General features: G+C 46.3%; 1 protein-coding gene across 1 annotated transcript; it reads left to right on the top strand.

Moving 5' to 3' along the window:
* The first annotated feature begins 77,185 nt into the window (after positions 1–77,185).
* LOC132569080 (mucin-3B-like) lies at positions 77,186–134,000 on the top strand. The gene is made up of 4 exons (XM_060235264.1): positions 77,186–98,015; positions 98,121–121,225; positions 128,000–128,137; positions 133,956–134,000. Exons 1-4 carry the CDS (start codon positions 77,186–77,188, stop codon positions 133,998–134,000), a joined length of 44,118 nt encoding a protein of 14,705 aa, XP_060091247.1.
* Positions 134,001–143,478: the final 9,478 nt, after the last annotated feature.

Here is a 143,478-nt window from a genome sequence, read left to right as displayed (position 1 = left end):
GATGAGTAACATGAGTACTGGAGAAGAAAAGCTGTTATTTAAAATTAACTCCAAGCATTTCCAGATGAGTTTTGAAAAAAACAAATTAAGATTTTTAAAACTTGGCAAAAACCAATGATAAAAAGCAATCACCTCTGTAACTGGACTGACCAAGCCTGGAGTAAACTGTTCGTGTGAGAGAGATATAAAACATAAGGATTATTCCCTGTTAAGCTTTCCCTCCAGTATAGTGAGTAATTGCCATGTATGTGTGGCTCATGGCAAGACATCTTTACAGCTAGCATGTCCATGATCTTCTTTAAATTCTCATCTGATGGCAAGTCTCATAGCATCAAGTGTTTGTGGTCCTAGAAGAAAAACAGACTGTAGCCATGGCCTGCCTTGCTAGAGCAGACAGACACACCATACAGTAAACCATGCTTTAGTTAGCTGGCAATACCACATGAAAATCACTAAAATGCAAGAGATGAGTTATTCCAAAGTGCAAAGCAGAAACCGCCCTGAGCCTGCTTCGGTGGGAAGGGCGGGATACAAATAAAAATTTTATTATTATTATTATTATTATTATTATTATTATTATTATTATTATTATTATTATTATTATTATTATTATTGTTGTTGTTGTTGTTGTTGTTGTTGTTGTTGTTGTTGTTGTTGTTATATGCCCATGTTTATTGCTTTCGACAATATATTGAAAATTCTTCTCTGTCAGAAATCTTGTTATGCTACCTGCTTGGCTTGCCATGTTTAATCTCCACTGCTTGTACATGCTACATACCTGCCGGCTGCCAGAAATGTAGCAGGTTAAACTCTCTCATCACTTGCCTGAAAAAGCTGTACCAGCTGTCTATAGCAGAGAAGGTACAGGGGCCCTGAAAAGCAACAGCTGGTCTTTAGCATAGGTCTAAAATTTGAATCCTACCTACATTGCGCTTCAGTGTGTTTAAAGTGAGATGACTCAAATATTTTTGGATGTCCCCAGGGCCATACAAGGTTGTCTATATTACTAAAGGGACAGATAGCTCTTCTCTCTGGTTTATGTTGCAGGTCTAGCCAACCCTTAACACTAATGTAATTATTTGTTAAAGTTACAGCTGTAATAATAATAAAAAGGATTTTCCCACCTTACTTTTAGGAGTTACTATATTTTTGTACATTTTTGTATAGTTTCATTTTGAAGATCACAGACTGCCTTGGGTGCACACAGAAAAAGAGGAACTATTTTTATAGACTGTAGTTTTTGAGCTGCCATCCCTAAGCTATTTAAGATAAGTGACCATCAGAGTTGAACTAAAGGCCACATTGTATGTGACACCTTCACATGGAGGGTGCCAAAAAGCACTTCCACATCACAGTGCTCTGTGCAGAGTTGTCGCATGTGAGTTGGCTCTAACTGGATTGTTTTGTATATGAATCATAGTTTTAACTTGACCCCTGATGAGCCAGGTTGATTAAAAGCTGTTAGAAAAAAACAGTTGTAAGTGAAACGGGGAAATTAGCATTTGGTATTTGTTCAACACAGTCACAGTACTGAATTAGATGCATATCAATGTTATTAACTTCCTGTTTGCTAACTTAATAAAGACCATTTCTAAGCTTGTGTATGGTGCTCACGTTCAGTGACCAATCCAAAACAAACAAACGTGGTTTCTACACATGGAGGGAGTGATTCCCCTGTTTCTGGTACAGCTGCAGTCGAAGTGCAGCAGCAATGGGCTTCCACATGGCAATTTTCCGTGCAATTTATCTGTCCCATTCCCCTAGCAGCAGCAGCCTCTCTCTCCTGGGCCACCAGGGCTTTTGCAATTTTTAAAACAAAATAGCACTAGAATGTTGTTATGTTGGTATACCATTGTAACAACAAGTGTGACAGGTTCTCTGAATTCCCCACTTTATTATTTGTTTAAAAGTAAGTCTCTACTATGAACCAGGCTAGCCCACTTGCATCAGATCCTGGAAGGTAAGCAGGGTCTCTGCTGGTTAGTATTTGGATGGGAAACCACTAAGGAAGTCCAGGGTTGTCTATGCAGAGGCTGCATATAGAAAACTGAATATCTCTTGCCTTGAAAACCCTATAGGGTGACCATAAGCTGCAATTTGATGGTATTTGCCACCATCACCCTCTAGCCTCCTTCCATTGCCATATATGCCTTTCCCCTTACATTTCCACAAGGGAAGAAGCTAGATACTCACTTAAAAAAAAAAAAGCTGAGAATGTAGAGAACTCATTGCACATATTCTCATAATGCTATATCAATATAACAGTATTCTAGTGCTGATTTTTAAAAAAATCAAATAGCCACCACCAGTAGTGGAGGAAGAGGGGAGGAAATGGAAAATCCAGATTTTTTTCACCTGCACAGCAGCCACCCAGACATTTCTGCAAGCTTTCCCAAAATTTGGGAGCAAAACAGGTTTGAGAAAGACTGGAAAAAAGCCAAGGAAACCCCAGAAGATACACAAATGTAGCATGATACCATGGAGAAACAGAAAATAAACCTGCTTCCCAACAGCATTGAATCTGGCACAGAAAACAAGTGTGGAAATGACCAAAGAGTGTGGCACTTTACAGATTTATTCCAGCATGAGTTTTGTGAGCTAAAGGCAGGTCTTTTTTTGAGCAGGAATGCAGTTTCGGCTGGCTTGGTGTGGGGGTGTGGTCTAATATACAATGAGTTCCTGCAGGGCTTTTTCTAAAAAACAAAAAGCCCTGGCTAGAGGCCCCATTCTCAGGTGAAGTGGACTCTAACCCAAGGGTGTCAAACGTCCGTCCCATGGGCCAAATCGGCCCACCCAGAGCTTCAATCAGGCCCGCGGGACTCTCTTCTCCCCCCTCTCCTCTCCTGTCCTCACCCTGTGAAGCTCTGAGACTGCTGATGTTTCCAGCTCCTTCTTCCTTCTCTTTGCAGAGGCTAAAGCAGAAAGCAAAGCTGCAAAGAAAATGCAGAATAGATTCCCATTTAGGCCTATGGGCAGAGCAGACCAGAATGGAAAATGCATTGAACGTTTTCCTTGCAACTTTGTCTATGTGTTTCAATGGGATGGAACTCAGTTTAACTGCCCAGGGTTCCTATGGCCAGCTGAAGCTTCCTGGAGTTGTGTCCTTGCAAATCAAGTGTTGATGCTTTGAGCCAGTTTTGTCTCTTCTCAATGGACACTAGTGCCTAGTGAGGATCCTAACTTGAGAACCCACAGCCAAAGGGGGATATTACACTGGAGAGCCATTGCAATATGAGTAGACCCGGGGGTGGGGGGAGAGAGAGGCTTCCAATGCCCTGTCATTTCATGTTTTCCCAGGCTGAGAAGATTTTATATTTTTAGTTTTCTGCTGTATGATCCTTCTGCTTTTTCTTGATGTTTTATTTTAAAATTGCATTGCAAAATCCCACTATTCCCCTACCTTTCCATTTTAAACAAAATATTGCAAGAGTTTCAAGCATGTTTGTATTTTAAGTTAAAAATATCTTTAATTGTGTTTCACTATGTCCTTTACAAAGTCTATATCTCCGTTATCTGACATTACATTTTAAAACACACATGGTTTGGCCCCACAAAGTCCCATTTTTGTCAGATCTGGCCCTCCTAACAAATGAGTTTGACACCCCTGCTCTAGTCCATAAAAGCTTATGCCACAAGGCTCTTTGTTGTTGTTTTTTCCTGCAACCTGACTAACATGGCTACCCCATTGGAATTTATATCAAGACTTTTCCTAGTTATTAATTTTTCACTATTTTTCAGTTGCAATCATCCACATACAATGCAAAAGGGGAGGCAAACCCAGTTGCATCCAGGAAAGCTACAGCATAACAAGCCCAATAAAAACACACACACGCAGCATAACAAGCCCAACAAAATACACACACCGTAGAAAGGCACACAAGTTTATACCTTGAATAAACTGTTGGTCTTAAAGGTGCTTTGTACTTCTCCCATGCAATTGAGGCAGCCAAGCAAAGGAGAGGAGCCTCAGCCAACGGAAGGGAAGAAAGGCTTGCCTTGTCTCCCATGTGATTGAGGGAGCCTGCCCCCCTTGGAAGAGAATTGGGAGGAGCCTCAGCCATTGCAGAGAACAGAGGCTTGCTATCTATATCTCCAGTGCAATTGAGAGACTCTGGCAAAACAAACTGTAATGCAGCAGAAGCAGAACTGGAGAAGGAAGCATCAGTTGCTCAAGGGACAGTCAGGAACCTTGTACGGGCCGCATGTTTGACACTCCCGTACTATCCTTTATATGTAACGCATCACTAAATTCAGCCATTGTACTAGAAATTTGACACCAATTTTTAAAGATCCACCTGGAGAGGAACCAGAGAATTACAGGCCAGTCAGCCTAATGTCAATTCCAGGCAAAAGAGTCAAAATTGTAATCAAAGACAGTCACATAGAGGGCAAAGCTTGCTGAGGGAAAATCAGCATGGCTCCCGCAAAGGGAAATCCTGTCTCACCAGCCTTTTGGAGTTCTTTGAGAAAGTGAACAAGCATGGAGACAATGGGCTTTCAAAAAGCTTTTGAGAAGGTATCTCACCAAGACTCCTGAGTAAACATAGCTGTTGTGGGTTCTCTTATGGATTAAAAAGGGGTTAAATGATAGGAGCCAAGAGTAGGACTCAATTGACAGTTGAGGAGGGAAGTAAGCAATGGGGTCCCACAAGTATTAGTATTGGAGCCAGTACCATTTGTTGATAAATGATCTGGAATGAGGGGTGAATAGTGTTGGGGCCAAGTTTGCAGATGACACAAAATTATTCAGGAAGGTGAAAACCAAGACTGATTGAAGAGTTCCAAGAGGACCTCCACAAACTGGGTGGGTAGGCAACAATGCGGCAACTGAAGTTCAGTGTTGCTAATGTAAGGTGAAGCACATTAGGACAAAAAATCCCAACTTCAAGTATAGGCTCATGGGGTCTGAATTTGATGAGACTGAGAGAAGAAAAGATCTTGGGATCATACTGGATTGCTCAATGATAGTGTCAACTCAGCGTGCTGCAGTGGTGAAAAGGGCAAACTCCATGTTAGGATTTATTAGGAAAGGGATTGAGAATAAAATGGCCAGTGTTGTACAGTCTCTGTATAGATCTATGGTGTAGCTTCACTTGGAATATTGTATATAGTTCTGGTCAGGGGTCATTTTGTAGAAAAATAGGTGTTCATCCAGGGATTGTTATGCAGCTGCACATACTATTCAATGGACAAGGAACTCTCAGGAGGAGGAGGTGGAACTCTCAGAAAGGTTCAGGAGCTGTGCTCCTTTGAGCTCCCACTGAATCTGAGGCCTGGTTCTGGTCACCATATCTCAAAAAGGCCATTGCTGAGCTGAAAAAAGTACAGAGGAGGGCAACCAAGATGATTAGGGGATTGGAGCACCTTCACTATAAGGAAAGACTGAAGAGTCTGGGACTTCCAGTTTAGAAAAGAGACAACTGGGGGGAGGGAGCATATACAGTTTTACAAAATTATGCCAGAGGTCAGAGAGTTGACAAAGAGAAGTTTTTTTCGCTCACCCAAAATACTAGAACTTTAAGGAATCCAATAAAACTGATGGGCAGTAAGTTCAGGACTGACAAAATGAGATATTATTTTACACAGAGAGTGATTAAAATGTGTAATTGCTGCCACAGAATTTCGTGGTGGCCACAGGAATAAACAGCTTTAAAAGATTAGATTGTTTGGTGTCCAGAGGAACTGGTTGGCCACTGTAAGACAAGATGCTGGACTAGATGGACCATTGATTTGATCCAATGGCTCTTCTTACCTTCATATGTTGTTATGGAGCTATCATTCAGGCTCTCCCTATTAATGCTCCTTTCTGCAATAATGAGAAATAGGGCCAATATGAATTAGATTATTCCTTCTATTTGAAATATGTAGTCTTAGAATTACAAGAGGAGGACTCCTTATTTTTCCTCTCTCAATCTTGAGATATCTCTGAGTAAATTTGCATATCTGTCTTCTAAGGTGAGAGTGAAGAATGAAATTCTTATCTCTGTATACCATGGCTTCTCACTCCCCAACAATAATTCCTGGGCCACTTTCCTAAACACACTTGCTTGGAAGTAACTTCATTCATTCATTTTACCATGAGCTTTATAATTAACATGTCAGGGAGGTTCAGATGCTTGCTGTTCTAGAGCAGGGGTCCTCAAACTTTTTAAATAGGGGGCCAGTTCACTGTCCCTCAGACTGTTGGAGGGCCGGATTGCCGTTACTGTAGAAGGCCACAGGCCGTCAGTTCTCCATCTTCTGCATCTCTCTCCCTTCCCCACACCACACACCCTGACCTGGGAACTCACCTCACCTCGGTATCACCTCACACTCTGTCTCCGCCGCCTCAGCCCAGTGCCGGAAGTGTGCGTTGCTAAGGCGAGTTTAGGTCGAACGTCACTTCCGGTCTGAGTTTGCCATAACCTGGCGGGCCGCATAAACGTCCTCAGCGGGCCGCATCTGGCTCGTGGGCCGTAGTTTGAGGACCCCTGATCTAGAGGATGGATAAAATGCCTCAGGGTGCGGTTCTTTCCCCGATGTTATTTAACATCTATATGCGTCCCCTCGCCCAGATTGCCCGAAGGTATGGGCTGGGTTGTCACCAGTATGCTGATGACACCCAGCTCTATCTGCTCATGGGCGGTCGGCTGGTCTCCGCCCCACAAGACCTGGACCGGGCGTTACAGGCTGTGGCTGGGTGGCTCAAACGGAGCGGGCTGAGGCTAAATCCAGTGAAGACAGAGGTCCTTTGCTTGGGCCATCGCGGCCCGGGAGGGGAAATACCCCTTCCGGTTTTTGACGGTGCTCCACTGACGGCGGCGCACAGGGTCAGGAGCCTGGGGGTACTTCTGGAGCCTTCTTTAACAATGGAGGCCCAGATAGCAGCCACTGCCAAGTCCGCATTCTTCCACCTTAGGCGGGCAAGGCAGCTGGCTCCCTTCCTGGAACGCGACGACCTAGCAACGGTGATCCATGCTACGGTCACCTCGAGATTGGACTACTGCAATGCCCTCTACATGGGGCTGCCCCTGTGTCGAACCCGGAAATTGCAGCTGGTGCAGAACGCCGCCGCCCGGCTGTTATTGGGGCTCCCAAGATGGGAGCACATTCAGCCGGGACTTCGGGCTCTGCACTGGCTGCCAATATCCTACCGAGTTCGGTACAAGGTGCTGGTTATTACCTTTAAAGCCCTATATGGTCTAGGACCTGCCTACCTAAGGGACCGTCTTTCCTTGCATGTTCCCCAGAGAGCACTGCGATCGGGATCTCAAAATCTTTTGGTCGTCCCCGGGCCAAAGGAGGCCCGCTTGAAGATCACAAGGGACCGGGCCTTCTCTGTAATGGCTCCATTTTGGTGGAACCAGTTGCCGGAGGAGGTAAGGGCCCTGCGGGATCTTACTCAATTCCGCAGGGCCTGTAAGACAACCCTCTTCCGGCTGGCCCACAACTAACCGGCCTTGTATCCTTGTATACCTGTATACCGACTACTGAATATCGAATATGGAACATCGAAATGTTGAAGACGGTATACCGAATCAGTATTTGAATTTGAATTTACGACCACTGTCTGATTTTAACGACATGTACATTTATAACAAACGTTGGATTTTAATTATTTAATGAAATGTTAATTTTATAGTGTAACTTATTTTTATGTTAGTTTTACATATGTTGTAAGCCGCCCTGAGCCACTCGATGGGAAGGGCGGGATATAAATCCCAGATAGATAGATAGATAGATAGATAGATAGATAGATAGATAGATAGATAGATAGATAGATAGATAGATAGATAGATAGATAAAAATGTGGTCAGATTATGAAACAGCATGGAACAGCTGAGGGGAACAGAAAGGAGGGCTTAAATGAAAGGGGACAATTCCCTTACTGAGGCCACGTCACTGCACATTTCTACTAACTGTGGTTTTCTAGTGACATCACCCCCATCTTTGTACTGCCCACAGCTCACTATGGAAAGTAGTATGAAGGGGCGGAGGCGTCCATTCCTGGGGCCACATCACCCTCACCTTTCTCCTAGCTGTGTCTTGCTGCATCCTGCAGAAAGGAAGTAGAGAAGTCGCTTCCTGAGGACATTACCTCAACTTTTCTCCAGGCTGCAATTTGCCATGGCCAGCAGAAAAGAGGGTGGAAGTCTATTCCCAGGGGCTTGTCAGTCCTGCCTTTCTGGGAGGAACTTCACTCCTTCCTTTTTTCTGTCTGATGAAAGTTATGAAAAAACAACATGGGATCACAGTTCATATTAGAGATACAAACATGGTGATATGCTGGCCAGCACACTCAGTGAAACTTTTATCAAGAATTTTACAAATCTTTTGTCACATTATACAGAAGTACAATATTACAAAGAAAGTCCATCTAATGAGCACCTGGATATAGTTTCATTTCATTAAAGGACAGGTTCTGATTGGATGTCATCATCGCCTGATGTGCATGGCCAGAAACTGTAATCTGAACTATGGTCCAGGATAGAGGGGGCTAGCTGAGATTTTCATGGACTATAAACCATGACTATGCTTTGCAATTGCTAGAAACATCTGAATTGAGGTCTTCCTACTAAAACTAAGGTTTGTGCCACCTAACACAGTTCTTCTGAGAGTTAGTTGGAGCTAGCTTTGTTATTTTCTGTTCTGTATGATTTCAGAGTAATGTGTTGGAAATAAATTTCTCTTTACTAATATTTATTTATAATTATTTTTTAAAGCAGCAGTTTGGTTCTTATGTGCTTTTGCCCTTGTGTGCTTCCTTGACAACATTAAACCAGGGTTTCATACATTTAGTGTGTCAGATGTTTAGAATAGGGCTGCCAAGCTCCTGGGCAGGGCAGGGGCTCTCCCTCTCTAGAGGTCCCCAACCCACCGGCCCACATTGGGGATCCCCTCCGGAAGTCGTGGCGTGATGGCATCGCTCTCTGGCAACTTTGCACACCAACCGCTCTTACTTTCCTCTTATTCCAACAATATACCTTTACTTTTTACCCAACTATATATCGGTTCCCAACTCTCTTTACATTTTTGTATGTTTCCATCACGTAACCTTGTGGTCATTAAATCAAGTTCCGCAGCTTCTGTAAGTTGAACAATAAATTCTTCCCTGGAAGGTATTTTTGGTAGCTTCCAGTATTTTGCATATAATATTCTTGCAACTGTTACAATATACATTAACACCTTAGTTGTTTCAGGTGGGAGATTTTCCCTGCAAACATTTAAGAGATAAAGCTCTGGGGAGTGTCTAAGTCTAATTTTCAAAATCTTCTGGGTCCAAATGCTAATTAAAGACCAATACTTTTTGGCATGTTCACATTTCCACCATATGTGGAAAATTGACCCTTTAGCCTTTCTACATTTCCAACACTTGTCAGAGTAACTGGGATACGCTTTAGCTAGTCGTTCCGGCGTCAAATACCAGCGATAGATCATTTTATAAAGATTTTCTTTATACAAATCTGGTTTGATCAATTTTATGTTCCGTCTCCATATTTTCTCCCAGTCATCTAAAGATATGCTGTAACCGAAGTCTCTCAACCATTTAACCCAAGATTCTTTCACCACCTCTCCTTGCATTTTTTCCCTGAGCAGCCACTCGTAAATTTTAGAGATTAATTTCTGATCTATTTGAATAATTTGGTCAAGGTCATTTAATTTTCTAGAAAAGCCTATTTCTTTATCTTTTTGATATCTTGATTTTATTTGACACTTCAGCCACCAATCCAAATTGTCCATTTCTTCTGCTCGGAGGTTATTTTGTCCATCTAATAGATTTTGGTAGCATAAATTGTTCCAAGTGTAGAGATTCGGGTGGGTAGAAGCCTCTACCGGTGATAGCCATGATGGGGTATAAGAATAGAACTTTCTAATTTCTAACCATACTCTATAAAGGGATCTTCTGATCTCATGTCTCCAGAAGGAGCTATTTTGTGAGGGACTTTGGTACCAAAGGTAGCCGTGCCATCCTTTCTCCAGACCTGCCCCTTCTAATGCTAGTATTCTTTTATTTTTCAAAGTGAACCAATCTACTAACCAGACTATTCGACTAGCCATATGATAGAGGTTCCATTCTGGCAAAGTAAGTCCGCCTCTAAGTTTGCTATCTTGGAGTACCTTAAGTCTAATTCTAGGTTTTTTGTTCTGCCAAATAAACTGTAAAATTATTTTGTTGACCCGCTGAAAAAATGACTTTGGGAGCAAAATGGGAATCATTTGAAAGAGGAAAAATATTCTTGGCAGCACATTCATTTTAATAGTGGCTATCCTGCCCAGGAGTGAGATTTGTAAGTCTTTCCATCTGTATAAATCTTGCTGTATCTCTTTCACTAGTTTCTCATAATTATTTCGGTATAAATCTTTCAAATCTTTGGTCATTTGGATTCCTAAATATCTTACTTTTTTCCCTTGTAAAAATTCCGACTTTGTTTCAAATTGGCTAATTTGTTCATTATTCATATTTTTAGTAAAAAATTTTGTCTTCTGAGCGTTAATCTTAAGTCCCGCTACTTGCCCATATTGTTTAAACGTTTCTTTCAAATATGCAATAGAAGTATTGGGATCTTCCAGCACACATAGCATATCATCTGCGAATGCTTGAATCTTCAACTCCTCTCCCTTGATTTTTATGCCTCTTATTCTGTCTTCGTCTCTTATTCTTTGCAATAATGGCTCTAAAGTTAAAGCAAACAAAAGAGGCGATAACGGGCACCCTTGTCTTGTTCCTTGTGCCATTTCAATCATATCCGACTTAATGTTGTTGAAATTGATTCTTGCCTTTTGTTTAGTATAGATGGTTTCCACTAAATTGCAAAAATTTTCTCCGCAGCCCACAGCCTTTAATGAATTCATGATAAATTTCCAGTTCACATTATCGAAGGCTTTCTCTGCGTCGACAAAGATAAACGCTACCTGCTTCTCTGGATGTTCTTTATAAAATTCAATAGCGTTTAGTAAAAATCTTAGATTTTGCCTCATTTGTCTACCTGGTATAAATCCTGTTTGGTCTTCATGGACAATAGTTCCTATAACCTTCTTAAGTCTATTAGCCAACACACTGGCAAAAATCTTATAATCGGCATTCAACAAAGAGATAGGTCTGTAATTTCTCACTTCTGCTGGATCTGTATCTTCTTTATGTATCAACGAGATCAACGCCTCCTTCCAAGATGCTGGTATTCTGTGATTCTTTTGTATATCCTCAATTACGTTTTTGTACGAAATAAGAAGTTCTTCTCCACACGCTTTGTAGAATTCACTTGGTAGTCCATCTGGACCTGGTGCTTTATTTGGTTTCTGCTGGTTTATCGCCTCCACGATCTCATGCATAGTAATTGGTTTTTCTAATTTTTCTTTTTGTTCTTTGGATAGCTGTTTCATCTTAGTCTTGATCAGATAATCATCTTGCCTCTGGTTATCTATATTTTGACCTTTATATAATTTTTGATAAAAATTTTGAATTATTGTTTTCATCTCGTCGGTTTGCGTTATCTCCTTTCCTTCTTCATCTCTAAGTAGCTTTATGATTTTCTTATTTCTTTCCTTCTTTAATTTATATGCCAGCCATCTACTGGTTTTATTTGCGTTTTCAAAGTGGGTTTGTTTCATCCATTTCAACTGTTTTTCCACTTCTTCCATTAATAATAAATTAATCTGATGTTGAATAGCGGCAATCTTTAATCTTATCTCTTCTGTGTTTCTTTTCTTTTGCTGTTTTTCTTGATCTCCTAATTTGAGGGTCAGTTCTTTATACGATTTCAGTCGCTCCTTTTTTCTTTCCGCAGTATACCTTATTGCAATACCCCGGAAAAAGGCTTTGAAGGCGTCCCATATAATGTCCATGCTAGTGTCTTTGGTTAGATTATTTTGAAAGAATTCTTTAATTTCCTTCTTGGCTATTTCCAAAAATTTGTTCTCTTTCAAGATCTGTAAATTGAGGGTCCAACGAAAGCTTTTTGCTGTTTCTAACAGTTTAATCTGGATCGGGTTGTGATCAGCATAGGTTCTGGGTAAAATTTCTGCCTGTTGAAGACGTAACACTAAGTCCGCCGACAGCCAACACATATCTATCCTCGACCAGGACTTATGCACAGATGAGTAAAACGTGTAGTCATTGGTTGTTGGATTCTTGGTTCTCCACGCGTCTATTAGGTTTAGTTCATCCGCTAATTTTAAAAAAGCTCTTGGCAAGGTATTCCGCAGCTTTCTTTTCTTTTGTTCTTCAAATTTTTTGTCCTTTTCTGTATCAAAAACCGCATTGTAGTCACCTATAATGCAACAATTCTTCGGATTAAGTTCTATCAATTTTCTGTGTAAAGCCTGGTAAAATTTTTCCAAGTTCTCATTAGGAGCATAAATATTAACTAATATCACTTTGTTACCATTAAGCTCTATCTCTATTATCACCACTCTTCCTTTTTTATCCGTATAAAGGCAGTTGGAGTGAATGGATCTGGATACATAAATAGCTACCCCTCTCTTTTTCTTCTTTAAATCAGATGAATGGTAAAGAACCCCTAGTTTTTCATTTTTCAGATATTTTATGTCCTTTTCTTGAATATGTGTCTCCTGTAAACAGATTATTGAGGAGGAAGACTTTCTCAGCTGCTGAAAAGTTCTTCTCCTTTTTCCTGGGTCATTTAAACCATTAACGTTAACCGATATTATTTGCAGACCAGGCTTAGCACTCATTTTATCCGATCTATACTATCCGGTATTAATTTCTGGGTTTTTTTAGTTTTAATCTTTGCCTTGATTCTTTCTCTCTGCGACCTCTGCGGAGCTCTTTCTTCTGAGTTACTCTGACTGTCTTCTTCTTCTTGTTCGTCCTCCGTTTCCGACTCTCGAGTGCTTCTCTCAATATGTTGTTCCCAGAATTCTTCTACTTTCTCCATCGAGTTTATATTATATCTTCTGGATTGATATGTAAAAAGTAATCCTTCTGGAACTAACCATCTGAATTGTATCGAGTGACTGATCAACCATGATGACAATTTCCGATATTTCACTCTTCGTTGTCGAACTTCCCAGGGCACTTCTTTCAAAACCTTAATTTTAGCGTCTTTCCACTTCAATTCCTGTTCTTTAGCTTTTCTTTGAATTTTCTCACATGTTGTCAAATGAGCAAATTTGACTTGAACTTCTCTTGCCAGGTTGTGCTGTCGTGTATAGTTTGATGAGACCCTCTTAGCCCATTCAATTTCTCTACTTCCTCCCTCCAAACATTCTACATCTTCAGAAGACAACATTTCTATTACTTTCTCCATTATATTTTCATTCTTTTCTTCTGGTATATTTTGAAAGCGTAATATATAAGCTGCTTTCTCCATTTCTAGCCTTATTACCCTTTCCTCTAATTGGGCCAAGCTTGCTGCATTGTCACGAGTTCTGTTGGACATCTCTTTTTCCTTTTCCTCTATCTTGTCCACTTTGGCGGTCAAGCTGTGGATCTGTTGAGTGTTCCCCAATAATTGTTTCTGAAATTCTTCCACCTGCTTGTTAGTTTTTATTATCTGCCCCAATAGATCAGCTTTCATCGTCTCTAGCGCTTCTTGGTTTTGCTTGAAGCCCTCCATCACAATATGTTGTAACTTTTCAATGGCATCTTGATTTGTTCCCTCTGGCACTGGTTTCCCCCCTCCCCCAGGCGTGGGTGGGGGGGTAGCTTGTCCAAGTTTTTTTGGCCCCATATCTGCCCCCCAAGATCTTTCTTTAATTCTAAATTAAATAGTTAGTGTTATTTTTAAACTTCTTCCGTTTACAATTCACAATCCCCTTACCCAGGGGGTTCCTTCTATTAAATAATTTAATATAATTACTTTGTTCTAGCCTTCTATAATCTATAATCAACAACAATTCAATTCATTCAGTAATCAGTTACAGTTCACTTCAGTTCATCCAATACATAAAATCAATTCAATTCAATTCATTCCATACAGAAATCAAATAGCCTTCATTGCTAATCATTAAATCAACTTGCATTCATTACTATTCATTAAATACCTTAATTTAAGTTCTATTTCTTTATAATATACAGTTACCTTAATTCCTAGTACCAAGCTCACCTTTAAACAGTTAATTTCTATTTCTGTTCCAACCACAGCAAAATAATTTCCTTACCAGTAAGTCACTAAACTATTAACAAAAGTGTACGGTTCAGTTCTTTGCCCTCCAGTAGAATTCAATTCAGTTTTCTGTCCTCCAGCTCTCTGCAGTTCAGTTCTCTACAGTCTAGATAATTATCTCTTCTGTAATTTGTCTCCTGTTCTGTTCCCCTTTTCCTGTTTATTTCAATTATTTCTATATTTGAACTTCCGGTGTAATGGCGTGGTGTCGCTAAGCATTTTCCCGAGCTCCGGGAGAAGCTTGGATTTGCTGAGCATTTGGGGGGGCTTTCGTTCTGAAAGTACCCCCTAAAGAAGCGTCGGAAGACGCGTCGCAGTTTGGGATGCTATTTGGAGACTGGATGGGTAGCGGAGGCTCCCTATTCAGATCCAATGAGCCCCTGAAGCCGATGCCCAGCAACACTCTGGTGCTTAACCGGGCCACCGGACAAGGGAGCAGACGGAGATAACATTCTTATCCGCTGCATGAAACAACAAGAAGAAACATAATTATACTTTCCAAGTGGATCCATCGAAGTTTGGGATTTATGTGTGTGTCGCGAGTGAGTGTTTTGTCGGAGAGACGCAGAACGGAGGAAAAGAAAGCGAAGAACATAGAGGGAAGGAGAAGCGGAGAGAAGCGGGATGGAAAGGTAACTGAGACTGATTGACGGCTAGAACTATTGACGGCTAGAACTATAGTATAAAGGATAGGAGAAGAAGATTGGAATCTAAAGCCAAGAATAAGGTGGGAGAGTTGAGACCGAACCGGTCGGGCAGAGAAACGGACGACAGACGGCGGACAGCAGCGGTGGCGACGGCGGAGATTGTATTCGGGAAAGAAGAGATGGTTTGATGGACTGAGTAAGTAGATTGATGGATTGAGCAAGTAGGCTGATGAACTGAGTAAGTAGTTGAATCGAGAAGGTGGTTTGAAGTATTTAAGGGAAAGATACCGAAGGTGGAAGGAGGGAGAAACAGGAAAAGATAGAAGGGAAAGAGGGGAGCTACGAAAGACACGGTGCGGATTACAGTTTAATGGCGGCTGTGCTGTAGTCGAAAGTGAAACCATGAGGCGGGGAGAGAATGGCGTCCTCTATTGAAAATAATAATATACAGGACTTGATGAGCTTTTTTACTAGACAGAAGGCAAACGGAGTCCAAGAAATAGAACTCAAAAAACCACATATCTGATAAAGAGTGGTGAGACGGTTTTTAGCAACGCCTCGTTGCGGCTGTCTCCCCACTGAAGATGGGCTTTTAAGCGCTTCTGGAGCTGATTGGGATACTGCAATAAACGGCGCGGTCATAGACAGTGAACACACAAGAGTATCATAGACGGGAAGAAGAATAGAAGAACAGAAGAATAGAAGAAAGATAAAGAGACTATACTGGACAGAGAACAATATTTAAGTTAGCTGATGTGGCATGTCTAGGAGAGATGATCCTGTTTCTTAAGAGAAGTTATAAATGCTTTCTTCAGGGACACTAGGCTCTCCAACACATTGAAAGAGACCACTGCTATGAAGTCTACCTAGGGTTGCCAATTTTGAGTTGGGAATAGGCTTCCCAACCCCCCCCCTCCCTGGCGGGGGACCCCCGAATTTGCGACCTCCTCCCTCACTCTCCAAAAATCCAGAAGCGGGGGTGGGGAGAGAACATGCATGTAGGCATCATGTCGTTGTAGAGCTCCTGCAGGTTAGAAACCTGCAAACAGTTTTTAAAATGTGTGCCCCTTTAAGGCTGCACAGAAAACAGGAAGGGCTTCATGGGAAAGGGTCAGTAACAGTTTCCATGGAGAACGGCCCCTCCCTTTCTTTTGCTTTCATTTTCACAGCAAGCAAAGTTCTGCTTGAAGAAGACCAAGTAAGTATTTGTGTGTTAGAGAGAGGGAGGGGGCAGGGGATTCCCTGGTTTGGAGGCCCTCCCCCACTTTAGAAAGCGTGTGGGGGTGAGGGAAATGTCTACTGGGCACTCTATTATTCCCTATGGAGAACGATACCCATAGGGAATAATAGGGAATTAATCCGTGGGTATTGGGGGCTCTGGGGGGGCTATTTTTTGAGGTAGAGGCACCAAATTTTTAGTATAGCATCTAGTGCCTCTCCCCAAAATACCCCCCAAGTTTCAAAACTATTGGATCAGAGGGGCAAAAGATGGTGCCCCTATCCTTAATTATTTCCTATGGAAGAAAGGCATTTAAAAACGTGTGCTGTCCCTTTAAATGTGATGGCCAGAACTCCCTTGGAGTTCAATTATGCTTGTCACACCCTTGTTCCTGGCTCCATCCCCAATGTCTCCTGGCTCCACCCCTAAAGTCTCCTGGCTCCGCCCCCAAAGCACACAGATTTTTCTTTAATTGGACTTGGCAATCCTAGTTGGGACGTTTCTGGAGATTTGGGAGTGGAGCCTTGGGCAGGTGGGGTTTGGAGAGGGAAGAGCCTTCAGTGGGCCATCAATGCCATAGAATCCACTCTCCAAAAGTTTCATTGTCCCCTTAAGAACTGTTCTGTATAGTCTGGAGATCTGTTGTAATTCCAGGAAATCTCCAGGCCCAGCTGGACGTTGGCAAGGCAACCCTAAGTTCACACCTGATCTCTGTCCCAACTTAATAACTTGCCTAGTCTCCCATATCACATTCTTGGGGTAGGTACTCAAACACGCATAGTATTTTTTAATCAATTTGACATAGTTAACTTGAAAATTACTAACTAGCATCTCATGTGTGCTTTCAATGTGTGTCCATGAACTTTGCTACTCTTTAATGTTCTTACCATCACTTATTAGATACCACTAACTGTGTAATTGCAAAAGGCAGACAATCTAGTCATTCCAGCCAATGGCCATCATTTAACAATGTATCTTACCAGGACTCTTTTTGTAGCAGGAACTCCTTGGTATATGAAGCCATACACCCCTGATGTAACCAATCCTCCAAGAGCTTACAGGGCTTTTAGTACAGGGCCTACTGTAAGCTCCAGGATGATTGGCTGCATCAGGGGTGTGGCCTAATATGCAAAAGAGTTCCTGCTACTAAAAAGCCCTGTGTCTAACTAAGCAGGCACAGAGGATGAACTGCAAGCTGTTCCATGGTTTATATCGGTCAGTCAATTAAATTTAGTGACTGAAATGAGTACTGCCTCTTCTCTGGCAACTGAGATCACTGAATTCTTGAACTGTGCAAAAGCAGTTCCAGGTTGCTATGACCAAGTGGCTATGGCTCAGGAACAAAACAACTTGGCATAGTGCTGTGCTTGCAATGAACTTTAACATATATGCTCAGGAGGTTGTTACATTCGGCCTCTCAACATCTGTTTGCCATCCCCGGCCCAAGAGATGCCTGCCTTGCATCAACTAGGGCCAGAGCTTTTTCAGTCCTGGCCCCGACCTGGTGGAATCAGCTCCCTACAAAGATCCGCCCCCTACCAGGCTTATTAGCCTTCTGTAGGGCCTGTAAAACGGAGCTGTTCTGCCAGGCTTCTAGTTGAGGCTGCGGGCGTCTATTCTTGATCTGGTTGGCCTCCCCTATTGGTACTGTCACCTGTGCTATAAAATGGATTATCATCTGCCATCTCTATGAGATATCATGATGTGAGATGGCCAGGTTGGGCAATATGGGATGATACGGTAAACTTCTCTGAGTGTTGCTGAGTTGTCTGTTTTTAAAATGTTTTTATTGCATTTTATTGTTTTATCATATGTTGTACTCCACCCTGAGCCCTACCGGGAATGGGCGGAATAGAAATATACTAAAATAAATAAAAAATAAAACATTGAGATGAACTGATCAAGCGCTCACATCATGTGGAATCAAAGGAGTTCTGACAAAAGTATGTTCCCCCAGTGATTTTGTTCATGGCAGAATGTTTGAATACTTATCTCCACACGAGACAATTTCTTGAATACAGAAAAGACCATTTTAAAGATATATAGATAAATGTCAAGCAAGAGAAGCTTTTCAGGTTTTGCCCTGACATGCTAGTTCCTCTAGGGAAACCATTCACACATATGATCCCTAAGTTGCATGGTACATAAACAACATGTGTGGTCTTGTCCATATTTTTGACATGTCGGTGAATCTAGACTAAAGGCTAAATTATATTATACTTGTAAAACAATGTTATTCTTGTTATGTTATTTATGTTGTTTATAGCCTGCCTTTTTCACTGAGTCTCAAGGGGGATTATACAGCATACAATAAATATGATCAATAGCAGGGGTCATTTTGTAGGGGGGAAAGGTGCAGGAGCTCAGTAGCATGTCTCATTTGCATATGCCCCAGGATCTCCCCACTGCATGCAGATCCTGGCTGGAGGTTCAGGAGTTGCACTCCTATGAGCTCCTGCTAAACTCAAGCCCTGATCAACAGGATGGGACATCCAATAGCCACTGCAATAGGGTTGGGATTGCAGAAAACTGAAAACAAGCAAAAATCTAGCTGAAGCAAAGCACAAACATTTAAACATGACATGTTAAATGATACAGAAATTACACAGTGGGAGCACAATTACAGCAACAGTCAGTGCACCATAGTATAGCCCAGAGTCCCTGTCTCTTCACCAAAGCATCTTTCCGAAGCATCTCATTACTGAACAGCCCATGTAAAAAAAAACCTGTAAAAAAGCCCTCCCAAATAATTCAGTTTTGCATAGTTTGTGAAAAACCAAGAAACTTCTCTCTTTCCTGGTGATTGCTCACAACTCTTTTTTTCCTGGCAAAAATCTCAGTTTCATACAGGAGCTGCATTGTTTCATATTTTTATTATTTGAAGTCACTAGTGGAATTCTTAGTTTAATTTTTTGTAGTGAAAGAGGATGAATGACTGTTAAAGACCCATTTGAGAATCCTTCTTGGAACTTAAGTTGATTTTTCAACAGATTTATTTTAGGATATGAAGAGGTAGATTTTAATGTGCAAACATCAAACAAGGGCAGCCTCAGGAGAGAACTTTTCACCTCTGTTTTAACTGCTTCTTGGGTTACGGTTTCTGTAAAGTACTGGGGTCGGCGCAGTAAGAGACCAGAGTCGGAGAGTGATTTCAGCAAGCTTTACTTCAGGAACACACACAAACACAGACTGAGCTCTGTTCAAACTTCCCGCTCCTTTATACAATTCTTGCCCCCTTCTGATTGGTCCTTAACTATCTACATGGATTGGCTGTTTACAGGGCCCTAAGGGCCTATCAGGGTACAGTATGAGCCTGGATGTTGATTGGCTACTTATGTTTCAATCCTTCCCCTGATTGGGCACGCTTAGGCCTTCTCTGGAACCCTGGTGTGGAGTTCAAGCTCTGGCTTGTTTGGCTTCCCTCCAAAAGTAACAGTTCCCTCCAAAAGTAACAGTTCTCCCATTTGAGCCTAGGACACAACAATTTCATAATTAGTAAGCATGAAACACTTCACTTGAAGTATGCTGTTGACAGATGATGCTGAAGTAGTACAAATTGTCTTCAAGTTGCTACGATACTAGCACTGTTTCCCCCCTTCATCTCTAGATTTCTCAGGTTTCTTAAGGAAGCTGTTTCTTTTTAATCTGAGCCAAACTTCTTAAAGAATAAATTGAAATGGATGTTTCTGTGAGAGAAGTGCTTTGTCTTTAATACTTCGGTGAAATCAGCTCAAGTGACCCAAATGTAGTTGTATGCCTGGACACAGAGTCAAACTACATATGATGTTCAAAATTCTGTACCTGAAACACCAGATACATTATTTTCCTCTAAAGAGCAACTTGGGGAAGCAATATGGGTTGAGATGCCTCTGAATGTAAAGGTTTCACCATGGCTAATAACCACTGATAGACTTTGCCTCCATAAATAAAATGTTTGTCACTCATGTTGGATCTGTCTTCTTTCTTTATCAGGGCTAAAAGCAGGCTAGGAGAAGGCATTTTTGATCAGAGAAATGGCGAAGAAGCTAAACCTTCCTTCTCAGTGTTGAAGCCCTGATCCATATTGAACTTCTGCTACTGATTTTTAGAGCCATATATGAGGAGTTCGAGTCATGGGTCTTGCATGTCATTTGACACTGTTCCAGTCCAGAGACAGTCATTTGGCTGCCACTAATGTGTTGAAAATAGATAGGGTCAGTATGTGATGTGAGTTGAGTTGAGTATTCCCCCAACTCAACTTGCATTTCACATCTGACCCAGGACTCACCTAAAAAGTGTGTGTTGCGGGGGTGGGGGGGCACGGAGGGAAGGAATTGACTCCAAAGCATGACACAAAAGCATGATGTGCTTCAGCCTTCCCTCCCTTGCATCCTGCACAGCTTTCATCAGAAGAAAATGGCCATGGGGGAAGAGTTGTTTGTCCAACTGCTGTTTCCACATGTCTACTCCCAACCCAACTCGCATTTCACATATCGTATAACAAGACCTATAGACAGGGACTTGGAAGAGGGAATAAAGAGGACATGGGACAATGAGAAAGTGGAAGTATAATATAGTGGGTTCCATGCATGAAGGAGACGAGGTTGCAGTGATCAAAGCTCTCTTTATCTGTTACAGCATGGCAGCATGTGAACTATGAGACTGGTGAAATGGGCCAATGGGGCCAACTATATACAGTGCAAAGTTCCTGCGCTGCGACACCATTGGATCATTCAAACCAGCAGGAAGCCCATGATTGGAGCAGGGCAGCAGGGATTTGGATCCTACTGCCCATTGTTCCTGAGTCCCCAAGCTCAGTCCTACAGGCTCCAATGAGCCAGGCAGGAACACTAGTAATGCATAACATTAGTCCACATACACAACAGGAAGGAAACGGAAAGTGGTGGTCATTGGGGACTCTCTGCTCAGGGGTATGGAACATCACATGTCCAGGCCTGATCCTCTTCCCCGAGAGATGTGTTGCTTGCTGGGGGCTAGGATATTACACATCGACTGCGGAAGCTGATCAGACCTACAGCAATCACCACAATTTGCTACCACACATATTGCATGACTCACCCACACCCAGCTGCTTGCTACTGTTCAGTGGCAGCCACACCACAAAACTGAGTATGGTGTAGTGATTAGAGTGTCAGATTAGAATCTGAGAGAACCAGTTTCAAATACCCACTCAGCAAAGTAAGCTTTCTGGGTGACCTTGAGCCAGTCATATGTTGCGTTCACACACATGAAATAACACACTTTGCAATTGGATTTTTACTGCATAATAATACCAAAATTCACTTGGAACCAGTCACCATGTGAATGCACATATACATTCTCAACCTAACCTGTCTCATAGGCCGAGGTCAGACGCACATAAACTGACAAGATGGGCATGGATGAAAGCCAGATGCATGTCGGATTTTATGCAGTTGTCCAAAGAGAGGAGGTCCTACAACTGATAGATGAATTAAAAATAATAAGTCACCAGGTCTGGATGGTATACATCCAAGAGTTCTGAAAGAACTCAAAGTTGAACTTGTGGATCTTCTGACAAAAATCTGTAATCTTTCATTGAAAACTGCCTCCGTTCCTGAGCACTGGAAGGTAGCGAATGTCACCATCATCTTTAAAAAGGGTTCCAGAGGAGATCCAGGAAATTACAGGCCAGTCAGTCTGACTTCAATACCGGGAAAGTTGGTGGAAACCATTATCAAGGACAGAATGAGAAGGCACATTGATGAACACGGGTTATTGAGGAAGACTCAGCATGGGTTCTGTAAGGGAAGATCTTGCCTCACTAACCTGTTACATTTCTTTGAGAGGGTGAACAAACATGTGGACAAAGGAGACCCAATAGATGTTGTTTACCTTGACTTCCAGAAAGGTTTTGATAAAGTTCCTCATCAAAGGCTCCTTAGAAAGATCGAGAATCATGGAGTAAAAGGACAGGTCCTCTTGTGGATCAAAAACTGGCTGATTAATAGGAAGCAGAGAGTGAGTATAAATGGGCAGTCTTCGCAGTGGAGGACGGTAAGCAGTGGGGTGCCGCAGGGCTCAGTACTGGGTCCCATGCTCTTTAACTTGTTCATAAATGATTTGGAGTTGGGAGTGAGCAGTGAAGTGGCCAAGTTTGCTGATGACACTAAATTGTTCACGGTAGTGAGAACCAGAGAGGATTGTGAGGCACTCCAAAGGGATCCGTTGAGGCTGGGTGAGTGGGCGTCAAAGTGGCAGATGAGGTTCAATGTGTCCAAGTGCAAAGTAATGCACATTGGGGCCAAGAATCCCAGCTACAGATACAAGTTGATGGGGTGTGAACTGGCAGAGACTGACCAAGAAAGAGATCTTGGGGTCGTGGTAGATAACTCACTGAAAATGTCAAGACAGTGTGCGATTGCAATAAAAAAGGCCAACGCCATGCTGGGAATTATTAGGAAGGGAATTGAAAACAAATCAGCCAGTATCATAATGCCCCTGTATAAATCGATGGTGCGGTCTCATTTGGAGTACTGTGTGCAGTTCTGGTCGCCGCACCTCAAAAAGGATATTATAGCATTGGAGAAAGTCCAGAAAAGGGCAACTAGAATGATTAAAGGGTTGGAACACTTTCCCTATGAAGAAAGGTAGAAACGCTTGGGGCTCTTTAGTTTGGAGAAACATCGCTTGTGGGGTGACATGATAGAGGTTTACAAGATAATGCATGGGATGGAGAAAGTAGAGAAAGAAGTCCTTTTCTCCGTTTCTCACAATACAAGAACTCGTGGGCATTCGATGAAATTACTGAGCAGTCAGGTTAAAATGGATAAAAGGAAGTACTTCTTCACCCAAAGGATGATTAACATGTGGAATTCACTGCCACAGGAGCTGGTTGCGTAGCCAGCTTCAAGAGGGGATTGGATAAAAATATGGAGCAGAGGTCCATTAGTGGCTATTAGCCACAGTGTGTGTGTGTGTATAAATTTTTTTTTTTGCCACTGTGTGACACAGAGTGTTGGACTGGATGGGCCATTGGCCTGATCCAACAAGGCTTCTCTTATGTTCTTAACATCAGCATCTGGCAATGGTCATTGGCTCGTTCATGTCCCAAACTGCCACAACTGAGACATGGACTTTTTTGATAGTACATTAAATACGGAATAAGAATGCTTCCGATGACTCCCGTGCGTACTTTCTATGTTTGAACACTCCATTGTAGCTGACTTGTCGCAAGCGCACATCTGCTTCCCTGCGAGAGCCCACTCCAAATGATATCATTGCACCAGCAATTGTTGACTCAGCCTTCCAACCTTCCGAGGTCAGTAAAATATGTACCCGGCTTGCTGGGGGGAAAGTGTAATGACCGGGGAAGGCAATGGCAAACCACCCTGTAAAAGGTCTGCCGTGAAAACTTTGTGAAAGCAGCATCACCCCAGAGTCGAAAACGACTGGTGCTTGCACAGGGGACCTTTCCAAAATGAAGGGGGGGGGGAGGCAGATCGCCCATCTTTGCTGTCTCCCTGCCAGGGGAGGAAGATGACCCACCTTTGCCGTGTCCCTGCCAGGTGGAGAGACAGCAAAGAGAGTTGCCGTGCTCCCCCCCCCATTTAAACACCACGATGGGGTGTTTAAATGGGGGCGGGGAGGAAGATCACTCACCTTTGCTGTCTCCCCGACAGGCAGAGAGACAGCAAAGAGAGTTGCCGTGCTCCCCCCCCATTTAAACACCACAGCGGGGTGTTTAAATGGGGAGAGGAAGATCACCCACCTTCGCTGTCTCCCCGCTAGGCAGAGAGACAGCAAAGGGAACTCCTGGGCTTCCCCTCCCTGGCCAGGTGTTTAAATTGGGGGGGGGGGCAGATCGCCCACCTTTTCTGGCACTTTTTTTTTTAAAGCCAAGCACGATATCCCATGGTACTGTGCTTGTGCGAGTGCGGAATGTCATCTCAAAAAATGAGGTCCGGTTGAGACCTCTGATCAACCAACTACGGGACCAATGCTGCTTAGAACTGAAGGATGGAGGGATGTCTGATCAGGAAATTAGTTGTAAAAAAGCTGCGGGGTATAATAGTGTCTGGTTAGGGATGGATTTAATGGTGAGTGTGACTGCAGCCATAGAGTTTTTGTGAAGATAAAATGAGAATGATGTATTGGATCTCCATTGTGGAGTGTCATGGGTGCTGGGGGCCCTGCAGAAGAAGCCGAGCCTGCAGAAGAAACTGTGCCCCTGCCACCTGCACCAGTACCCCTGCCTCCTGCTGAAGAAGATCCCAGCCCCCCTGCCTCGCCCTCTCGGGTGGCTCGTGTGCGTGACCGCCTCCGTCGGGACCTCAGGGATCGGAGGAGGGCGGCATGCTCACAAGCAAGATGCTCCCTGAGTCCTGAGTTTTGAGAGGATTCTGGCCCTCCTAAGAGCAAGGATGCTTGAGTTGTAACAGGATCCTGGCTGCCTCCCAGAGCCAGCAATTAGCCCAAATGGGCAACAGCCAGCAGAGGGCTATATAGCTGTGGGCTTTGGGAGGAGGCTTTGTGGAAGCAACTAGTCATCTACCTGACGTCCTAGCATCCACTTCAGCTTTTGACTTTGGACCTCCTGACCTTGGGTTGACTTCTGTACCCCCTGACTACGGCTTCTGAACCTCTGACCTACGATACCTGGACGACGATTTGGCTTTGGCACCTTGGACACTGGTTACAGACCTTGGACTACCCCTGGACTTCGCCTGGCCTGGCCCCAGCTCGTGACATGGAGAAAGTCAGGTAATAACTGAAATAAGGACATAATAAATACAGCTAAAGATGGGGTAGATAAATGGTAGGGTGGATGGAAAGGTGATAACAAGAAGGAAGCAGGGACATGTAAGGATATGTGGGTAGACAGGAGGATGGGAAAAGGAAATAGCATGAGGAAAGGGGTTCAAGGGAAAATGAGTTTCTTCCTGCTAGTCATTACAGGTCCCCCAGTTTGCAACTGGGCCCAGCCCAGGGGCCAACACCATGTAACTGGACCATAATTTTTCTAGGTACAAGCTGCCAGGGAGAGAGAAAGCTGAAGATTGGAGGGGGAAGATAAACGTAGATATGCTGGTGGGCGTGAAGGAGAAAGGAAATCAGGAAAAGGAGAGAAGGTACTTGGTGTTTTCATGTAGTGGGGAAGGAGAAAATAAATGCCCTACACATCTATGGGTCCCATCTGTAAAACCAGGGCTGACGTTGGTTCCCAGTTCCCAATTCGTTATTTGTGACTTCGTATAACTCATAAATGAGCCCCGTGGTGCAGAGTGATAAAGCTGCATTATTGCAGTTCTAAGCTCTGCTCATGACCTGAGTTTGATCCTGGGTGAAGCTGGGTTCAGGTAGCCAGCTCAAGGTTGACTCAGTCTTCCATCCTTCTGAGATCGGTAAAATGACTACCCAGCTTGCTTGGGGAAAGTGTAGATGACTGGGGAAGGCAATGGCAAACTACCCCGTAAAAAGTCTGCCGTGAAAACATTGTGCAAGCAACATCACTCCAGAGTCGGAAATGACTGATGCTTGCGCAGGGGACTATTTTTACCTTTATAACTCATAGTTGTGACTTTGTGAATTCAGTCAGAAAAATATTGAGTTTATACCCTAAAATAAAGTTTTGACAGCCACACTTCATACACCCCCACATTCAGGGAACTCCCCCCTTAGAGTGGGCAAATTTAGAATGTGCAAAAATTTTTTTTGTCTATTTCCAGCTTGTTTCCAGACTAAGTTTCTCCAGAGTCCTCTCAGAGGAGAGTAGCTATAAAGTTATAGCTGAAAGAAGTCTGCCTCTGTGACGCACAGATCTGTAAACTGCTGCAAAATGCCCACAAAGCAATTGAACATGCTGAACACGCTTACCCCTCTCCTTTTGCTGTGGCAACAGGATGCACATAATATTACGTTCTCTTTAAAGAAAGAAAAGCTTGTGCACAACAGTGGCAGCAAGCAGGAGGCCAAGGCAACTATTCTTTTGATAAGGTTCAAACAGCACATTTTCCACCTGCAATCATCATCAGCATATGGCATGAAAAGCTACAAGCGTAGACATGCCCTTGAAGTAATTCTTGCCAGTTTGGAGAGCCAGTTTGGCGTAGTGGTTAAGTGTGCGGACTCTTATCTGGGAGAACCAGGTTTGATTCCCCACTCCTCCACTTGCACCTGCTGGCATGGCCTTGGGTCACCCATAGCTCTGGCAGAGGTTGTCCTGGAAAGGGCAGCTGCTGTGAGAGCCCTCTCAGCCCCACCCACCTTACAGGGTGTCTGTTGTGGGGGAGGAAGGTAAAGGAGATTGTGAGCCGCTCTGAGACTCTTCGGAGTGGAGGGCGGGATATAAATCCAATATCTTCTTCTTCTATGTTCTGTTGATTTGTTAAGTCTAAAATAGCCAACCTCTGTTTGATTTTATTGTTCACACTAAGGGTACAATCACACAAGAGATTTGGCCCAACATAGCTATGTCTCCCATCTAGATTTAATGTGTGTGATCACACACGCACATCTGTGCTCCGGATCCCACCCATACGTACCTTATTTTAGAACCGGCTGGGACCAGATTAAATAGCTAACAGGAACATCCTGGTAGCAGACCTCTAAAACATATGTAGGGTGCGTTTCCCAGCTGTCTGGATGACTGGGGCATGCAATGCCCCGCATGTGCGTGAGCAGTCTGAATGCTCCTCTCGTGCATGTGTGGTCTGTGCCTCTCCAAGCAGCAGGACAGGGGCTGTGTGAATGTCATGGCATAGATTAAAGAGAACTGACTTTTTCAGAGCTGGGATACTGCCGTGCCAAGCCTCTTGTGTGATTGCACCCTAAGAAATAACAGATACTCTCAGCAGATGTGTAAGAGAGGTTCATGTATTTAAGCCTCACATATGGAAAGGCTCAGAGCCTACCATGAACCATAACATGTTAATTTAGGAGTATAAAAAAACCCAAACACGGTATCTTCATGGAAACATAATTTCAAAGTTAAGTAATATTCCCTGGGAATTATAGATATCCACATTTTTGTCACATGAAAAAGTAAGTAATATCTCTCCCACACCTTTCCATTCCAGTTATAAAATTCATGGTTAGTTGGTTGTGCTGTTAACATGTGAATAGAACTGTCACCTTCTCTAGGAAACAAGCAAGTTATAAATCTCCCTACTGGACCAAAGATAAAAATGTTGTGTACAAAAATCATATGTCCATGCAAGATCAAACACACTAAACATTCCAACACTTTGGGGTTCAAACACTGCTACTTGTAGATAGTTATCTACCTCAATGCCTCTACATGTACTAAAAGGTTACCAAACAAGTGGCTGTCTCCAGCACCCATTTGGGCCAGTCCCCCCAGCCCCTGCCAGTGGCTGCAGGGAGTGGCAACCCCAGCTAGATATCTCATGCTGTGGACTTGGCACAGTCTTAAGACACAGAGTTCTTCCTAGCAGACCAGGAGTAGAGACTGAGCTCCTACTTTGTTTAACGTATTTTGCAAAACTAGGTACCCGTCCCAAATTCAAGAGGATCAGGTCATATAGAATCCCACAAACACAAATAGTTTTTGTAGCAGGCACCCTGATTAAACCCACTGCAGCCCTTTTTTGTTTCTTGCTGCAGCTGGAGCGCAACCAGATACTGACAGATAGGAAATTGGCAGTGGCGTTCCTTTAGGAGAATAGAAATTACAGAAAACCTGGGAATGCAGTGAATTATAAATGAACTGAGGCACCATCACACTGCTGTACCTATGCATGAAAAAGATGGTCCCTGAAGAAGAATTATCAAGATCCGAAATGAAATTGGACCAGTTCTTTTTTCATCGTCGGACTTTATTTAATGAATGTAATTACGGACAGTAGAATAGTTGCGTACACAGGATGGTTGTTTCGCTGTATTATTGTAATTTGCACATGAAATGTTGAAATCTTCAATTACATTTGAATAATTGTTTTGTACAGAGAGAGTATTTTTGTTATTTCCTGGCAGCTGGATACAGGGCAGAAATTCACACACACAGGGACAGGTGATCTCTCTAAAACAAACACTGTTATTGGATAATGAGAAATTACAGCAAGTTTTACAAATTACGTTGTTTTAAAATGAAATATTTGTTTTACTTCTTTGAAACATCTTTGAAGAAACAAAAATGAGTGTGTTAGATTCTTAACCCCCTCCCCCACCCCCACCTTGGTTGCAGTATCATGTCCCCTGTTTTCCTTTTCTTCAGGTGCAGTCTTTATTTTTACCCTGTAAGAATTGTGCCACCCATCCTACTAGATTTTGAGCCTTGGCTGTGCAATGTGTGGCTTACTGGGATCTCATCAGACTCTCAAAAGTCAGGAGAAAAGACATTGTTCTTGAAGGCCTGGGGGGGCCAGAACCAATGGGTTGAAATTAAATCAAAAGAGTTTCCAGCTCAACATTAGGAAGAGCGATTCCTCAGTGGAACAGGCTTCCTCGGGAGGTGGTGAGCTCTCCTTCCTTTCACGTTTTTAAACAGAGGCTAGATGGTCATCTGACAGTGATGAAGATCCTGTGAATTTGGGGTAGGTATTTGTGGGTTTCCTGCATTGTGCAGGGGGTTGGACTAGATGACCTTGGAGGTCCCTTCCAACTCTATGATTCTATTCTATGATTCTATGGGGGGATGGTAAATCTGTGATGAAAGGAAACAATTAAAATTTTAAAGAAAGACAACTTGGCCATCTGTATTTTTAAAACTAGTACATGCAAGGTACAATTTCATTTTTGTGTTCAGCACAGAAATAACAGCAAGTTGTGTCAAAATGCATCAGTATTTATATACTGGAAACATTTTCCATTATACCACACAGTGAGCAAACAGCATTTAATGCCTTGGAGAGAATCCATATGCAATGGCGCATAAAATAAACTAACATAACCAGGGAATTACGGCATTCCTACTATTCAAAGCAATCCAGTTCTTCTTTTCTGTTTCTTAAGGTCTCAAGGATTTCTCAGAATGTGGGTTTTTCTTTTGTTCTAAGGACTGACATACAAATCCCTCAGTTTTTAAAGGAAGTAACTCATAACTATGAAGGGAGACAAACACTATGATTTTAAATAAGCCATTAAACGGAACTTACTCTCATATAAGCTATGTGTCAACGGTGGAAGGGGTTTTGATCCTTCTGTCATCCTTGAGTCCAGGGGCTCTTCCCTCACAGTTCACCTAGATGATGGTGATAGGGCATTGCCCTAAGATTGGCAGCTCTAGGTTGGGCAATAGCTTGAAATTTGGGGCTGAAGTCTTGTGAAGGTGGGGTTTGGAGAAGAGTATAATGCTATAGAGTCCATTTTTTCCAGGGGAGCTGATCTTGGTCATCTGGAGATCAGCTGAAATAGCTGGAGCTCTCCAGGTACTACCTGGAGGTTGGCAATCCTAGATTGCCCACTGGGCAGGCCATCTGCTACTTAGTTGTTTGGTGCCAGTTGGTACTTTAAGACTTTACAAGGGCATCAGCCCCATCTGGGTGGAGTCTTTTCCCCTCTCACCAGGTCTAAGAGGAAGCAGCTAGGGCCTATGAAGTCTATAAAAGGAGAGAAGGAGCAGAACTGCAGAAGATGGGATGGACACAGGACCCTGAAATCGTCTTCCCTCTACAAATGAGGCTATGGAAAGGCAGCAACAGAGTCTGCTTTCTAGGTAAAGCCATAACCCAACACTATGTAAGAGTGTATTCAATTAGCAGTAAGGTTCGATTGAAATTGAGTGAGAGATTTCAGTAAGGGATTGGATTGGATTGGTGAGCTATCTTTTCAATTGTTCCTGTGGCAGTGAATTCCACATGTTAATCACCCTTTGGGTGAAGAAGTACTTCCTTCTATTCATTTTAACCTGACTGCTCAGCAATTTCATTGAATGCCCACGAGTTCTTGTATTGTGAGAAAGGGAGAAAAGTACTTCTTTCTCTACTTTCTCCATACCATGCATTATCTTGTAAGCCTCTTATCATGTCACCCCGCAGTCGACGTTTCTTCAAGCTAAAAAGCCCCAAGCGTTTTAACCTTTCTTCATAGGGAAAGTGTTCCAACCCTTTAATCATTCTAGTTGCCCTTTTCTGGACTTTTTCCAATGCTATAATATCCTTTTTGAGGTGCGGTGACCAGAATTGCACACAGTATTCCAAAGGAGACCGCACCATCGATTTATACAGGGGCATTATACTGGCTGATTTGTTTTCAATTCCCTTCCTAATAATTCCCAGCATGGCGTTGGCCTTTTTTATTGCAATCGCACACTGTCTTGACATTTTCAGTGAGTTATCTACCATGACCCCAAGATCTCTCTGTTGGTCAGTCTCTGCCAGTTCACACCCCATCAACTTGTATTTGTAGCTGGGATTCTTGGCCCCAATGTGTATTACTTTGCACTTGGCCACATTGAACCTCATCTGCCACGTTGACGCCCACTCACCCAGCCTCAACGGATCCCTTTGGAGTGCCTCACAATCCTCTCTGGTTCTCACCACCCTGAACAATTTAGTGTCATCTGCAAACTTGGCCACTTCACTGTTCACTCCCAACTCCAAATCATTTATGAACAAGTTAAAGAGCATGGGACCCAGTACCGAGCCCTGCGGCACCCCACTGCTTACTGTCCTCCACTGCGAAGACTGCCCATTTACACTCACTTTCTGCTTCCTATTAATTAGCCAGTTTTTGATCCACAAGAGGACCTGTCTTTTTACTCCATGACTCTCTAAGGAGTTTTCTAAGGAGCCTTTGATGAGGAACTTTTTCTAAGGAGCCTTTGATGAGGAACTTTATCAAAACTTTCTGGAAGTCAAGGTAAACAACATCTATTGGGTCTCCTTTGTCCACATGTTTGTTCACCCTCTCATTTCATTGTACATTGAAAATACATTTAAAAGGGGGGGGGTAGATTGAGGGTGACTTTAAACTAGCTAATGACCAAATAGATCTAGGAAATTGTGCAAGAGAGAAGTTTTATTCTGTTGAATCTGATTTAGTCTTTTACAGCAAAATTGGCTTTATTCCTATTGCTCTATTACAGACAGAGAAGATTTTCATTTAGAAATCAGTGCCATTCAGAAAAACCAGAAGCAGCAGTTAGATTATGTTTCCCACTTAGCTGGTGCACATACTAGTATCATATGAGTTATTGTGGATCAAATTAGCATTTAATTGTCAAAATTCCCAAATTGAAAACTGCTCAGGTGATGGGAAAGATCATTGCATAGTATTTTACACTCTAACACCTGTTATTATCAGTAATACCCAGGGCAAGGAAATTGGCTAAGGTTCAGGTGAGACCTAAACATAATCCTTTGTTGACATTGGTAGAGCTCAAGGTCCAAGGACAAGGCTGCTTGTCATTGTAATGGTTGCATTTGTGAGCTTGGTTTTGTATTTCATTTCAAGTGTTTGCTTTGGTTGGAGGGCTTGCTTTTCAAACATATTTTTTCTATACATTGATTTGCAAGACAAATATAATGGCTCTGGAATTTCTGCAGCACTTATTTGATCAAGACCAAAGGCAGTACTGTTGCTATGTTGAAATGGTAAATGTTCGCATAAAATGGGGGGGGGGGGGGTTAGGCTCAGTTCATTTGCGGGGGATATTGGCTGAGACTATGAAAGCTGTTTCCACATGACTGGCCACCGTTCAGTGGTAATATGCAGACAAACCAACAAAGTTTGCATATGAGTTGATGCGTAAGACTAGACTATTAATAAATGTCAAGCTGGCCTGGTATGGAAAAGATTTGAGTCTCAGCTGTCCATTCTGTTGTGCTGCTAACAGTACTCATGTGAGGCTGTCTCTCCCCTTTCTATTTCCCAAAATTTCACCTCTGACATTAAATAAGGAGACTGAAGCTGCCTTTTTGAAAGGTGGTTATTTTTTCCTCCGTACTACAGGTTCCCTCAAAAATTCAGAATTCTTTAAAATTCCATTGAGAAATGGAAAAGCACAGTCTGTTAGGCAGAGTTTCAAACCGGGGCTTCCAAGAGCTAGGCTCTACCATATTACCAACAATATAGAAAAAAAATACTGCATATTCTAAAGATAATTCTTATGCACAATGTACTTTTCTAATAAAATCGTTATATTTAGAACTTGAGGTGTGTGGCAACACTTAATGGTTTCCAGTACATACAAGACACAAAGAACTACATTCTAAGAGCCAAAAATGGCTTCACAGATGAAAAAAAAAATTAAGAACATAAGCATTTAACCACACAGTGCAAGAGTCCAATATTGATCAGTTGAAAACAGTTGCCTGATGTTCTTCCTGTTTCAAAACTAATCTTCTTTCCTTATAATGGTGTATTATCAGTGCTTGATCATCAAGGACTACAATCAGCCAAAACAATTAGAGGATACATATAATTTTTTTCAAGGTCTATGGATTCAAATTTCAAATAGGAGAATCACCAATCTACAATATAACAGAGGAATGTAGCCTTCAAGTTTTCTTACAGAGTTGGAATATATTCATTTCTGTGACAATTTTTGTGCATCTTTGAAGCCCCTCACCCATCCTCCTGCTCCTCTAATCATGTGAACAAAGTGAGGTAGGAGGCATGGCATTCTTGCTCTCTGCTCCTTTGTACAAGCCAAAGGCCTTTCTCCAAGGCAGCAAATGTACTGATGGCTCTATCAGGACTTGTGACTAAGCAACTGGGCCTCTGTTATCCACCTGAAGTCCCATAGGTTATTCTAGAGCTAATGCAGCTGTTGGCTTACCACAGTGTGTAATTAAATCATACATATTTATTATAGCTGACACATATGTTATTCTTGGTCGTCATGAGTCAGTCAGACAACAGTGTTTAAATGTGTGGGAACAGAGACTGCCCAAAATTGACAAATGGGTCTATGGCACAGAATTTGAATCAATTCTGCCCCTCATCTGATTACAACTATCAGTTCACTTCTATATTCTGGTTGTTTTCTGTTGCTATCTACTGCTGTGATGCTAGGCCACATGAACATACCTGAAGCAAGTTTGTAAGCTGATCAGTACTTCTACTATAGAATTTTTGCCTCAATACCAGAGTGTCACCCTGATGTCATGGATGTGATGACATCTGTGGAGAAACGCCATCTTAGAGTGTTGGTGCTTCATCCAAAAAGGCAGGGATCAGTAAATCCCTCAGCAAGCGTTGTAGCCTTCCCCTCACTCCCCCCCTCCCTTCCAGAGCCAAACCAACAACGCTAGGGGGAAAATCTCCTAGAGAGGCAGGAAGTGCTTTTGTTCTTGGCATGTGTGTTAGCAGGAAGAGACGGGCAGTTGGAAGCCAGCGCTCGAGCAAGCATGTGGTGAGCAATGGAGGCTCCTGCCTGGGGGGCCCCCAGGCAGGCAGACTAAGTAAGTAATTCACAAGACAGGACAAGTTTAGATCAGGGCCAGCAGGACGCGTTTATAACACATTTTGTTTGCCAGGCTGTTTGCTGTGCGTGTGCTGTGCTGTGCTAATTTTGTAGATGCAACTGTTTTTGTTTTATTTTTATTTTCCTATCTGTTTCTCTTTTTAAATAAATATATTTTTACTGTTTAAATGCTGGCAGTCAATCTCTGTACCACATAGATCCCCAGACCGCTTTAGACCACGCTGTTTTTAAGAAGGGGGCCCCGGGGAAGGGGGAAGGCATGCAGTTGGATAAGGTGCCAATCCTCCAGGGGTGCCCCAAAGAAGTGCTGAGGTCTCTGTGAAACCCAAGTGCAGGGTGGCAGAGGACCTGGAGGCCTAGCCTCACAGCTGGAGAGGGGGATTGGGAGTCCTGTTCCTCTCAATCTGAACCCCGGGACTGAGCAGGTGGTGGCAGCGAGCCCAAGGGGCAGGAGGAGAAATAGCTCCCTCCAGGAGTTGGCGACTCAATAGGGAGCTGAGTGTGGCGGAACCGGCCCGATTCTGCCTTCAGACCCGGTCCCGTCAGCTCCCTATTGAGTCGCCAACTCCTGGAGGGAGCTATTTCTCCTCCTGCCCCTTGGGCTCGCTGCCACCACCTGCTCAGTCCCGGGGTTCAGATTGAGAGGAACAGGACTCCCAATCCCCCTCTCCAGCTGTGAGGCTAGGCCTCCAGGTCCTCTGCCACCCTGCACTTGGGTTTCACAGAGACCTCAGCACTTCTTTGGGGCACCCCTGGAGGATTGGCACCTTATCCAACTGCATGCCTTCCCCCTTCCCCGGGGCCCCCTTCTTAAAAACAGCGTGGTCTAAAGCGGTCTGGGGATCTATGTGGTACAGAGATTGACTGCCAGCATTTAAACAGTAAAAATATATTTATTTAAAAAGAGAAACAGATAGGAAAATAAAAATAAAACAAAAACAGTTGCATCTACAAAATTAGCACAGCACAGCACACGCACAGCAAACAGCCTGGCAAACAAAATGTGTTATAAACGCGTCCTGCTGGCCCTGATCTAAACTTGTCCTGTCTTGTGAATTACTTACTTAGTCTGCCTGCCTGGGGGCCCCCCAGGCAGGAGCCTCCATTGCTCACCACATGCTTGCTCGAGCGCTGGCTTCCAACTGCCCGTCTCTTCCTGCTAACACACATGCCAAGAACAAAAGCACTTCCTGCCTCTCTAGGAGATTTTCCCCCTAGCGTTGTTGGTTTGGCTCTGGAAGGGAGGGGGGGAGTGAGGGGAAGGCTACAACGCTTGCTGAGGGATTTACTGATCCCTGCCTTTTTGGATGAAGCACCAACACTCTAAGATGGCGTTTCTCCACAACATCATTTCCATGTCATGTCAGTAGTGAAGTAGACATGTTGCTGCAGGTTTCCTGCTTTTGGGAGGTAAGTCCCCCCTGCATTGGTCAGCTGATTGGTGATGGGGAGGTGGGGCCAGGCAGCAGGTCCCCTGCCTCCACCAGAGGGTCTGGCAACCCTATGGCCACTCAATGGTCACCAGAGAGTTTAAATAGTGGAGTAGGGGTTCAGACTTGGATTTCCCAGATCCTAGTCCAACACTCTAACAAACACACTGATTCTCTTGTTGATTTTATCTTACTAAAGGATGTTACATTTCAGAGCCTTTCTGCAGTCCACAGTGGATTGTGAGGAACATACAGGAGAAGACATTCCCTCAGGCATGAGGAGTCTGGGCCATATAGAGCTTTGAAGGTATCAACAATTGGGCTTCATAACTTACTGACAACTAGTACACTTGAGATAAAATTGGTGTAATATTATACTGCACAAAATTCTTACTAGCTGCAAAGACAGCACATGACAATAATCTAGATAGGAAGTTGTCAACAGATGGTACGTGGTAGACAATACCTTCTCAAAGAGGCTGTGAATGTGCTTTTTCTGGATAAATATAACTCTTTCTAGACCTTTTTAAAACTGGCAAAACTATTCTCCTTGATAAAAGGAACATCTGTAGCTTTAAGCAACAGATTCTCTCAACCACAGAATTCCTGGCTTTAATTTCTATCAGTAAAAAGGCAGGGGGCACTTCCCATGTCTATTTTTAGCCTTTGAGGGAGAACTCATTGAGGCCAGGCCTAGCTCCTGGTTGAAAAGTTCCTGGAGATTTGGGAGCAGAGTCTGAGGAGGGCAGTGTCTGGGGAGGGGAGACGCCTCAGCTGAATATAATGCCATAGAGTCTACCTTTCAAAGCAGCCATTTTCTCCAGGGGGACAGATCTCTGTTGTCTGGGGTTCAGTTGTTATTTTGGGATATTTCCAGGTCCCACCTGGAGGCTGGCAATCATAGGCTTGACAGCAGCCTCTGAGTGACTTAGGGATGCCAGCCTCCAGATGGGACCTGGAGAGCCCCTGAAATTACATTTCATCTACAGATGACACAGATCAGTTCCCCTGGACAAAATGGCTTCTTTAGAGAGGTGACTGAATGGCATTGTACCCCACTGAAGCTCATGGTGATTTTGGACTAGTCACATACTTCAGCCTAACCTAACTCACAGGATTGTTGTGTAGATAAAAGAAGAGAATAATGTAAGCTGCTTTAGTTCCCAATGCGGAGAAAGGTGGGGTATAAGTGAATTAAATAAAGAATAAATATAGCTGAAGATGGGAGGCAGATAAAGGTAAGTTGGTGAATGGCTGAGAAGGAGAGAAGGAGGCAGGAAGAAGATATGGTGAATGGCTGAGAGGGAGGCAGGAAGAGGATATGGAGATTGGCAAGAGGAGAGAAAGAGGAAATAGTGTGGGGAGGAAGACAGTGAGATGTGACTGGGCCATAGTTTTCTTAGGTAGAGTTTTCAGAGGGAGTTGAGGGGGAAAAGTAGGTTGGCTGCTGGATGGGATAGGATTGCCAACTCCAGGCTAAGCAATTCCTAGAAATTTGGGAGGGGTTGGAGGAGGGGAGGGATCTCAGAGTGGTATAAGACTTTAGACTCCACCCTCCAATGCAGGCATTTCCTCCAGGGAAACTAGGATAGCCAACCTCCAGGTAGCACCCAGAGATCTGGAATCAACTTATCTCCAGACTACAGTAATCAGTTCTCCTGGAGAAATTGGCCGTTTTGGAAGATGAACTCTGTCATTATACCCTGCTGAGGTTGCTTCCCTCTCCAGACCTCACCTTCCCAAGACTCTACCTCCAAATCCTCAGGAATTTCCCGACTTGGAGCTGGCAATCTGATCTTTGTAGTTCATTGTGATTCCTGGAGAGCCACCACCACAGACAGGAAGCAGTTGGGAGGTTGGGAGAATTATGGGAGGGCCCAGAAAGAGAGTAATGAGATGGAAAGCAGAATAAGAGAAAGTGTGATGAGATGGGGGAGGTAGAAAGAGAGAGTGATGGAGTGTGTGGCAGAAAGAGAAAGTGACAAACATGGAGCAGAGAGAAAGTAGGGAAAGTAGTGGAAGGACAGAGAAAGTGAGAGACTGAGAGCAGGGTGAGAGAGAAGGAAGTGAAGAAGATCATATTTATACCCCACCCTTCACTTGGAGTCTCAGAGCAGCTTACACTCTCCTTCACTTCTTCTCCCCACAACAGACACCCTGTGAGGTAGGTGGGGCTGAAAGAATTCTCAGAGAACTGCTCTTGAGATTACAGTTCTCTGAGAACTGTGATTGACCCAAGATCACCCAGCAGCTGCATGTGGAGAAGCAGGGAATCAAATCTCATTCTCCCAGATTAGAGTCTGTGCATTTAATCAGTACTGGGAGAATGGGATAGCTGCTCTCACAATTTTCTTGCAGGTTCCGACTTGTATATCCTATTTTAAATCTCATTGTCCTGGAGTTAAATTTAAGAGACTTGGGCCAAATTCAAAAGAAAATGTTTTTGAATGAAAATGAAGTGGGGAACATGGCTGAGTGCAGAGGTCATTTTGTAGAAAAACAGGTGGTGGAGCTCATCCAGGGATTGTTATGCAGCTGCACATACTATTCAACGGACAAGGAGGTGGAACTCTCAGAAAGGTTCAGGAGTTGCACTCTTGTGAGCTCCCACTGAATCTGAGGCCTGGGTGAGTGGTACAGCAGCTGTTTTGCATGCTGAAGGTCCCAAGTCCAATGCCCAGTGTTTAGTTAAAAGGATCAGGCAGGCAGAAATGTAAGAGACCTCTACTTGAGACCTTGGAAAGCTGTTACTGGTCGAAGCAGATTCACAGATCAAGGTTTTGTCTCCGTCTAAGGCAGGTTCGTGTATTTAGGTAGAAAACCAACCACACTTAAATGGAACTAATGAGTCATATGATCTGTTTATTACATGGCTCAAGTGTTGATCTATTGTAACATCATGTTTGCTGGTAGCATGTAGATTTTGTAAGTTTTGCTTGTAAATCCATAACAAACCAAAAGAGAAGGCTGTGTAACAAACACCAAGGAAAACCAAACCCAAACCAGGCACACAGCCTGTAGTGCTGCAATTGCTTATAAAACATAAATATCTCAGTCTCACAAATAATCAAGTATTTTAATCCATCGTACTGCCTCAATGGAAATGTTTGAAAATACGTGGAAAACACTTGCTTCATAGCATGAAGATTCTTAAGGACACATACAAATTAGTACGCATTTCATAGTAGCCCCATAGAGCTTCCGAAGCCGTTGCCTTAGTCCAAAAGAATCAAACAGAAAGTCCCTTGTGTGGAGGTCTTATGCAACAGAACACCGGTAAGACCCCGTTTCTTGGCATCACTTCCTCAGGTGCATGCGTGCTCCATAATTGTATACTTAGAGGGACTGCAAACACAAACAAAACTTATAAAAATACATCCAATATTAGGCTTCCCAACCCTCCCGCCCTGGCAGGGGACCCCAGGATTTCCACCCTCTTCCCCCGCTCCCCAAAAATGGAAGTGGGGGGAGAGGGGGGAAACGGCGCCAGGGAGCATGGCGAGTTGCCCGGAGGCCGCCGTGCCGCACTGCTGCCGCCCCCTCCCCGCCCACCGCAGTTGCTCCTCCGAGATGGGCCCAGGCTGAGCCCATCTCGGAGGAGCAGCCAAGAGATGGCAGCAGCGCAGGGGAGGGGGAGGCAGGCCAGGAGCATGGCAAGCCGCGAATCCGGGCCCTTCTAAGACCCGGACTTGCAGCTCGCCATGCCCCCAGCCCGCCTCCACCCCCCCCCTCCGCTTCCACCCCAGAGACGGAGCGGGCGAGGCTGCCGTGCCGCTGCCGCCTCTTCTCTGCTTGCCGTGGCTGCTCCTCCGAGGTGGGCTCAGGCTGAGCCCATCTCGGAGGAGCAGCATGGCGAGCGGAGAAGAGGCGGCAGCTGCGGGGCGGCTTGCCATGCTCCCCGGCGCCGTTTCCCCCCCTCCCCCTAGCTCCACCCCAGCTGAGCCCATCTCAGGCTGAGCCCATCTCGGAGGAGCAGCCACGGCGAGCGGAGAAGAGGTGGCAGCTGCGGGGCGGCTCACCACGCTCCCCGGCGCCGTTTCCCTCCCTCCCCCTAGCTCCACCCCAGTGTCTCCTGGCTCCACCCCCAAAGTCCCCAGATATTTTTGGGGTTCGACTTGGCAACCCTATCCAATATACATCCTATGTCTTTTTTCTGGTTACATCAATTTACCTACAAAAGCTTACCAGAGCTACCTTCATAATGCTCCCTGAGGTTAGGGCCCTGTGAGAGCTCGCACAGTTCTGCAGGGCCTGCAAGATGGTGCTCTTCCATGAGGCATTTGTTAATTAGATCACAGGCTACAACAGACCTCAAAACATCTGGACCACCTCTAGCATGAACCTAAGATTTGTTTTTATATAGAATATCCAGCTGGAGCAGCAGAATAGTTAAACTTAATATAAAACAGAATAGGCAGCCATCCATTTTATTAAATAGATTACCATCTAAAGATCAATAGCACCTGAAATGTTTTTAATATTTTTATGTTTTTATGTCTTAATTGTATTTTTGTGTTTCATGTCTATACATAATATGTAAGCCGCCCTGAGCCTGCTTTGGTGGGGAGGGTGGAATATAAATCTAGATAGATTAAGTGGTTCATACTTTGCAAAGAATCTTATGCTGGAGGAAGGTCCAAAGGATAAAGGATACCACTCATGAGATTGTGCACTTACGTGCTGCTTCAACTTACCTAGGAAGGTAAAGAAATATTGAAGCACTGAGCTATGTAGGGATAACTCAAATATAGCACAAGGTCCAGTCCTTCCTAGTCTGTAACAATTATGAATGCAGTTGGCACACTGCATGATTGAATGTTCCCCATAAGAAAATAAAACATGTACATGCAAAATCATTGAAAACCTTTGTCCATTAAATCTTATCTTTCAGTATGCAGAGAGTTTTATTTTTACACGGAAGAGCAGTCAAGCTTTACATCCCCTTATCTGTCACTATGTTATGCTCCCGGGAAACTGTTCTATTTATTGAAAACAAATTTAAAGTCCAGTGGCACCTTTAAGACCAACAATATTTTATTCAGGGTATAAGTTTTCATGTATAAGCCCACTTCTTCAGATACAGTGTGGCCCCGTAGCGCAGAGTGTTAAAGTTGCAGTACTGAAGTCCTAAGCTCTCCTCACGACCTGAGTTCGATCCCTGGTGGAAGCTGGGTTTTCAGGTAGCTGGCCTTCCATCCTTCCGAGGTCGGTAAAATGAGTACGCAGCTTGCTGGGTGGGGTGGAGAGTGTAGATGACTGGGGAAGGCAATGGCAACCCACCCCGTAAAAAGTGTGCCGTGAAAACGTGAAAGCAACGTCACCCCAGAGTCTGAAACGACTGCTGCTTGCACAGGGGACCTTTCATTTTTTCAGATACAGTGAAATAGAATTTCCTCAGCCATTACATATAGGAAGAGAGAGGGCAGGGGGGATTAGTTGCCAGGAAGGGCCAGTTAGAGTCAAGGCAGAGACAGAAACAAAAATGGAAATTACCAGTCCATCCATATAGGTAGAGAAGGTGAGCAGCAAATTATCACACACCATAATGAAGATGTTTAACAGATTCAAGGATCAAACAGGAATAATAGGATATTGTTACCATTTGTTTGGGTTGAATTCTGGGGGGAAATGGTGAAGGAAATAAATATGTCAAAGTTGGAGATTGATGTATCCCTAACTGTGGAATGCCGGGAGTAATTAATAGTAATTAACTGAGACCCTGCCACCCTGTCTCCTCTCAGACATGAAGACAATTTTACAGCATCTTCTTTGAAGTGGGTCAGTTGGCTGTGCAGATTTATCTCTCCTATCCCCGGATTGGTGGAATGCATTCCAATTTCTACTATTTGTTACGTTACATTACAATCTACTATTCTTATCTATTATTCCAAATAAGAGATAAAATAAAATGGCCCTTTTGGAGGATTGGTGATAATACAGATTTAAAAACTGAATTAGGTTAGCAGCATATGTAGTGAGATAAGAAACCAATATCCCTGTTAAGTTCTAGGGATTCCATTGTTCTGAATGTTGTAATAACTTGCAACTCAGCGGTTTCCCTTTCTAGTCTGTTCCTGAAGTTCCTTTGCAATGAAAGAAGCTACTTTGAGGTCACCCACTGAATGTCCTGGAAGGCTGAAATATTCTCTTGCAGGTTTCTCAGTCTAATGATTCTTGAAGTCAAATTTGTGTCTGTTTATCCTTTGGCATAGAGTTTGACCTGTTTACCCTATATGGAGAACCATTTTGATTCAGTGGCAGTCATGGGTTACAGTCAGCTAGTGATGACTTTCATTTAAAATGTCACAAGATGAATGGTTGTGTGCATGACAATATAAGTACACTGATCTCAGTGCAGATCAGCTTTTGAAATCCTATTATAGCCACACAGATCAGCTTATGAAATCCTATTATAGTCTTTCTTTCTTTCTTTCTTTCTTTCTTTCTTTCTTTCTTTCTTTCTTTCTTTCTTTCTTTCTTTCTTTCTTTCTTTCTTTCTTTCTTTCTTTCTTTCTTTCTTTCTTTCTTTCTTTCTTTCTTTCTTTCTTTCTTTCTTTCTTTCTTTCTTTCTTTCTTTCTTTCTTTCTTTCTTTCTTTCTTTCTTTCTTTCTTTCTTTCTTTCTTTCTTTCTTTCTTTCTTTCTTTCTTTCTTTCTTCCTTCCTTCCTTCCTTCCTTCCTTCCTTCCTTCCTTCCTTCCTTCCTTCCTTCCTTCCCAAAAGACATGCTGAGTTCAGCACATGGCACACAAATGACTCAGTTTGTGGCAATGTTGGTGCGTTCACACTACACTAGATAATGTATTTTACATCTGGATTTTTCCTATTTTTATACAATAAAAATCTGAAAGTTTGGTGTACTGGATAGAGTACTGCATTTGGGCTAGAGAGTTCAGTGCTGGAAAGTGCCATAAAATCATAGCCATCTTATGGTGACCCCAAAGGGTTTTCAAGGCAAGAGATGAACAGAAGTAGTTGGCCATTGTCTGACTTTGTGTAGCAACCCTGGACTTCCTTTGTGGTCTCCCATTGACTTTGCTTAGCTTCTGAGATCTGAGGAGATAGGGCTAGTCTTGGCCACCAGGTCAGGGTCAAGAGAGTTTAGCTCCACTGGAGCTAGTTAACTCACACTCATGAGGATAAGGGGGGAGACAGAGTTTGAAGGGCAACGTAACAATGCAAAAAGTATCCAAACTACCTCTGTATATCTTTCCCAAATGTAATTTTTGCCCCATCACTTTTGTGTCCAACTGAAAACAAGTATACAAAACATATAGTAGATTGTCGACAGGGCTGGTCCTAGACTATCTGGCACCTTAGCCCCCCCCCCCTTCCCCGCCCAGGTTACAATGAACCTATGTACAATATGCACACATCTAGGCTTGATACTTCTTTGCACAAGCATTTAGTAATTTTCATGTCATGTTAAATGCATGTTTAAGCTGAATGTGTAACTGAAACCTCCTGTTTCTCCAGGGATTGGTCCCCAGTTTCATTTGTCAAGCCAGTCTGTGTTGACCCTTTCTCACCATGCAGGTTGGGTATGTTTTCACAAGTAACATGTGAACTGGGCTCATGTGCCTTGATCTTCCAAGTGGGTTTTATTTCTTTTAGTATTTTTGTATTTATACATGCAGATGTGTGTGTGTGTGCTCATGGTGGGTCTCTCTCAACAGCCCCGCAAGGTCCCCAAGCTCCCCCTGGCACAGCTACCCACCCAAACACGTAAGCAGTCATCAAAACTCTTGCAAAAAGGTGGCAACATGAGCAACTGTGGATTCCACACACCCAAATGTGCCCACAGGTGCATCTGCCCCACAACTGGGGGAAAGTGCAGCTATAGTACTCAGCCTAGAAAGTGACCTCTGGTTGGCCACTGATTGACCAGACTAAGCTTGCATCCTCAGGGCACACTATTTAAGTGGAAAGATGGCACAAAATTTTTTAAAAATAAAATGCTATCATCCCCCCTCCCCGCTTCTTCCCAGAGCATCTTATGCTTTCATCCCCCCTCCCCGCTTCTTCCTAGGGCATCTTATGCCCATCAGGGGTCAAGATGCGCAGTTGCAGCTGCTTCCTTGTTCCTTGATCTTTATAAAGCCTGGAAAAGATGCCACCCAGGGGGGTGAGGATAGGATTGTCTTACCTGCCTCTCCCGCAGTGGCCAGTGCAACTCTTTCCTTGCCTCTCTCTGCTCCTGAGGCCTGGCTTCCTCCTGTCTCTTGGCAGCTTTTCTTCCCTGCTCACCTCCCCCACTGGCATCTGCTGCACCACCACTGGCTCACAAGTGCCCTTCTTTGACACCGTGGCTGGCTCTTCATGTCCATGTGCATGCTTCCCCGCAGCTAGGCGACCACGTGTGATGCTGCTGCTGGCTCTCTGCTACTGTTGTGCAGACACAGCCCAGTGCTGCACTGCACAGCTTATGGGGAAGTCCAGGAGGGAAGCAGGCCAGCAGCAGCAGTATGATGTCACTGCGTCATGTGGAGAGCATCCAATTTGGTGCCGGCCTCCCCAAAGGCCGGCACTCTAGGCAGTAGCCTATTTCACCTAGTGGCAGGGCTGGCCCTGATTGTCAGGCACTTAGTAGAGTTTAGGTGTGACTCAGACCGGTACATTAAAAGTGAGATTCTTAGGCTTACTTCCCTCTTGCTGGTAATTTGCATTACCAATTTCAGTTTAATTGATCATATGAGCCACTGGGAAGCTTATAAACTTTACTTATGTTCTTTCCAGAAAAAGCTATGCAGTTTTATTTGGAGGGGGCATGGGTCAGTAATATCTGCTTGGCATGCAGAAGGTCCTAGATTCAATCCCCGGCATCTCCAGTTTAAAGAATGAGGTAGTAAGTGATATAAAAGACCTCTACCAGAGACCCAAGTTAGACTCTGCCAGTCTGATGGACCAATGGTCCAATTCAGTATAAGGCAGTTTCAGTGTTCTATTTTAGACACACTCTGTGCTTTGTCTTGTGGACTTTTGTCTTTTTGTAGACCCTTCTATCATATCTCTGCTTGCTTTCTGAACTCCCTCAGGTGAAGGAGAAATGGAAACTCAAATCCCTGCTATCTTCTTGCTCCTCACAGCTAGCCATAGTTTGTGTGGTAAGGGCTGTGTCTGCATCTTCCACATCAAAAGCTGGTTCTGATTCATTATTGATTTAAAATGTCCTTCACTACCTTGCATCATATCTGACTGGTTTTTAGACCTTCCCTTTCTATGCCTAAGTATTTGCAGTGCAAACCTCCTCAAAAAGGGTGAAAAGCACACATAAAATGAAAGCTGAATGGATCTGGTTTGAAGTTTATTGGCAAGAGTTGCTGGGAACATTTCAAGAAAGTCAACAACAGGGCAGGTTCTAACGGCCCTGCATGACCTGTTCTGGAGTCTTCCTTCTGGGAATGTGCCAGGTCTGCCCTAAAGGGAAGGCTCTGCTATTAAGCTGATCAAGATTCTATTTGATATGGTAAGCTGATGACTGTGGCTAAGAAAGTGAAAAAACAGATTTTAGAAACATGAATGCAACTTGAGTCATGAATAAAGTTACTAAAACTAACTGATAAAATAAATTGAGAAGTAAATTGAGCTCTGTTAAATATATTAAAGTATTTTATTTGTTTATTAAAAACTTTCAAAGCTTGTCTTTTCTGGTTGCTCAGGTATATGGAAACAATCTGCATACTGATTGCTTTTTTATTCCATATTTTGAAATGTTTCAAAATCAATAATTTGGATTTTGGGCTGGCCTGCTTTAGGATACACCGCCAGTAGTGATGTTTTCCTCTGACCCAAGAAGGCCTCCACTGATATAAGAGGCTCTCTGCCAGCATCAGAGGAGAAGAGAGTAGAATGAATCTGCAGGAGTCAACTGGCTGAATGCTAAGGAGAACTGGCAGATCTGTAGCTACAAGAGGGCTCTCACCAGACAACACCTTTTCCCCAGTTTGTCCAGTTTGACCAGAAGATTGATTGTGCCACTTCTGCTTTGGTAGGAGAGACAGAGACCGATTCTGCATTAGTGACTTGCCTCTAGTTTCCTGCAAGTTGAATTATGCCAGCTGTGATGCATGGATTCTGCATTACTCTATCACAGTGGTGGGGAACCTTTTTTCTGTCAAGGGCCATTTGGATATTTATAACATCATTTGTGAGCCATACAAAATTACCAACTTAAAAAACAGTGCTCCGCTGAGCGAGAACAATTCAGGCTGGCAAAATTAATGCAAATAATTTTTTCCATTTGAAGTCATGTGGGGAGAGCCTAATTTGGTGCAACTCCCCCCCCCCCCATCCCAAGCCTACTGCCCTAGGTAAATGCCTAGGTCCAGGGCTTTTTTTGTAGAAAAAGTCCAGCAGGAACTCAGACCACATCCCCAAATATTAGCATATTAGGTAAAACACTCATTAGCATATTAGGCCACACCATCCGGGATAATCAAGTGCAAATTGAACTGGTGGTAGCTGGCTCCCACCCCACTCTCCCTCCCTACGGAAACTGCAGCTGCTCCCAGCAGACCTTTAAAGGCACCCACATACCCCAGCAGCAGTCCTTCACAATGCCCACCACTCAGGTTCCACAAAGAGAAAGAGAGAAGGGGGGGAGGGAAAGAAAGGAAAATAAAGGAATGGAATGAAAGAGAAATAAACAGATATAAAGAAATAGGGGGAATAAAGGGAAATAAAGGGGAGAAGAAATGGAAAAAAAGGGAAAGAAAGAAATGGGGAAGGGAAAGAAAGGAAAATAATGTGGGGAAGAAATGAAAAAAAAAGGAAATTAAAAAATTGAGGAAGAAAAGGTAATAAAGGAAAATAAAGAAAAAGGAATAAAGGGAAACAAAGAAATGTGGGGAAGAAATAGAAAGAAAGGGATATAAAGAAATGAGGAAGAAACTTACCTGAACTGTGACAGTGATTTTTCCAGGCCCTGCAGTGATCCTGGCCAGTCAACCAGGGCCCAGGGAGGCCACCACGCAGCATGGTTGGACCCAGCAATCCCTGCTGGCCAGCCAGGCCCCAGAGAGGCTGTCACGTGGCTCGGCTCGGTCTAGCAATCCCTGAGGGCCCCAAGTTATCTCGATTCCCCACCCCTGCTCTATCATACCTATGTGGCTAGTTATCTCTTGCTCTTGTTCAGGATTTCCACATTTCCGCCATTTGTCCATGTTGCGGCTCCCCCCCTTCCCTTAACCATATTGTGCCCTCCCTCTTCCTTTTTTTAAGCACATGTGTAGTTGCTTTACAATGCAACCTGCTGGTGGAAATACTACCAATCATTTCCTGATAGAGAATCCTGACCATGTCACCCTCATGTGTACAAGACCACCATAGTGATTGGTCACCAGAGGTACTGCTGTTGTTTTTTAAATTAAGCCCCTAGCCTGTCAAGGGGACTCTCCATTACTGCTCTGCCCCTTATAAAATACACACAGCCAGGCGATTGAGAGCACTTGGACCTATCCTTTCCCTGTTTGAGGTGATCACCCAGATCACAGGACTTACATAAAAATGTATAGTGCAGAGATCGCAAACATGAAGTAAATCAGTAGTACACAGTGCCATCAGTCCCTTCATGGTTGGAGGTGGGGAGGCTAAATTCAGAACGGAGGCTTGAATTTCAACTTTCCAAAAGTAATTTATGTTGTGTTCCAAGAGAAACCCTTGCAACAATGCCCAATTTTGCGATTGTTATGGCAACACACACACAGGCATTGCTGGAATTAGGCAGCCGTTGCCATAATTTGGTTGCAACACAATTAATAAACGCCTGCTATCTTTAGATAGAGAGAAAAAAATGACCCAGTGTGGGGTGAATGTGGTAGGCGGTTTGGTCTCAGGGGAGGAGAGGACTGATGGGAGGAGCATCTTTTTGGATGCAAATAAACAAATGGGAGATGGGCATGAAGGGGTGGGAATTGGGCAGGAAGATTAACAGTGAATTGCTGAGTTTCACACTTAGAAACTCTGAGTTCAGAGCCAAACAGGAACAAACTTCTGGAAAATCCAGGTGCTGGGAAATCCAGGGGAAAGAAGGAAAGATGTGGGTCAAATGTTGACCGCAAATAATCATGTGGGAATTGAGCAACAGCTCTGAATAAATGTGGAGATCAATGCTGGGGCAAGCAGTTGTGTGGAATTGGCCAGAGGAGGGGGGGGGGACTGTTTGTAAGTAAAAGCTGTTTTCATTTCCCTGCTAATTTTCAGCTTGTAGCTAAATGTGTGAACTGACCATCATTATAATAAAATAATAATAATAATAATAATAATAATAATAATAATAATAATAATAATAATAATAATTTTTATTTATACCCCGCTCTCCCCGCTGAAGCAGGCTCAGGGCGGCTTACAGGACATGGTATAAACCATGTTATAACAATAAAAACAAGATAATACAGTTAAAATACAATTCATAGGTTAAATATATTCAATAAATAGTCTAAAACCAGTATAACTTAATAGTGCCACAATCTCAGTATGTACAAAGATGGCTTGATGTTACTACCAGGTTCTGTTTTAGAAAGCTAGTTGGAAGAGGGCGGTTTTGCAAGCCCTACGGAACTGATTGAGATCCCATAGGGCCCGCACCTCCTCCGGCAGCTGGTTCCACCATTGGGGTGCCTGTATCGAGAAGGCCTGCTCTCTAGTTGTTTTTAATTTGGCCTCCTTTGGCCCAGGGATTTCCAGAAGATTTTGTGAACTAGATCGCAGTGCTCTCTGGGGAATATATGGGGAGAGGCGGTCCCTAAGGTAGGCAGGTCCTCAGCCATATAGGGCTTTAAAGGTAATAACCAGCACCTTGTAATGAACTCGGTACACAATTGGCAGCCAGTGCAGTTCCCGCAGCCTAGGCCATACATGTTCCAACTGAAGTAGTCCCATTAACAGTCTGGCTGCTGCATTCTGCACTAGCTGTAGTTTCCAAGTTCGGTAAAGGGGCAGCCCCATGTAGAGGGCATTACAGTAGTCTAACCTTGAGGTGACCGTTGCATGGATCACTGTTGCCAGGTCGCGACGCTCCAGGAAGGGAGCCAACTGCCTCGCCCATCTAAGATGAAAAAAGGTGGACTTGGCAGTGGCTGCCACCTGGGCCTCCATTGTCAGGGAGGACTCCAGTAGCACTCCCAAGCTCCTGACCCTGTGCACTGGTACCAGTGACGCACTGTCAAAAGCTGGAAGGGAGATCCCTCCCTCTGGAACGCCGCGACCCAGACAAAGGACTTCTGTCTTCACTGGATTCAATTTCAGCCCACTCAACTTGATCCAATCTGCCACGGCTTGCAATGCCTGGTCCAGATTAACAGGGACATCACCAGCTCAGCTGTCCATCAATAGATAGAGCTGGGTGTCATCAGCATACTGGTGGCAACCCAGCTTATATCTCCGGGCAATCTGGGCAAGGGGGCGCATGTAAATGTTAAATAACATAGGGGAGAGAACCCCACAATTAAGTAGGCATCTCTGGGATAGCTCTCCCCCAATCACCACCCTTTGTCCCTGACCCTCAAGGAGAGAGGAAAACCACTGTAAGGCTAACCCCTGGATCCCTGAGTCGGCGAGGCGGCAGGTCAGCAGCTGGTGATCGACCATATCGAACGCAGCCAATAGGTCTAACAACAGCAATACCGCCGCACCGCCTCGATCCAGATGTCACCGGAGATCATCCATGAGGGCAACCAATACTGTCTCTGTCCCATGGCCCGGGTGGAAGCCGGACTGGAATGGATCCAGGGTGGAAGCATCATCCAGAAAACTCTGCAACTGCAACGCCACAGCCCTCTCTATAACTTTGCCCCAAAAGGGCAAATTATCTGGCCAGGGAGGTCTGAAGGTGTGACCTGACCATTTCATTGACTTTGGCTAGAGAGGTCATTAGTATTTCTAAAGGGTAGTTGGGTAAGGCTAGAGACTATGAGAAAATCTTTTTTTAAAAAATGAAGGTGACAGTTTTAAACAATCCAAACCTCCAAAGTACGCCACAAAAAAGTTAATATGAAGTTTCCTATATGTGTTGGTTTGTCAGCCCTGACCTAGAATAGACACACATCGGCTGCTCAGTCAAAAAAAAAAAAAAGAGCAGCTTCTCCATTACTTTGCGCAGCTTGATCTGTTTAGCAAGTTTCCTTGGAAGTAAGCTCTGCCGCACTAAACTGCTCCCTGCATACACCCCCCAAGAAAAGATTAATAGCTACAGTGCTGAGAACTGGGCTTGTTCTCACCTCTTTTGTCTCTGATAATCCTCTGCCAGTATCCTTAAAATGGAATGACTAAAATAAATTTAATTTTGAAACATAGATATACCAAAAGATGAACATTTACTGAGTTCTACATTCCTATATTCAAACACAAAACAATGTTCAACATGTAGCAAGAAAATAAAACACAGAAGAAGCGTCTGTTTCACTCAGGTGAAAAGTAGCCTGATTCTTTCCTTCCTGCTTCCTGTGGCAGCTTCCTTCATGTAGCTAATTAAGAATCACATACCAGCTGCCTTTCTGCACTGTCATTTCTCTCACTTTAACCATGTAACCCCCTCACTTTTTTTCTTCTCTATACTCCCCCCTGCTCTCACTGAGCATTCCATTTGCATTCTTTTTTCATTCAGCACTGATTCCCCACCACCACCTTCATCACACAGATAACTTTTATCCTTTATCAGACTTCAAGAGTGGTTTTGTGGCAACTTATATCCTTTGTTCTCCTCCAAGCTGAAACTAATTGTACTGGCATATGCCACACACCACAGTGGCCAAAGTTAGAATTATGATTCTCAGATTTTACATTTACATTTCACATCAACAGATTACCCAGAACAATTCTATAATATAGTGGGTTCAAAGCATCGAGGAGATGAGATAACGGTGATAACAGCTCTTTATTAGGAGTAGCATGGTAGGTGGCTGCACTAACAAGACTGAGCAACTGGCCAACAGGGCCCTAACTATATACAACTCTAGGTTCCCACGCTAGCAGTTATTGGTCCATTCAAACTGGCCAGGTTCCTGTGGTTGGTACAGGGCAGCAGGTATCAGGATCCTGCTGCCCATTGTCCCTAGTTCCCTGTTCTTCCGGCTCCAATGTGCAAAATAGGAATACCCAGATACTTGACATAATTCTACATCATACATAACATCCCTCCCCCCTTAGTTTGCAAGACAGACATAGTCCTTGAGGTATGCTGGCTTGCGGTGTTCCCTTGTCAACTGTCTGAGCACTGGAGACGGTGGGGGTGCGATTTCCACTGACTGGGATGCCAACGGCGGGACTGGTGGTGCAGTCGGGGTGGCCAGTGATTATTGATCCTCTAGGGTCTCGGCTGCGAACTGTGGCTTGGGTTCCTCTGCGGCTTCTCAGGCTGTTGGGGCTGTTGAGACTGGGTCCTCTGCTTCAGTGACTCCTGGAGTTGATGGGGTCAGCACATCATCCGGGCCCTCCCCTTCACTCTCACCCCCAGGGGCCCTCTGTGATCTTAACTGGTCTATATGCCTTCTCATGGTAAACCCATCCTCCAAGATCACCTCATACATGGTCTATATGCCTTCTCATGGTAAACCCATCCTCCAAGATCACCTCATACATGATGGCCCCTAACACCCTTGAAACCCATGCAGGTATCCATGCTGCCCCCCTCCCCCCATAGCTTTTGGCAAACACCAAATCCCCCATGTCAAATCCTTGGGGAGCCCAGACTGCCTCTGGCATGTCTTGTAGATCAGGGGCGCGGTCTGGGTTCATGCAGTCTAATAGAGTAGTCACCCTATGGCCCATTAAGAGTTCAGCCAGGCTGTGGCCGGTGATGGAATGTTGCGCTAGAAGGCTTTCCGCCAGATGAGCTTTCCAGTCCCCATGGATGATTCAGTGGAGTGATTCTTTTGTTGCACGCACCATCCTTTCTGCCTGGCTGTTGGTGGCAGGATGAAAAGGGGCTGACCTTATATTCTTTATTAAGTTTCGGCCACAGAAGTCCTGGAACTCTGCTGATCTGAAGACCATCCCATTACCTGAGACCAACATGTTGGGCAGGCCATGGGTGGCGAAAACCCTGCGCAGGGCACCCAGGGCGACCCAGGTTGATGTGGGCAACATATAACCACTTAGAATATGAATCTATGATAAGGGAAAATGTTTGCCTCTGGGAGGGCCTCGCAAAGTCCAGGTGCAGGTGGGACCAGGGGTTACAGGTTGACTCCCACTGTTGGACCGGGGCTCTTGGGGGGCTGGATGTGTTTCTTGACACAGCTACCCAGGCTTCAATGGCTGGACTACCGGGCTTCCCAGGCTTCAATGGCCTCGTCCTGTCCCGGCCACCACACATAACTGTGGGCCAGCAGCTTCATGCGCACATCCCTGGGTGGGTCTTATGTAATGCCAAGAGGACACGCTGTCACAGCTCTGGAGGCACCACCACCCTGCTTCCCCTTATGGACTGATAGTTTTCCTGGCAGGATGTGAAAGCAACAAATTCAGACCCCACCCGGCCTGTAGGCCATCCCCTCCACATGCAGTCCAAAACGCGGGAGAGGATTCTGTCCTTTCATGAGCAACGGGCAATGTCCTTGGTGTGCATCGGTCGGTCCGGAAGCGAGTCCAACACCATGCTGGTGCTGAGTCAGAGTCTGTGAAAGGCAGTGGTAGGCAACTCAGGGCATTGGCCAGCTTGGTGTAGTGGTTAAGTGTGCAGACTCTTATCTGGGAGAACCGGGTTTGATTCCCCACTCCTCCACTTGCACCTGCTAGCATGGCCTTGGGTCAGCCATAGCTCTGGCAGAGGTTGTCCTTGAAAGGACAGCTGCTGTGAGAGCCCTCTCCAGCCCCACCCACCTCACAGGGTGACTGTTGTGGGGGAGGAAGGTAAAGGAGATTGTAAGCCGCTCTGAGACTCTTCGGAGTGGAGGGCGGGATATAAATCCAATATCTTCTTCTTCGCAAAACCCGCAGAGATAGCATTTGTGGTGTTTGGCAGTCAGGGCGAAAAGACCCAGTAGGGGTTTTGTGGTCCATCAGGATGGTGAAGTGCCGGCCATACAAATAATCATGGAATTTTTTAACCTTTGCCACTATTGCCAATCTCTCTTTATCTATCTGTGCGTAATTGTGCTTGGGCTTTTGTAAGGTCTGTGAATAATAGGCCACCAGGACCTCGCAGCCGTCCGGTAGCACATGGGCTAAGACTGCGTCCACCCCATAGGGAGAGGCGTTTTAGGCCAGTACAACAGGTAGCCGCTCGTCAAAGTGCATCAGCAAGCTGTTGGAAGTCAGTAAAGTTTTAACCGCCTGGAAGATGGCAGCTTGCCAGCATCCCCAAACCCATGGAGCCCTCTTTTCCAGTAGCCTGTGCAAGGGCTCTGCTACTCTCGCCTTGTGTGGGAGGAAGACGTGGTAGAAAGGGTAGTCTACCAATGAATTGACTGTATTTGATGGGGAACACCCCCACCCCTAGGACAGCGGCCCTTCACTTTGGAAATCCCTGACTACAAATGGGGATGGCTGCAATTGGGACTCCCCCCCCCCTCGGGACACAGTTGCTGGAAAGTTCGGGCCAAGATGACCATCTGGCCTGCCCCAGAGTCTACTTCCATGGTGCAGGGCTTGCTGTTAATGACCACAGTCACCTTAAACTTTTGAAATGGATTGCGGCAGTATGGCTGGTGAGGGAGCAGAGGCAGTGACATGTAAAGACTGTGGGATGTTTGTATTTTTACCTGAGAGTAGCACGAATTATACTTGCAGCAAGTGTAAGTTAGTGGCCCTGCTGGAGGAGAAGATACAGGGACTGGAGGCACGATTGTCCACACTGCAGTGTATAAAGGAACGTGAGAATTTTCTTGACAAAACTCATGAGGTGCTCTTGAAAGGACAAGAGGAGGGAGAGGAAGGGGAGTTGTATGCATGCACTGAAGAAAGCCAACAGTTGGCCCATTCTCTCCTCAGCGTAATTTGCTAAAAGCTCAAATAATTTGAGATAAGTCTGTCCTCAAGACTAATAGTAAGAAGGAATTGCTGTAGGAGTATTTGCTGATTGAAAGAAGTCTTATCTCAGCATTCCAAGGGTAAGAAAACAATCATTTTTTACTCTTCTAAGGAGGCAACGCCCTGAGCGAATTTAAACTCTCATTAAGCCTAGTTCACTTTGAAGATGGCGAAGACAATTAGGGAGTTATCTGAACAGCTAGCTGCTTTTCAAAATATAGTTACTGCCTCACTAGGGCAGCTATCGGATGAAATTAAATCAGTAAATGAAGCAGTTTTGAGTATTGCTGAACAACTGAGTATTACAACACAGACGGCTAACTCAGCCAAGGAACTTGCAAGCAAAAATAAACAAAACATAGATCAGGAGAGCTAACCTCATATTTGCAGAAATTACTGAAGAGATAAATAATATACTTCTAGAGGGAACGCTGAGAGAGTAGATTATAGATCAAGGGGCGGAGGTTCAGCCCCAAGAAATTGAAAGAGCCCATAGACTACAGAGGAGAGGGTGGGGCTCCAAGAGATGTTATTATTAAATTTATAAGAGAGAAGCTACAGAAAGAAGTTTATAAAACTTTGAAAAAGAAGAAGGATTTGTCCTTCAGAGGCAATAAGGTCTGGGTGAGAGAAGACTTCTGCCAAGAGACTATTAAACAGAAAAACCTAATGAGACCTAACGGGGAAAAATTATACGACAACAAAATAAAATTTTCATGGGGGTATCCAGCTACAATAATAATATTTAAAGATGGGAAGAGGATGATAGCTAGAAACCCCAAGGAGGCAGAAGAACTTTTGAGAAGATTAGGACTTGCCACAGACGACTTGAGTGCACATAGAGAAGAGGAAACCATGGTGACACCTGACAATCCAGGAGAAGGAGCATCAAGCAGGCTTGATAAAAGGCGAAGGACGGCTTCTTTTGAGGATATCTCATAAAGGGAAGTATACAAGAGTTTAATGAGCTAATTATATGAAATGATATGTAGGGGGAGATTAGGGATGCATACACTCTGGAAGGTGGGAGACGAGATGATGTTTTCGTCCACAAATTTGTCTCAGCCACAGGGAAGGGGGGAGGGGAGGGAAGGCATCTTCTAATATATATAGATAAACACCCACAGCCAGGGAGGCCAATGAGGAAAAAAAATAAAGAAAATGGATAGGTCATTAAGAATACTTTCACTGCATGTAAATGGGTTAACATCAAATCTGAAGAGGTATAGGTTAACTAAATTAGCCAGAGAACAAAAGATAGATTTGATGTGTCTGCAAGAGACACATTAAAAAAAAAAGATAGAACACTGTTATTAAAAGATCCATATTGGCAGGTCTTAGCAGAAGCTAGAGGGACTTCCAAGGCCAGGGGGGTGGCAGCCTTGACCCATAAGAATTTAACAATAGAGGATATCAAAACATTAACGGATAAGGAAGGTAGATACCTATTAGTTAAGTTTAAATTGGAAGGTAAATGAGTTACCCTAGTGAATATTTACGCACCAAACAAAAAACAAAAGAATTTTCTAATTAAGGTCTTCAAAAAGATTCAACAATTCTCAGAGGGTGAATTAATAGTTGCAGGAGACTTTAACATGGACATAACAAAGAACAAAAATATTAAGTTGGAAGAATGGGGATTGAAAGAAGCACATGAATTTAAAAGTTATAAACATAAACCCACACACATTTCTAGTAGGCATAAAACGGCGTCATGCATAGATTATATAATTCTGGAAAAGAATAACAATATGTCTATAAAAGAAATTATAACCTTTCCAATCTGGATATCTGACCATGCTCCTATAAGCATTGAGTTAGAGTTAAATTTACCAATAACATATAGACCGTGGAGATATAATAATTTAATAATGGCAAAAGAAGAGGATAGAAACTTTATGAAAACACAGATAAATTTATATTTTAAGGAAAATAGAGGAACGGTCCCCACTAATGTATTATGGGATGCTGCCAAAGCGGTAATAAGGGGGCATTGTATAAAGAGTGAAAAGAGGATGAAAAGAGAATGGTATGACAAAAGACAGGCCAAATTTCAGGAATTGGAGAAGTTACAAAAGGAACAAATGATAAAATATTGCCCTGCAAAACAGAACAAAATAAAAGAGATCCAAAAACAGCTGGAGGCATTGGACATAGCTACAATATGGAAAAAGGAAATTATGGTAAGGAATGATTTTCAGAGAAATAGTATTAATACAGCGAAACGATTGGCGAATTATTTGAAGATTAAAAAAGCAAAACAGAAGGTTAGAAGTATAAAAATTAACAAAAACTCAACACAAAGCCCCAAGGAAATTATTAAGGCCTTTGAGAATTTTTCTAAAAATCTGTATAAGGAAAAGCCCATAAAAGAGTTCCAGGAATCAATTAGTCTTTCTTTGGAGAAAGAGAGGATTGAAGCATTAGAAGGTGATATTTAGGTCCAAGAAATAAAGGATGTAATAAAAGGTTTTAAAAAAGGCAAATCACCAGGGCTAGATGGTTTTACAGGTGAATTCTATAAAGAAATGATTGAAATTATTGCACCTGAAATGCAAGCAGTTTTCCATGAAGTGTTGGGAGGAAAAAATGCCCCAGATACGTGGAGGGAAACAGAAATAAAATTAATCCTAAAACCTCAAAAGGACCCGGAAGAGGTAGGTTCATACAGACCAATAAGTCTATTAAATCAAGACTATAAGATTTTTGCAAAAATATTGGCTAATAGACTTCAGAAGGTCATTTCGACAATCATCAAAGAGGACCAATATGGGTTCATTAAGGGTAGAAACATCACACACCCCATTGGAAACATACTTAACGTCCTATATCATGGTCAGAAGGAAAAAATAGGATTATTAAAACTAGACATTTACAAAGCTTTTGACATTCTATCTCATGAATTTCTATGGCAAATATTGAGGAAAATTGGGATAGGGAAAAAGTTTCTACAGGCACTTCAGGGGATCTATAAAGGAGGAAATGCAAAAGTAAGGGTGAACAACAACCATACACAAGTATTTCCTATACAAGGAGGAGTAAGACATGGTTGTCCTCTATCTCCTCTCTTATTCATAATAGCAATGGAACAACTAGCGGAACGGATTAAGAATTCGGGTAGAATAGAGGGCTATAAAATAGGTAACAAGGAGATGAAGCTTAACCTCTTTGCAGATGATATTATTGTAATTATGTCTAATCCTAAAGAGGGGGTTAAGGAAATTAAGATTATCCTAGAAGACTTTGAAAAGTGTTCAGGGCTAGGGGTTAATTTGGCAAAATCAGAAATTATTTATTTCAATGTTAATAGAAAAGAAAGGCAAGAGATAAATAGGTCCACGAAAATAGAATTGTGGGTTAAGAAATATAAATATTTAGGTATAGTTCTGCATAAAAATATCGATAAAATGATAAAGGATAACTATGATAAAATATGGAAAAAAATTGAGAGAGACATGAAAAGATGGAAAAATAAAACGTTAGGGATATCAGCTAGAATAAGAAGCGCTAAAATGTTTTGGGTACCAAAGTTAACATACCTATTTCAAACGCTGCCTCTGGGAACAAGGAAAAATAAAATTGAACAATGGAATAGAGCATTAAGAGAATGGATATTCAACAGTAAAAATTGCAGATTCCATAAGCGAATAATATATAATCATAAATCAGAATTTGGATGGGGGATTCTGGATCTATATATTTATTATGAAGCTTTCCAACTAAAACCATTATTGGAAATAGGTGAGGAAAAGACTCAGAAGTGGGTCAATTTTGAAAATGAAATAAATAATAATATTGGGAGTTCAGGCATTTTTTCTAAAGTTACGACCAAAGACTTACAATTAACAATAGGCCCTAGAAGAGCTTCATTGGAGGTTTGGAAGAAATGGCAGCCACACTGGTTAGGAAGAATTTCTAGATGGGCACCCCTGGAAACTCAATGAGGAAGCGCAAGAAACTAATTGGTGGGAAAGGTTATCTCTTAAAGGTTATTGCAGAGTGGAAGACATGTTTCGAAGTGGAATTCTTAAACCCTTACAGGAAATAACAGAAGAAATAGGAAAACAATACTGGTTAAAAGTAGCTGGGCTATACAAGACAGTAAAAAAGATTAGTGAAAATGAAGGGGGGGTGAACAAACATGTGGACAAAGGAGACCCGATAGATGTTGTTTACCTTGACTTCCAGAAAGCTTTTGATAAAGTTCCTCATCAAAGGCTCCTTAGAAAGCTTGAGAGTCATGGAGTAAAAGGACAGGTCCTCTTGTGGATCAAAAACTGGCTGAGTAATAGGAAGCAGAGAGTGAGTATAAATGGGCAGTCTTCGCAGTGGAGGACGGTAAGCAGTGGGGTGCCGCAGGGCTCGGTACTGGGTCCCATGCTCTTTAACTTGTTCATAAATGATTTAGAGTTGGGAGTGAGCAGTGAAGTGGCCAAGTTTGCGGATGACACTAAATTGTTCAGGGTGGTGAGAACCAGAGAGGATTGTGAGGAACTCCAAAGGGATCTGTTGAGGCTGGGTGAGTGGGCGTCAACATGGCAGATGTGGTTCAATGTGGCCAAGTGCAAAGTAATGCACATTGGGGCCAAGAATCCCAGCCACAAATACAAGTTGATGGGGGTGTGAACTGGCAGAGACTGACCAAGAGAGAGATCTTGGGGTCGTGGTAGATAACTCACTGAAAATGTCAAGACAGTGTGCGTTTGCAATAAAAAAGGCCAACGCAATGCTGGGAATTATTAGGAAGGGAATCGAAAACAAATCAGCCAGTATCATAATGCCCCTGTATAAATCGATGGTGCGGTCTCATTTGGAGTACTGTGTGCAGTTCTGGTCGCTGCACCTCAAAAAGCATTGGAGAAAGTCCAGAGAAGGGCAACTAGAATGATTAAAGGGCTGGAGCACATTCCCTATGAAGAAAGGTTGAAACGCTTGGGACTCTTTAGCTTGGAGAAACGTCTCCTGCGGGGTGACATGATAGAGGTTTACAAGATAATGCATGGGATGGAGAAAGTAGAGAAAGAAGTACTCTTCTCCCTTTCTCACAATACAAGAACTCGTGGGCATTCGATGAAATTGCTGAGCAGACAGGTTAAAACGGATAAAAGGAAGTACTTCTTCACCCAAAGGGTGATTAACATGTGGAATTCACTGCCACAGGAGGTGGTGGCGGCCACAAGTATAGCCACCTTCAAGAAGGGTTTAGATAAAAATATGGAGCACAGGTCCATCAGTGGCTATTAGCCACAGTGTATGTGTGTATATAAAATTTTTTGCCACTGTGTGACACAGAGTGTTGGACTTGATGGGCCGTTGGCCTGATCCAACATGGCTTCTCTTATGTTCTTATGAAGATTTTTGGATAGACATGCCAATGGAAGTATTATACAAAGAAATGGCAAAGCGGAAAAAGGGTTTGGTAGGGAAGATATATAGAATGATGATAGTAAATATGGAAAAAATAGTAGAGTACTTACAGAGGAGATGGAGCCAGGAGGGCAGGATATCAGAGAGGTCGGTGGAAAAAATTAAGAAAGGAATAGAAGAAATCAAAGTAACCAAGTTTAAAGAACTTGAATATAAATTTCTTACAAAATGGTACAAGACCCCAGCATAGTCTGCTATGCTGGCACTGTAAACTTTCTAAAGGGTGGTATGCTCATATGTGGTGGGAATGCCCGGAAGTAAAGATCTTTTGGAAAAAAATTATTGAAATAATCAGAAAAGTATGTAATACAACATTAACTATAGAGTTTAATCTTATGTTGGTAAGTACAAGAGGTGGCCCGATAATAGATAGGAGTATGCAAAATTTAGTCAAGGCTACGGTATTGGCGGGTAAGGCAGTCATTGCTTTGGGTTGGAAGGACAAAAGTAAATGGACAGTAGAAATCTGGCACAATTATTTGTTTGAATTTATACAGACGGACATCGTTGTGGTACTTAACAAGATGACAACATGGGATGAAAAAACCAAGGAAATTACGACCAGATGGAAGACCTACCTAGAATGGACAGTGATAGAAGGAAGGACGGACATTCAGTGGAAGATTAAGACTTTGTGCCCATAGCTGAGGGGAAGAGACTAGGAGTAAAGAGTGGGGGGGGGGGAGGGAGGAAGGGTGTGTTGGAAATATAAAAAATATTTGTTGTAATGGATTTAAAAGATTAACAAATAAAGATTATTTATACAAAAAAAAAGAGGGAGAGGAAATGGTATCTCAGAAATTAGAAGAGAACCCAACACAGGAGGAGGGTTCCTGGAAAAATGTAACCCGAAGGAGAAAGAAAATCAGGAGATGTTCTAAGCCCCTGCTGCTCAATAGTAGATTCCAAGATCTCCCCACAGTAACTGATTTTGAACCACTGGAACAAGGCCTACTTCCCCAGCTTCCATGAAGCTTGAACAAAGTTTCTCAGGATCCTGTGGATAAGAAGCCTAGAGCTTCTGCTCCCCAATACAGGAAGAGGAAGGTGGTGGTGATTGGAGACTCCTTGCTCAGAGAGGTGGAGCCCAAAGTGTGCTGACCGGACTTGTCATCCCGAGATGTCTGCTGTCTGCTGGGAGCACGTATCCAGCATGTGACAGAAAGGATTGGAAGATTTATCAAGCCCACGGATTACTGTCCTTTCTTACTGATCCACATGGGAACGAATGATACTGCCCATTATAGCCCTGAATTTATTAGAAAAGACTATGTGGCTCTGGGTCAGACGCTGAAGGAGCTGGGCGTACAGGTTGTGTTCTCATCAGTGCTTCCTGTTGAATGCTGTGGCTTAGGACGAGAAAGAAGAATACTTCAAATAAAAGACTGGCTACATCAATGGTGTCGTCAGGAAAGATTCGGATTTCTGGACCATGGCTTACGCTTTTGAGATGGTGGTCTTCTAACGGGAGATGGTTTGCACCTTACGGCAGTAGGGAAAAGGGTGTCTGGTAACAGCCTTGCTAACCTAATAAGGAGGGCTTTAAACTAAATTGTATCGGGGAGCAAGACAATAATTCAAAGCCTTGTATGATGCCAGAAACTGGGGATAAGAACATTAAAAATTTGCAGAGAGTGGTGCATATGTTAGGTAATGTTAACTTGCAGGCTTGTACGGAAACCAAACCCTCGGGATGCATAAAACGTGGATTCCGATGTCTCTACACTAATGCACCGAGTACGGGAAACAAACAGGAGGAACTGGAAGTTCTAATAAAGGAAGGAGACTATGACATAATAGGCCTTACTGAAACATGGTGGGATGACATTCACAACTGGAATATTAGGATTCAGGGGTACAACTTATTTAAAAGGGACAGGCAAATGAGAAAGGGCAGAGGCGTAGCAGTATATGTGAAGGAAGCATATACTTGTGAGGAAATATGTGAATTGGAGCATGGCAGCTCAGTTAAGAGTCTCTGGGTAGAAATAAAAGGAGAAAGAAACAAAAGTGATATTATTGTGGGAGTCTGCTATAGACCACCAAGTCAGGCAGAGGACTTGGATGAGATACTTCTACAGCAGATTGCAAAGTTCTCCAAGAGAAGGGATACAGTGATCATGGGAGATTTTAATTACCTGGACATCTGTTGGAAGTCCAACTCTGCTAAAAATGAAAAGTCAAATAGATTCTTGACTTGTCTTGCTGACAACTTCCTTTTCCAGAAAGTGAAAAAGGAAACAAGGGTATCTGCTATCTTGGATTTGATTCTCACCAACAAGGAAGAATTTATTGAAGAAGTGGAAATAGTGGGCACCCTGGGCAGCAGTGACCATGTGATTTAGGAATTTACAGTCTTAGGGAAAGGAAAAGCTATACGTAGTCAGACTTATAGGTTGGACTTCAGAAAGGCAAACTTCGAAAAACTTAGAACTATGCTGGGTAAAATCCCTTGGTCAGAAATACTTAGGAGGAAGGGGTTCAGGAGGGGTGGGAGTTTCTTAAAAGCGAAATACTGAAAGTGCAATTACAGACAATTCCTATGAGAAGAAAAAATGGAAAAAGCCTAAAGAAGCCGAAGTGGCTCCATAAACAGCTCTCTAAAGACTTGAGAAATTAAAAAACCTCCTTTAGGAATTGGAAGGAGGGCCTTATAACCAAGGATGAATTTAAACAAATCACTAGTGCTTGTAGAGAAAAAGTCAGGAAAGCTAAAGCTCAGTATGAGCTTAGGCTGGCCAAAGATGCTAAAAACAACAAAAAAGGGTTATTTTCTTATGTTCAGAGTAAAAAAAAGAGCAAGGACATGGTGGGCCCATTGCGAGGGCAAGGAAGTGAAATTGTAATGGGTAATGAAGAGAGGGCAGAACTGCTCAATTCCTACTTTTCCTCAGTCTTCTCTTCTGAGGGAAACAGTGCTCAACATGGCATCAACAGAACATATAAGGAGGGTATGAAATTCCAACCTAGGATCAGCATAGGGGTAGTACATAAACACCTAGTTTCTTTAAATGAAACTAAGTCCTCAGGGCCAGATGAATTGCATCCAAGGGTTCTAAAAGAACTTGCGGATGTAATTTCTGAGCCTCTGGCTATTATTTTTGAGAATTCTTGGAGAACAGGAGAGGTGCCGGAAGATTGGAGACTGTCGAATGTTGTCCCCATCTTCAAGAAGGAGAAAAAAGATGATCCCGGTAACTACCGACCCATCAGCTTGATGTCTATACCTGGAAAAGTTTTAGAACAAATCACCAAACAGTCGGTCCTGGAACATTTAGAAAGAATGGATGTAATTACTAAGAGCCAGCATGGTTTCCTCAAGAACAAGTCATGTCAGACTAACCTGATCTCTTTTTTTGAGAAACTGACTACCTTGCTGGATTAGGGGAATGCTGTAGACATCGTTTATCTTGATTTCAGTAAGGCTTTTGATAAGGTTTCCTATACTATCCTTGTTGACAAGTTGGTAAAATGTGGTTTGGATCCTGTTACTGTGAGGTGGATCTGTAACTGGTTGACAGATCGCACCCAAAGAGTGCTTGTGAATGGTTCCTCATCCTCTTGGAGAGGAGTGACAAGTGGAGTTGTCTTAAGGATCTGCCCTGGGACCTGTTTTGTTCATCATCTTTATAACTGATTTGGATGAAGGAATACAGGGAATGCTTATTAAATTTGCAGATGATACTAAATTGGGAGGGGTTGCAAACACAGAAGAAGACAGAAACAGGATACAGGATGACCTTGACAGGCTGGAAAAATGGGCTAAAACCAATAAAATGAATTTTCCATTTAGGTAGGAAAAATCCAATGCATGGTTATAGAATGGGGGAGACTAGTTTTAGCAGTAGTATTTGTGAAAAGTATCTAGGGGTTTTAGTGGATCATATGCTGAACATGAGTCAACAAGTGTGATGCGGTAGCTAAAAAGGCAAATGCAATTTTGGGCTGTATCAACAGAAGTATAGTGTCCAGATCATGTGGAGTGATGGTATCGCTTTACTCTGCTCTGGTAAGACCTCATCTGGAGTATTGTGTTCTGTTTTGGGCACCACAATTTAAGAAGGATATAGACAAGCTGGAACGGGTCCAGAGGAGGGTGACAAAGATGCTGAGGGGTCTGGAGACCAAGTCCTATGAGGAAAGGTTGAAGGAGTTGGGGATGTTTAGCCTGGAAAGGAGGTGACTGAGAGGTAATATGATCACCATCTTCAAGTACTTGAAGGGCTGTCATATAGAGGATGGTGTGGAATTGTTTTCTGTGGCCCCAGAAGGTAGGACCAGAACCAATGGGTTGAAATAAAATCAAAAGAGTTTCTGGTTCAACATTAGGAAGAACTTCCTGACCGTTAGAGCGATTCCTCAGTGGAACAGGCTTTCTCGGGAGGTTGTGGGTTCTCCTTCCTTGGAGGTTTTTAAATAGAGGCTAGATGGCCATCTGACAGCAATGAAATTCCTGTGAATTTAGGGGGAGGTGTTTGTGAGTTTCCTGGATTGTGCATGGGGTTGGACTAGATGACCCTAGAGGTCTCTTCCAACTCTATGATTCTATGATCAGGGGAAGGCATGGGAAGCTGACATATCTGATGCCCCAAAGTAGTGAGCGCCTCAGTGTCCTCCATGAAAGCAACCTCATGGCAGCGGCTATTTTTTGGTTGCGATGAACTTCCCTGTCCTTGATGCATCGACTTTGAGCGGCAAACTCACGCCGGATAACCCGCCTTCCTGCCCGTGTGACAGACCGCATCCTGGTACTTGCACGTGCAACGTTCGCTGGTTTCTCCATATCTGGCGCAGCCTTAGGTCATAGCTGGTTCCGTTGCACGGGGTGAGGAACATTTCAGTGCGGCCTGGTGCATCTTCAAGGCTTCGGTCCCTTCAGATTCTTCTTGGTTGGATCCGCTGGCGACCTGGTGTGCCCCAGTGGTGCGCCGGTCCTTGTGTAATTTTTTGTAGGCAGCCGCCTCACTCAGGGCATCTGCCACTGTGAGGGTCTTGTGCACCATCAGCTTCACCTGAAGTTTCTCATCTTGGAGACCAGCCACGAAGTGGTCAAGTAGGGCCTCCTTGAGACTGACAAAAGTGCACTCCCAGGTGAGGCAGCGCAGCTCTGCCAGAAATACGGAGACTGTCTTGTCGGCCTTCTGGGCCCATTTGTGGAATTCCAGGCACCAGGACGTCCGGGTTGGCCTGGGTGAAAAGTGATCTGTAAATTTCTATGTGATGACCTTTTAGGTGGCAGCGTTGTCGGTCAGCGATACAGGCGAAATTAGGCTCTCTGCTAGCTCCAGCATGTCCTCTCCGCAGATGCAGAGCAAAAGATGTTTCTTCTGTTGCTCATTTGTGATATTGTGGTAGAGAATGTAGAAGTTTAGCCTCTTCTCCCATCTCTACAACCGCTCCAGGTGAGTGGGATTGAACTCCGGAATATGCCCGTGGGGCCCTGGTTGGGGCCTGGCATTGGTGGAGCGGTTGCAGGTGTGGACATGCTGGATTCTGCAGGATTGCTCATCTTCGGTTCCTGGCATGATGACGTTTTTCAGCGATGGTGGTGCAGTGCGCTGAGCGGGAAACTACTGCTGTGATGCATGGTGCAGTGCCGGTTGCTGGATCGCCTACCAGGATCCCACCTTCATTGCAACTATAATATAGTGGATTCAAAGCATTGAGGAGATGAGATAAGAGCGACTTAGCAAAGATGGCGGCGCAATCACTTGCTGCAGCTCAGTGCTCTGTGGATGTGTGTTGTTTGTGGCTGTGTGTGGCTGTTATCGGCTGTTATGAATTCCTCCTGTGAGGCGAATGTCTTCTATAATAGATGGGACCTTGTGGAGATTGGTTTACAAAGTAAACAGGTGATAACAGCCGACCTTCCTCGGCTTCTGAACATCCCGACTGAGATCACGAGGCCTCCCGGCTCCTGGTGGATTGTGGCTCCGGTGAGTGGGAGAAGAAACAGACGAAGGAAATGTTCAGCAAGGAAGAGGAAGAGGGGCTGTCGGGCTGGTGTTGTGTATAGGATGAAAAAACAAAGGAGGAGGCTGCCGCTCCCAAGTCTTTTCCTGACAAACGCCAGGTCGGTCGGAAACAAGATGGATGATTTAAGGCTAATGGCTTCTACAAGCAACTTTGTTAAAGACTGCTGTGTGCTGTTAATTACTGAGACCTGGCTAAACCCCTCTATTCCAAGTACTGAGATAGAGTTGGATGGTTTCTCATTACATCGCTTGGATAGGAACAAGACTGTCGGGAAGAGCAAAGGAGGAGGAGTCTGTATGTATGTGAGAGAAGATTGGAGTACCAACTCAAAGATCATAACAAGGCATTGTTCTGCTGAAGTAGAATATATGACTGTAAAGATTAGACCCTTTTATTTGCCACGGGAATTTAGTGCGGTCATCATATTGGTTGTGTACATTCCACCAGATGCAAAAGCTGATTTAGCTTTGAGTTGTTTAGGCAACGAAGTTAGTGAGTTGCAAACTAAGTATCCAGATGCTGTTTTTATTGTAGCAGGGGATTTTAATCATGTTGATTTGCGAGTTGTTCTTCCTAAGTTTTATCAACAGGTGACATGTGCGACTAGGGGTTTGAATACTTTAGATAAAGTTTATATAAATATTGCACAGGGGTATAGAGTTTGGCAGCTACCACAGTTAGGTATGTCGGATCATTTATCCTTGGTTTTGGTTCCTGTGTATATTTCTAAGCGGAAGAGGGGGGTGGTTGTAACTAGGACAGTGAGATGCTGGCCTGTGGGGGCGACTATGCAGCTTCAAGACTGCTTTGAACGAACAAATTGGGACATCTTTGAACATCCAGACCTAGAGTGTTATACAGATACAGTTTTGGGGTATATGGCCCACTGTATTGATACTGTTACAACAAACAAGTGTATTCGAACCTATCCAAATCAAAAGCCATGGATGACTGGCACTGTTAGGTTTCTCTTGCATAGGAGATATAAGGCTTTTAAGTCTGGGGATGCCTCACTTTACAGTGTGGCCAGAGCAAATTTGAAGCGGGGTATTAAACAGGCCAAAGCTGCATATAAAGGCAGGATAGAAGAATGGCTTTCTCAGAATAATTTGAGACAAGCCTGGCAGGGGATTCAGCAATTAACTAATTTCAAGGCGCTAAAGGCTAGTACGAATGGAAAGCAGGAGCTGGCAGAGGAGTTAAATACTTTTTATGCCCGGTTTGAAGTGGATCAAAAGAAAGCGGAATTACCAGTAACATCATCGTTGGGGACCGAGCGAGGTGCTCCTTTCGTTGTGAGGGAGCATGATGTTAAGTGTATAATGAAGGCAGTAAATTCTAGAAAGGCTGCAGGTCCCGATAATATCCCTGGTTGTGTAGTAAAGGAATGTGCGGGGCAGTTAGCCGGGGTGTGGACTGAGATTTTCAATCGTTCTTTGTCACAATCCATTGTTCCCACTTGTTTGAAGGCTTCCCTTATTGTCCCAATACCAAAGAGGACGCCAGCAAAGGTTTTAAATGACTATAGGCCAGTGGCCTTGACTTCTGTGATAATGAAGTGTTTTGAACAATTAGTTCAAAAATATATTATTTCCTGCCTTCCTGTTATTTTTGATGAATATCAGTTTGCTTACAGGAAAAATAGATCTACTGAGGATGCTGTTAATACTGTTCTCTATACTGCTTTATCGCATTTGGATAAAAAGGGGACGTATGTTAGAATGTTGTTTGTAGATTTTAGTTCTGCTTTTAATACGATATCACCCCATAGATTGTTGTTTAAGCTTAAAGATTTGAAGCTGTCGGACTCTATATGTGAGTGGATTTTGAATTTTTTGTCAGGTCGTTCACAAAGGGTTAAAATGGATGGATATATTTCCTCTGTGAAGATCTTAAATACTGGCACCCCTCAGGAATGTGTCTTGAGTCCACTTCTTTTCACTATTTACACGTCTGATTGTGTTTCTAGCAGTCTGAGTAACAAAATCATTAAGTACGCAGATGATACAACGTTGGTAGGGCTCATCTCTGAGGATGATGAGTCTGCGTATAGGAGGGAAGTTCAACAGCTGTCCCTTTGGTGTAAAGTAAATAATCTTATTTTTAATATAAATAAGACGAAGGAAATTATAGTGGATTACAGGAAGAGTAGTTTGGACATCCAGCCGTTGTTTATTGATGGTGTTATGGTAGAACAGGTGACAGAATGGAAGTTTCTGGGAATTACCATGAAACAAGATCTAACATGGGGGGCAAATACTTTAGCTCTAGAGAAAAAGGCCCAGCAACGACTATACTACTTAAGACTCTTAAGATCACTACAACTGTCAGGGAGTCTGCTGGTTGCCTTTTATCGTAGTTCCATTGAGAGCATTTTATCTTATTGCCTCTGCGCGTGGTTTGGGAGCTGCACGGAAGCAGAGAGAAGGGTGCTCCAAAGAGTGACGAGAAGAGCACAAAAGATTTGCGGATGTTCTCTCCCCTCATTGGTGGATCTGTATAATATGAGATGTAAAAGGAAGATACAAATGATCCTAAGGGACCCTTCACATCTGGGCCATTTGCTATTTGAGATCTTACCGTCAGGTAGACGATATAGAGTGTTGAAGGCTAGGACAAACAGATTTAAGGACAGTTTCTATCCAAGTGCTGTGGTTAGGTTAAATGCAGGGTTATGAAGGATTATCTGTTTTAGATGTATTTAAATGGTTTAATGGTTTTATGAATGTTTATCTGTTTTAGATGTATTTAAATGGTTTTAATGGTTTAAATGGTTTTAGATGTATTTAAATAGTATGAATATGAATATGTGTGTTTGATGTGTTGGTATGTTTGTGGAAGAGCACCTCATTTCGTTGCTCTCTCTTTGTGGAGAACAATGACAATAAATTTATCTATCTATCTATCTATCTATCTATCTATCTATCTATCTATCTATCTATCATCTATCTATCTATCTATCTATCTATCTATCTATCTATCTATCTATCTATCTATCTATCATCTATCTATCTATCTATCATGGTGATAACAGCTCTTTATTAGGGGCAGCATAGTAGGTGACTGCACTAACTAGGATGAGCAACCGGCCAACAGGGCCCTAACTATATACAACTCGGGGTTCCCATGCTAGCAGGTTATTGGTCCATTCAAACTGGCCGTGGCCCTGTGGTTGGTACAGGGCAGCAGGTCCCTAGTTCCCCAAGCTCCGTTCTTCTGGCTTCAATGAGCTAAATAGGAATACCCAGATACTTGACATAATTCTACATACATAACAAATTGATTGCGTAATTCTTACTTCTTGTTTTAAGCCTATTTTAGCTCAACTGTGGGCTAGTTGTGTGCAGTGGTCTCACAGCATGACTGGGAAAGCTCCCTCTGCACTGTGGCACTTCACAGGTTTTGTTGGAGTGGTTTTAAACAGATATGCAATTGAGATGGAGATTTGGGTCAGATTTCGTGATTAATAACACTCCTTGAGAGACTATGTCTGCTGTAAGCATGCAGGCAGGGCTAGGTTTCCATGGGCCCTGGGCAATAGGTATGAGCAGGCCCCCTCCGTGCTTTGGTACAGCCCCTTTCTCCTAAGCACACCCCTTCCATTTGGCCCTCCTCTTTGGCTCTTCATTATCCACACCTTTCCCCCCCATTTCAGTTTACTCATTCTGGTAAAGAGAAACCATACAGAATTTTTGCTTTGTTCTTAGCTGTAGGCTCTCTACTCTACAAAGCTGGTTCTTTCCCCCAGCCTCTTTCCCTTAGAAGCAACTCTTCCACCTCTCCAGCCCAAACATCTAGCCCTAAGGTTTGTCTTGTACTTAACCTGATGGAGTGCCAGTGTGGAGTTGTGGCTAGAGTGTTGGACTAGTATCTGGGAGACCCAGGTTCAGTTCTCCCCCTTCTTTTATTTATATCCCACTTTTCTCCATGATCAGGACTCAACGTGGCTTTTCACATTGTTCCCTCCTCTTCCACCAAATCCTCATAACTACCACCTTGTGAGGGTAGGTGAGGCTGAGAGAAAGTGGCAGGCCCAAGATTACCTGGCAAACTCCCATGGTTGACCAAGAAAATGAAGCCTGGTAATCCAGGTCCCAGCCCAATCACACCAGTCTGCTGTGGAACCTTGCTGGGTAATCTGGAGTCAATCACACACTCTGAGCCTAATCTGCCTCACAGGGGTATTGTGAGGAGAAAATGGAGGAGAGGAGAATGAAGTAAGGTGTTTTGGGTCGCAACTGGGAAGAAAGGTGGGGTATAAGTAAAACATACTGATTTCGCATTCACCTTACTCTGCCCTCACATGCGTCTTCTCCGCATAGCGTCCTCCCGATTTCCCACTATTTGCGTCGGGGGTGCAGCAAACATTGCAGTTTTTGCACAGCAAATGGAAACTGGGTTTTAGCGGTTTCCGTTTGCTGTGTGAAAACCATGATGTTTGCTCCAGCCCTGGCACAAATAGTGGGAAATTGGAAGGATGCCGCACGGAGAAGATGCATGTGAGGGCGGAGTAAGGTGAATGCGAAATTGGTCACAGATTACATTAAATTGCTGGAGGAGGACAGGACAGATGGAGCTGCACAGTCAAAAGAAGCTTAAGAGCAGAGGATGAGCAGTGCATCCAGCCACACCTTCCCCAGCTGCAACTTTCCCCTCACCCTATAGGCAGCTGAATGCCCACCCAGCTTTCCTCCCTCAGAAACAATCCCCCTCACACACTGCAAACGTTTTAGCCCTACCTGAGGCTTTACTGCTACTTACAGAGGGAGCTGGGCAGCTGAAAAAATTCAATCACACACCTTTCCAATCTATCTGCCCTACAGATAGCTGATTGCCCACCCACCCAGCCTCACTCCCTCCCTCTCTCAGAGCCCAATTAAACCTCATGACAAACTTGTGGCCACCATGAATTCCCCCTTGCCATTTTGCAATTGTTTTGAAATGCTGCAAAGCCCCATTTTGGCATAGGCTTGTGGGATGGAGCTCTTTCTCCCTCAGCCTGTTCCCTTTCAAGAACCAAATAGCTGTGGTGTGCACCCCATCTGAGGTTGTTTTGACTCGTGAAAAGGTGAGTGGGGGGAGAAAAATGATTCTTGAGGGACAGGAGCTGCTGCAGCCTGTCTCATGCCAGACAGGAGTTGCTGGTTGATCCTGTATTGCCTGTCCCTGACTATGAGGGGGGAGGGAGGCAGAACCCTTCTTCCCACTCTCCTCCGCTTCTACAAGTGGGACCATAGGAAATCTTTAGTCCCCAGCAAACGACCAATTTTGCTGCCAGCTAATCATGCAAGTATTACTTTAAGTGCTTTTGTGGAGCTAAAAAATATAATGTGAAGAATAACACTTGAGGTGGATGATAGACTGTTATCTAAACAAAACCTTTTCCTTGATAGTAACTTCCTTAGCTGCCCTTAGACCCATCAGGAATGCATTTTATATGCAAAGGACTGGTTGTCCTGCATGTAACTCTATAAGACATTTATTGCGTCTCTGACTCAGATGTACAGCAATAAAAAGTAAAGCAGAACATAAATACTGTTTTGATTAAGTTGTTTATTGAGTCTGTAACATGTGGGAAGTGCTGATGAAAAGATGGCAAAATAGATTTCATTCAGATTGATTTATATATTGTTTCAATGAAACTGATCATTCAAAGACTAGCTGAAGGAATAGTGCTCAGTATATTTTTCTAGGGAAGAGCCCCGTGGTGCAGAGTGGTAAAGCTGCAGTACTGCAGTCTGAGCTCCCTGCTCACGACCTGAGTTTGATCCCAGCGGAAGCTGAGTTCAGGTAGTTGGCTCCAGGTTGACACAGCCTTCCATCCTTCTGAGGTCGGTAAAATGAGTACCCAGCTTGCTGGGGGGAAAGTGTAGATGACTGGGGTGAAGGTAGAAAAGATGGTTCTACAGACATCTTTTGTCCAGCTAAATGGCAAAACTTCTATAGATAATTAAAAGCTGTGGATTGCATGCTACAACCTAATCCTGCTAAAATTACCAGAGATTGAAGTCAGTGCAGCAACTTAGTCATGACTAATTTAATTTCATTGCTTTTGCTGGATCATAGTCATAGCTAGCTTTAGCTGAATTGAGGAATTTTAAGACAAAATAATTTTAAATTAGAGCCCAATATAAATTCCTAGATGACTGGATATGATTAAATTTTACATACTGGTTCATGCTAAAGATATCACAGGTTGATCAGCCTAGTGACTTACTTCCTCCTGGTTTAATCTTTATTTCAGATGCTTTAGGCCATAGTGAACCATGATTTTGACATGTGTCTAAGCCTTTTCAGAGCCAGGAGCCACCATTAACCCACAAACTGAAGCATATGACACAGTCACACAACAGGAAGAAGGGCTGTCTGAATAATGAACTCATCAGTGTCAATGCTAGAAATTAGCAGCAGATTAATAAGAGCCAATGTCAGGAAACAAGCAACAGAAGGTGTACTATAGTGATGAACAAGCCAAAGATCAGAGCCTTGGAGGACTCCTCTGTGCTGCTGAGTGGCCCTCCTTCACTGTCCTGCTGCTTCTCCCAGCATGCATGGAAAGAGAGGCATGAAGCATGACATCCTGCTCTCTATGGGTGTGCACTAGAAGCAGGCCCTTCCAAAAAAAAAAAAAAGTAAAAATGGCGGCCCTAGGAGGCTCAGTAGGGCTGATAACAGATGGCTGCTTTGGGGCGGCCCCGAATACAGCTGGCCGGAAATAGAGTGCCCCGGAGCTTCTGGATGGCGCTTGCAGAAAGGTGTGGGCCGTGGGTATTGGGGGAGCATCTGAAACACTCATGCGTCCCATTTGCGGCTCCTTGGACACTCTTCAGGTGCTCCCAAGCTTTCCAGACAGCCAGAAGCCGCCTCGGAGGCACCCCAGCAAAAAGGCACTACTTTTGCTGTGGTGCCTTTTTGAGGTGGGTGGAGAGCCCTCAAGGACGGGGTGAGTACAGGATTGGGACGCCCGCCAGATGTTTGCATGTGGAGGGTTTTTTTGGTTGCCTCCTGAGGCATCCCTGGGTCAGCCCAAAGTGCCGGTCTGTTAGCAGCATAGGTGAGGCTCTCTGAGCCACTTGAAGGTCCTCCTAACCTATTAGTTGAAGACCACTGAGCTAAACATTCACAAGACTTTGAAATCAAATAATCCAGAAAGACAACTCAAGATGGTTTTGCTAAGTAGCCTCCATACCAAAATAATAAAATACATAAGGAAAAATAATTGCACAACACAAAATAGAATTGTATCAACAAGATGAGGAACCAGAACCACAATTTTGTGTGTTCTTGGTTTCCTGTTGTCCAACAATGTAATATTCGTTAAGTAATCTAATTTAACAGCTCAGTTTATTCAGGATAGACTGGCATTTGTTATATATAGTAAAACTTCCTTTATATACCTCTGTTACTTAGAATTCCAAACAAATGTATTAATATTTTTTGTTGTAACTCCAATGAGTCTTTGTATGATTTAAATATCACAGAACACTTTACTTTTGGTAATACATGTCTGTAGCATCTGCAGCTATATTGGAAGTACTTAAGATTCCAGTTAGATGGGTCATACACTACTGTGTTGCATCTGATGGTGCTGGCTTTTGTCTGTGCATTAAGGCTATTCAGGTTGTGCTGTTACTGTGGAACCGCATCCATTGCATTTAGTCCTAAACACTTATTTTCAGTAACAAATGCCCACAGACTTATACCCAGCTTTGTGCTACTCCCCCCTTAACTCCACTCCCCCACAAATGTGACAACTGACCTTTTACAGTGATCCTGTAAAAGTGGGTGGTTTTCTTGTTGGAACAGTAACACAGCTTCCGTTCCTGATAGTATGAGAAATTACTTCAGGTGGAAACGTGACAATACAGCCTCACCCTGTTTATAGCATGGGAACTTGTGGTGCAAAATGTCAGTCTCATCAATGGAACAGACACAGAAAAGAGCACCAAAGAAATCATGGGACCATGGAATATATGGAATCTGATTCTTTACATTTTGTTTGGTAAGTTAAGATAGTTTAGTGACATACTTTTTTGGCATGTTTCCCCATCTTTAACAATTCAGTGAAAATAATTCTCAAAGAAAACTAGAAGTTCCTTGATATACATCAGTAGGATTTATTTCAGCTTTAACTAAATCTGTACCTTTAAAACTATTTTGCATTTAAAGATGGGCAGCATTGGCAGAAAATAATAAAACGTAACAGTACAGGTGTAGCAAATTTTTCATTGTAGTGGCAGAATAGGGTCTGACTATGAAAGTGTCAAGGTATTGTTTTCCTCAGCTGCAAATCTTTTTTCTGCCAGCCTTCTGGAGCAATAGAAGTGGATAGCAAGCCTAATGAGTGGACTTTTGTCTCTCTAAAAAAGCTTCTCTTTCAAAGGGGATTGAAATGCTGCTTTTACCTTGTCAACTTTTTCAGTGTTTATGTTAAGAAAGATGGCCACTTGAGTAATATCAAGAAAGTATTTGAAATTTCATGAAACTTCTTGGGGTGGTGGTGGTGGTGGGGATTTCTTATGAAATCACAAGACAGATTCTTTTAGCAAGCTTTGAGCTCACAGTTGATGCTAACAATTGTGTATGTGTGTGTGTGTGTGATATATAAATCAAAGAAATATTAACATTATGGTAAGCTTCTCTTTCAAAGGGGATTGAAATGCTGCTTTTACCTTGTCAACTTTTTCAGTGTTTATGTTAAGAAAGATGGCCACTTGAGTAATATCAAGAAAGTATTTGAAATTTCATGAAACTTCTTGGGGTGGTGGTGGTGGTGGGGATTTCTTATGAAATCACAAGACAGATTCTTTTAGCAAGCTTTGAGCTCACAGTTGATGCTAACAATTGTGTATGTGTGTGTGTGTGTGTGTATATATATATATATATATATATATATATATATATATATATATATATATATATATATATATATAAATCAAAGAAATATTAACATTATGGTATACCTAAAAATCATGTATACTATGTTCTTTGCTTTGAAGACCTAGTTTAAAGAATCATGTCACATGGATTTCTAGGTTTTTGTGTAATTAGAAACTGGATATCCAGAATGCTGTATTATTTAAAAACATTAATATAATAAATATCTTAACATCTGAGATAAACAGCATTAGAAATGATTGCATTTCACATGTAAGATGCAATGAAGGAGACCTGTACATTAATTATCCTTGCTGGGCTGGTGGAAGAGCACAAGAAATATTGGCTTGATTTCTTCCTTCCTTCCTTTTCTAAAAAAATAAATAATATCAAAATAATATTCTAGTGTATATATCTGCTGTCAATGCAAATTGATGGGGTCATTTTGTAGAAAAAGAGGTGCCAGAGCTCATTAGAACAACTCATTTGCATATGCCACACACCCTTGACATCACCAGAAGGTGTACTAAATTATATCAGCTCAGCAACTGCCTTAAAATGCTTCTTGAATTATAATTGTCATAATAAAACCTAACTCCCATCATACTTTTAAAATTACTTTTTCTTATGTGGCCAGTGGCCACAATGGCATGATGAAGATTTCCATCTGTCTGCTTTATATGTTTTGGCTATTTTCCTATTGTTTGTGGGGGAAAATATTAGACAGTATGTCAAATCTTAGAGTTCTATAGAAAAAAAGGGGGGGGGGGCTCGCTGAGTTTAAGCAAGACTATAACAGAAGAAATGCCAGGGTGAAACTATACTATCAAAACATATATATGTAATAGGGAAAACCCTTTCGGCCTCTGCTTCTGAGTAGACTCTGCTCCTAAATAATCTAAGATGAACAATATAAATGTGCACAAAAGGCACTTTAATATTCCAAAGCTTCTACCTTAAACAGACTGCAATATGAAACACAAGAGTACACGCAGGCACTTAGACATAACCTCGATACCCAAACAGTCTGTACTAAAACGCATTCAAACAGTCTGCAGAAAAATAAATCCAAGTGCACAAAGGCACTTTTAAAATGCCCGCAGGCACTTTTTGAAGGTTAAGAATCTGCTATTGACTCATAAACCAAAATTATGAGAAAACAGTCTGTAATGAATTCTTTCATCCAGGTTACACACATATACTTTAAGAAACAAATTATCCCACTTCACAGTCTTTCACGTTCAGTCCACTATTTTTTCAGTGAGGTATAGGATAAAGAATAAGTTCATCCACAAAAAGCCAGTCCACGTTACCCGGTGTCAAATGTTTCATTGCCTTTTTCAATACTGATGGCTTTTAAGTGGAACCCAAAAATCCTGTCTCTTCTTCACCAGACTCTAGCTCATTCTTTGGAAAGACAGAGTGGGTTCTCAAAGGTCCACTGTATCACCCTCTCTCTATGAGGTGATACAATAGTCCTTTGAGAAACCACTCTGTCTTTTTTGGTTAGCTGCATGGGCATGAGAGAGTCTTACCCTCTGTCCTTGTTCAAGGATCTTGTTGAGGACTTCTGTGGAACACCAAGAGATCCCAATCCCTAGTATGAGAAATGATCATACAGACCACATCTACTTTGTATTGAGATCATGGCATATATCCTATCAGTCACTAAGTTTGGAAGCCTTCCTCCAGCTTTGGGACACTTCTAGTGCAGGAGCACTACTTAAGTTGGAGGGAGGGCTGCTTAGACTGGAGGAAGACTTCAGACTTCACTAAGTAGGATACAAGCCATTGTAATTCTTTTGAATTCTTTTAACCTTAAGTCTGCCACATATGTTTAACTTACAGATGAACTTAGAGAGGGAAAAGTACATGTTTGTGTATATGTCTGTTGCTCAAGGTTTGGGGACTTAATAGTGGCTTTTTAAAAATATGCAGCTCTTCTGCCTGGAAAATTTTTTGTTATGTTAATAGTAATGTTCTTAAAAGGCTGTAGTTATTAGGACAGGTGTGTTTGAGGCTAAAGGAAAGAAATTGATTAATTGCTTTGGGAATACTTAAAGTGACAGCTATTTGCATTCAGAAGGGAATTTTCAGTCCTCTAACTATTTCTGGTCCTTTGCAACCTTTATTATCTCATATTATCACTTGACAACAAACTATTTACAAATAAAATAACCAGCATTACTCCTACCACAAATACTTGGTACCTCGCACATTCACTGCCATTCACTGTGAAAGCTGACAGATGAGAGGTGGGCTGGGAGTGGGGGGGGGGAGGGGCTCTGAGGCAACTTCCTTCCAGACTGCAGAATATCCAAACTACCCCCCACCTGGCCTTTTCTATATATTCTTTATACTCTAACCACCCACAATCAGATAAAAAGAGAGACACAAGATTTAAAATAAAAATAGGCAGCGTATAAGCTTTGTGCTCCCTAAAAGTCTCTTCTATGTAACCTTATATACTAAGGCTGTACTTATATGCCACGTAAAATGAGACCAATGCTTCTTAGATTCTTGATTTGACAGACAAGACAGAGATGGAGATGAAAAACAACAGTTTATTTAACAGAAAATACATAATTTTAAAAAGGAAAAATATGTGTGGATAACAGATATATTAAGCTGACTCTCAAAATAAATAACCCCTGAAAGGAGGGTTATTCCCCTTTCTCTAGACAGAATACCTTAACATGTTTAAGCCTGCTCTTTTCTGACACTGAGCACCTTACCACAAAAACTACACACACCACTTAGGAATAAATAAGAAGCTTAATTGTACCACTAAAATAACATTTCTTCCTAGGGTTGCCAAGTCCAATTCAAGAAATATCTGGGGACTTTGGGGGTGGAGCCAGGAGACATTGGGGTGGAGCCAAGAGCAAGGGTGTGACAAGCATAATTGAACTCCAAGGGAGTGCTGGCCATCACATTTAAAGGGACTGCGCATCTTTTTAAATGCCTTCCTTTCATAGAAAATAATGAAGGATAGGGGCACCTTCTTTTGGGGCTCATAGAATTGGACCCCCTGGTCCAATCTTTTTGAAACCTGGGAGGTATTTTGGGGAGAGGCACTAGATGCTATACTAAAAATTTGGTGCATCTATCTCAAAAAACAGCCCCCCCAGAGCCCCCGATATCAGTGGCTCAATTCCCCATCATTCCCATGGGAATCGTTCATGGTGGTGCATGATGGCTGTGGGGGTGGGGCTTCCCCCGCCGGCCAACTGGCTGGGGGAGGGGGGAAGCCTGTAAAACCAGGGGATCCCCCTCTGGGACCTGGGGATTGGGAAGCCTATTTCTTCCTAAACTGACCAACAAATCCTAAATGAAAAGAAAAACACAACGCTGACTGAACTGGCAGAGCAATGAAATAATTATCCAAAAGTAAAAATGGTTTCATCCTTCTTAAATTGAGATTGCCTAACCTTTCCCATTCAGTAGAGTTCCAAGGCCTCTGACTGGCTGACAAGTGCTTAAATTTGAATGAGGATGCACAAGGATTAATTCAAAGGAGAGGGGGGACTTTTAAGGATCATGGCCAATGTCTCCAGTTTTCACTTCCATTCATTCCGATAGCTAAGTATTTATTCCTCCTCCATTGCTATGCAGAAACTTCTATAAGTATCTCTACCCATTATTTAGGGCCAAGCACCCTAGGCCTAACAACTTCATCAGCCAAACCTTGTGACAGAGGGCAGAAATCTATGTCCTTCACACCGGGTGTCCATTCTACTGAATATAGCGGCACCACTCTACCTCTAGTGGTCCCAGAAAAAGCTGCTACAGGATCACTTTCCACATGGACTTCGAGCAGCACCCAAACTGACAGGAGCCCCTTCAAACTGAAAGACTATACTGAAGAGGAATGTAACCTAGGCCTTGAGAGCTCAGAAGAACATGCCAGTAACTGGACTCAAATTATCAATACTCTGGAAAGACCACATGTGCCCACTTCCACAACCCCAAGGCCTCTGGGGGCAGACAGGACCACAATATCTACTGAGACTAGTCCTCTTCCTGAGACAGAAGCTGCCAGGAGCAGCCACAGGAAATTTGGCACAAGGACTCACCTAGACACCAGTATACAAGACAGACAATCTTTTCCTACCTATTCATCTTTTGCACAATCTGAGAGTAAAAGGCCTACAGGAACACCCGACACAAGTCATTTGTTCAGCACAAGAGAGATGTCTCCAGAAACTTCAACATTTGTCTCCATTTCAAGCCATATCCCCACCGGATCGGCCACCCTCTATAATGACAGAGGCAAAGAAGAACTGGACAACCAGGAGATTTACTTGATGCACAATTACAACACCACAGAGTCCAGCAGCTCTCAAACGCCTCCATCAGATACACTTTCTGCAACAGAGCAGGTATCTATATCCTCCACAACAAGTGACTTCTTCAACACATCAAGCAGGAAAGTTCGCCCTCCAGTGGAATCAGAAACAGTTTCTCTTGGGTTGCTTTTTAAGGGGCTTTTGGGCAGATTCCAGATGGGCAGCAGCCCCTCCAAGACGACTGAATCTTCTGGTGGGCCAAGTACGTCAGGGCTTACAAGCTCCACAGAAGAAGCCACTGTTTTGCGTCAAGCCACCGGTACTCTGCAAAGCCCACATGTGCCCACCTCCACAGCCCCAAGGCCTCTGGAGACAGAGAGCCCAAGATTATCTATTGAGAGTACTCCTCGTCCACAGACAGAAGCCTCAGGGAGCAGTGACAGGACACTTGGCACAAGGACGTCTCTAGCCAGCCAGCCTTGTCTTACCTCCTCATCCTTGGTGCCACCGGAGAGCACAAGTCCTACCACAACACCAAGCACTAACCATCCATCCAGCCCGGGAGAAGTGTCTGCAGAAACCTTGGGAGCTAACATCGAATCAAGCCATTTCCCCACTGTATCAGGCACCCGCTCCGACACCCGTGGCACAGAACCACTGTCCCGGGAGGTTTACTCAACCACCCATCCCACCGATAACGAGTCCAGCAGCTCTCTGCCAGCTTCATTGGCCACCCCTTCAACAACAGGGCAGGCATCTTTGCCCATCAAATCAGGTGTACCCTCAACTAAAGCAGGTAGCACTGCACTTCCTCTCGTGGCATTTGAAACAGCTTCTCCTGGGTCGCTCTCCACAGGGCCTTTGAGCAGCCTTCAGATAGACAGAAGTCCCTCCAAAGCGACCAAGTATTCCGACGGGCTAAGTACACCGGGCCTTGGGAGTTCTGCAGCAGAAGCCACCAGTACTCTGGAAAGCCCACAAGTGCTCACCTCTGCAGTTCCAAGGTCTCTGGAGACACAGAGCCCGAGATCATCTACTGAGAGAACTCCTCTTCCCGAGACGGAAGCCTTAGGGAGCAGCAACAGGATATTTGGCACAAGGATGTCTCTAGCAAGCCAGTCCTCGCCTTCCTCATCTTCCTTGGGTCTATCTGAGAGCATGAGTCCTGCCGCAACACCACGCACTAGCCATTGGTCCAGCCCGGGAGAAGTGTCTGCAGAAACCTTGGGAGCTGACTTCGCGTCAAGCCATTTCCCCACTGGATCGCCCATCCACTCTGACACCGGTGGCACAGAACCACTGTCCCAGGAGGGTTCTTCAACCACCCATCCCACCTACACTGAGTCCAGCAGCTCTCTGCCAGTTTCATCTGTCTCCCCTGTTTCAATAGGGGAGACATTTTTGCCCTTCCCATCTGGTGTCCCCTCAATTAAAACAGGCAGCACAACACCTCGTCCTGTGGCATCCGAAACAGCTTCTCCTGGGCCGCCTTCTATGGAGCCTTTGAGCAGCCTCCAGACGAGCAGCCCCCCCTCCAAAGCGACCGAATCTTCCGGTGGTCCAAGTATGCCTGGGCTTGGGAGCTCTGCAGCAGAAACCACTGGTACTTTGGAAAGTCCAGATGTGTCCACCTCCACAGCCCCAAGGCCTCTGGAGACAGTTAGCCTGAGAACTTCTATTGAGAGTACTTCTCATCCCGAGACGGAAGCCTCAGGGAGCAGCGATGGGACATTTAGCAGAAGAACGTCTCTAGTCAGCCAGCCTTTTCCTTCCTCCTCCTCCTTGGCTCCATCGCAGAGCACGCGTCCTGCTGCAACACCACACACTAGCTATCCTTCCGGCCCACGAGGAGTGTCTGCAGAAATCTTCAAAGCTGAATTCGCGTCAAGCCATTTCCCGACTGGATCGGCCACCCGCTCCGACACCCATGGCACACAACCACTACCCCAGATTGGTTACTTGACCACCAATCCCACCGACACCGAGTCCAGCAGCACTCTGTCACCTTCATCAGCCTCCCCTTCTGCAACAGGGCAGACATCTTTGCCCTTCACATCAGGTATCCCCTCAAGTAAAGCAGGCAGCATCGCACTTCCTCCCGTGGCATCCGAAACAGCTCCCCCTGGGTTGCTTTCCATGGAGACTTTGAGCAGCCTCCATACAGACAGCAGCCCCTCCAAAGTGACCGAGTCTTCTGGTGGGCCAAGTACTCGGGGCCTTGGGAGCACTGCAGCAGAAACCACCAGTACTCTGGAAAGCCTATATGTGCCCACATCCACAGTCCCAAGGCCTCTAGAGACAGAGAGCCCGAGAACATCTACTGAGAGTAATCTTCCCGAAATGGAAGCCTCAGGGAGCAGCAACAGGACAATTGGCACAAGGACATATCTAGCTAGAGAGGCTTCTCCTTCCTCCTCTTCTTTGGCGGCATTGGAGAGCACGAGTCCTGCCGCTACACCACGCACTAGCCATCTGTCCAGCCCGGGTGGAGTTTCTGCAGAAATCTTGGAAGCTGACGTCATGTCAAGCCATTTCCCCACAGGATCAGACACCCGCCCCGACACCCATGGCACAGAACCACTGTCCCGGGTGGGTTCTTCGATAACCCATCCCATCGACACCAGGTCCAGCAGCTCTCTGGCAGTTTCATGGACCTCCCCTTCCGCAACAGGGCAGACATCTTTGCCCTTCACATCAGGTGTCCCCTCAACTAAAGCAGGCAGCACCACACTTCTTCCCTTGGCATCCGAAACAGTTTCCCTTGGGCCGGTTTCCATGGGGCCTTTGAACAGCCTCCAGACAAGCAGAAGCCCCTCCAAAGCAAATGATTCTTCCGGCGGGCCAAGTACGTCTGGCCTTGGAAACTCCTCAGCAGAAGCCACCAGTACTCTGGAAAGCCGACATGTACCCACCTCCACATCCCCAAGGCCCCTGGAGACAGAGAGCCTGAGAACATCTACTGAGAGTAGTCCTCTTCCCGAGATGGAAGCTTCAGGGAGAAGCGATTGGAAAATTGGCTCAAGGACGTCTCTAGCCAACCAGCCTTCACCTTCCTCTTCTTCCTTGGCTCCATCGGAGAGCATGAGTCCTGCCACAACACCACGCACTACCCATCCGTCCAGCCTGGAAGAAGTGTCTGCAGAAAACTGGAGAGCTGAATTTGTGTTAAGCCATTTCCCCACAGGATCGGCCACCCACTCAGACACTGTTGACACAGAACCACTGTTCCGGGAGGGTTCTTCGACCACCCATCACCCCAACACCAAGTCCAGCAGCTCTATGCAAGCTTCATCGTCCTTCCCTTCTGCAACAGGGCAGACATATTTGCGCTTCACATCAGGTGTACCCTCAACTAAAACAAGAAGCACTGCACTTCCTCCCATGGCATCCGAAACAGATTCTCCTGGGATGCTTTCTACGGGGTCTTTGAGTAGCCTCCATACCGGCAGAAGTGCCTCCAAAATGACCAAGACTTCTGTCTGGCCAAGTACACCAGGACTTGGAAGCTCAGCAGCAGAAGCCACCGGTACACTGAATAGTGGTACACCGGTATACTCAAGGCCTCTGGAGACACAGAGCCCGAGATCATTTACTGAGAGTACTACTCTTCCTGAGATGGAAGGCTCAGGGAGCAGTGACAGGGTATTTGGCACAAGGACGTATCTAGCCAGCCAGCCTTCTCCTTCCTCCTCTTCCTTGGCTCCATTGGAGAGCACGAGTCCAGCTGCAACACCACGCACTAGCCATCCGTCCAGCCCAGGAGAAGTTGCTGCAGAAACCTTGGGAGCTGACTTCACGTTAAGACATTTCCCCACCAGATCAGCCACCCACCTCAAAACCCGTGGCACAAAACCACTATTTCGAGAGAGATCTTCGACCACCCATCCCACCGACATTGAGTCCAGCAGCTCTCTGCCAGCTTTAGCGGTCTCCCCTTCTGCAACACGGCAGACATCTTTGCCCTTCACATCAGGTGATCCCTCAACTAAAGCAGGTAGCACCGCACCTCCTCCCATAGCATCCGAAAAAGCTTCTCCTGGGTCGCTTTCTATGGGGCCTTTAAGCAGCCTCCAGACGGAAAGCAGCCCTTCCAAAGTGAATGAGTCTTCCGGTGAGCCAAGTACACCGGGAATTGGGAGCTCCGCAGCAGAAGCCACCGGTATTCTGAAAAGACCAGATATGCCCACCTCCACATCCCCAAGGCCTCTGGAGACAGTTAGTTTGAGAATACCTACTAAGAGTACTCCTCGTCCCAACATGGAAGCCTCAGGGAGAAGTGGCAGGACATTAGGCACAAGGGAGTCTCAAGCTATCCAGCATTCTCCATCCTCCTCTTCCTTGGTGCCATCGGAGAGCACGAGTACTGCTACATCACTACAGACTAGCTATCCTTCCAACCCGAGAGAAGTGTCTGCAGAAACCTTCGGAGTTGACTTCACATCAAGCCATTTCCCTACCAGATTGGCGACACGCTCCGACGCCCGAAGCACACAACCACTGTCCCAAGAGGGTTCCTTGACCACCCATCCTACCGACACCGAGTCTAGAAGCTCTCTACCAGCTTCACCGGTCTCCCCTTTTCCAACAGGGCAGACATCTTTTCCCTTCACATTAGGTGTCCCCTCAACTAAAGCAGGCAGCACCGCAATTCCTCCCATGGCATCCAAAACAGCTTCTTTTGGGTCGCTTTCCACGGCGCCTCTGAGCAGCCTCCACACAGGTATCAGCCCCTCTACAGCAACCAAATATTCTGGTGGGCCAAGTACGCCGGGCCTTTGGAGCTCCGCAGCACAAGCTGCCAATACACTTAATATTCCACATGTGCCCACTACTAAAGCCTCAAGGCCTCTGGAGACACAGAGCCCAAGATCATTTATTGAGAGTACTCCTGGTCCCGATACGGAAGCCTCAGGGAGCAGTGACAGGACATTTGGCACAAGGACATTTCTAGTCCGCCAGACTTCACCTTCCTCCTCTTCCTTGGCGGGATCAAAGAGCACGAGTCTTGCCCCAAGAGCAGGCACTAGCCATCTATCCAGCCTAGGAGAAGTGTCTGCAGAAACCTTGGGACCTTACTTCGCATCAAGCCATTTCCCCACCGGATTGCCCACCAGCTCTGACACCGGTGGCACGCAACCAGTGTCCTGGGAGGGGGGTACTTTGACCACTCATCCCGTTGAAACAGAGTCCAGCAGCTCTCTGCCAGTTTCATCGGCCACCCTTTCTACGTCCCTTTCTAGGTCCCTTTCTACGGGTCCTTTGAGCAGCCTCCAGATGGGCAGCAGCCCCTCCAATGCTACTGAGTCCTCCGGCGTGCCAAATACGTCAGAACTTGGAAGCTCCGCAGCAGAATCCACCGGTACTCGGAAAAGTCCATATGTGCCCACCTCCACAGCTCCAACACCTCTGGAGACAGTGAGCCCGAGAAAATCTACTGAGAGCACTCCTCGTCCCAAGACGGAAAGCTCAGGGAGCAGTGACAGGACACTTGGCACAAAGACGTATCTTGCCAGCCAGTCTTCTCCTTCCTCCTCTTCCTTCGCGGGATCGAAGAGCACGCGTCCTACCGCAATACAACGCACTACCCATCCGTCAAGCCTGGGAGAGGTGTCTGCAGAATCCTTGGGAGCAGACATTGCATCAAGCCATTTCCCCACCAGATTGCCCACCAGCTCCCACACCCGTAGCACTCAACCAGTGTCCTGGGAGAGGACTTTGACCACTCATCCTGTTGAAACCGAGTCCAGCAGCTCTATGCCAGTTTCATCGGCCTCCCCTTTTGCAACAGGACAGGCATCTTTGCCCTTCACATCAGGTGTTCCCTCAACTAAAGCTGGTAGCACCGCACTTCCTCCCGTGACAACGGAAACAGCTTTTCCTGGGTCCCTTTCTATGGGGCCTTTGAGCAGCCTCCAGACGGGCATAATCCCCTCCAAAGCGACCGAGTCCTTGGGCGGGCCAAGTACACGGAGACTTGAAAGCTTAGAAGCAGAATCCACCGGTATTCTGAAAAGTCCAGATGTGCCCACCTCCACAGCTCAAAGGCTTCTGGAGACAGTGAGCCCGAGAAAATCTACTGAGAGCACTCCTCGTCTCGAGACCGAAGACTCAGGGAGCAGCGACAGGACATCTGGCACAAGGACGTTTCTAGTCAGCCAGCCTTCTCCTTCCTCCTCTTCCTTGGCGGGATCGAAGAGCACAAGTCTTGCCGCAACAGCAGGTACTAGCCATGTATCCAGCCTAGGAGAAGTGTCTGCAGAAACCTTGGGAGATGACTTCGCATCAAGCCATTTCGCCACAGGATTGCCCACCAGCTCCGACACCCGTAGAACGCAACCAGTGTCCTGGGAGGGTACTTTGACCACCCATCCCATTGAAGCCAAGTTCAGCAGCTCTTTGCCAGATTCATCGGCCTCTCCTTCTGCAACAGGGCTGACATCTTTGCCATTCACATCAGGTGTTCCCTCAACTAAAGCAGGTAGCACCGCATTTCCTCCCGTCGCATCCAAAACAGCTTTTCCTGGGTCCCTTTCTACGGGGCCTTTGAGCAGCCTACAGACGGGCAGCAGCCCTTCCAAAGCGAACGAATCTGCCGGCAAGCCATGTACACCGGGACTTGGAAGTTCTGCAGTAGAATCCACTGGTACTCTGAAAAGTCCAGATGTTCCTACCTCCACAGGTGTAAGGTATATGGAGACAGAGAGCCCGAGATCATCTACTGAGAGTACTCCTCGTCCCGAGACGGAAGACTCAGGGAGCAGCGACAGGACATTTGGCACAAGGACGTCTGTAGCTAACCAGCCTTCTCCATCCTCCACTTCCGTGGTGCCATCGTTGGGCACGAGTACTGTTGCAACACTACGCACTAGTTATCCTTCCAGCCCGAAAGAAGTGTCTACAGAAACCTTCGGAGTTGACTTCGCGTCAAGCCATTTCCCTACCAGATCGGCCACCCGCTCCGACACCCGTGGCACACAACCACTGTCCCAGGAGCGTTCCTCGACCACCCATCCCACCGACACCGAGTCCAGCAGCTCTCAACCAGCTTCATCGGTGTCCCCTTCTGCAACAGGGCAGACACCAGGTGTGCCCTCAACTAAAGCATGCAGCACCGCACTTCCTCCCGTGGCATCCAAAACAGCTTCTTTTGGGTCGCTTTCCACGGGGCCTCTGAGCAGCCTCCACACAGGTATGAGCCCCTCCAACGCTACTGAGTCCTCCAGCGTGCCAAGTACGTCGGAACTTGGAAGCCCCGCAGCAGAATCCACCGGTACTCTGAAAAGTCCATATGTGCCCACCTCCACAGCTCCAACACCTCTGGAGACAGTGAGCCCGAGAAAATCTACTGAGAGCACTCCTCGTCCCGAGACGGAAAGCTCAGGGAGCAGTGACAGGACATTTGGCACAAGGACGTATCTTGCCAGCCAGTCTTCTCCTTCCTCCTCTTCCTTCGCGGGATCGAATAGCACGCGTCCTTCCGCAATACAACGCACTACCCATCCGCCAAGCCTGGGAGAGGTGTCTGCAGAATCCCTGGGAGCAGACATTGCATCAAGCCATTTTCCCACGGAATTGCCCACCAGCTCCCACACCCGTAGCACTCAACCAGTGTCCTTGGAGGGTACTTTGACCACTCATCCCGTTGAAAAAGAGTCCAGAAGCTCTGTGCCAGTTTCATCGGCCTCCCCTTCTGCAACAGGGCAGACATCTTTGCCCTTCACATCAGGTGTTCCCTCAACTAAAGCTGGTAGCACCGCACTTCCTCCCGTGACATCCGAAACAGCTTTTCCTGGGTCCCTTTCTAGGGGGCCTTGGAGCAGCCTCCAGACGGTCAGAATCCCCTCCAAAGCGACTGAGTCCTTGGGCGGGCAAAGTACACCGAGACTTGAAAGCTTGGCAGCAGAATCCACCGGTATTCTGAAAAGTCCAGATGTGCCCACCTCCACAGCTCCAAAGCCTCTGGAGACAGTGAGCCCGAGAAAATCTACTGAGAGCACTCCTCGTCCCGAGACGGAAAGCTCAGGGAGCAGTGACAGGACATTTAGCACAAGGACGTATCTTGCCAGCCAGTCTTCTCCTTCCTCCTCTTCCTTCGCGGGATCGAAGAGCACGCGTCCTTCCGCAATACAACGCACTACCCATCCGTCAAGCCTGGGAGAGGTGTCTACAGAACCCTTGGGAGCAGACATTGCATCAAGCCATTTCCCCACGGAATTGCTCACCAGCTCCCACACCCGTAGCACTCAACCAATGTCCTGGGAGGGGGGTACTTTGACCACTCATCCCGTTGAAACAGAGTCCAGCAGCTCTCTGCCAGTTTCATCGGCCACCCTTTCTACGTCCCTTTCTAGGTCCCTTTCTACGGGTCCTTTGAGCAGCCTCCAGATGGGCAGCAGCCCCTCCAATGCTACTGAGTCCTCCGGCGTGCCAAATACGTCAGAACTTGGAAGCTCCGCAGCAGAATCCACCGGTACTCTGAAAAGTCCAGATGTGCCCACCTCCACATCTCCAAGACCTCTGGAGACAGTGAGCCCGAGAAAATCTACTGAGAGCACTCCTCGTCCTGAAACGGAAAGCTCAGGGAGCAGTGATAGGACATCTGGCACAAGGACGTATCTTGCCAGCCAGTCATCTCCTTCCTCCTCTTCCTTCGCGAGATCAAAGAGCACGCGTCCGACCGCAATACAACGCACTACCCATCCGTCAAGCTTGGGAGAGGTGACTGCAGAATCCCTGGGAGCAGACATTGCATCAAGCCATTTCCCCACGGAATTGCCCACCAGCTCCCACACCCGTAGCACTCAACCAGTGTCCTGGGAGGGTACTTTGACCACTCATCCCGTTGAAACTGAGTCCAGCAGCTCTCTGCCAGTTTCATCGGCCTCCCCTTTTGCAACAGGGCAGACATCTTTGCCCTTCACATCAGGTGTTCCCTCAACTAAAGCTGGTAGCACTGCACTTCCTCCCGTGACATCGGAAACAGCTTTTCCTGGGTCCCTTTCTATGGGGCCTTTGAGCAGCCTCCAGACGGTCAGAATCCCCTCCAAACCAACTGAGTACTTGGACAGGCCAAGTACACCGACACTTGAAAGCTTAGCAGCAGAATCCACGGGTATTCTGAAAAGTCCAGATGTGCCCACCTCCACAGCTCCAAGGCCTCTGGAGACAGTGAGCCCGAGAAAATCTACTGAGAGCACTCCTCGTCTCGAGACCGAAGACTCAGGGAGCAGCGACAGGACATTTGGCACAAGGACGTTTCTAGTCAGCCAGCCTTCTCCTTCCTCCTCTTCCTTGGCGGGATCGACGAGCACGAGTCTTGGCGCAACAGCAGGGACTAGCCAATTGTCCAGCCTAGGAGACGTGTCTACTGAAACCTTGGGAGATGACTTCGCGTCAAGCCATTTCGCCACCGTATTGCCCACCAGCTCCGACAGCCATAGAACGCAACCAGTGTCCTGGGAGGGTACTTTAACCACCCATCCCATTGAAGCCGAGTCCAGCAGCTCTTTGCCAGCTGCATCGGCCTCTCCTTCTGCAACAGGGCAGACATCTTTGCCATTCGCATCAGGTGTTCCCTCAACTAAAGCAGGTAGCACCGCATTTCCTCCCGTCGCATCCAAAACAGCTTCTCCTGGGTTCCTTTCTACGGGGCCTTTGACCAGCCTCCAGACGGGCAGCAGCCCCTCCAAAGCGAACAAATCTTCCGGAAAGCCACGTACACCGGGACTTGGAAGTTCTGCAGCAGAATCCACTGGTACTCTGAAAAGTCCAGATGTTCCTACCTCCACAGGTGTAAGGTATATGGAGACAGAGAGCCCGAGATCATCTACTGAGAGTACTCCTCGTCCCGAGACGGAAGACTCAGGGAGCAGCGACAAGGCATTTGGCACAAGGACGTCTGTAGCTAACCAGCCTTCTCCATCCTCCACTTCCGTGGTGCCATCGTTGGGCACGAGTACTGTTGCAACACTACGCACTAGTTATCCTTCTGGCCCGAAAGAAGTGTCTACAGAAACCTTCGGAGTTGACTTCGCGTCAAGCCATTTCCCTACCAGATCGGCCACCCGCTCTGACACCCGTGGCACACAACCACTGTCCCAGGAGCGTTCCTCGACCACCTATCCCACCAACACCGAGTCCAGCAGCTCCCTACCAGCTTCATCGGTGTCCCCTTCTGCAAAAGGGCAGACACCAGGTGTGCCCTCAACTAAAGCAGGCAGCACCGCACTTCCTCCCGTGGCATCCAAAACAGCTTCTTTTGGGTCGCTTTCCACGGTGCCTCTGAGCAGCCTCCACACAGGTATGAGCCCCTCCAACGCTACTGAGTCCTCCGACGTTCCAAGTACGTCGGAACTTGGAAGCTCCGCAGCAGAATCAACCAGTACTCTGAAAAGTCCAGATGTGCCCACCTCCACATCTCCGAGACCTCTGGAGACAGTGAGCCCGAGAAAATCTACTGAGAGCACTCCTCGTCCTGAAACGGAACGCTCAGGGAGCAATGACAGGACATCTGGCACAAGGACGTATCTTGCCAGCCAGTCTTCTCCTTCCTCCTCTTCCTTCGCGAGATTGAAGAGCACGCGTCCGACCGCAATACAACGCACTACCCATCCGTCAAGCTTGGGAGAGGTGACTGCAGAATCCCTGGGAGCAGACATTGCATCAAGCCATTTCCCCACGGAATTGCCCACCAGCTCCCACACCCGTAGCACTCAACCAGTGTCCTGGGAGGGTACTTTGACCACTCATCCCGTTGAAACCGAGTCCAGCAGCTCTCTGCCAGTTTCATCGGCCTCCCCTTTTGCAACAGGGCAGACATCTTTGCCCTTCACATCAGGTGTTCCCTCAACTAAAGCTGGTAGCACTGCACTTCCTCCCGTGACATCGGAAACAGCTTTTCCTGGGTCCCTTTCTATGGGGCCTTTGAGCAGCCTCCAGACGGTCAGAATCCCCTCCAAAGCAACTGAGTACTTGGACAGGCCAAGTACACTGAGACTTGAAAGCTTAGCAGCAGAATCCACCGGTATTCTGAAAAGTCCAGATGTGCCCACCTCCACAGCTCCAAGGCCTCCGGAGACAGTGAGCCCGAGAAAATCTACTGAGAGCACTCCTCGTCTCGAGACCGAAGACTCAGGGAGCAGCGACAGGACATTTGGCACAAGGACGTTTCTAGTCAGCCAGCCTTCTCCTTCCTCCTCTTCCTTTGTGGGATCGACGAGCACGAGTCTTGGCGCAACAGCAGGCACTAGCCATTTGTCCAGCCTAGGAGAAGTGTCTGCAGAAACCTTGGGAGATGACTTCGCGTCAAGCCATTTCGCCACCGTATTGCCCACCAGCTCCGAGAGCCATAGAACGCAACCAGTGTCCTGGGAGGGTACTTTGACCACCCATCCCATTGAAGCCGAGTCCAGCAGCTCTTTGCCAGCTGCATCGGCCTCTCCTTCTGCAACAGGGCTGACATCTTTGCCATTCGCAACAGGTGTTCCCTCAACTAAAGCAGGTAGCACCGCATTTCCTCCCGTCACATCCAAAACAGCTTCTCCTGGGTCCCTTTCTACGGGGCCTTTGACCAGCCTCCAGATGGGCAGCAGCCCCTCCAAAGGGAACGAATCTTCCGGCAAGTCACGTACACCGGGACTTGGAAGTTCTGCAGCAGAATCCACTGGTACTCTGAAAAGTCCAGATGTTCCTACCTCCACAGGTGTAAGGTATATGGAGACAGAGAGTCCGAGATCATATACTGAGAGTACTCCTCGTCCCGAGATGGAAGACTCAAGGAGCAGTGACAGGACATTTGGCACAAGGACGTCTGTAGCTAACCAGCCTTCTCCATCCTCCACTTCTGTGGTGCCATCGTTGGGCACGAGTACTGTTGCAACACTACGCACTAGTTATCTTTCCAGCCCGAAAGAAGTGTCTACAGAAACCTTCGGAGTTGACTTCGCGTCAAGCCATTTCCCTACCAGATCGGCCACCCGCTCCGACACCCGTGGCACACAACCACTGTCCCAGGAGCGTTCCTCGACCACCCATCCCACCGACACCGAGTCCAGCAGCTCTCAACCAGCTTCATCGGTCTCCCCTTCTGCAACAGGGCAGACACCAGGTGTGCCCTCAACTAAAGCATTCAGCACCGCACTTCCTCCCGTGGCATCCAAAACAGCTTCTTTTGGGTCACTTTCCACGGGGCCTTTGAGCAGCCTCCAAAGAGGTATAAACCCCTCCAACGCTACTGAGTCCTCCGGCATGCCAAGTACGTCGGAACTTGGAAGCTCCGCAGCAGAATCAACCGGTACTCTGAAAAGTCCAGATGTGCCCACCTCCACAGCTCCAACACCTCTGGAGACAGTGAGCCCGAGAAAATCTACTGAGAGCACTCCTCGTCCCGAAACGGAAAGCTCAGGGAGCAATGACAGGACATCTGGCACAAGGACGTATCTTGCCAACCAGTCTTCTCCTTCCTCCTCTTCCTTCGCGAGATGGAAGAGCACGCGTCCGACCGCAATAAAACGCACTACCCATCCGTCAAGTTTGGGAGAGGTGTCTGCAGAATCCCTGGGAGCAGACATTGCATCAAGCCATTTCCCCACGGAATTGCCCACCAGCTCCCACACCCATAGCACTCAACCAGTGTCCTGGGAGGGTACTTTGACCACTCATCCCGTTGAAACCGAGTCCAGCAGCTCTCTGCCAGTTTCATCGGCCTCCCCTTTTGAAACAGGGCAGACATCTTTGCCCTTCACATCAGGTGTTCCCTCAACTAAAGCTGGTAGCACCGCACTTCCTCCCGTGACATCGGAAACAGCTTTTCCTGGGTCCCTTTCTATGGGGCCTTGGAGCAGCCTCCAGACGGTCAGAATCCCCTCCAAAGCGACTGAGTACTTGGACGGGCCAAGTACACCGAGACTTGAAAGCTTAGCAGCAGAATCCACCGGTATTCTGAAAAGTCCAGATGTGCCCACCTCCACAGCTCCAAGGCCTCTGGAGACAGTGAGCCCGAGAAAATCTACTGAGAGCACTCCTCGTCTCGAGACCGAAGACTCAGGGAGCAGCGACAGGACATTTGGCACAAGGACGTTTCTAGTCAGCCAGCCTTCTCCTTCCTCCTCTTCCTTGGCGGGATCGAAGAGCACGAGTCTTGCTGCAACAGCAAGCACTAGCCATTTGTCCAGCCTAGGAGAAGTGTCTGCAGAAACTTTGGGAGATGACTTCGCGTCAAGCCATTTCACCACCGGATTGCCCACCAGCTCCGACACCCGTAGAACGCAACCAGTGTCCTGGGAGGGTACTTTGACCACTCATCCCATTGAAGCCGAGTCCAGCAGCTCTCTACCAGTTTCAAGGGCCACCCCTTCTGCAACAGGGCAGACATCTTTGCCCTTCACATCAGGTGTGCCCTCAACTAAAGCAGGTAGCACCGCACTTCCTTCCGTGGCATCCGAAACAGCATCTCCTGGGTCCCTTTCTACGGGACCTTTGAGCAGCCTCCAGACGGGCAGCAGCCCCTCCAACGCTACTGAGTCCTCCGGCGTGCCAAGTACGTCGGAACTTGGAAGCTCCGCAGCAGAATCCACCGGTACTCTGAAAAGTCCAGATGTGCCCACCTCCACATCTCCAAGACCTCTGGAAACAGTGAGCCTGAGAAAATCTACTGAGAGCACTCCTCGTCTCGAGACCGAAGACTCAGGGAGCAGCGACAGGACATCTGGCACAAGGACGTATCTTGCCAGCCAGTCATCTCCTTCCTCCTCTTCCTTCGCGAGATCGAAGAGCACGCATCCGACCGCAATACAACGCACTACCCATCCGTCAAGTTTGGGAGAGGTGACTGCAGAATCCCTGGGAGCAGACATTGCATCAAGCCATTTCCCCACGGAATTGCCCACCAGCTCCCACACCCGTAGCACTCAACCAGTGTCCTGGGAGGGTACTTTGACCACTCATCCCGTTGAAACCGAGTCCAGCAGCTCTCTGCCAGTTTCATCGGCCTCCTTTTCTACAACAGGGCAGACATCTTTGCCCTTCACATCAGGTGTTCCCTCAACTAAAGCTGGTAGCACCGCACTTCCTCCCGTGACATCCGAAACAGCTTTTCCTGGGTCCCTTTCTATGGGGCCTTGGAGCAGCCTCCAGACGGTCAGAATCCCCTCCAAAGCGACTGAGTACTTGGACGGGCCAAGTACACGGAGACTTGAAAGCTTAGCAGCAGAATCCACCGGTATTCTGAAAAGTCCAGATGTGCCCACCTCCACAGCTCCAAGGCCTCTGGAGACAGTGAGCCCGAGAAAATCTACTGAGAGCACTCCTCGTCTCGAGACCGAAGACTCAGGGAGCAGCGACAGGACATTTGGCACAAGGACGTTTCTAGTCAGCCAGCCTTCTCCTTCCTCCTCTTCCTTGGCGGGATTGAAGAGCACGAGTCTTGCTGCAACAGCAGGCACTAGCCATTTGTCCAGCCTAGGAGAAGTGTCTGCAGAAACTTTGGGAGATGACTTCGCGTCAAGCCATTTCGCCACCGGATTGCCCACCAGCTCCGACACCCGTAGAACGCAACCAGTGTCCTGGGAGGGTACTTTGACCACTCATCCCATTGAAGCCGAGTCCAGCAGCTCTCTACCAGTTTCAAGGGCCACCCCTTCTGCAACAGGGCAGACATCTTTGCCCTTCACATCAGGTGTTCCCTCAACTAAAGCAGGTAGCACCGCACTTCCTTCCGTGGCATCCGAAACAGCATCTCCTGGGTCCCTTTCTACGGGACCTTTGAGCAGCCTCCAGACGGGCAGCAGCCCCTCCAACGCTACTGAGTCCTCCGGCGTGCCAAGTACGTCGGAACTTGGAAGCTCCGCAGCAGAATCCACCGGTACTCTGAAAAGTCCAGATGTGCCCACCTCCACATCTCCAAGACCTCTGGAGACAGTGAGCCCGAGAAAATCTACTGAGAGCACTCCTCGTCTCGAGACCGAAGACTCAGGGAGCAGCGACAGGACATCTGGCACAAGGACGTATCTTGCCAGCCAGTCATCTCCTTCCTCCTCTTCCTTCGCGAGATCGAAGAGCACGCATCCGACCGCAATACAACGCACTACCCATCCGTCAAGTTTGGGAGAGGTGACTTTGCCCTTCACATCAGGTGTTCCCTCAACTAAAGCTGGTAGCACTGCACTTCCTCCCGTGACATCGGAAACAGCTTTTCCTGGGTCCCTTTCTATGGGGCCTTTGAGCAGCCTCCAGACGGTCAGAATCCCCTCCAAAGCAACTGAGTACTTGGACAGGCCAAGTACACCGAGACTTGAAAGCTTAGCAGCAGAATCCACCGGTATTCTGAAAAGTCCAGATGTGCCCACCTCCACAGCTCCAAGGCCTCTGGAGACAGTGAGCCCGAGAAAATCTACTGAGAGCACTCCTCGTCTCGAGACCGAAGACTCAGGGAGCAGCGACAGGACATTTGGCACAAGGACGTTTCTAGTCAGCCAGCCTTCTCCTTCCTCCTCTTCCTTGGCGGGATCGACGAGCACGAGTATTGGCGCAACAGCAGGCACTAGCCATTTGTCCAGCCTAGGAGAAGTGTCTACTGAAACCTTGGGAGATGACTTCGCGTCAAGCCATTTCGCCACCGGATTGCCCACCAGCTCCGACACCCGTAGAACGCAACCAGTGTCCTGGGAGGGTACTTTGACCACTCATCCCATTGAAGCCGAGTCCAGCAGCTCTCTACCAGCTGCATCGGCCTCTCCTTCTGCAACAGGGCTGACATCTTTGCCATCCGTGGCATCTGAAACAGCTTCTCCTGGGTCCCTTTCTACGGGGCCTTTGACCAGCCTCCAGACGGGCAGCAGCCCCTCCAAAGGGAACGAATCTTCCGGCAAGCCACGTACACCGGGACTTGGAAGTTCTGCAGCAGAATCCACTGGTACTCTGAAAAGTCCAGATGTTCCTACCTCCACAGGTGTAAGGTATATGGAGACAGAGAGTCCGAGATCATATACTGAGAGTACTCCTCGTCCCGAGATGGAAGACTCAAGGAGCAGTGACAGGACATTTGGCACAAAGACGTCTGTAGCTAACCAGCCTTCTCCATTCTCCACTTCTGTGGTGCCATCGTTGGGCACGAGTACTGTTGCAACACTACGCACTAGTTATCCTTCCAGCCCGAAAGAAGTGTCTGCAGAAACCTTCGGAGTTGACTTCGCGTCAAGCCATTTCCCTACCAGATCGGCCACCCGCTCCGACACCCGTGGCACACAACCACTGTCCCAGGAGCGTTCCTCGACCACCCATCCCACCGACACCGAGTCCAGCAGCTCTCAACCAGCTTCATCGGTCTCCCCTCCTGCAACAGGGCAGACACCAGGTGTGCCCTCAACTAAAGCATTCAGCACCGCACTTCCTCCCGTGGCATCCAAAACAGCTTCTTTTGGGTCACTTTCCACGGGGCCTTTGAGCAGCCTCCACACAGGTATAAACCCCTCCAACGCTACTGAGTCCTCCGGCGTGCCAAGTACGTCGGAACTTGGAAGCTCCGCAGCAGAATCAACCGGTACTCTGAAAAGTCCAGATGTGCCCACCTCCACAGCTCCAACACCTCTGGAGACAGTGAGCCCGAGAAAATCTACTGAGAGCACTCCTCGTCCCGAAACGGAAAGCTCAGGGAGCAATGACAGGACATCTGGTACAAGGACGTATCTTGCCAGCCAGTCTTCTCCTTCCTCCTCTTCCTTCGCGAGATCGAAGAGCACGCGTCTGACCGCAATACAACGCACTACCCATCCGTCAAGTTTGGGAGAGGTGTCTGCAGAATCCCTGGGAGCAGACATTGCATCAAGCCATTTCCCCACGGAATTGCCCACCAGCTCCCACACCCGTAGCACTCAACCAGTGTCCTGGGAGGGTACTTTGACCACTCATCCCGTTGAAACCGAGTCCAGCAGCTCTCTGCCAGTTTCATCGGCCTCCCCTTTTGCAACAGGGCAGACATCTTTGCCCTTCACATCAGGTGTTCCCTCAACTAAAGCTGGTAGCACCGCACTTCCTCCCGTGACATCCGAAACAGCTTTTCCTGGGTCCCTTTCTATGGGGCCTTGGAGCAGCCTCCAGACGGTCAGAATCCCCTCCAAAGCGACTGAGTACTTGGACGGGCCAAGTACACCGAGACTTGAAAGCTTAGCAGCAGAATCCACCGGTATTCTGAAAAGTCCAGATGTGCCCACCTCCACAGCTCCAAGGCCTCTGGAGACAGTGAGCCCGAGAAAATCTACTGAGAGCACTCCTCGTCTCGAGACCGAAGACTCAGGGAGCAGCGACAGGACATTTGGCACAAGGACGTTTCTAGTCAGCCAGCCTTCTCCTTCCTCCTCTTCCTTGGCGGGATCGAAGAGCACGAGTCTTGCTGCAACAGCAGGCACTAGCCATTTGTCCAGCCTAGGAGAAGTGTCTGCAGAAACTTTGGGAGATGACTTCGCGTCAAGCCATTTCGCCACCGGATTGCCCACCAGCTCTGACACCCGTAGAACGCAACCAGTGTCCTGGGAGGGTACTTTGACCACTCATCCCATTGAAGCCGAGTCCAGCAGCTCTCTACCAGTTTCAAGGGCCACCCCTTCTGCAACAGGGCAGACATCTTTGCCCTTCACATCAGGTGTTCCCTCAACTAAAGCAGGTAGCACCGCACTTCCTTCCGTGGCATCCGAAACAGCATCTCCTGGGTCCCTTTCTACGGGACCTTTGAGCAGCCTCCAGACGGGCAGCAGCCCCTCCAACGCTACTGAGTCCTCCGGCGTGCCAAGTACGTCGGAACTTGGAAGCTCCGCAGCAGAATCCACCGGTACTCTGAAAAGTCCAGATGTGCCCACCTCCACATCTCCAAGACCTCTGGAGACAGTGAGCCCGAGAAAATCTACTGAGAGCACTCCTCGTCTCGAGACCGAAGACTCAGGGAGCAGCGACAGGACATCTGGCACAAGGACGTATCTTGCCAGCCAGTCATCTCCTTCCTCCTCTTCCTTCACGAGATCGAAGAGCACGCATCCGACCGCAATACAACGCACTACCCATCCGTCAAGTTTGGGAGAGGTGACTGCAGAATCCCTGGGAGCAGACATTGCATCAAGCCATTTCCCCACGGAATTGCCCACCAGCTCCCACACCCGTAGCACTCAACCAGTGTCCTGGGAGGGTACTTTGACCACTCATCCCGTTGAAACCGAGTCCAGCAGCTCTCTGCCAGTTTCATCGGCCTCCTTTTCTACAACAGGGAAGACATCTTTGCCCTTCACATCAGGTGTTCCCTCAACTAAAGCTGGTAGCACCGCACTTCCTCCCGTGACATCCGAAACAGCTTTTCCTGGGTCCCTTTCTATGGGGCCTTGGAGCAGCCTCCAGACGGTCAGAATCCCCTCCAAAGCGACTGAGTACTTGGACGGGCCAAGTACACCGAGACTTGAAAGCTTAGCAGCAGAATCCACCGGTATTCTGAAAAGTCCAGATGTGCCCACCTCCACAGCTCCAAGGCCTCTGGAGACAGTGAGCCCGAGAAAGTCTACTGAGAGCACTCCTCGTCTCGAGACCGAAGACTCAGGGAGCAGCGACAGGACATTTGGCACAAGGACGTTTCTAGTCAGCCAGCCTTCTCCTTCCTCCTCTTGCTTGGCGGGATCGACGAGCACGAGTCTTGGCGCAACAGCAGGCACTAGCCATTTGTCCAGCCTAGGAGAAGTGTCTGCAGAAACCTTGGGAGATGACTTCGCGTCAAGCCATTTCGCCACCGGATTGCCCACCAGCTCCGACACCCGTAGAACGCAACCAGTGTCCTGGGAGGGTACTTTGACCACCCATCCCATTGAAGCCGAGTCCAGCAGCTCTCTACCAGTTTCAACAGCCACCCCTTCTGCAACAGGGCAGACATCTTTGCCCTTCACATCAGGTGTTCCCTCAACTAAAGCAGGTAGCACCGCACTTCCTTCCGTGGCATCCGAAACAGCATCTCCTGGGTCCCTTTCTACGGGACCTTTGAGCAGCCTCCAGACGGGCAGCAGCCCCTCCAACGCTACTGAGTCCTCCGGCGTGCCAAGTACGTCGGAACTTGGAAGCTCCGCAGCAGAATCCACCGGTACTCTGAAAAGTCCAGATGTGCCCACCTCCACAAGACCTCTGGAGACAGTGAGCCCGAGAAAATCTACTGAGAGCACTCCTCGTCTCGAGACCGAAGACTCAGGGAGCAGCGACAGGACATCTGGCACAAGGACGTATCTTGCCAGCCAGTCATCTCCTTCCTCCTCTTCCTTCACGAGATCGAAGAGCACGCATCCGACCGCAATACAACGCACTACCCATCCGTCAAGTTTGGGAGAGGTGACTGCAGAATCCCTGGGAGCAGACATTGCATCAAGCCATTTCCCCACGGAATTGCCCACCAGCTCCCACACCCGTAGCACTCAACCAGTGTCCTGGGAGGGTACTTTGACCACTCATCCCGTTGAAACCGAGTCCAGCAGCTCTCTGCCAGTTTCATCGGCCTCCTTTTCTACAACAGGGCAGACATCTTTGCCCTTCACATCAGGTGTTCCCTCAACTAAAGCTGGTAGCACCGCACTTCCTCCCGTGACATCCGAAACAGCTTTTCCTGGGTCCCTTTCTATGGGGCCTTGGAGCAGCCTCCAGACGGTCAGAATCCCCTCCAAAGCGACTGAGTACTTGGACGGGCCAAGTACACCGAGACTTGAAAGCTTAGCAGCAGAATCCACCGGTATTCTGAAAAGTCCAGATGTGCCCACCTCCACAGCTCCAAGGCCTCTGGAGACAGTGAGCCCGAGAAAATCTACTGAGAGCACTCCTCGTCTCGAGACCGAAGACTCAGGGAGCAGCGACAGGACATTTGGCACAAGGACGTTTCTAGTCAGCCAGCCTTCTCCTTCCTCCTCTTCCTTGGCGGGATCGACGAGCACGAGTCTTGGCGCAACAGCAGGCACTAGCCATTTGTCCAGCCTAGGAGAAGTGTCTGCAGAAACCTTGGGAGATGACTTCGCGTCAAGCCATTTCGCCACCGGATTGCCCACCAGCTCCGACACCCGTAGAACGCAACCAGTGTCCTGGGAGGGTACTTTGACCACCCATCCCATTGAAGCCGAATCCAGCAGCTCTCTACCAGTTTCAACGGCCACCCCTTCTGCAACAGGGCAGACATCTTTGCCCTTCACATCAGGTGTTCCCTCAACTAAAGCAGGTAGCACCGCACTTCCTTCCGTGGCATCCGAAACAGCATCTCCTGGGTCCCTTTCTACGGGTCCTTTGAGCAGCCTCCAGACGGGCAGCAGCCCCTCCAACGCTACTGAGTCCTCCGGCGTGCCAAGTACGTCGGAACTTGGAAGCTCCGCAGCAGAATCCACCGGTACTCTGAAAAGTCCAGATGTGCCCACCTCCACATCTCCAAGACCTCTGGAGACAGTGAGCCCGAGAAAATCTTCTGAGAGCACTCCTCGTCCCGAAACGGAAAGCTCAGGGAGCAGTGACAGGACATCTGGCACAAGGACGTATCTTGACAGCCAGTCATCTCCTTCCTCCTCTTCCTTCGCGAGATCGAAGAGCACGTGTCCGACCGCAATACAACGCACTACCCATCCGTCAAGCTTGGGAGAGGTGACTGCAGAATCCCTGGGAGCAGACATTGCATCAAGCCATTTCCCCACGGAATTGCCCACCAGCTCCCACACCCGTAGCACTCAACCAGTGTCCTGGGAGGGTACTTTGACCACTCATCCCGTTGAAACCGAGTCCAGCAGCTCTCTGCCAGTTTCATCGGCCTCCCCTTTTGCAACAGGGCAGACATCTTTGCCCTTCACATCAGGTGTTCCCTCAACTAAAGCTGGTAGCACTGCACTTCCTCCCGTGACATCGGAAACAGCTTTTCCTGGGTCCCTTTCTATGGGGCCTTTGAGCAGCCTCCAGACGGTCAGAATCCCCTCCAAAGCAACTGAGTACTTGGACAGGCCAAGTACACCGAGACTTGAAAGCTTAGCAGCAGAATCCACCGGTATTCTGAAAAGTCCAGATGTGCCCACCTCCACAGCTCCAAGGCCTCTGGAGACAGTGAGCCCGAGAAAATCTACTGAGAGCACTCCTCGTCTCGAGACCGAAGACTCAGGGAGCAGCGACAGGACATTTGGCACAAGGACGTTTCTAGTCAGCCAGCCTTCTCCTTCCTCCTCTTCCTTGGCGGGATCGACGAGCACGAGTCTTGGCGCAACAGCAGGCACTAGCCATTTGTCCAGCCTAGGAGAAGTGTCTACTGAAACCTTGGGAGATGACTTCGCGTTAAGCCATTTCGCCACCGGATTGCCCACCAGCTCCGACACCCGTAGAACGCAACCAGTGTCCTGGGAGGGTACTTTGACCACCCATCCCATTGAAGCCGAATCCAGCAGCTCTCTACCAGTTTCAACGGCCACCCCTTCTGCAACAGGGCAGACATCTTTGCCCTTCACATCAGGTGTTCCCTCAACTAAAGCAGGTAGCACCGCACTTCCTTCCGTGGCATCCGAAACAGCATCTCCTGGGTCCCTTTCTACGGGTCCTTTGAGCAGCCTCCAGACGGGCAGCAGCCCCTCCAACGCTACTGAGTCCTCCGGCGTGCCAAGTACGTCGGAACTTGGAAGCTCCGCAGCAGAATCCACCGGTACTCTGAAAAGTCCAGATGTGCCCACCTCCACATCTCCAAGACCTCTGGAGACAGTGAGCCCGAGAAAATCTTCTGAGAGCACTCCTCGTCCCGAAACGGAAAGCTCAGGGAGCAGTGACAGGACATCTGGCACAAGGACGTATCTTGACAGCCAGTCATCTCCTTCCTCCTCTTCCTTCGCGAGATCGAAGAGCACGTGTCCGACCGCAATACAACGCACTACCCATCCGTCAAGCTTGGGAGAGGTGACTGCAGAATCCCTGGGAGCAGACATTGCATCAAGCCATTTCCCCACGGAATTGCCCACCAGCTCCCACACCCGTAGCACTCAACCAGTGTCCTGGGAGGGTACTTTGACCACTCATCCCGTTGAAACCGAGTCCAGCAGCTCTCTGCCAGTTTCATCGGCCTCCCCTTTTGCAACAGGGCAGACATCTTTGCCCTTCACATCAGGTGTTCCCTCAACTAAAGCTGGTAGCACTGCACTTCCTCCCGTGACATCGGAAACAGCTTTTCCTGGGTCCCTTTCTATGGGGCCTTTGAGCAGCCTCCAGACGGTCAGAATCCCCTCCAAAGCAACTGAGTACTTGGACAGGCCAAGTACACCGAGACTTGAAAGCTTAGCAGCAGAATCCACCGGTATTCTGAAAAGTCCAGATGTGCCCACCTCCACAGCTCCAAGGCCTCTGGAGACAGTGAGCCCGAGAAAATCTACTGAGAGCACTCCTCGTCTCGAGACCGAAGACTCAGGGAGCAGCGACAGGACATTTGGCACAAGGACGTTTCTAGTCAGCCAGCCTTCTCCTTCCTCCTCTTCCTTGGCGGGATCGACGAGCACGAGTCTTGGCGCAACAGCAGGCACTAGCCATTTGTCCAGCCTAGGAGAAGTGTCTACTGAAACCTTGGGAGATGACTTCGCGTTAAGCCATTTCGCCACCGGATTGCCCACCAGCTCCGACACCCGTAGAACGCAACCAGTGTCCTGGGAGGGTACTTTGACCACTCATCCCATTGAAGCCGAGTCCAGCAGCTCTCTACCAGCTGCATCGGCCTCTCCTTCTGCAACAGGGCTGACATCTTTGCCATCCGTGGCATCTGAAACAGCTTCTCCTGGGTCCCTTTCTACGGGGCCTTTGACCAGCCTCCAGACGGGCAGCAGCCCCTCCAAAGGGAACGAATCTTCCGGCAAGCCACGTACACCGGGACTTCGAAGTTCTGCAGCAGAATCCACTGGTACTCTGAAAAGTCCAGATGTTCCTACCTCCACAGGTGTAAGGTATATGGAGACAGAGAGTCCGAGATCATATACTGAGAGTACTCCTCGTCCCGAGATGGAAGACTCAAGGAGCAGTGACAGGACATTTGGCACAAAGACGTCTGTAGCTAACCAGCCTTCTCCATTCTCCACTTCTGTGGTGCCATCGTTGGGCACGAGTACTGTTGCAACACTACGCACTAGTTATCCTTCCAGCCCGAAAGAAGTGTCTGCAGAAACCTTCGGAGTTGACTTCGCGTCAAGCCATTTCCCTACCAGATCGGCCACCCGCTCCGACACCCGTGGCACACAACCACTGTCCCAGGAGCGTTCCTCGACCACCCATCCCACCGACACCGAGTCCAGCAGCTCTCAACCAGCTTCATCGGTCTCCCCTCCTGCAACAGGGCAGACACCAGGTGTGCCCTCAACTAAAGCATTCAGCACCGCACTTCCTCCCGTGGCATCCAAAACAGCTTCTTTTGGGTCACTTTCCACGGGGCCTTTGAGCAGCCTCCACACAGGTATAAACCCCTCCAACGCTACTGAGTCCTCCGGCGTGCCAAGTACGTCGGAACTTGGAAGCTCCGCAGCAGAATCAACCGGTACTCTGAAAAGTCCAGATGTGCCCACCTCCACAGCTCCAACACCTCTGGAGACAGTGAGCCCGAGAAAATCTACTGAGAGCACTCCTCGTCCCGAAACGGAAAGCTCAGGGAGCAATGACAGGACATCTGGCACAAGGACGTATCTTGCCAGCCAGTCTTCTCCTTCCTCCTCTTCCTTCGCGAGATCGAAGAGCACGCGTCTGACCGCAATACAACGCACTACCCATCCGTCAAGTTTGGGAGAGGTGTCTGCAGAATCCCTGGGAGCAGACATTGCATCAAGCCATTTCCCCACGGAATTGCCCACCAGCTCCCACACCCGTAGCACTCAACCAGTGTCCTGGGAGGGTACTTTGACCACTCATCCCGTTGAAACCGAGTCCAGCAGCTCTCTGCCAGTTTCATCGGCCTCCCCTTTTGCAACAGGGCAGACATCTTTGCCCTTCACATCAGGTGTTCCCTCAACTAAAGCTGGTAGCACCGCACTTCCTCCCGTGACATCCGAAACAGCTTTTCCTGGGTCCCTTTCTATGGGGCCTTGGAGCAGCCTCCAGACGGTCAGAATCCCCTCCAAAGCGACTGAGTACTTGGACGGGCCAAGTACACCGAGACTTGAAAGCTTAGCAGCAGAATCCACCGGTATTCTGAAAAGTCCAGATGTGCCCACCTCCACAGCTCCAAGGCCTCTGGAGACAGTGAGCCCGAGAAAATCTACTGAGAGCACTCCTCGTCTCGAGACCGAAGACTCAGGGAGCAGCGACAGGACATTTGGCACAAGGACGTTTCTAGTCAGCCAGCCTTCTCCTTCCTCCTCTTCCTTTGCGGGATCGAAGAGCACGAGTCTTGCTGCAACAGCAGGCACTAGCCATTTGTCCAGCCTAGGAGAAGTGTCTGCAGAAACTTTGGGAGATGACTTCGCGTCAAGCCATTTCGCCACCGGATTGCCCACCAGCTCCGACACCCGTAGAACGCAACCAGTGTCCTGGGAGGGTACTTTGACCACTCATCCCATTGAAGCCGAGTCCAGCAGCTCTCTACCAGTTTCAAGGGCCACCCCTTCTGCAACAGGGCAGACATCTTTGCCCTTCACATCAGGTGTTCCCTCAACTAAAGCAGGTAGCACCGCACTTCCTTCCGTGGCATCCGAAACAGCATCTCCTGGGTCCCTTTCTACGGGACCTTTGAGCAGCCTCCAGACGGGCAGCAGCCCCTCCAACGCTACTGAGTCCTCCGGCGTGCCAAGTATGTCGGAACTTGGAAGCTCCGCAGCAGAATCCACCGGTACTCTGAAAAGTCCAGATGTGCCCACCTCCACATCTCCAAGACCTCTGGAGACAGTGAGCCCGAGAAAATCTACTGAGAGCACTCCTCGTCTCGAGACCGAAGACTCAGGGAGCAGCGACAGGACATCTGGCACAAGGACGTATCTTGCCAGCCAGTCATCTCCTTCCTCCTCTTCCTTCGTGAGATCGAAGAGCACGCATCCGACCGCAATACAACGCACTACCCATCCGTCAAGTTTGGGAGAGGTGACTGCAGAATCCCTGGGAGCAGACATTGCATCAAGCCATTTCCCCACGGAATTGCCCACCAGCTCCCACACCCGTAGCACTCAACCAGTGTCCTGGGAGGGTACTTTGACCACTCATCCCGTTGAAACCGAGTCCAGCAGCTCTCTGCCAGTTTCATCGGCCTCCTTTTCTACAACAGGGCAGACATCTTTGCCCTTCACATCAGGTGTTCCCTCAACTAAAGCTGGTAGCACCGCACTTCCTCCCGTGACATCCGAAACAGCTTTTCCTGGGTCCCTTTCTATGGGGCCTTGGAGCAGCCTCCAGACGGTCAGAATCCCCTCCAAAGCGACTGAGTACTTGGACGGGCCAAGTACACCGAGACTTGAAAGCTTAGCAGCAGAATCCACCGGTATTCTGAAAAGTCCAGATGTGCCCACCTCCACAGCTCCAAGGCCTCTGGAGACAGTGAGCCCGAGAAAATCTACTGAGAGCACTCCTCGTCTCGAGACCGAAGACTCAGGGAGCAGCGACAGGACATTTGGCACAAGGACGTTTCTAGTCAGCCAGCCTTCTCCTTCCTCCTCTTCCTTGGCGGGATCGACGAGCACGAGTCTTGGCGCAACAGCAGGCACTAGCCATTTGTCCAGCCTAGGAGAAGTGTCTGCAGAAACCTTGGGAGATGACTTCGCGTCAAGCCATTTCGCCACCGGATTGCCCACCAGCTCCGACACCCGTAGAACGCAACCAGTGTCCTGGGAGGGTACTTTGACCACCCATCCCATTGAAGCCGAGTCCAGCAGCTCTCTACCAGTTTCAACGGCCACCCCTTCTGCAACAGGGCAGACATCTTTGCCCTTCACATCAGGTGTTCCCTCAACTAAAGCAGGTAGCACCGCACTTCCTTCCGTGGCATCCGAAACAGCATCTCCTGGGTCCCTTTCTACGGGACCTTTGAGCAGCCTCCAGACGGGCAGCAGCCCCTCCAACGCTACTGAGTCCTCCGGCGTGCCAAGTACGTCGGAACTTGGAAGCTCCGCAGCAGAATCCACCGGTACTCTGAAAAGTCCAGATGTGCCCACCTCCACATCTCCAAGACCTCTGGAGACAGTGAGCCGGAGAAAATCTACTGAGAGCACTCCTCGTCTCGAGACCGAAGACTCAGGGAGCAGCGACAGGACATCTGGCACAAGGACGTATCTTGCCAGCCAGTCATCTCCTTCCTCCTCTTCCTTCACGAGATCGAAGAGCACGCATCCGACCGCAATACAACGCACTACCCATCCGTCAAGTTTGGGAGAGGTGACTGCAGAATCCCTGGGAGCAGACATTGCATCAAGCCATTTCCCCACGGAATTGCCCACCAGCTCCCACACCCGTAGCACTCAACCAGTGTCCTGGGAGGGTACTTTGACCACTCATCCCGTTGAAACCGAGTCCAGCAGCTCTCTGCCAGTTTCATCGGCCTCCTTTTCTACAACAGGGCAGACATCTTTGCCCTTCACATCAGGTGTTCCCTCAACTAAAGCTGGTAGCACCGCACTTCCTCCCGTGACATCCGAAACAGCTTTTCCTGGGTCCCTTTCTATGGGGCCTTGGAGCAGCCTCCAGACGGTCAGAATCCCCTCCAAAGCGACTGAGTACTTGGACGGGCCAAGTACACCGAGACTTGAAAGCTTAGCAGCAGAATCCACCGGTATTCTGAAAAGTCCAGATGTGCCCACCTCCACAGCTCCAAGGCCTCTGGAGACAGTGAGCCCGAGAAAATCTACTGAGAGCACTCCTCGTCTCGAGACCGAAGACTCAGGGAGCAGCGACAGGACATTTGGCACAAGGACGTTTCTAGTCAGCCAGCCTTCTCCTTCCTCCTCTTCCTTGGCGGGATCGACGAGCACGAGTCTTGGCGCAACAGCAGGCACTAGCCATTTGTCCAGCCTAGGAGAAGTGTCTGCAGAAACCTTGGAAGATGACTTCGCGTCAAGCCATTTCGCCACCGGATTGCCCACCAGCTCCGACACCCGTAGAACGCAACCAGTGTCCTGGGAGGGTACTTTGACCACCCATCCCATTGAAGCCGAGTCCAGCAGCTCTCTACCAGTTTCAACGGCCACCCCTTCTGCAACAGGGCAGACATCTTTGCCCTTCACATCAGGTGTTCCCTCAACTAAAGCAGGTAGCACCGCACTTCCTTCCGTGGCATCCGAAACAGCATCTCCTGGGTCCCTTTCTACGGGTCCTTTGAGCAGCCTCCAGACGGGCAGCAGCCCCTCCAACGCTACTGAGTCCTCCGGCGTGCCAAGTACGTCGGAACTTGGAAGCTCCGCAGCAGAATCCACCGGTACTCTGAAAAGTCCAGATGTGCCCACCTCCACATCTCCAAGACCTCTGGAGACAGTGAGCCCGAGAAAATCTACTGAGAGCACTCCTCGTCCCGAAACGGAAAGCTCAGGGAGCAGTGACAGGACATCTGGCACAAGGACGTATCTTGACAGCCAGTCATCTCCTTCCTCCTCTTCCTTCGCGAGATCGAAGAGCACGCGTCCGACCGCAATACAACGCACTACCCATCCGTCAAGCTTGGGAGAGGTGACTGCAGAATCCCTGGGAGCAGACATTGCATCAAGCCATTTCCCCACGGAATTGCCCACCAGCTCCCACACCCGTAGCACTCAACCAGTGTCCTGGGAGGGTACTTTGACCACTCATCCCGTTGAAACCGAGTCCAGCAGCTCTCTGCCAGTTTCATCGGCCTCCCCTTTTGCAACAGGGCAGACATCTTTGCCCTTCACATCAGGTGTTCCCTCAACTAAAGCTGGTAGCACTGCACTTCCTCCCGTGACATCGGAAACAGCTTTTCCTGGGTCCCTTTCTATGGGGCCTTTGAGCAGCCTCCAGACGGTCAGAATCCCCTCCAAAGCAACTGAGTACTTGGAGAGGCCAAGTACACCGAGACTTGAAAGCTTAGCAGCAGAATCCACCGGTATTCTGAAAAGTCCAGATGTGCCCACCTCCACAGCTCCAAGGCCTCTGGAGACAGTGAGCCCGAGAAAATCTACTGAGAGCACTCCTCGTCTCGAGACCGAAGACTCAGGGAGCAGCGACAGGACATTTGGCACAAGGACGTTTCTAGTCAGCCAGCCTTCTCCTTCCTCCTCTTCCTTGGCGGGATCGACGAGCACGAGTATTGGCGCAACAGCAGGCACTAGCCATTTGTCCAGCCTAGGAGAAGTGTCTACTGAAACCTTGGGAGATGACTTCGCGTTAAGCCATTTCGCCACCGGATTGCCCACCAGCTCCGACACCCGTAGAACGCAACCAGTGTCCTGGGAGGGTACTTTGACCACTCATCCCATTGAAGCCGAGTCCAGCAGCTCTCTACCAGCTGCATCGGCCTCTCCTTCTGCAACAGGGCTGACATCTTTGCCATCCGTGGCATCTGAAACAGCTTCTCCTGGGTCCCTTTCTACGGGGCCTTTGACCAGCCTCCAGACGGGCAGCAGCCCCTCCAAAGGGAACGAATCTTCCGGCAAGCCACGTACACTGGGACTTGGAAGTTCTGCAGCAGAATCCACTGGTACTCTGAAAAGTCCAGATGTTCCTACCTCCACAGGTGTAAGGTATATGGAGACAGAGAGTCCGAGATCATATACTGAGAGTACTCCTCGTCCCGAGATGGAAGACTCAAGGAGCAGTGACAGGACATTTGGCACAAAGACGTCTGTAGCTAACCAGCCTTCTCCATTCTCCACTTCTGTGGTGCCATCGTTGGGCACGAGTACTGTTGCAACACTACGCACTAGTTATCCTTCCAGCCCGAAAGAAGTGTCTGCAGAAACCTTCGGAGTTGACTTCGCGTCAAGCCATTTCCCTACCAGATCGGCCACCCGCTCCGACACCCGTGGCACACAACCACTGTCCCAGGAGCGTTCCTCGACCACCCATCCCACCGACACCGAGTCCAGCAGCTCTCAACCAGCTTCATCGGTCTCCCCTCCTGCAACAGGGCAGACACCAGGTGTGCCCTCAACTAAAGCATTCAGCACCGCACTTCCTCCCGTGGCATCCAAAACAGCTTCTTTTGGGTCACTTTCCACGGGGCCTTTGAGCAGCCTCCACACAGGTATAAACCCCTCCAACGCTACTGAGTCCTCCGGCGTGCCAAGTACGTCGGAACTTGGAAGCTCCGCAGCAGAATCAACCGGTACTCTGAAAAGTCCAGATGTGCCCACCTCCACAGCTCCAACACCTCTGGAGACAGTGAGCCCGAGAAAATCTACTGAGAGCACTCCTCGTCCCAAAACGGAAAGCTCAGGGAGCAATGACAGGACATCTGGCACAAGGACGTATCTTGCCAGCCAGTCTTCTCCTTCCTCCTCTTCCTTCGCGAGATTGAAGAGCACGCATCCGACCGCAATAAAACGCACTACCCATCCGTCAAGTTTGGGAGAGGTGTCTGCAGAATCCCTGGGAGCAGACATTGCATCAAGCCATTTCCCCACGGAATTGCCCACCAGCTCCCACACCCGTAGCACTCAACCAGTGTCCTGGGAGGGTACTTTGACCACTCATCCCGTTGAAACCGAGTCCAGCAGCTCTCTGCCAGTTTCATCGGCCTCCCCTTTTGCAACAGGGCAGACATCTTTGCCCTTCACATCAGGTGTTCCCTCAACTAAAGCTGGTAGCACTGCACTTCCTCCCGTGACATCGGAAACAGCTTTTCCTGGGTCCCTTTCTATGGGGCCTTGGAGCAGCCTCCAGACGGTCAGAATCCCCTCCAAAGCGACTGAGTACTTGGACGGGCCAAGTACACCGAGACTTGAAAGCTTAGCAGCAGAATCCACCGGTATTCTGAAAAGTCCAGATGTGCCCACCTCCACAGCTCCAAGGCCTCTGGAGACAGTGAGCCCGAGAAAATCTACTGAGAGCACTCCTCGCCTCGAGACCGAAGACTCAGGGAGCAGCGACAGGACATTTGGCACAAGGACGTTTCTAGTCAGCCAGCCTTCTCCTTCCTCCTCTTCCTTGGCGGGATCGAAGAGCACGAGTCTTGCTGCAACAGCAGGCACTAGCCATTTGTCCAGCCTAGGAGAAGTGTCTGCAGAAACTTTGGGAGATGACTTCGCGTCAAGCCATTTCGCCACCGGATTGCCCACCAGCTCCGACACCCGTAGAACGCAACCAGTGTCCTGGGAGGGTACTTTGACCACTCATCCCATTGAAGCCGAGTCCAGCAGCTCTCTACCAGTTTCAAGGGCCACCCCTTCTGCAACAGGGCAGACATCTTTGCCCTTCACACCAGGTGTTCCCTCAACTAAAGCAGGTAGCACCGCACTTCCTTCCGTGGCATCTGAAACAGCATCTCCTGGGTCCCTTTCTACGGGACCTTTGAGCAGCCTCCAGACGGGCAGCAGCCCCTCCAACGCTACTGAGTCCTCCGGCGTGCCAAGTACGGCGGAACTTGGAAGCTCCGCAGCAGAATCCACCGGTACTCTGAAAAGTCCAGATGTGCCCACCTCCACATCTCCAAGACCTCTGGAGACAGTGAGCCCGAGAAAATCTACTGAGAGCACTCCTCGTCTCGAGACCGAAGACTCAGGGAGCAGCGACAGGACATCTGGCACAAGGACGTATCTTGCCAGCCAGTCATCTCCTTCCTCCTCTTCCTTCGCGAGATCGAAGAGCACGCATCCGACCGCAATACAACGCACTACCCATCCGTCAAGTTTGGGAGAGGTGACTGCAGAATCCCTGGGAGCAGACATTGCATCAAGCCATTTCCCCACGGAATTGCCCACCAGCTCCCACACCCGTAGCACTCAACCAGTGTCCTGGGAGGGTACTTTGACCACTCATCCCGTTGAAACCGAGTCCAGCAGCTCTCTGCCAGTTTCATCGGCCTCCTTTTCTACAACAGGGCAGACATCTTTGCCCTTCACATCAGGTGTTCCCTCAACTAAAGCTGGTAGCACCGCACTTCCTCCCGTGACATCCAAAACAGCTTTTCCTGGGTCCCTTTCTATGGGGCCTTGGAGCAGCCTCCAGACGGTCAGAATCCCCTCCAAAGCGACTGAGTACTTGGACGGGCCAAGTACACCGAGACTTGAAAGCTTAGCAGCAGAATCCACCGGTATTCTGAAAAGTCCAGATGTGCCCACCTCCACAGCTCCAAGGCCTCTGGAGACAGTGAGCCCGAGAAAATCTACTGAGAGCACTCCTCGTCTCGAGACCGAAGACTCAGGGAGCAGCGACAGGACATTTGGCACAAGGACGTTTCTAGTCAGCCAGCCTTCTCTTTCCTCCTCTTCCTTGGCGGGATCGACGAGCACGAGTCTTGGCGCAACAGCAGGCACTAGCCATTTGTCCAGCCTAGGAGAAGTGTCTGCAGAAACCTTGGGAGATGACTTCGCGTCAAGCCATTTCGCCACCGGATTGCCCACCAGCTCCGACACCCGTAGAACGCAACCAGTGTCCTGGGAGGGTACTTTGACCACCCATCCCATTGAAGCCGAGTCCAGCAGCTCTCTACCAGTTTCAACGGCCACCCCTTCTGCAACAGGGCAGACATCTTTGCCCTTCACATCAGGTGTTCCCTCAACTAAAGCAGGTAGCACCGCACTTCCTTCCGTGGCATCCGAAACAGCATCTCCTGGGTCACTTTCCACGGGGCCTCTGAGCAGCCTCCACACAGGTATAAACCCCTCCAACGCTACTGAGTCCTCCGGCGTGCCAAGTACGTCGGAACTTGGAAGCTCCGCAGCAGAATCAACCGGTACTCTGAAAAGTCCAGATGTGCCCACCTCCACATCGCCAAGACCTCTGGAGACAGTGAGCCCGAGAAAATCTACTGAGAGCACTCCTCGTCCCGAAACGGAAAGCTCAGGGAGCAATGACAGGACATCTGGCACAAGGACGTATCTTGCCAGCCAGTCTTCTCCTTCCTCCTCTTCCTTCGCGAGATCGAAGAGCACGCGTCTGACCGCAATACAATGCACTACCCATCCGTCAAGCTTGGGAGAGGTGTCTGCAGAATCCCTGGGAGCAGACATTGCATCAAGCCATTTCCCCACGCAATTGCCCACCAGCTCCCACACCCGTAGCACTCAACCAGTGTCCTGGGAGGGTACTTTGACCACTCATCCCGTTGAAACCGAGTTCAGCAGCTCTCTGCCAGTTTCATTGGCCTCCCCTTTTGCAACAGGGCAGACATCTTTGCCCTTCACATCAGGTGTTCCCTCAACTAAAGCTGGTAGCACCGCACTTCCTCCCGTGACATCGGAAACAGCTTTTCCTGGGTCCCTTTCTATGGGTTCTTTGAGCAGCCTCCAGACGGTCAGAATCCCCTCCAAAGCGACTGAGTACTTGGACAGGCCAAGTAAACCGAGACTTGAAAGCTTAGCAGCAGAATCCACGGGTATTCTGAAAAGTCCAGATGTGCCCACCTCCACAGCTCCAAGGCCTCTGGAGACAGTGAGCCCGAGAAAATCTACTGAGAGCACTCCTCGTCTCGAGACCGAAGACTCAGGGAGCAGCGACAGGACATTTCGCACAAGGACGTTTCTAGTCAGCCAGCCTTCTCTTTCCTCCTCTTCCTTGGCGGGATCGACGAGCACGAGTCTTGGCGCAACAGCAGGCACTAGCCATTTGTCCAGCCTAGGAGAAGTGTCTGCAGAAACCTTGGGAGATGACGTCGCGTCAAGCCATTTCGCCACCAGATTGCCCACCAGCTCCGACACCCGTAGAACGCAACCAGTGTCCTGGGAGGGTACTTTGACCACCCATCCCATTGAAGCCGAGTCCAGCAGCTCTCCACCAGTTTCAACGGCCACCCCTTCTGCAACAGGGCAGACATCTTTGCCCTTCACATCAGGTGTTCCCTCAACTAAAGCAGGTAGCACCGTACTTCCTTCCGTGGCATCCGAAACAGCATCTCCTGGGTCACTTTCCACGGGGCCTCTGAGCAGCCTCCACACAGGTATAAACCCCTCCAACGCTACTGAGTCCTCCGGCGTGCCAAGTACGTCGGAACTTGGAAGCTCCGCAGCAGAATCAACCGGTACTCTGAAAAGTCCAGATGTGCCCACCTCCACATCGCCAAGACCTCTGGAGACAGTGAGCCCGAGAAAATCTACTGAGAGCACTCCTCGTCCCGAAACGGAAAGCTCAGGGAGCAATGACAGGACATCTGGCACAAGGACGTATCTTGCCAGCCAGTCTTCTCCTTCCTCCTCTTCCTTCGCGAGATCGAAGAGCACGCGTCTGACCGCAATACAACGCACTACCCATCCGTCAAGCTTGGGAGAGGTGTCTGCAGAATCCCTGGGAGCAGACATTGCATCAAGCCATTTCCCCACGCAATTGCCCACCAGCTCCCACACCCGTAGCACTCAACCAGTGTCCTGGGAGGGTACTTTGACCACTCATCCCGTTGAAACCGAGTTCAGCAGCTCTCTGCCAGTTTCATTGGCCTCCCCTTTTGCAACAGGGCAGACATCTTTGCCCTTCACATCAGGTGTTCCCTCAACTAAAGCTGGTAGCACCGCACTTCCTCCCGTGACATCGGAAACAGCTTTTCCTGGGTCCCTTTCTATGGGTTCTTTGAGCAGCCTCCAGACGGTCAGAATCCCCTCCAAAGCGACTGAGTACTTGGACAGGCCAAGTAAACCGAGACTTGAAAGCTTAGCAGCAGAATCCACGGGTATTCTGAAAAGTCCAGATGTGCCCACCTCCACAGCTCCAAGGCCTCTGGAGACAGTGAGCCCGAGAAAATCTACTGAGAGCACTCCTCGTCCCGAGACAGAATGTTCAGGGAGCAGCGACAGGACATTTGGCACAAGGACGTTTCTAGTCAGCCAGCCTTCTCCTTCCTCCTCTTCCTTGGCGGGATCGAAGAGCACGAGTCTTGCCGCAACAGCAGGCACTAGCCATGTGTCCAGCCTAGGAGAAGTGTCTGCAGAAACCTTGGGAGATGACTTCACGTCAAGTCACTTCGCCACCGGATTGCCCACCAGCACCGACACCCGTAGAATGCAACCAGTGTCCTGGGAGGGTATTTTGACCACCCATCCAATTGAAGCCGAGTCCAGCAGCTCTTTGCCAGCTGCATCGGCCTCTCCTTATGCAACAGGGCTGACATCTTTGCCATTCGCATCAGGTGTTCCCTCAACTAATGCAGGTAGCACCGCATTACCTCCTGTCACATCCAAAACAGCTTCTCCTGGGTCCCTTTCTACGGGGCCTTTGAGCAGCCTCCAGACGGGCAGCAGCCCCTCCAAAGCGAACGAATCTTCCGGGAAGCCACGTACACCGGGACTTGCAAGTTCTGCAGCAGAATCCACTGGTACTCTGAAAAGTCCAGATGTTCCTACCTCCGCAGGTGTAAGGCCTATTGAGGCAGAGAGCCCGATATCATCTACTGAGAGTACTCCTCGTCCCGAGATGGAAGACTCAGAGAGCAATGACAGGACATCTGGCACAAGGATGTATCTTGCCAGCCAGTCTTCTCCTTCCTCCTCTTCCTTCGCGAGATCGAAGAGCACGCGTCCGACCGCAATACAACGCACTACCCATCCGTCAAGCTTGGGAGAGGTGTCTGCACAATCCCTGGGAGCAGACATTGCATCAAGCCATTTCCCCACGGAATTGCCCACCAGCTCCCACACCCGTAGCACTCAACCAGTGTCCTGGGAGGGTACTTTGACCACTCATCCCGTTGAAACCGAGTCCAGCAGCTCTCTGCCAGTTTCATCGGCCTCCCCTTTTGCAACAGGGCAGACATCTTTGCCCTTCACATCAGGTGTTCCCTCAACTAAAGCTGGTAGCACTGCACTTCCTCCCGTGACATCGGAAACAGCTTTTCCTGGGTCCCTTTCTATGGGGCCTTTGAGCAGCCTCCAGACGGTCAGAATCCCCTCCAAAGCAACTGAGTACTTGGACAGGCCAAGTACACCGAGACTTGAAAGCTTAGCAGCAGAATCCACGGGTATTCTGAAAAGTCCAGATGTGCCCACCTCCACAGCTCCAAGGCCTCTGGAGACAGTGAGCCCGAGAAAATCTACTGAGAGCACTCCTCGTCTCGAGACCGAAGACTCAGGGAGCAGCGACAGGACATTTGGCACAAGGACGTTTCTAGTCAGCCAGCCTTCTCCTTCCTCCTCTTCCTTGGCGGGATTGATGAGCACGAGTCTTGGCGCAACAGCAGGCAGTAGCCATTTGTCCAGCCTAGGAGAAGTGTCTGCAGAAACCTTGGGAGATGACTTCGCGTCAAGCCATTTCGCCACCGGATTGCCCACCAGCTCCGACACCCGTAGAACGCAACCAGTGTCCTGGGAGGGTACTTTGACCACCCATCCCATTGAAGCCGAGTCCAGCAGCTCTTTGCCAGCTGCATCGGCCTCTCCTTATGGAACAGGGCTGACATCTTTGCCATTCGCATCAGGTGTTCCCTCAACTAATGCAGGTAGCACCGCATTTCCTCCTGTCACATCCAAAACAGCTTCTCCTGGGTCCCTTTCTACAGGGCCTTTGAGCAGCCTCCAGACGGGCAGCAGCCCCTCCAAAGCGAACGAATCTTCCGGGAAGCCACGTACACCGGGACTTGGAAGTTCTGCAGCAGAATCCACTGGTACTCTGAAAAGCCCAGATGTTCCTACCTCCACAGGTGTAAGGTATATGGAGACAGAGAGCCCGAGATCATCTACTGAGAGTACTCCTCGTCCCGAGACGGAAGACTCAGGGAGCAGCGACAGGACATTTGGCACAAGGACGTCTGTAGCTAACCAGCCTTCTCCATCCTCCACTTCCGTGGTGCCATCGTTGGGCACGAGTACTGTTGCAACACTACGCACTAGTTATCCTTCCGGCCCGAAAAAAGTGTCTACAGAAACCTTCGGAGTTGACTTCGCGTCAAGCCATTTCCCTACCAGATCGGCCACCCGCTCCGACACCCATGGCACACAACCACTGTCTCAGGAGCGTTCCTCGACCACCCATCCCACCGACACCGAGTCCAGCAGCTCCCTACCAGCTTCATCGGTCTCCCCTTCTGCAACAGGGCAGACACCAGGTGTGCCCTCAACTAAAGCAGGCAGCACCGCACTTCCTCCCGTGGCATCCAAAACAGCTTCTTTTGGGTCGCTTTCCACGGGGCCTCTGAGCAGCCTCCACACAGGTATGAGCCCCTCCAACGCTACTGAGTCCTCCGGCGTGCCAAGTACTTCGGAACTTGGAAGCTCCACAGCAGAATCCACCGGTATTCTGAAAAGTCCATATGTGCCCACCTCCATTGCTCCAAGACCTCTGGAGACAGTGAGCCCGAGAAAATCTACTGAGAGCACTCCTCGTCCCGAGACGGAAAGCTCAGGGAGCAGTGACAGGACATTTGGCACAAGGACGTATCTTGCCAGCCAGTCTTCTCTTTCCTCCTCTTCCTTCGCGGGATCGAAGAGCACGCGTCCTTCCGCAATACAACGCACTACCCACCCGTCAAGCCTGGGACAGGTGTCTGCAGAATCCTTGGGAGCAGACATTGCATCAAGCCATTTCCCCACGGAATTGCCCACCAGCTCCCACACCCGTAGCACTCAACCAGTGTCCTGGGAGGGTACTTTGACCACTCATCCCGTTGAAACAGAGTCCAGCAGCTCTCTGCCAGTTTCATCGGCCTCCCCTTCTGCAACAGGGCAGACATATTTGCCCTTCACATCAGGTGTTCCCTCAACTAAAGCTGGTAGCACGGCACTTCCTCCCGTGACATCCGAAACAGCTTTTCCTGGGTACCTTTCTACGGGTCCTTTGAGCAGCCTCCAGACGGGCAGCAGCCCCTCCAACGCTACTGAGTCCTCCGGCGTGCCAAGTACGTCGGAACTTGGAAGCTCCGCAGGAGAATCCACCGGTACTTTGAAAAGTCTATATGTGCCCACCTCCACAGCTCCAAGACCTCTGGAGACAGTGAGCCCGAGAAAATCTACTGAGAGCACTCCTCGTCCCGAGACAGAAAGTTCAGGGAGCAGTGACAGGACATTTGGCACAAGGACGTTTCTAGTCAGCCAGCCTTCTCCTTCCTCCTCTTCCTTGGTGGGATCGAAGAGCACGAGTCTTGCCGCAACAGCAGGCACTAGCCATTTGTCCAACCTAGGAGAAGTGTCTGCAGAAACCTTGGGAGATGACTTCACGTCAAGTCACTTCGCCACCGGATTGCCCACCAGCACCGACATCCGTAGAATGCAACCAGTGTCCTGGGAGGGTATTTTGACCACCCATCCCATTGAAGCCGAGTCCAGCAGCTCTTTGCCAGCTGCATCGGCCTCTCCTTCTGCAACAGGGCTGACATCTTTGCCATTCGCATCAGGTGTTCTCTCAACTAAAGCAGGTAGCACCGCATTTCCTCCCGTCGCATCCAAAACAGCTTCTCCTGGGTCCCTTTCTACGGGGCCTTTGAGCAGCCTCCAGACGGGCAGCAGCCCCTCCAAAGCGAACGAATCTTCCGGCAAGCCACGTACACCGGGACTTGGAAGTTCTGCAGCAGAATCCACTGGTACTGTGAAAAGCCCAGATGTTCCTACCTCCACAGGTGTAAGGTATATGGAGACAGAGAGCCCGAGATCATCTACTGAGAGTACTCCTCGTCCCGAGATGGAAGACTCAGGGAGCAGCGACAGGACATTTGGCACAAGGACGTCTGTAGCTAACCAGCCTTCTCCATCCTCCACTTCCGTGGTGCCATCGTTGGGCACGAGTACTGTTGCAACACTACGCACTAGTTATCCTTCCGGCCCGAAAAAAGTGTCTACAGAAACCTTCGGAGTGGACTTCGCGTCAAGCCATTTCCCTACCAGATCGGCCACCCGCTCCGACACCCGTGGCACACAACCACTGTCTCAGGAGCGTTCCTCGACCACCCACCCCACCAACACCGAGTCCAGCAGCTCCCTACCAGCTTCATCGGTCTCCCCTTCTGCAACAGGGCAGACACCAGGTGTGCCCTCAACTAAAGCAGGCAGCACCGCACTTCCTCCCGTGGCATCCAAAACAGCTTCTTTTGGGTCGCTTTCCACGGTGCCTCTGAGCAGCCTCCACACAGGTATGAGCCCCTCCAACGCTACTGAGTCCTCCGGCGTGCCAAGTACTTCGGAACTTGGAAGCTCCACAGCAGAATCCACCGGTATTCTGAAAAGTCCATATGTGCCCACCTCCACTGCTCCAAGACCTCTGGAGACAGTGAGCCCGAGAAAATCTACTGAGAGCACTCCTCGTCCCGAGACGGAAAGCTCAGGGAGCAGTGACAGGACATTTGGCACAAGGACGTATCTTGCCAGCCAGTCTTCTCCTTCCTCCTCTTCCTTCGCGGGATCGAAGAGCACGCGTCCTTCCGCAATACAACGCACTACCCATCCGTCAAGCCTGGGACAGGTGTCTGCAGAATCCTTGGGAGCAGACATTGCATCAAGCCATTTCCCCACGGAATTGCCCACCAGCTCCCACACCCGTAGCACTCAACCAGTGTCCTGGGAGGGTACTTTGACCACTCATCCCGTTGAAACAGAGTCCAGCAGCTCTCTGCCAGTTTCATCGGCCTCCCCTTCTGCAACAGGGCAGACATATTTGCCCTTCACATCAGGTGTTCCCTCAACTAAAGCTGGTAGCACGGCACTTCCTCCCGTGACATCCGAAATAGCTTTTCCTGGGTCCCTTTCTACGGGGCCTTTGAACAGCCTGCAGACGGGCGGAATCCCCTCCAAAGCGACTGAGTCCTTGGACAGGCCAAGTACACCGAGACTTGAAAGCTTAGCAGCAGAATCCACCGGTATTCTGAAAAGTCCAGATGTGCCCACCTCCTTCCTCCTCTTCCTTGGTGGGATTGAAGAACAGGAGTCGGGCCTTGTGAGCTCTGCAGGAGAATCCACCAGTACTCTGAAAAGTCCAGATGTGCCCACCTCCATAGCCCCAAGGTCTCGGGAGGCAGAGAGCTCAAGAACTTCTATTGAAAGTACTCCTATTCCCGAGACGGAAGCCTTAGGGAGCAGTGACAGGACATTTGGCACAAGGACGTCTCTAGCAAGCCAGCCTTCTCTGTCCTTTTCCTTGGGTCTATCAGAGAGCACGAGCCCTGCTGCAACACCACGCACTAGGCATAGTTCCAGCTCTGGAGAAGTGTCTGCAGAAACTTTGGGAGCTGATTTTGCGTCAAGACATTTCCCCACCGGATCACCCACTCGCTCTGACACCGGTGGCACAGAACCACTGTCCCGGAAGGTTTCTTTGACCACCCATCCCACCTACACTGAGTCCAGCAGCTCTCTGCCAGTTTCACTGGTCTTCCCTACTGCAACAGGGGAGATATTTTTGCCCTTCACACCTGGTGTCCCCTCGATTAAAGCAGGCAGCACTGCACCTCGTCCCGTGGCAACCGAAACAGCTTCTCCTGGGCCGCTTTCTACGGGGCCTTTGAGCAGCCTCCAGACTGGCATCCGCCCCTCCAAAGTGACCGAATCTTCCGACAGTCCAAGTGCGCCGGGGCTTGGGAGCTCCGCAGCAGAAGCCACCGGTACACGGAATAGTCCAGATGTGCCCAACTCCACAGCCTCAAGGCCTCTGGAGACACAGAGCCTGAGATCATTTACTAAGAGTACTCCTCTTCCCGAGACGGAAACCTCAGGGAGAAGCGACAGGATATTTGGCACAAAGACGTATATAGCCAGCCAGCCTTATCCTTTTTCAGCTCCATCGGAAAGTACGAGTCGTGCCGCAACACCACACACTAGCCATCCGTTCAGCCTGGGAGAAATGTCTGCAGGAACCTTGGGAGCTGACTTCGCGTCAAGCTATTTCCCCACCGGATCGCCCATCCGCTCCGACAGCCGTGGCATACAACCACTGTCCCAGAAGGGTACTTTGACCACCCATCCCATCGACACCAAGTCCAGCAGCTCTCTGCCACATTCTTCGGCTCCCCCTTCTGTAATAGGGCAGACGTCCTTGCTGTTCACATCAGGTGTCCCCTCAACTAAAGCAAGCAGCACTGCACTTCCTGCTGTGGCATCCGAAAAAGTTTCTTCTGGGCCACTTTCCACGGGGCCTTTGAGCAGCCTCCAGATGGGCAGAAGCCCCTCCAAAGTGAAAGAGTCTTCCGGCGGGCCAAGTACGCTGGGTCCTGAGAGCTCCACAGCAGAAGCCACAGGTATGCTGAAAAGCCCACATGTGCCCACCTCCACAACCCCAAGGCCTTTGGAGACAGAGGGCCCGGGAACATCTACTGAGAGTACTTTTCGTCACGAGATGGAAGCCTTAGAGAGCAGTGACAGGACATTTGTCACAATGACGTCTCTAGCCAGCCAGACTTCTACTTCCTTCGCTTCCTTGGCTCCATCAGAGAGCAAAAGTCCTGCTGCAGCACCACGCCCTAACTGTCCTTCCATTCCAGGAGAAGTGTCTGCAGAAACCTTGGGAGCTGAGTTCGATTCCAGTGATTTCCCCACCGAATCGTCCACCCGTTCTGACACCCGTGGCACAGGACCAGTGTCCCAGGAGGGTTCTTCAACCACCCATCCCACTGACATCATGTCCAGCAGCTCTCTGCCAGCTTTATCGGACTCCCATTCTGTAAAAGAACAGACATCTTTGCCCTTCACATCAGGTGTCCCTTCAAGTAAAGCAGGAAGCATTGCACTTCCTCCCGTGACATCTGAAACTGCTTCTCCTGGGTGGCTTTCTATGGGGCCTTTGAGCAGCCTCCAGACACGTCAGAGCCCTTACACAGCAACCAAGTTGTCTGCTGGTCGAAGTACACCGGGCATTGGGAGCTCCACAGGAGAAGGCACCGGTGCTCTGGAAAGCCCTGATGTGCCCACCTCCGAAGCCCCAAGGCCTCTGGAGACAGAGACAATGAGAACATCTACTGAAAGTACTCGTCATCCCGAGACGGAAGCCTCAGGGAGCAGGGATAGGACATTTGGCACAAGGATGTTTCTAGCCAGCCAGCCTTCTCCTTCCTCTTCCTTGGCGGGATCGAAGAGCACGCTTCCTGCCGCAATACAACGCACTAGCCATCCATCAAGCCTGGGAGAAGTGGCTGCAGAAACCTTGGGAGCAGACATTGCATCAAGCCATTTCCCCACCAGATCGCACACCCGCACCGACACCCATGGTACAGAACCACTGTTCCAGGAGGGTTCTTTGACCACCCATCCCATCGACACCGAATCCAACAGCACTCTGCCAGTTTCATCAGCCTACACTTCTGCAACACGCCAGACATCTTTGCCCTTAACATCAGGTGTCACCTCAAAAAAAGGAGGCAGCACCACACTTTCTCTTGTGGCAGCTTCTTCTGGGCCGCTTTCCACGGGGCCTTTGAGCAGCCTCCAGATGAGCAGAAGCCCCTCCAGAGAGACCAAGTCTTCCGGTGGGTCAAGTACACCGGGCCTTAAGAGCTCCGCAGGAGAATCCACCGGTACTCTGAAAAGTCCAGATGTGCCCACCTCCATAGCCCCAAGATCTCTGGAGACAGTGAGCCCGAGAACATCTATTAAGAGTACTCCTCTTCCTGAGACGGAAGCCTTAGGGAGCAGTGACAGGATATTTGGCTCAAGGACATCTCTAGCAAGCCAGCCTTCGCTTTCCTCGTCTTCCTTGGCTCCATCAGAAATCAGGAGTCCTGCTGCAACACCACACACTAGCCATCTGTCCAGCCCGGGAGAAGTGTCTGCAGAAACCTTGGGAGCTGACTTAGCGTCAAGCCATTTCCCCACTCGATCGCCCATCCGCTCTGATAGCGGTGGCACAGAACCACTGTCCCGGGAGGGTTCTTCGACCACCCATCCCACCTACACCAAATCCAGCAGCTCTCTGCCAGTTTCATCTGTCTCCCCTGCTTCAACAGGGCAGACATTTTTGCCCTTCCCATCTGGTGTCCCTTCAATTAAAGCAGGCAGCACCGCACCTCGTCCTGTGGCATCCGAAACTGCTTTTCCTGGGCCGCTTTCTACAGGGTCTTTGAGCAGCCTCCAGACGGGCAGCCCCCCCTCCAAAGCTACTGAATCTTCCAGTGGTCCAAGTACTCCTGGGCTTGGGAGCTCCGCAGCAGAAACCACCGGTACTTTGGAAAGTCCAGATATGTCCACCTCCACAGCCTCTAGGCCTCTGGAGCCAGTTAGCCTGAGAACTTCTACTGAGAGTACTTCTCATCCCGAGACAGAAGCCTCAGGGAGCAGCAACAGGACATTTGGCAGAAGATTGTCTCTAGTCAGCCAGCCTTCTCCTTCCTCCTCTTCCTTGGCTCCATCGGAGAGCATGAGTCCAGCTGCAACACCACACACTAGCTATCCTTCCAGCCCGGGAGAAGTGTCTGCAGAATACTTGGGAGCTGACTTCACTTCAAGTCATTTCCCCACCCGATCCAATACCCATGGCACAGGACCACTGTCCCAGGAGGGTTCTTCGACCACCCATCCCACCAACATTGAGTCAAGCAGCTCTCTGCCAGCTTCAGCGGATTCCCTTTCTATAAAAGGGCAAACATCTTTGCCCTTCACATCAGATGTTGGTTCAACTAAAGTAGGCACCACCGCAATTCCTCCCGTGGTATCTGAAACTGCTTCTCCTGGGTCGCTTTCTACGGGGTCTTTGAGCAGCCTCCAGACAGGTAGGATCCCTTCCAAAGCAACCGAGTTTTCTGGTGAGCGAAGTACACCGGGCCTTGGGAGCACCGCAGGAGAAACCACTGGTACTCTTGAAAGCCTACATGTGCCCACCTCCAAAGCCCCAAGGCCTCTGGAGATAGAGACAATGAGAACATCTAATGAGAGTACTCCTCGTCCCAAGACAGAAGCCTCAGGGAGCAGCGACAGGACATTTGGCACAAGTGAGTCTCTAGCCAGGCAGACTTCTCAATCCTCCTCTTCCTTGGCGCCATCGGAGAGTACGATTCGTGCTGTAACACCACGCACTAGCTATACTTCCAGCCCCGGAGACGTGTCTGCAGAAACCTTGGGAGCTGACTTCACATCAAGCAATTTCCCCACCGTATTGGCCACCCGCCCTAACCCCCATGTCACAGAACCACTGTTTCAGGAGGGATCTTCGACCACCCATCCCACCGACATTGAGTCCAGCAGCTCTCTGGCAGCTTTATTGACCTCCCCTTTTACAACCAGGCAGACATCTCTGCCCTTCACATCAGGTGTCACCTCAACTAAAGCAGGCAGCACCGCTCTTCCTCCCGTGGCATCCGAAACAGCTTCTCCTGGGTCGCTTTCCACGGGGCCTTTGAGCAGCCTCCAGACAGCCAGAATCCCCTCCAGAGCGACCGAGTCTTCCGGCGGGCAAAGTATGCCGGGCCTTGGTATCTCCGCAGCAGAAACCACTGGTACTTTGGAAAGTCCAGATGTGCCCAGCTCCACAGCCCCAAGGCCTCTGGAGACAGTGAGCCCGAGAACATCTACTGAAAGTACTCCTCGTCCCGAGATGGAAGACTCAGGGAGCAGGGACAGGATATTTGGTACAAGTACGTCTCTAGCCAACCAGACTTCTTCTTCCTCCTCTTCCTTAGCTTCATCAGAAAGCAGGAGTCCTGCCACAACACCATGCACTAGCCATCCGTCCAGCTTGGGAGAAGTGGCTGCAGAAACCTTTGGAGGTGATATTTCTTCAAGCCATTTCCCCACCAGATCTGCCACCCGCCCTGACACCCGTGGCACAAAACTACTGTCCCGGGAGCGTTGCTCGACTACCCATCCCACCAAAACAGCTTCTCTGGGTCCGCTTTCCACGGGGCCTTTGAGCAGCCCCCAGAATGTTTGGAGTCCGCCTAAAGCAATAGAACATTCTAAAGATCCCAGCACCCTGGTCCTTAGGAGCTCATCAAGACTTCCTGAAACTACTAGTGGTTTGGAAAGTCCTGATGCTGTAAGCTCTACTGCCCAGAGGCCTACTGCTACTGATTTTTTCATAAAATACCCCAAGATTAGTCCTTTTCCTTTTACATTAGTTAGTTTAGGAATATCTGGAATTACTTCTTTGCGTAATAGAACTGTTTCCTCATTACCATATATTATTTCTAGTACTGATTTTGTTCGTCAAATTTATAGAACTCCTTCTAAAAAGTTTACTGTTCCTTTTACTCATGCAGTTTCTAGAACAACATTTCCAGATAATCGGCTTTCTACATTTTTCTCTAAAGCCACAAGTTCAAAAAATGCTGATTCTGTACCTTGCTGTGAGTATATATTTCCCCTTTTTTGGTTTGTTATATCACATTCTAATCTTTTGTTCCAATTAGTTCCTTTAAAAAAATATTTCTTTTTCTTTAGTGTACTTTTTTGAATGCTTTTCTGTTCATATTTTCATTTTAGTATTAAGACATCTCTCATATTCACCTTCTCAACTTTAGTGTTTTGTGATGTATTTCCAAAGGAGACCTAAACTTTTTTTTGTTATTGTTAAGGAATCTTTTTACAGAATTTGGTATTTTTTCACAGTGTTTATTTTCACTATAGTCTCTGTACTAGTTGTGGTCAGCTAAATCTTCAGATACTTAAATCTGGTAATTGGGGCTGTGAACAGGCAAGACAAATGCTTCTACAGTTCTGAAACATTTTTGGGGGGTTGAAGAAAAATGTGAAATCTAAAGAAATACATTGCTTTTTTAAAAAACCCAAAATGATATAATAAGAATAGATCATAAAAGTATGTTAACTAACAAATTCCCTAGGTAAGTGTTGCCAGAGTACCACAGTATTCAAAGTTGAGTTTCAGGAAGGAGGAAGGAGGCAAGGACCTTTCCAGCCCTAGTTCGGCTTTTGAGGCAGGACTTGTTGGGGCCAGGCCTGAGCTAGGGTTGTCAGCTCCAGACTGGAAAATACCTTGAAATTTTGTGGTGGAGACTGAAGAGGGCAGAGTTTGGGTCAGCCTCAGCCAAATATAGTGCCATAGAGTGCAACTTCCAACGCGGCCATTTTCTCCAGGACAGACCTCTATCATCTGAAGTTCAGTTGTAATTCTCAAAGATCTCCAGATCTAACCTGGAATTTGCCAACCTAGGGCCTGGACCAACCCCTGGGTGATGTGATACAATCCAACTTGCTGATCTCAACTAGTCCTGACCAGGGTACCCTCTAAACTGAGTTAGCATGAGCTAGCTCACAGATTTTTAGCCTCCAGCTCACACATTGTTGACTTAGCTCAGGAAGGATGACCCCAGAGCACACTATTTTATGCAGTAGCCAAATCACTTGCTCACAACTTTAATGGCAGTAGCTCACAAAGTAGAATTTTTGCTGAGAAGATTCTGCAGTTTAGAGGGAACATTGGTCCTGGCTGCTCGCTACCGTTTAACAGCAGCTACCCTATGATAACCATCATAGTATAGCAGTTAGAGACCTAGGTTCAAATCTCAATTTTCCTATGGAAGCTCACTGGCTGTAGGGTGGGAGGGAAATAGGGATGCTAACTCCAGGTCATGATATTTGTAGAATTTTGGGGGGTGAAGCCTGGAGAGGGTAGGATTTGAGGAGGGGAGGGACTTCAGAGAAATATAATGCTGAGTAGTATAATGCCATATACTCCACCCTCCAAAGCAGCCTTTTTTTCCAGGAGAACTGGGTTGCTAAGCTCCACATGGCGGTTGGAGATCTCCCAGAATTACAGCTGCTCCACAGATGACAGAGATCGGTTCCCCTGGAGAAATTTGCTGTTTTGCAGATTGTTTCCCATGCTAAGATTGCTTCCCTTCTCAAACCTTGCTCTCCCAATCTGGAGCTGGTAACCCTAACTGGGAACTGATCTCTATAGCTGAAGATCGGTTGTGATTCCAAGAGATCTCCAGGCCCTACCTGGAGGTTACAAATCAAAATTACATTGCTCCAGGCACAAGAAGAAACAATCTACTAATAGCTAATCATTTGTTTACAAATATACAATGTACAAATCCACATATAAAGTATGAACTGTGGTGGTTTGATCCAGTATACCATTTCAAATCTTCCTTAGGTCCAAGGATGAAAAGATTGAACCCAAAGAACTTATAGTCCTGTTTGTTGCTATCACCTTGAAGTGGGACCAAGCCGGCCTCCAAAGAGTTTACAGTCTTAATAACAAGAACTTATGTTTATGTGGGAATCACCACAAATATTCACCAGTAGCCAAAGCCTACAATAATTCTCCACAGAGGTTGTTGTCTTTAATGACAGAGTTAATCTATAAAATAGCATTGGTGCCCATGGGTGTGACCCGTGGGTGTTGTAGCATCTAGTCAGGGTCAGTTAAGGGTTCTGCTGATAGAGGCAGACCCCCATGCCACACCCTCCCCCAGCTCCTATTTGGTTTGGTTTTTTGTGTGCGCACCACAATGACTCCTTGGAAGCCTCCAAAGAGCGTAGTTTTTAAAAGGCGACTGGCCGCTTTCAACCTGAAGGTAGCCAGCTGCCTTTAAAACACAGCACTGTTCGGAGAGTGCAGTGTTTAAAGGCGCGCGGCCGCTTTTGGGTTGAAAGTGGTCGAGCAGCGCCTTCATGGAAAGGCACCCCTCGGCCGCTTTCAACCCGAAAGTGGCCGGGCGCTGCTGAGAAACTACGCTCTTTCCAAGGAAGCCTCCAAAGAGTGTAGGGGAGTAAGGGGGAGCCTCGTATCATCCCCAGACGGGGTAGTGCTCAAGGCCACCACCTACCCTGCCTACTTCCCATGCACCAGCCCTGCATCTAGTTTGTCCACCACAGTCTGGCAAAAAGTAAACATTTTCAAAGGTCCTTCCCACATAGTCACTGTTTTCATTTCAAAGGAGCTAGAGGCTTGACATTCTTTAAAGACAGCTGGGAGCTATTTGCTCCTAGCAATAGATAGCTATAGCATTATTGCACTGTAGTGATCTGGCATTTACTGGTTTTTAAAATCCCCCCAAAAGCCTTCTGGTGTGGAAGGGGGAGGAGAATGGTGGTCATAGGAACTGAGGTAAGGAAAATCACACCAACATGGGTGGAACCTACAAAAATGTGCACCATTCCATACACATGGTGTCCAAGGTGCTTTGATGGTGATCTTTCAAAAAAAAAAATTATATCAAAACAAGTCCACAGAAAACTGAGGGGTACCACAGAAGGAGGATGAATAGTTGACAATGTCATATGGAAGCCAGTTGGATCCAGTCAATTTTGTGAACACAGCACATGTTGTTCTAAGGAAAAGTGAATTTTCAAAACTGTAGAAAAGTAATAATGCTGGAGATTACACTTGATTCAGGAAGCATATTTTTGAATTCAGAACATTTAAAGTTTTTGTGAGATATTTTCAGACCTGTGTAATCAAGCACCTGCATTATTTATAACATTTGTATTTTTTGTTTGTAGCCATACCTGATTTCTACATTCATCTTGAGAAGGTAACCAGCCAAGTAATAGAATTCAGCTGGAATCTTCAGAATGGCAGAAAACATGGCCTTTATACAGTGACTCTAATGGCAGATAACAGAATTATCAATGAAACAATCACAGACCACACAAGAATGGTATTTCAAAACCTTTCTCCAGGTTGTCAGTACAAGATAACTGTGGTGGTGAGGAGCTGTGCCAAGATCTACACTTCAGTTACTCTTTGGACAGGTATCATCTTAATAATCTAGCTATGTACACCTTTTTATATTAATGTATACCAAATAATACATTGATAAATTTACTACATCCTAACGAGAATTTACATTGGTGACCAAGATGTATTGCCAAAAATAAAATAGGCAAAAGATCTTTAAAAATACTGTATAGGTGGTACTTCACATCCATTAAACTTGTGCATATCAACCCAATTCTATCTCCTGCATGTTGGAAGCATTGTGGGAAATGGGGCTCTTACTTATACAATTGGTGGACTTGTGAAAAAGTGAATATATTTTGGAAGGAAATATTATCTCAAATTAAAATGATAACTGGTTATATTATACTTGGGGATCCAACACCTAAATCTATTGGGAGAAAGTTTGATTCCTGGGATACTAGAGATCTCATACCGACTTTATTAATAGCGACAAAGAATGTATTAGCTACAAACTGGAGGTCTCCTAATATTCTGACATTGCGCCAGTGGTATTTAAAGACTTGGGAATATTTTATACTGGACAGAATTACAGATTGGGTGGAGAGATTTGAGGGTAATCTGTCCTTATATAATGTGATGAATAAATGGTCAGTCTGGACACATATTTTTCTGGTGAATTAAAAACCTCACAAATATCTCAAACATCTAAGACCAAAGATTTGCGTTTGTTTCATTAACTAGTTAGCTTGCTGCAATTTGTTAGTGTAATAAGAATCCATAATGTGTCTTGTATTTTGGTTTGAAAATGATATGAGAGACTGTAACTGTAATTTATTTGGCTGTCTATACAATAAAAGAGTTTTAAAATTGGAGAGGGGGGGACTGTGCATAAATTTTCCTTTTCTGGTGCAACAGAGAATAGAAATGAAGAGGAAGAATCAGTCCATGTTATTAGGGCTGGGCCAGACTTGATCACTAGTCACTTCTTCCCTCATTAGACAGCTTGAATCAAGGAGGAAAATATGGTATTTATCACTTTGTTATGACAAGTTGTTTGACAAACAGTTTATGGTCAGACTTGCAGTTTATGGTCAGAAGTTATTCTAGCTGATTTACAGTTAGTTCAAAAGATCTTGTTACGTACTGAAGATAGTTGACTGAGCTTGAGGCAGGCACTCATTGCAAACCAGAATCCTGATGCCTACATTCTTATTAGCTGTTCTCTTGGAACCGGCCAATCAGGATGCAAGGCATTGCACAAGGAAATACAATGAAGGATCCTGGGGGGAACATGATTGGTGAGAGTGCCTGCCTACTCAGTGTGCTTTACCTTGCTCCAACTTATGTAGTTAGCCAGTGCTTCGTGTTTGTTTGTGACTGTTTCTTCTGAATAAAGCATTCTTGTTGATTAAGAGCTGACTGAACTCACTTCATAATAGATATGAATAGATATGTCCAACATATACTTTGTATAAATAACTTCCCTACCAATCAACAGTAAATGATCCTTTTTAAAAGTATGCATCAAGAACTCATAGCACAATACTGTTTTCATATAATTAATGACTGGAGTCTGAAATTAGATATTAAGGGTAAATGAGGGGATGCCCAGTTGTCAAAGGCTATAACTAGGGTGCCCTGCTGCCCTACTACAATCAGGCAGAGTCGACTGAAATTGAATCCAGCGAAGACAGAGGTCCTGTGTCTAAGTTGCAGTGGCCTGGATAGGGAGATCCCTCTGCCAGCCTTTGATGGGACACCATTAGTGCCAGCTTCAAAGGTCAAGAGCTTAGAGGTGCTCCTGGAGCCTTCGCTGACAATGGAGGCATAGGAAGCAGCCACTGCCAAATCCGCATTTTACCATCTCAGGCGGATAAGGCAGTTGGTTTCATACCTGGAGTGCAGTGACTTGGCAACAGCGATCCATGCAATGGTTACCTCAAGAATAGACTACTGCAATGCCCTCTATATGGGGCTGCCCCTGACTCAAATTTGGAGGCAGCAGCTGGTGCAAAACACGTCAGCCAGGTTGGTAATGGAGCTACCTGTACGGTAGCACATTCAACCTGTGCTGGAAACATTACACTTGCTGCCTGTGGCGTTCTGGATTAGTTTCAAGGTGCTGGTTATAACCTTTAAAGCCCTATATGGTCTGGGACCTGTCTATCTTCGGGACCACCTTTCCCCATACGTACCCCAGAGAGCACTACGTTTGGGGGTCCCAAAATCTCCTTAAGATTGCCGGACCAAAAGAAATTCGATTATCCATCACCAGAGTGTTCTCAGTAATAGCCCCCACTCTGTGGAATGCCCTCCCTGAAAACATCAGGGCCCTGTGTGACCTGCCACAGTTCCACGGGGCCTGTAAGACCGAATTGTTCAAACTTGCTTTCAACGTTTAGGGGGAGGTGGCTGTTCACAGCAACGCAATATCACTGTTATGTATGTGGACTCAACTATATTACACTCATTGAACTGAAAGAACTGAAACCCAAAACGCTGGAATAATAAGAATATCAATGTACATGTTGGATGTAATGATTGTAAAATGTATGGAAATGATTTTATTGTACATTCGGTTTTAAAATTTTATGTTTGTTTTACTTTTTGTGAGCTGCCCTGAGCGCGTTAGGGGAAGGTGGGATATATATTTGATTAAATAAACAAACAAACAAATAAATAAATCAGTTGGCCAGCAGGAGGATTTACCAGGAGAAATAAGAAGGCCTAGGTTATGTAGCTAGTGTTACACACATCATGTCAGCAATATCTGGGGATTTTCTGATATTAGGACAGGATGGCAGAATCCACTTTTACCATAGATTTTTTGCCCAAATACCAGAGCACTGCAGCAATGTCACAGTGTGATGATGTCACTTCCTGTGGAATGCTGGCAACATGGCCTGAGCCCTTCTCTTTCTACTGTTAAGTGCTCCCAATTCCCCCTTATAACCTGAGTCCTATATAACCCCAATCCTAGGTTTTAATCAGGGATTTTTCTACTACGTTACATAATTTCTTCATGTTTGACATTGTGTTTAAGGACCTTAGAGTAAGCAATTAATAGGGATTTATTTTTTGTCTTTGTACAGGAAACATGGTACTGTTTTATAAATAGTTACATGAGGTGAGTAACTAAATTTTTCTTGTCCATTACAGATGCCATTTTTCTTGTCTGTTACAGATGCCATAGCGTTTAATGGAACAACCAGGATTACAAATGAAGAATACAAACCTCAGTATAGCAACAAATCAAGTCCCGAGTTTCAGAATTTTCAGAAGATGTTTGTCAAAGAGGTATCCTCTACAGCATTTAAAAATTAAATACAATTAGTTTTAAAAAATCAAGCTCTTTGTTTCACTGGAACAGGTTTAATTTTGGACTTTTTTCTTTGAAACCAAAAAGTAAGCTCAAGAGGATTTAAAATGCCTGGTCGTTTTTGCACTCACCTTAATCAGCAGCGACGACCCTCTTCACCGCGCAGGATCTGCGCGGATTTCGCACTAATTGCCGCGGAGCACCCAGAAGAGCCGGAAAGTCCCGGCGCTTTTGCGGCGCAAACGAAAAGCGCCAAAAACCAGTTTCCGTTTGCGCCGCAAAAGCGCCGGGACTTTCCGGCTCTTCTGGGTGCTCTGCGGCAATTAGTGCGAAATCCGCACAGATCCTGCGCGGTGAAGAGGGTCGTTGCTGCTGATTAAGGTGAGTGCGAAAACGACCCCTAACTGGCAGGGTTATGCCAGTATTTTTATACTCTGGTTGCTTCCAGGTGGGTGTTTTGCTGTGCCTTGGTTTTTGTAATGTAAGGTTGTTTTCAGGAGAATGCTCTTGATATTATCTTTTATTTGCCCTGATTCTGTGTTTGCTGTGGATGAAGGCAATTGGTTAGACCTGTGAATAGCAGCAAATCAGCATACAGCATAATGAAAGAATTCACATACAGATGGAAAAAATGAATATTAGCCTGTGTAGTGAGATAAAAACCAATGTCCCTGTTAAGCCCCAGGAGTTCCATTGTCCTGAGTGCTGTAATAACTTGTAACTCAGCAATCTCCTATTCTACTCTGTTTCTGAAATTCTTTTCCAATTGCCTTCATCAAGTCTTAGCTATATTTATTGTTAGAGTTGCCAATCCCCAGGTGGGGGCAGGGGATCCCCCGGTTTGGAGGCCCTCCCCCCCCCTTCAGGATAATCAGAAAGCAGGGAGAGGGGAGGGAAATGTCTGCTGGGAACTCATTCCCTAAGGAGGCTTATTCCCATAGAAAATAATGGAGAATTGATCTGCGGGTATTTGGGGCTCTGGGGGCCCTGTTTTTTGAGGTAGAGGCACCAGATTCTCAGTATAGCATCCAATGGCTCTCCCCAATATACTCCCTAAGGGTGTATATACCAGGGGGTCCAATTCTATGAATCCCCAAAGAAGGTGCCCCTATCCTTCATTATTTCCTATGGAAGGAATGCATTTAAAAAGGTGTGCTGTCCCTTTAAGTGTGATAGCCAGAACTCCCTTGGAGTTCAATTATGCTTGTCACACCCTTGCTCCTGGCTCCACCACAATGTCTCATGACTCCACCCCCAAAGTCCCCAGATATTTCATGAATTGGACTTGGCAACCCTATTTATTGCTTATGCGTCTTGACTCTAACTAGCCCTTCCTGGCAACACCTTCCCCAACCTCTACCTATATGTAATGGTTGGTGACTTCTACTTCAGTGTACCGAAAAAGCGTACACACAAAAGCTTATACAAAGAATATAGGAGTATTATCATCAGTATCAGGAAGCCACATACCATTCAAAATGTTCATATTAGGGCAGCATTTTTCCCATTCCCATTACCTTGGCAACTTTGTTGTCAGTAATTCTCCTGTTCAGAAGAAAGGGAGGCAAAAGAAAAAGGCATGAAGCAAGGAAAGCTGAGACAGCTGGCATGGAGTAGGGCATGTGACCAGTGGAAGAAGATAAGCATCTCTTCAATTCATGGGTCAGGGCTGTAGCACTGAGGACCAGGCTAGTGGGTACCAGGAATCAAGGGAGTATTTCAACATACACCAAAGGAGTGTGCAGAATGGACAAGGAAGGTGCCAAGCTGGGACCTGAGTAGTCCATGCTGACATAGGTGGGGGTAAATACTGTTTTATAATCTGCTCCAACATACAAAAAAGTGTGTGTGTGTATACACACACATACAAACATGCCCCCAAATTTGTTTATTCATTCTATTAAGCACATTCATGGCTTTTTTTGAGCAGGAATGCACAGGAATGTAGTTCAGGCTGGTTTGACATCAGGGGCTGTGGCCTAATATGCAAATATTCCTACTCAGCCTTTTCACAAAAAGTCCTGTGTGAAACAATGGTGGCAAAGGAGGTCTGGCCTAATATGCAAATGAGTTCTTGCTGAGCTTTTTCTACAACCCCCCCTCCCGTGTACATCTATATCCCTCCAAAAGGGCATGTGTGACACCTGTGAACTTTGACAAATGTGCAAAAAGGTTCATCAGGTGCAGGCCTCATTTTGGGCTGGAGTTCACAGGAGCGGAGCTCTGGAACTTCTAAATTTTATTGTGTCCTTTCCCCTCCAATAATTGCTTCTGGGCTCCATTGTTCAAGCCTCCTGTGAGAGTTTTGCTGAACTCTAAGATTTGACAAACTTTCTAATATTTTTCCCTCCAAAAATGGGGAAAATAACCAAAACATATAAAGCAATAGGTGAAAATCTTCATCATGCCACTATGGCTAGATAGGAGAAAGTAATTATGATGGGAGTAAGGTTTTATTATGACAATTATAATTCAAGAAGCATTTTAAGATACATGCTGAGCTGATATTATTTAGTACACCTTCCCGTGATGGCAAGGGTGTGTGGCATATGCAAATGAGATCCGGCACCTCTTTTTCTATAAAATGACCCCTGGTCAGGAGACAGGATTGAACATATTATTGAGATCTTGAATCCTTTAATCTTCATGATAATTTTAGAAGGTAGATTTTTCTCTTTATAAAGGAACATGATAATCTTTTCTTTGGGGATAGAAATCTGAAATAATAAAAAAGAGGTCTCTCAGGAAACAGATCTCTAAAATACGTGTGTATACAGATCAACTAGGCTACTGGAATCAACTGCTGACATAAAATATCTGATTTGGTTTGGTGAGAGCGCAGGATATAAAGTCAACTAAATCAGAGTGGCTGGGGTTTAAAATATCAGATGCTCATTTGTTTCCTTCTATGGAGAAATCAGCCTGTAAAATACCTTGGGGTCTAGATTTAAGAAAATAAAGAATCTTTAGTTGAATTCAATCAGCTTTTTCTTAAAATCAAATAGGGACCATGTTCTTGGAGAACACTGCTTCTGTCTTCAATAGGCAGAACTGCAGGTATTACAATAAATATCCTCCCCCAAGTCCATTAAAAAAAATAATATAATACTGCATTTAACTCTTTGTACTTCTTCACTCTAGGAAAAGCTAATAAGAGATTTTATCTGGCTAGATAAACCTCCTAGAATTGCCATGAAAGTACTTACACAATCAATTAGTAAAGGATGTGACCAAACCTGAAATTATATTATAGAGTAGCTAGATTACCTGATGAATTTTTTTGTAGATAAGGAAACATATTTTAGAATAATTTCTTCTGGATAATTATAGCTTGAAAAATAAAATTTGGTTTCAGCAAAGGAATTTAAATTTAGGTAATCCTATTTTGAGAGTAATATTTATTGAAATATAATGGTTTAAAACAAAAAACGCTCTTTGAATTGTTAATCACTACAATTTATTTAGAGAATCGACTATAAAAATCTGTGTTCTTTTGCATGAAAACATACAAGTGTCTTTAAGTTATCACAATCAATGAAAAAGGGATTTGCAGACAGGCAGACTGGGAAGCAAAAAATGACCCTGGAAATGGCCCCACACCCAGCCCACTTTCCAAATGGAGGGGGAAGCACAGCCAGTGTGTTGGAGTAGGCCAAGTAGGCAGCCGCCTAGGGCTCCACCTGGCCTACGAGGGCGTTGCCAGGTACCCCCTCTCCCCACGCAAAGTGTGTGTGCTCCTTGGAGCCTGCCTTCCCCAACAGAAACCAGGCTCCTTGGAGCACACATGCCGTCCGGCTGCTTTCACATTCTCTGGAGCAAAAGTTAGCCCCAGGGCCAGGGCAGCCAGTTTGATTATGGCGGGAGTGGTTTGTCAACCCCCATGGGGCCCAGGCAGCCAGTTCACCACATCAGTTGCTGCAACAGTCACTGGCTTACCACAGTGGCTGCTACAAAAATTCCATGAATGGGACACAGGCCGTTCCTCCCTTGGGCTAAGAGACCCCAATGGCAGGAAGCAGCTCCTCAGGCCATCAGCCCACTAGGACTTTGCAGATAAGTACTAGTTTAGATGAGTGGGAACAGTTATAAAACTTGGTCTTTTTAGACTTATGTCTACAAGACTAAGATGGAAGTAAAGTGTTTGTTTCTTCATCATTTCACCCTGCATACATTGGATGCCATATATAGAAATGCCGGAGAATGCTGTGGAGGTGTGGATTATCTGGAGTCTTTTGTACATATCTTTGGGCATTGCATGAAAACGTTTTAGGATATTTCAAGTCCCTTTATGAAATGCTAAGCCATGTTTATAGTGCTCAGGAATGACAAAACTATGGAAGGAATCTCTTACATTACTTATGAGCTACTATGTGGCTCCAAGCCTAGTGTATTTGACACCTGGATCAAATCATTTTTTAACACACACCCCTTCCTCTATGCCAAGGGTGGGGAGCGTCCAGCCTGAGGGCCGTTTATGGCCCTCGAGATCATTAAGTCTGGCCCTTGGGGATTGCTGGGCTGAGCCGAGCCACATGAAGAAGAAGAAGATATTGGATTTATATCCCGCCCTCCACTCCGAAGAGTCTCAGAGCGGCTCACAATCTCCTTTACCTTCCTCCCCCACAACAGACACCCTGTGAGGTGGGTGGGGCTGGAGAGGGCTCTCACAGCAGCTGCCCTTTCAAGGACAACCTCTGCCAGGGCTATGGCTGACCCAAGGCCATTCCAGCAGGTGCAAGTGGAGGAGTGGGGAATCAAACCTGGTTCTCCCAGATAAGAGTCCGCTCACTTAACCACTGCACCATGATGACCTCTAAAAAAAAGGTCTGGATCTAGGCATTTGCCTAGGGTGGCAGGCCGGAGGTGTGTGTGCCAAATAAGGCTCTCCCACATTACTTCAAATAGAAAAACAATTATTTGTATTAATTTTGCTAGCCTGAATCATTCTCCGTTGGCGGAGCACTGTTTTTTAAGTTGATAATTCTGTATGGCCTGTGAATGATGTTATAAATATCCAAATGGCCCTTGGCAGAAAAAAGGTTCCCCACCCCTGCTCTAAGCACCCAAGAGACACTGCCTGCTCATGTTTCCTGGAGCCTCTCCCAGCTCCCCTTTTGCTTTCTGACCTGGAAAACTTTGGAGCAGCCATTCCCTGGATCCATCACCCACCAGGAAGGGTTGGGGAGCCTGAAGCCCACCTGACTACCCGAGAGTACTGCGTTGCCTAGGTAAACAAGGTGGGCAAGAAAGAATAGAATTCAAGGAATGAAGGAACTGGGCACAGAAAGGGCAGTGGAAAATGGGAAGCCCATTACCCCTCTGCTTGCATATCCTACCAACAGGTAAGAAGGGGATTTAAGATTCCCTGGATTTGAGAAGGACAAGAGAGACTTTGCTTGTAACAAGATGCAGAGTTTGCCTGGGCTGAGTTTTCAGCTCGGCATCCCACCTTCATTTTTTTTTTTGCATGAATTAGCAGCCTCCCCCTCCTCATGTGCCCCGAAGTCAACCTGTGATTTCTTCCTCACCTCCCCCCTTCCTAAGTCTGACCCACAGTATCATCTGACCCACTCCTTGCACCACTAAAAGAACAAATAACCAGGACTGAAGATCTTCAGGGCTATGGTAGATATCATAAATCCACTCCCAAGCCAGTTTTTACAGAAACTTGTAGGACTGGAACAAAGTTTTAGTCCAGTGGCACCTTTAAGACCAATGAAGTTTAGGACTTCCAGTCTGAGCTGACGGCAGAGCTGCAGCCCTCTAAATAAGGGGGATTTTTTTTCCTTTGTTTAGGGCAGAAAGACCCTTTCGGGGGCCCTGCCCACTAATCTCAGCTAGAGATTAGACAAAGATGATGCCTAAACTCCTTTAGTTGTTGATCTCAGCTGAAATTAGGTGGCTGAAGCCGCCTTTTTTTGAGCTTTGAGATCCGACGTTGGGGGAGCGTCTTCTATCATCTACAAAGGATTAAAAAGCCATTAAATTGACCTAAGCCTGTCGGAACCCAGGCACTTCAAGGACTGATTTATAACTGCAAGATAACTAACTAAGAAGCCGAAGTGAAAGAGCATAAGCTGACAAGGTACCATTATTCAATGTTTCTGCTCCTGAGACTCTTTAAGCCAATCTGAATAGCCTTGAAAATTAAAAATAAATAGAAGTGAAGCGAAATAGAAGGAGATAACTGCCTGCTAAATTTGGACTCTTGGAAACTAAAGACTTAAATAGAATTTGTAAAAGAAGGAAATTGTTGTGCATTCCTGAGGTCTGTGACGCGGGCTCTTCTGTTCAACACTCCACGTTCTTATCTGCAAATTTCAAAAGCTGCGATATTTGAAAGACGGGAACTGAGCAATCTGAACTGGGAAGTAAAACCTACTGGCCAATGAGGTGAAGCCTACAAGGATTACAAAGCTGTTACACTTGAACCAGGAAGGAATTAAAACCAAGATCAAAGAAGGACCTCTCTAAGACTGTGTGTAACCATAGACAAAGAACAATTGCCATTTTAAAAGGGGGGAAAACAGCCAAATTTGTTGAAAATCAATATCTCAGCCCAGGAAGATGGGAGGAAGATGAAATTAGCTTTATTTTAAACAGCATACTCTAAGCTATTGGACTTGGTGTTGAATTTTAATTTGGAGACCTTTTTAGGTTTGGTGAGTTTTTTATGTTAGAAGAGAGAGTAACCCGATCAAGGGCTCATTCTTTTGGCAAGATGCAAATTCAATTTGATGCATTAGAAACCAAGATGATGAAAGGAATGGATAAAATGTTACTGGCCCTTAAAAAAGAACTGAAAAAAGATATTGGTGATCTTAGGAAAGATATTGAGGGCTTTAAAGATGAACTGGGAAACAGAGTCAAACAAGTTGAAGAGAAAGTGGATACACAAGCTTCTACTTTGTTAAAACTTCAAGAAAGGGTTACAATCCATGACTGCAGATTGATGGAAACACAAGTGCGTCTGAGAGGACTACCTGAAAGAGAGGAAACAGATTTAATGGACTACATGGTGAAAATCATTGCTGAATATTTAGAAGAAGATCCTGAAAAATTTAGAAGCATGCTGGACAGTGTCTATAGAGTCAACTCATCATATGCAAAAAACAAAGGCCTACCCTGAGATATCGTTGTGAAACTAAGGTCCAAGGACATAGCAGGAAAAATCATAAATAAAGGCTTTCAAAAAGCTTGGATAATAGAAGGGACCAGAGTTAAAATAATGAAAGAACTACCAAGACAAGTGATTAATGACAGGAAGAAATATAAGAGACTAACAGAGAAATTGCGGGCAGAGGGAACAAGATACAGATGGATACTACCTGAAGGTCCTGGTTTTGAACAGCATGGAAGAAGGATTACAATAAAGAATGAACAAGAGATGTATAGCTTTTTTGAGGAGAATAAAGACTCTGCACCATAATGGAGTACAAATTACTATCTTGGAATATAAATGGACTAAATTCACCACAAAAAAGAAAAACAACATTTCATTGGATTAAAAAACAAAAATGTAATATAATTTGTCTACAGGAAGTTCATATACAACAAAAAGATTGTAAATATTTGAAGAACAGAAATTTGGGATTGGAATTCTTTTCATTGGCAGAACAAAAGAAAAGAGGGGTAGTCTTTTATATTAAAGAACAATTAGAGCCAAAACTGATACTCAAAGATAAAGAAGGAAGATATATTGCAGTAGAAGTGACAATGGAGGCAAAAAACCCCTTGTTACTTGGATTGTACGCGCCTAATGGAGCAAAAGACAAGTTCTTTAAAAACATCAACCGACAGTTGGATGAAATGTCGTACAACCAGATTTTGATGATGGGAGATTTTAATGGGACAATACAAAATAATATTGATAGATCAAGCCAAAAGAAAAAAGACAAAGAAGGAAAATTACCAAATTCTTTTTTTGAGTTAGTTAAACAAGAAAATTTGGAAGATATTTGGAGAAAATTTAATCCTGAAGTAAGAGACTATACCTTCTTCTCAGCAAGACATAATTCTTTTTCTAGAATAGATATGTTATGGGGTTCCAAAAACTTGGGCCTCATGACTAAAAAAGTAGAGATTCTACCAAAGGTTTTTGCAGATCACAACCCAATTTGTTGGACTACAAAATTGCAAAGAAAAACAAGAAGATGGAGAATTAATGAGGACTTACTACAAGATAAAGACATTGTGGCATTTTTAGAGAAGGAATCTGCAGCGTTTTTCCAAATAAATGAAACTGAGGATGTAGAATTTCAAACAGTTTGGGACACTTACAAAGCAGTAATGAGAGGAATACTAATTACATTGAATAATAAGGATAAGAAGGCCAAAAAAGAATGGTTGCTAGCTTTACAAAATGAAATAAATAAAAAAGAGGGGGAATTGAAAAAAAGACCAGGAAAAAAGAAGTTAATAAAAGAAATTACAATATTACAATCTCAAGTAAGACATTTGCTGAATAAAGAATTAGAATGGAATTTAAAAAGTTTACAACAGAAATTGTTTGAGGGTGCGAATAAACCTGGGAAGTACCTAGCCTGGCAGTTGAAAAAAAAGAAAGAAAATAAAATCATCAATAAAATTATGGTGAATGGGAAAGAAATAGTAGATCAAGACGGAATCAAAAGAGAATTTTTTAAATATTATGCAAAATTATTCAAAGGCGTGACAAATAGAAAAGAAAAAATGGAAGAGTATTTACGAAATATCCAAATAGCGCCCCTGACTGAGTACATGAAAAAGATTTTAAATGATCCAATTGAAAAGATCAAAAATTGAAGCAGCAATAAAAGCAATGAAAGAAGGTAAGGCTCCTGGGCCAGATGGATTTACATCCAAATTTTATAAAACCCTCAAAGATGAGATAACACCCAAACTGCAGAAACTGATCAATATAATAAGAGAAAAAGGGATAATTCCAAATACATGGAAAGAAGCTGTAATTTCGTTGATCCCCAAAGAAGATAAAGATGTCACAAATGTAAAGAATCATAGACCAATTTCATTATTAAATAACGACTACAAGATCTACACAAGAATTCTGGCAGAACGATTGAAGCAATATCTGATAAACTTTATAAAAAAAGATCAAGCTGGATTTCTTCCTAAAAGGCAAATAAGAGACAATGTAAGAGCTGTCATCAATGTTGTGGAATATTATGAAAAGCATCCAGAAAAAGAAGCGGCTTTATTTTTTGTAGATGCGGAAAAAGCCTTTGACAATTTGAACTGGGACTTTATGTTTGCAGTAATGGAAAAAATTAATTTAGGGGAACATTTTATAAGAATGACGAAAGCAATATATACAGAACAGCAAGCAAAATTGTGCGTAAATGCAGACCTTACAAGAGAATTGATGGTAAGCAAAGGCACAAGACAAGGATGTCCATTATCACCATTGTTGTTTATAATGACTCTTGAAATTTTATGACAACAAGTGCAAAACGACAAAGAAATAGAAGGATTAAAAATTAACGGATTCTCTTATAAATATAAAGCTTTTGCAGATGACATTGTGTTTATTATAGAGAATCCGATTCAAGTAACACCGTTGCTCTTAACCAAGATAACAGAATATGGAGAGATTGCAGGACTATATATAAATGCAGAGAAGTCGATGTTTTTATGTAAAAATATGCAACCAAATAGACAGAATGAACTGCAGGCACTGACGGGGTGTAAAGTTACTTCTAAAGTAAAATATCTTGGCGTAGAAATAACCATGAAGAACATAGATTTATTTAAAAATAATTATGAAAAGCTTTGGTGCAAGATGGACAAAGATTTGATAAAATGGAACAGACTTAATTTGTCTTTATTGGGCAGAATTGCTGCAGTTAAGATGAATATTTTGCCAAGAATAATGTATCTGTTTCAAACTATCCCAATTGTGAAAGATAGCAAACAATTCAATAAGTGGCAAAAGAAGCTCTCTGACTTTGTATGGGCCGGGAAGAAACCAAGGATTAAGATGAAAATTTTAACAGATGCAAAAGAAAGAGGAGGCTTTCAGCTCCCGGACTTAAGATTATACCATGATGCTGTTTGCTTGACGTGGATCAAGGATTGGATAATGCTGTTGGATAAAAAACCCTTAAGATTGGAAGCTCATGGGAATAAATTCGGCTGGCACGCGTATTTGTATTATGGGAAACACAAGATGGATGGTTTTTTTCTCATCACTATATTAGAAACACTTTATTAAATACTTGGATAAAATATAAGAAATATGGTGATGAGAGGAAGACGCTTTGGATAGTGCCAGCAGAAGTAATAAAAATAACAGCTGAATCTGAGGAAGAAAGAGTGATGTCGTACAATCAATTGTTAAAGATTCAAGGTGGGAAAGTTGAATTAAAGTCAGCAGAAGAGCTAAATAATAAATATGACTGGTTCCAAATGCAACAAATAAAAAGTCTGATGGAAAATGATATGAAATCTGATGGAATTAGACGTGAGCAAACAGAATTGGAAAAGGTTTTGCTTGGAGACAATGAAAAATTAATATCAAAAGTATATAAATTATTATTGAAATGGTCTACAGAAGAGGAAGTAGTAAAACCTCAAATGGTTAAATGGGCAATCAATATAAACAGAGAAATCCAAATGGATATTTGGGAGTACCTTTGGAAGAACTCGATGAAGATATCAACATGTCAGAATATCAAGGAGAACTGTTTTAAAATGATGTATAGGTGGTATATGACTCCGAAGAAACGGCAAAGATGAGTAAAAAGATGTCAGACAGATGTTGGAAATGTAAGCACCATGAAGGTTCTTTTTTTCATATGTGGTGGACCTGTGAAAAAGCAAAAAACTTTTGGCGGATGATACAACAAGAAATTTCTAAAATTTTGGGTTATGACTTCAAGAAAGTGGCAGAGACTTTTCTGCTAGGGTTACAAATAGAAAAATTTCCAAAAGAAGATAGGACTCTAATTTGGTATCTGCTCTCAGCTGCTAGGACATTGTATGCGCAGCTGTGGAAACAAGAAAAAATACCAGAGAAATGGGACTGGATTGTGAAAGTTTTATTGTGGAGCGAGGTGGATAAATTAACAAGAACTTTGAGAGACTATGATCTGGAAGTGTTTAAAAAGGAGTGGAAGAAATTTAAAAAATATATAGAGTTAGAATGGAACGTAAAAAGACATTGGACAATTTTTTAATATGAATGAGAAGAAAAAGACTGTGTGTTTTGATGGGTTTGGGATACCTTTATATTTGGATTTAAATATATAACTTCGGGGTAAGTCTAATAACGGAGGGAGGAGGGATTGAAAGTATCATATGGGTTAGGGATAGAAAAGATATAACTAAGCATCGTAACCGTACGTTATTAATAAATTGTTAAAATACAGCATTGGAGGGAGGGGGGATTGAAATGTCATACGGATTAATATTGAGATAATTAAGAAATAACTAAGTTGTGTAACCATATGATATCAATAAATTGTTAAAACCCTAAGACCAATGAAGTTTAATTCTGGGTATAAGCTTTAATGCATGTGCACACTTAGTCAGAAGGATTGGTGTGTGTGCATGAAGTGGATCAAGGTTATTGATTGATTTGCAGTCCTTCCTGGGCTGTTTTGGCCAAGCCAATTCAGAACTGACTTTTTTAAAAAAATTGGACACCAACAGTCTTAATTACAAACTCAGAGAGAAATTTCTGCTTGGCCCCAGCACGTGCCAAGAACCCCTTCCATTCCCTCTCCCTCCCCCTCCCTGCCAAGAACCCCCTCCTCTCCCTCTCCCTCCCCCTCCCATTCTCTTGCCTACCTCTCTAGTTTGTTTGGTTAGTGTAAGATGCTGTTGCTCTGACATCAGCATGGGGTCAGTCTGCCAGCAGAGGCAGTTCCTTGGAAAACCATCAGAACTCAATGCTGCAAGAATTGGGCTGGGAGCAAGGAAGGCAGCCAAGTGCAAAACAACCTTCACTTTCAATCCTGACCCACCCTAGCATTCAGTTCCAGAAAGGGGAGGGGGTGCATAGCTGCAGAAAAGATGTAGGATCACGGCTGTGAATTACTGTGCAGCTTCCACCTTGCTTGCCTCCTTTCACTTGCTTGTTTTTTCCTCCTCCTGATGGTGAATAGATTTTTCCCTTCCGTCAGTTCTGAGGTATGACAATGCATCCCCTTATGGCCTGCACCTGGAGCCGGGGCTGGCCCCAGCACTAGACAAACTAGGCGATTGCCTAGGACACTGTCCTTCTGGGGGCACCAGACTGGGCACCCCCACATCTGACTTGGTGATGTTATCAGTGGTGGTGGGGGGCATAAGTTAGCCTTCCTAAGTCTGCCTAGATCAGACTGCTCCTGCTGCCCTGCCCTTGGTACGCCACTGCTACTGTGAATAATACAGAAGTAATACTTATATGCTGATCAGACTTAGGTTATACATGGTTATATTTGAGATCATAGTAACAATGTAGTTCTGTATTTTCTATGATGAATCAAGGAAAATGACAGACTTACATAATAACAATTTATGTTCTTTTTATCTCACTGAATGGTGACATTATTTATATCGTGTTTGTCTTATTGATTTCTGAATTTAAACATTGTTATTTATATCTTACTTATCTCACTGAAATTTTCTATGTTGGATAATTAATACTTAATAAGAGATCAATGTTTTGTATATGCTTAAAATTTTTAAAAAGAGGTGATCCAACATTTATCAAGAGATCACTTCATAAATCAAGAGTACTAAATGCTGATTAAAGGTTCTTTATGGAGAATGAAAGGGAGGGGAGAGAAAATAACCATCTTGCCGTTTTACAGATAAGAAAGCCGTTGTCACCTAAATTAAGAGATTTGGCAGATACTGGAAAATTACATATTACAATCACTGACCTACAAGGCGGCAGTGTGATTGTGGTATTTATCATGAAGATGGTTACAGATCAAAATATAACATTCACTGCTGTGGAAGATGCAGTTATTGAAGCACTAAGGAAAAGCACAGCTCTGAAAGTAGATCCCAATAGTACTTATGTGCAAGGTATGTTTTTTTCTATGATGCCATAGTCAGCTTGTGTGTAGCACAATCAGTTCAGGTATACCAGGGCCACAGTGCATTCTTGGCCTGCCTCATAGTTGACCTGTGGACATGCAGAGCTTTGCAGTACTTCATAACAGAATGCCTGTATTATCTTTTATATTTTATGAAGACAACGATATCAAGACATTTGCTATTTTCTTGGTTTCTGGAACTTCCCCAGCCCTTTATTGTTACTGAGTTTATTTCAGCGGCTTGATTTGTTTTTATTTACTTGTTTTATTTGCTCCAGTACAGTTCCTTCATTTTTGTGTTATCTTTTCTTGTCTGATCTTTAATTAAGGAAATGGTTATATTCTCAAAACAGCAATTATGACTCAGATTCTAGAATACTGTCAAGTATGTGTCAGAAAAGACAATGTCTGGTATACAGAGAAGAGAAGACCCAGAAGGGGTCAGCAAGAAGACAATTAGATAGAATAGTGAGGATAGCACCTTCTCCTGTTAAATGTCATTCCTTGTCTGTCTCCAGATTGCTACGCTTAGGGCAGATTCCCCCTTCTTCTCAGAAGTGCCACACTCAGTCTTCCTCTCTGTCTCAGCTAGAGATGTGGTTAGGAATCTACCTCTGTCTCTCCTTTTTTCCTATCAATTATATTAGCTCCTAAATAAACCTTTATGCATTTTTTAATCAGGTTGTGAACCGTTGCTGTGTTAATTACTCCGCCGACAGTATATTGAAAAAGTTTCATCTGTGTTTGCATACCTTGTATGACATTTGTTTCAGACGGCTGCTGTGTTGGCCTGCAATAGAACAGCTAGATTCAAATCCAATACAAAACATAAAAGAAGCCATATTGCATCAGGCCAATGGCCCATCCAGTCCAACACTCTGTGTCACACAGTGGCCAAAAAAGAGCACCTTAGTGACCAACAAGATCTTCAGGGAATGAGTTTTCAAGAGTCAAAGCTCCCTTCATCACATACAAATCGTATTTGATGGAGCTTGAGTCTTCAAAGCTCATACCCCCAAAATCATGGTGGTCTCTAAGGTGCTACTGGACTCAAATGTACTGGACTGCACTAATTTTAAGATTCTATCAGGGGCACACTTCGTGTGAACAACTGAATGTATCTGACCATGCCATGATGTTACTGTATCTTAGCCAATGATAGGAAGGGGGAGGGAAATTTGCAAATGATTGGTGCCAGGTACACAACAGTTGTTCGGGTTTTTGCCCTACAATATATAGTTATAGTGACTATGTTGATGAAAGCGCTTTGTTTATAAAAATGGCAGAAGTTTTTTTAATATAATAATGTATAATTATTTCTGTGTTTATTTTCTTGCACTAATTGTTATTCCTTCATTTAACTATTATAGTAATTCCTCTTTGCAAGTTGGAAAATGGTTATTGTTCTGAGTATGCTAACTGTCTAACAACTAGAGAAACATCTTCATGTCAATGTAGGCCAGGATTTAAAGATCCAAATCCTATGGTGCTAGGCAAAACATGCAAAGGTAAGAATGCATTTAAAATAAATATTACAATAAATAAAATGCAGACAATGAATAGTGAGGAAACTAGTAACCCTGGCCTTCTTTTTTTAAATGGTAAAGTGATATTAGCTGCCACTACATTTTATCCAGCATTCAGGTTTATTGTAGTCTTAGGGCCTCAATGCTGTACGAGGCTGCTCTACTGCATATAAACAATATGTAAGTACTGATTTCATTGGGAATTCCCTGTGAATATGAATAGACTACATACCTTATGCACTTTGAATATATCTGTAAAAGTTATGATTCCTAAACCCATTTCTGACAGCATTTTTAAATGCTTCAGTAAAGCTGCTCCCCAAACAAATGCCTGGAGGATCTCCATATATACACTATATATAATGTATTATATAACATGTGGTATGTATAATGCTTATGAGAGTAGAAAAGACACTGGAAGATTCACTAAGGGGTTTTTTTTTCAATCAGTGCAATTAGAATACTGGTAGATGGCTGACAGTGAGCTGTAAGGAAGATTATGATCATCACTCTCCTGCCCTTTACACTAGAGAGAGAAATGGCATACCTTATTTATGTATCTATTTATCTAGAATATTTCTGTGTAGTCTCCTCAGAGTCCTGCTTGAGACAGCTTAAAATTAAAATCACAATATATTTAAAAATCATTAAAAACAAGCCATCCACACTATCATGGATCACTAAAATGACCTTTTATCATCTTTTAGACATAGATGAATGTTCTAATAAAAACAATGACTGTTCGAGTTTGGCTTCATGTACCAACAC

Source organism: Heteronotia binoei, chromosome 3, assembly GCF_032191835.1.
Source record: "Heteronotia binoei isolate CCM8104 ecotype False Entrance Well chromosome 3, APGP_CSIRO_Hbin_v1, whole genome shotgun sequence".
Lineage (NCBI taxonomy): Eukaryota > Metazoa > Chordata > Lepidosauria > Squamata > Gekkonidae > Heteronotia > Heteronotia binoei.
The sequence above is the reverse complement of the archived record's forward strand: the minus strand, read 5'-3'. Positions and strand labels throughout refer to the sequence as shown.

Bases quoted from the DNA above. Each gene is read 5' to 3' on its own strand.
- LOC132569080 (XM_060235264.1), top strand. From the start codon at position 77,186: ATGTCTCCAGAAACTTCAACATTTGTCTCCATTTCAAGCCATATCCCC. The intron at 98,016-98,120 runs GTACTTTGACCA...CCTTCACATCAG, and splicing joins TCAACCAGTGTCCTGGGAGG to GTGTTCCCTCAACTAAAGCT. The intron at 128,138-133,955 runs GTATCCTCTACA...TCCTTTGTTTAG, and splicing joins AGAAGATGTTTGTCAAAGAG to GGCAGAAAGACCCTTTCGGG.